Raw genomic sequence first — 125649 nt, 5'->3', positions numbered from 1 at the left:
ACACAGCTGTCTGCCTCTGAGTCATCTATGTTACTGTAGCAATCCATCACTTGTGTGAAGTGGAAACGTAAGGGTTCTTTGGAAAATCAGTTGTGTCAGATGGTGTTTTGCTGGTGCAAACATGTGAAGGGGTGCTTTCCTGAGGCAGATACAAGTGAAATGACATTTTGCTAAAGCAGACACGTGAAGGAATGTTTAGCTGAAGCAGACACAGGTGAAAGGATGTTCTGCTAAAGCAAGCACGTGAAAGGACACGTGACAAAGGATTCTTTGCTAATGGACATACGTGTGTTGGTCTGCCTTACATTATGTAATTGACCTCCATTTGTCGGGACTCCACAGAGGGAAACCTCCAAACCAAACAAGTTCTGGTGGTGATGTGGCTTCTTGCAGCCCAGACTTGGGCTGATTGATTAGAGTGCTGACAGCTGAGGCAAGCCCCGTGGTGTGACAAGACCCGTGAAGGACCCGTGATGTTTGGAGGGAGTATAAATAGAACTCAACAGACAGCGACAGAAGCTGAGCTTGGCTTGTTTATAGAGCTAGCTGTGCAGCACTTGGGGGTCTTGAATCTTCTCTGATCTTTGCTTTGCTGAGAGAGGCACACTTTTCCTGGCTTCCCTCCTGGTCCCTCCTGCCAACTCATGCCAATCTGGCCGAGGCCTGGCTGTCTCTGCTAGGTCGTGCCATCGTTGCTGCTTCGTGCTTGCTATCCTGAATCTACAGAACTAGACTACTGGTGTATCCGTGAAGTGTTTGCAAGTAGATTGAGCTGCTGCTGTGAAACTGTGAACTGAACTGCTGATTTCTAGACAATAGAGACGTGAGCTGCTCCAAAGAACCATTTCTAAATAGGTCCACTTCCTCTGTATTCTTTCTTTCTTTCTTTCCTTCTTTCCTTCTTTCTTTCTTTCTTCCTTCCTTCCTTCCTTCCTTCCTTCCTTCCTTCCTTCCATTCATTCTTCCTTCCTTCCTTTCTTTCATTCATTCATTCTTTTTTTCTTTCTTTCATTCATTCTTTCATTCTTTTTTTTTTTTTGTTGTTGTTGTTGTTTTTTGAGATAGGGTTTCTCTGTGTAGCCCTGGCTGTCCTGGAACTCACTCTGTAGACCAGGCTGGCCTCGAACTCAGAAATCTGCCTGCCTCTGCCTCCCAAGTGCTGGGATTAAAGGCGTGTGCCATCACCGCCTGGCCCCGTATCCTTTCTTTTATACTAGTTCTGGTGGGTGGTGGGCTAGAAGGGAGGTTAAAATGTTTAAGAACCATCATTAAAAATAGGCTTTGAAAAAAAATTAAAGTTATACCCGTGCACCTGAAAGTAATTCCAAGAATTCATTGCCTCACCAAGATCAACTTGGATGAGGTGCTTTATTATTATTATTATTAATTATTACTATTTTATTTTTATTATCAGTGCACTATATGGTAGAAATGGATGTTTTTTATATATCTCCGCAGGAGTCACACTGCCCTAGGATAGTTTATAAGCATACTCACTGAGCTGATCTATTTCAGTGAATGTATGTTGTAGCTGGCCTTTGATACTTTGTGCGTTCTTCTTTTTCCCACCCTATATCCCCCTAGTTTCACCTCCTATCACTAGATAGGAGAGAAAAAAGGAGGGAGGGAGGGAGGGAAAGACAGAGACAGAGAGAGAGAGAGAGAGAGAGAAAGAGAGAGAGAGAGAGAAAGACAGAGAGAGAGATTTGTGAATCTAATTTCTTTCCTCTTGTTTCTTCTTTGCTTGTAGCCAGTCTTTGCTACTTTGTGGGTTCTTCCTCTCTCCCCCCTTCCCCCTCACCCCCCACACCCCCATCCCCCACCCCCATCCCTGAATCTAACTTGTTTCTTCTTTGAGCATGAATACTAGCAAACCACAACCTTCCCCTGAATGACCAACAATCACCAAACTTGCCTCTTGGGCCCTAGCACTTACATACCCTCTGAAAAATTTTGCAGTTGGGAAAACCATGCCTCCACTAGAGCCTGAGGCAAATCATAGTCAGATGCTACAAAGCAGCCCCACATGCCCACACTTGGGATTAAAATGAAGACATATTATAATATTTCTGTGTTTTTTAAACAGAAATCAAAATTCCAGAACTGTTACTACAGTATGTAGAGCAAAATCAGCCAAGGCAAATAGATACAGGAGCTATGTAATGTGTTGACAAGGGCTCAGCAGGGAAAGGCATTTGCTGTCAGCCTGAGGACTTAAGTTTGATCCCACTATATCAGCACTATAAATCTGCCCTCAGCTTAGCTGCATTTCTCATCTCCAGCCTGTTACCCCAAGGCCTAGTCGCGGAAGCAGCCAAAGGCCAGCCACTCCACCCTCCACTCTCACAGGACTGGTGGCTCTCTCTCCTTCCAAAGCAAGGTGAATCTTTCCGAGCAAGAGGGTGGAAACCTGGAAGTCCTGCCTCTTCTGCCCAGCCATTGGCTGCTAACATCTTTATTGATCGATCTAGAACTAATTAGGGAACAGGACCTTCAGAGTTCACGCGCAGATTCCCAATCAAAGCATCAGAACCAACTCCTACAAATATGCATTATAAAACAGTGTCTGTTATGTTACTTGATAAAGTGAACTCTGTAGCCCAATGTCTTAAGTACTTACAAAGTAAAATCTAGAGATAAAGAAATTTACAATAAATTGTAAAATAAAAGATGACACGAGAGAAGACAAGACAGTGTGTTACTAATTTTGGCAATCCTTAAGCATAATCTTCTTGTTCACAACGAACTAATCTCACGAAAATCACTTTGAGGATTTAATATTCATTAAACCTGGAGAATTGAAAAATTGGGTAAGATAGGTTCCTGACCATAAGCAATTCACTCACTAGTCAGAGAAACTATTGAGAAAATATAATTGCTGTATCATCACCACAGGATGTGGTGATTGTTGCCACGATGCACTTAGATGTGAAATGCTCTACAAGTGAAAATACAGTGATATATATTAGCTTTGGTTGGAGAATTTTCAAGAGATAACAAAGATACTTAGTCTAACTCTTAAGACAGACATGATATGGGCAAAAGTGTGTGTGTGTGTGTGTGTGTGTGTGTGTGTGTGTGTGTTGTGTACAAGTGTGGGCACACATTGCAGGGAGGTATGGAAAAGATCTGGCAGTTCATGGATCCATGATAATTTTATGTGACTGGAACCAGGCAGCAGTAGGACTCTACTCTTTTGGGGAGAAAATTCCAGAAAGGAAATAGGAAATTAAGTTATAGCTTTTAATGTGTGACAGTTCAGGTATCACATGAAAGAGGCATGCAGTGGAACAATACTTGAGAATTAGGTAGATTGAGGGGGTGTGATAGAGAGGAGTCACATGGAGGAGTTGGGATTGACAAAATCCAGTAACTGATTAGACATGAAGGGGGAACTGCGGTGGCAGGAAGAAGGAAGGGTGGAGATGTTGCCTATTCTGTTAAGTGGGCGTTTAGAAAGGGACTCTCAGCCTCTTAATTCACAACACGAGATGATCTGTCTCCTTCAGAAAGAAGATGAGTGTTGCTTCTCTAGAATTTTAAGTGGGTTATGTGCAAAAAAAGCACAGGGAGTAGCACATGACCTGCACTGAATCAACGTTAGATTTTATGCTTAATGCACCGTTACCTAGCATGGGGGAAGCAGCAGAGAAAGGTGGGGTGGCTGTGAAGGACTCAGTTCAATTTGGGGCATGGTGAGTTAGAGGTGACTTAACATCTACAATAAGAACACACTTGGAGATAAACAAGAATGGAAGGGTAGAGACTGGTGCATGCTTAAGAAACAGCCCTGATCAGGGGCTGGAGAGATGGCTCAGTGGTTAAGCTTACTGACTGTTCTTCTAAAGGTCCTGAGCTCAATTCCCAGCAATCACATGGTGGCTCATAACAATCAGTAATGGAATCAGATGTCCTCTTCTGGTGTGTCAGAAGAGAGCAGGCAACTGTGTACTTACATACATAAAATAAATAAATCTTTAAAAAAGAAAAGAAAAGAAAAGAAAAGAAATAGTCCTGACTTATAAGGAAAAAGTATCTCAATTTCTCATTTTCAAAGATGTGTCCATGTTTAGGTCAGAGAGTTGACCCACCTACACCCAGAGACTCATCTAAGGCTGTTCGAAAGGTCACTGCCCTCATGAATTGCTTCCTGTATTCTTGAAGGAAACCTCTCAAGGTCTGGAGTCTCTAGATAATACTCTGCTCTTTATTTTGTTTTCTTGGGTTAGAGCTCAAGACTTCTACTATTATTTGTCAAAACATCTGAACACTTTACCATACTTTGAAAAATTGCAGAGGCATCTTATACTAGCAAGCATTAAGAACTGCAGTACAAATGGATACAGAAAATGTGGTATATTTACACAATGGAATACTACTCAGCAATTAGAAACAATGAATTCACAAAATTTTTAGGCAAATGGTTTGATCTGGAAAATATCATCCTAAGTGAGGTAACCCAATCACAAAAGAATACACATGGAATTCAATTTCTGATAAGTGGATATAATTAGTCCAGAAGCTCTGAATACCCAAGGCACAAAACGCATAACAAACGACTCCCATGAAGAAGTATAGAGAGGGTCCTGATCCTGGAAAGGATTGATCTAGCATTGGAGGGGAATACAAGGACAGAGAAAAAGGAGGAGAAATTGGAGAATGGATGGAAAGAAGAAGGTTTATGGGGCATATGGGGAGGGGGGATCTGGGAAAGGGGAAGTCATTTGGAATGTAAACAAAGAATATAGAAAATAAAAATATTTTTAAAAAAAGAAAAAATGTAAACTTCTAAAAGTAAAATAAAAAAAAAAAAAGAACTGCAGCACAGTCCTCTAAATTCATACCTCTTCTGTTCCTGTTATTCTTATGATGTTAGTGGTGGGAATACACACTGTTCCCTGCATTTTGTAAAAGCTTACCAGAAACATACACGACAGTGATCCCTCATGTGATCTGAAAGTAACTTTTTCTGGCTGCAACCAGAGCTATCCAGGCTTCTTTGGTCTGATGGGCGTTGCCAACAGAGAAATTGTCCTTTGAAATAATAGTCTATGCAAGCATTCATTTGACAGGTGTTTGGTGATGTATCTGTTACGTAAAATTGTCAGATGTGTGCTGTGTCTGAGGCCAAGTGTCAGGTGTTGGGGATCTGCAGCAGGTAAATGGAGGCTGTGTGTGTCAGGTTGTAACTGCACACAATCTCACATTCAACTCCTGTCTTCCTCCATTCCTGATTTTGTCAACACATTTATCCTCTTAATCTAACAGCTGTTATGTTGATAACAATATACATTCACAAAAAATGAGCCTTCTGTGAATTGTTACAAAATCCTTGCCTTGCAAGAGATCTCTCCATTTTATTTTAATTATTATTTAGATATAGCCCCAGTCCTGTCTCTTTGAGGAGACAGGTATAGTAGCTGATAAGTAGACAGAGTATGCAGATGACAGAAGGAATAGACAGGGACTTTAATAAAATAGCCTTAGTTTCAAGGACCAGGTTAAAAGGACCCAGGACTTTACTGTTCTCTGGCATAGTCTTGTAGTCACACCTCACTTAATGGTCACAACAACCCTGTGAGGTACGTAGTATTAATTATTTCTGCTTTACACATGAGCAACCCAGGGCACAGGAGGAATATCTTTCTTAAAGTCACTAGAAATTAGGTTTTAGGAGTAGGTACTCCAGTGTCAGAGCCACATTTCTAATCACTCATAGTTTCTTCTGTTCGTTTTGTTTTCAAAGCTTCATTGAGACCCAGTAGAGACTATCTCCATTCTTGAGAAAATTATACAAGTCAAGGGGAATTCAGGAGACAGTCAAACAGAGGAATAGGTATACAATTGGAAGGGCTCTATCTCAATCCTTTCTCCTCACTGCTTTGTAGATAAGACTGCTTTCTGTTGGCTTAGCCCAGACCACACAGGCAGAATCTTTACGTCGGAAGCCATTTTCAAAGGAGGCCCAGACAAGCTCTTTTCCTGTGGACTATTTAGTTTATGGAATTTCTTTTAGGTTAAAAATATATTACATAAGTTCAATTTCCCCATTCTTTGGGGGAGCATAAGTTGAAACTTTTCATTTACTTAGTTGAGTCTGTGATGAAGCCTTGTGTTTGTAGAGGGGTCATCCTGTCTCACCAGCACCTTCCACTAGAGGGCACTGTGTTGGACATCTTTGTAGGCTAGTAAGAGGTACTATTCTATTAAAAGTATGCTTTGATTTTTGTGGACCTCTTGGGCATAATTTAGTTAATTTAGAAAGACTTAAATGGAAAAAATGTTGGGTTTCAGACTCAGGACAAATGGCTGAGGTGCATATTTTATATACTACAGAGGATCTGGCCTTCAATTATTTTCCTTTATAGGGTACGGCTAACATAACACTCTGCCCGGAACTTTTCAGCCCAGGGCCTCAAGAAGCTCTTTCCTTTATAATCCAGACATTTTGGTCATTCTCTCTCTTGCTCTCTCCTCTTCTGCATCCCCCTCCTCCCCAGTGTGTGCATACTTTCTCTCATTCTCTTCCCTCTCCCCATGGCAATTTTCCTGGCCTCTTTCCCTGGGATCAGTGAACCTGCTTGAGAGGAGCTTCCCAACAAACCTGTCTTTATATACTTTAATTTGGCTTGAATTGGATCATTTTACCAGTGAATAACCTATCCAAAATAGTATAACTCTAATTTTTTTTTCAGAAGAATCTGAAAACTGAGTCCTAAGAAGGGAGTGAATAGCCTATCTCTTTATAAATCATAAGGTTCCTAGAAAAGAATGTGGGCTGGTCCTGAGCCTAAAGACCAACTTAAGAATTCCCAAGCTTTAAAAGAACCAAAGCAAGCAAGCAAGCAAACAAACAAACAAACAAAAAACCCTAAGAGATTGGTTTTGTAAAATGCCTAAAGAACTCTTTCCTCTGGCCTTTTGTACTTGACATTGTATACTAGAGCTTTAAGATGCTGGGAATTGGCCCAGAGAGATGGCTCAGCGGTTGAGAATCTGACTGCTCTTCCAGAGTTCCTGAGTTCAAATCCCAGTAACCACATGGTAGCTCACAACCATCTTCTTTATGACCAAGTCTCTCTTCTCTACATAGACCTCGCCAGGGCACTACCTCTTCGTGCTTAGCCTCCCACTTCACATACAGGTCATGTTCCAAGGAGAAGAAAAGCGTCTTTTTGTTTGCTTGTTTTAAAGACAGGTGTCTCATATAGCTGAGGCTGGCTTTGAACTGCTTGTGTAGCTGAAGCTTGCCTTGAACCCACTTGAATGGACATGGCGCTAACAGTGTGGTGTATCTAGGACCCTCCCCAGATACAAGTGTAGCCCTTTGGCTAGGTTTTCTGCTTCCCTTACTTGGAGGTCCTCTGTCTCCTGTCTTTTCTCTCAGATTCCCTTCTATGCACTGAAGTCCAGCTTTAGCTTTGTATACCGTGTCCCCTCCTGTTAGGTCTTTTCTATCCTAGCTCATGTTCCGGTTTAGGATTTAGATGTAGTTGTTGTCTGTTATGAGATATAATAGGGCACAGGGGCAGGGGGTACCTTGTGGGCCCATGCCAAGGTGTTCCCCCCTGAGAAATTGTACCACATAACACATCTGGTATGAGAAAGGTGTATTTGAGGGGAAGGGAGTGAGTGAGGGCCTGCAGATGGGGTAGAGACAGACAGATGGGAGCAGGAGGGCAGAGAAGGACAGGAATAAGGATAAAAAGGGAGAGGGGAAAGAGAGAGAGAGAGGGAGAACTGGGGTGACAAGCAGTCTTTTATACACCAGGTCACCTGTACCTGGAGGTGGCAAATAATGGTATGAGATGATGACATAAGCCGTTGCTAGGTCCCTGGGAGAAGTCTAGTGGAATCACCTATAAACTAACTACAATCAGTGCTGTAATTTCCCCTTCATTTAGACAAGGCATGCTGCAGGAAATATTAAAAGTGAACCAGGCATGTACCCGTGCTTGTGCCCTGCTACCCTCAGCTCCAGGGACCTGGCCAGCCTATTATCTCGTGGAGACTCTGGCCTGGAGCTCCTGAAAGGTCTCCACCCAGCTTGTTAGGTTCCCACTGGCGGGTAGCTACATGCCAAACCCTATGCTTCAAATCCCCCACAGCCTTTATGGTACACCTCAGGCAAACCCATGTTTAGCTGCTGTAACTTTTTCTTTTGAGCCCAGATGTGTGAAGAAAAATGCAACACAAACTTAATTCAGAAATGACGGTAACTCAATAGCTGGGCACAACAAGTAAAATCCTAATCTCTAAACCTTATTAAATCTAAATCCTCTGGTGGTGAATCCTGACAGATCTGCCATTGAAATGGGGAGACTCTCATAGCTACATCTGTCTTCACACTATCCCCATCCAAAAGGGCCTAACTCCCTCCTGTTTCATCTTTTCCTCAACTCGGAAGTCCTATCTGCCTTCCCAGTGATTGGCTCCTTTATCCATTAGGGGATTGGTTCACAAGAAGATAGATGAGTATGACTCATGCCTTGTTTGCAGGCCTGTCCAGAAGAATGGAATTAGCATCAAAATACAAGCAACCGCAGGACTATGCACAATAAAGGCAAGATATAATATTCATCTTATATTTTTGGGGCTACACAGCCTTAGTAACAGTAATTTGTGCTAGAATGTTCTATGGATTCATTCACACAATTTCTTCTTCTTCTTCTTCTTCTTCTTCTTCTTCTTCTTCTTCTTCTTCTTCTTCTTCTTCTTCTTCTTCTTCTTCTTCTTCTTCTTCTTCTTCTTCTTCTCCTTCTCCTTCTCCTTCTCCTTCTCCTTCTCCTTCTCCTTCTCCTTCTCCTTCTCCTTCTCCTTCTCCTTCTCCTTCTCCTTCTCCTTCTCCTTCTTCTTCTCTTCCTCCTCCTCTTCCTCCTCCTCCTCCTCTTCCCTCTTCCTTTTTTTTTTGTGTTTTTGTTTTCTTTTCAAGACAGGGTTTCTCTGTATAGCCCTGGCTGTCCTGGAATTAAAGGAATATACCACCATTGCCCGGCTTCTTCTTCCCTTTTAAAACTTTTATTAAACTTGTTTTTTGAAAATTTCAAACACTCTGAATGTTGTCTCTGCCATACACTGAAAACTCTTACAAGGAAAGTCTTGTAAACAAACCAATAGGAAAAGGAGCATAAGGTATTGAATGAAAATGAGAACATGGCTGCTCCTAGGCCTGGTTGAGGAGAAGGTATTTATTATTGACAAGATGGAAAGACTATCCAGAGGCATCTGGAAGAGTCCAGAGCAGAGAGAGAGAGTAGCAGGTTGAACATGGTCAGCATAATAGACCAGGCTGTGAGAGGATAGGATGGTTGAGCAAGAGAGGAAGAGAAGAGAGAGCTAAGAGGACCAAGAGAGTGGGAGGAACCAAGACAGGGCATGGACAAAATGTCTGGGTTATATAGGAATCAGAAGCCGAGAGAAGGGAACTTCTTGGTCTGGAGCTGGTTACAAAAGGTGCTCTTTGCTGTGCTAATAGGCACCCAAGTTAGTCCTTTGTCCAGGGTTTCTTTGGGACCTGACAGGTATCAATAGATTTTGAAAACAGAATGAATACGGTAGTCATGGGCATGAGCAGTATTTCTCTTAGAGATGGTTAAAAATAGGAGAAGAATGGCTTCTGTGAGAAAGTTAGAGCAAGGATATATAGACAACTAGCACACTTACTGAAAATAAAAGTCAGTTTAACCTCTTCCGAGGACAGGTACCTTCTTGGGACACACAATTCCATTATACCCAAGTATGGCTCATTCCTGCTGTACAGCCTGGTTCATGGATGTACAGTTCACGAGCATTTAGGATTTCATTGGTAAGGACTATTATTAACACAGAAGACAAACTCCTCGAATGATCACATGCTGTCCTGTCCAGCTAGAGGATTCTTTTTCTTTTTTCTTTTTTTCTTTTTTTTTTTTAGCTCAAAGATGCATTTTTAAAATTGAATATATTCTTCATTTACATTGCCAATGGTAAAACCTTTCCCAATTTCCCCCTCCCAAAAGCCTCCCTCCCCAACAATTCCCTACCCCTCCTCCCTACCCCCACCTCCATGTATATGCCCCTCTATCCAACACAGTCCCACCCCCCCCAATTTACCCCCCATCTGTTTTCCTTTGTTGTGGCCTCTATTGAGCCTTTACCTGACCAAAGACCACTCCTCCCACTGATGCCCAAAAAGGCATTCTAGAGGATTCTTTTTCATGGCTAGCTGGCTGATATTCACTTTGTGGGGATGCTGGGGTGAAGGAACTCAACCTTAGCTTGAACTCTATGCCTCTGTGAGCAGAAACACAGGAACTTGAAAGATTCTGGTTTCACCATCTGCATTGTCAGCTCTCAAGTTCCCTCTTAGGAACACGAATGACTCTGCATTCTTCATGATCTCGTTTTGAAGGCTCGGTTCCACCCACTTCCCTTGAAGTGTCAGAAATGGAGTTGGCCAATTCTTTTTGGAAAGTGAGGCTCTTGGACATGGTGTGTCTTCCAGACAAGACTGACTGAAGTAAAACACAGGGAAGGAAAGCTTGGCCAGAAAAGGAAATCCTGTGAGGCTTCTCAAGATCTCTAGCACTCTAGTCTGTACAGAAAGAACATATTTTAGTGGAACACTAAGAGAATGTGTCTATCTGGCTTATGGCCACAACCCACAGCTTTCCAAGTAGCATGGCCGTCTGTATTTGGGCTAAGAGTGGCAGTTATGTCCTGATTGGTGGTTCTTGAGCTGAGGAATCATTAGGGGTTGCCATGTAGCCTACACTTGGCTGGCCATGCCATGCACTAAAGTCAGGGGTAACATATACCCTAAAGATGCCATTCCTAAGTTACTTGAGGTACTGTAGCGACTAGTAGAGGCCTTGCATCAGGGTTCCTTACACAAGCTGAATCTAGACAGAACATCTAGTGGGTATGTTATGGTGTGTTACAGGCATTCACAATATTGATTGATTTCTTCCCACAGCTGTTGGACAGTGATGTTACACATTGACATGAGAATCTTCCATCCATCTTCTGTCTTCTATAGACATGAGCAACCTTCATGATTTCATCCTTTGTATCAGAAATCAATTACTGGTATGCCCCGTGAAGTGCAAAAGTTTTCAAAAGGATTTGATGAGTTAGGAAAAGTGTTCATAAGCCCACATGGGTAAAAGGAATGTCCAACAACAGAAGGTTTCCTGCTTTGCTTGTATATTGGAATGCGGTGATTTGCAATGTTCCAGTAAGGGGGTGGCCAGAGAAGGCCTACATCTTCAGCCCTTACAGTAACTCAGTTTCCAGCGGAAGAACACTACCTGCTCACCTAGACAACAATTTCATTACCCAAAGTTTTGGGTGGTGTTTCATCATCATTCTTGTTGGTTTTCCCCATCTGTGTAAGAGAAGGAAATATGAAGACATGTTAGCTGAAAGGTGCCGCTGGGGAATTCCTGTCCAAGGAGAGTCAGGAAAATGGCACAGGGTAATGTCTCAGATTTCTCCTGTGCTTGGGGACATGTGAGGTAGAAAGGCCATTTCTTTGGATGAGTCTTTTAACTCTGCTCAGCAACCTCATTTGGGAGCCTCTGGATACTTCTTAGCCAGAAAGAAATAGATAGCAAGGAATAAGGGTGTCCGAAATTGGGTTTGATTGTTAGATTTCAAGCATCACCCAGGATGCAGTATTTGTTTCTACTTTAGCCTGAGCTGTTTCTGTTTCCCAACAATTCCATTCCCATCTCCTCAAAGAGTCAAATGACTGCTGGGGATTAGTCAGTACTAGTGTCTCACATAATCTAGTGCTTAGGATGCTGTGAGCAACGTTCCCATTGGCTGGAGGAGACTTGGGCTTTCAATTAAATACTGATGGATGGGACACAGTGGGTGGGTAGAACACATGAGAAAGGAGAGATTAAAAGGCCACACAGGATTTACCTTCTCAGACACCTGCACTGAGGAATAAATGGTAGTCACGGGCTCTTTCTTACAGGACAGCATCTGGAAAAGAGATTCTTTCTCCTCAGCGAGAATGCAGAAGGCAAACCCTAAGGGACACCGTTCCTGATTCCATTCTCTCCCTTACCCATTCCTGTACAACTTTACTGTGTAGCCTGCTTTTCAGGTATCAGCTCTTGTTCCATCCGTCTCTGGATTAAGTTAAGGTAACGATAAAAACAAATGGGTGACAGTTGGACATAGCTTTGTAGCACAAGGCCTCTAGGATTAAGAGGAAGGTTCTATGTAGTTTAGACAGCGTCTTGCTCAGTCGGGGGTTTTCTGTGGGTTATGTGAATCTCTGGCAGCATTCCCACTAGTTCTAGTGCAGTGTCAGATTTCGGTCCTTGCAGACTCCAAGGAAGCAGGCTTGTATAGACACAGAAGATGATTTCTGATGGATGGGAGCCAGAGGAAAGCTGATGAAAGGCAGACTGTGTGGGACAGAGTGGTTAAGAGTCTGAGAAAACAAGCTGCTAGACCAGCTAGTGTAGTTCAGGGCTGTCCATCTTTTGTCTGTGTCCTTGGAACAACCTTCACAATGAGTTTGCCCTGTTGGTGACCCTATATCATTTCTCATTTCCCAGTAAGGACTCTTTCATTGTTCTTTTTAGACACAAACCATTTCTAACCCACAGCTAGGCCTTCATGTGAAGCTCAGGTCCTTATACCATGGACACTGTCATAAGGAGACAGTATACTGTGTTTTGTTTTCACGGGGATCAATTCCTTAGCATGGTATTTCTTTGTTGGCTTATCCAAATTCTTGGCTATAGCTTCTTTCTACAAAATAGCCAATAGAGGGCAATTGTGGCCCAAGGTTTGTATTCTAGTTGTCTGAGTGGTAGGATGTATTTATGAATAGCATCAGCTTACCTTGGACTGAGGGATTTCATCATAGATTCTGGGTTCTGTGGGATGAGCATTTCTTGAAACTATAGCATATACTGTTTTCTTTGAGACATCATCTGCTACAAATAAACATAGAACCATAGTCTGTGAAAGGTAGATGGGTTTTTGGAGACTGCCTAGTCATATTTTATCTTTCTGTGATAAAGAAATAAAATCTACAGGTTAAATGGCCCCTACCCTATGGAAAAGGATGTTTGGATCCTCAGATGCTCTTTCCATCCCAAGGATTACACATGTGATAGGGCATACATTATTCAAATCTCACCTGAAGCACATTGGGAATTCTTTTGTATTCCTGAGGATCTGTTTAGCCTAAAGAGAATCTTCCTAGGCCCTGTATGAAACTCAAAGATAGCTCTAGTATTAATGACCTTGCATGCATGGTTCATAGACTTTCCATGTCAGGGTCTTGGTTGTTTAATTTGAATGATTCTAATTATACTTGGTGCTTTTTAAATTTTTTTAAAATTTTATTTATTTATTTATTTATTTATTTATTTATTTATTTATTTATTTATTTTTGGTTTTCTCGAGACAGGGTTTCTCTGTATAGCTCTAGCTGTCCTGGAGCTCACTCTGTAGACCAGGCTGGCCTTGAACTTAGAAATCCTCCTGCCTCTGCCTCCCAGAGTGCTGGGATTACAGGTGTGCGCCACCACTGCCCGGCTTACTTGGTGCTTTATTATTCTGGTGCAAACCTTACTATAACCATAAACAGTCAATGAGGCAGTTAAGTATTTATTAAGCTCCTACTATGTGCCAGGTTCCATAAGAGGTCCCAGAAAAATAAAGAAAGGATATATGGATCTTTGCTTTAAATTTTTTTTTTTTTGAGCTAGATGAGGTAGTAACCTTAACCCATTCTTTTTCTTTAGTATTAGCACAATGTTTTAGGATCAAGGTGAAAAGTCATAGCCAGAATGTTGTGCCTTCTTATTACAGGACACAAAAACATCTACAAATAATGGATCTAATAAGATTGTCATAGATTTTGGCATTTCAGAGCTAGTCTTGTTTAAGTCTCTGCCCCAGACTTGGTGAGAGACCCAACGTGCTCTCAATTTTATTTGTGGTTGCAAAGACTAGTATCTCTCCATCTCTGAGTCTCTGTCTCTCTCTCTAGCTCATTCTGTCTCTGTTTCTCCATCTTACTCATTTGCTCATGAGAGGAAGACAGATGTTTCCTTGAGTGAACTTGGGAGATCACACCCGATGGACTATGATATTTTCTGTTTGCGAGTCCACTTGAGTTATGATGCACGTCACAAATCCTTTCCCATAGAATGTCACCCTCAATACCATACTCAGGCCTGCCATTCACACACAGGAGCTAACATTTACCTAGTACTGTGTACCAGGAAGGCTACTACTGCATGTGTGTAATCTACTTAATCTTACTTAATATTCAATAAGCCTTAGTATTATGGATATCTTATTGCTGAGAAAAATGGAATCTTACAGTACTAAAATAACTGGCCAAAGAACAGTCAAGATGGAACTTCATCTCTACATGTATTGTGTCACAACAATGAGAAAAGTTATGAAAACACCATGGGTATAGTTTTGTAGGATATAAGGAGAGTGGAAAGAGAACAGGCCCCCTATAGTTTGTAAGAATGAAGGGCTGTCTCAATCTCAAAGTGTAGTGCAGTTGACAGCAGCAGCTTGTCTAGGGTGAATCTGCAAATATAGTGAGGTCATCCTTTTTCCTCTCTTCTGTCATTCCTATTCCTCAGCCATCCAATCCTTGCTGCTGCTCTCCAGAGCAGCTGAGAGCAGAGTGAGCGGCCAATGGTGGCTTTGCCTATGATTTCCTGGCTCCTGGCAATACTTTTTGATTCAAGAGAACCACAGGTTACCTAGTTTTATCTTGGATGGTTACTCTCTTCCTTTCCCTTATGACCAATCCACAGTAAGTTTGAGATTGTAAAATTTACTTTCAACGTTGGTTTGGCTACACCACCTGGATAGGTTTGACTCTTGAGCGAAACTGGGTTTAACCTCCAAGTATCTGGAGAGGCTTTGCTCTTATACTTTTGGTTGTAAGCCTAGCCATTGTAAGGCTGAGCCACCATCTCTCCAGCCTGAGAGTCTCTATTCTCAGTAACACTTTTCTTACAACCATATCGCCACTGAGACAGTGCAGTGTGATCAGGTCCTGCCTTTGACACAAGAGTTCTGTTGCTTCCCCAAGTGGTGCATTGTAGGTAAAAACTTCACCTCTCATAAGACCTACATGATGAGTCTCATGTCCATTATTCCCTTTGACTTAGTCGTGGGATGTATTCTGAAGAGGTGGTAGAAATTTGAACCCCAAATTATCAAAAGAAAAATGCCTCCTAGTTTTACTTTGTGGTAAAACTTGACCCCTATATCTATTCCCAGATCAAGAGCATTAATTACCTCATGGCATATTGAGATATAAAACTGGGTCTTAAAACTCGGTCTCTTTTGTCATCATTTAGGTAGGGATATCTGCCTTTATGGTCTTATCACAGTACCTCAAGCAATAGGGATGTTGTATGTGCCTTACTAGTTTATCTCAAACTAGCCCATCTCCTCTAAACTCAACCATTTACTACTCTAGAGGTGGTGGGACCTGGGAATGGAGCCTAAAAATGAGGCAGACCGAAGTCTTATGCAATAGCCAACTTCATTCAGAGCATCAGACAATTTATACTCTGACGATTAAGTAGAGTCTCTTGAGTAAAGTGTACAGTGACAAGGACAAGTCACATGTGACAAAACATGATTTTTTTCCCCATAGAAACATATATACAAGTAACAATATCCAGTTGTAAGGAATAAGCGACATAAACTCAGTCCCATTTGATACACCTTGGAAGAACACCAAAGCACATTCCAAGGATAATTCCATGTTTTGAAGAAACTGAGGTCACAAGACAATTGTCTTCTTTTCTTGGAATTTTCTCACATCTCCTCACACAACTCCATTCTCAGACCGTGTTACAGCACTCAACCTTAGATGACATCTTTAATCACCCTTCCTTTGCTGCACTGAAGTCCTGGCTCCCTAGCCAGCCCATCTAGCAACTCTGCTCCTTCCTCAGCTTTAAATATTCTTTTAAGTATTTATTTATTCATTATATGTAAGTACACTGTAGCTGTCTTTAGACACACCAGAAGAGGGCATCAGATCTCATTATGGATGGTTGTGAGTCACCATGTAGTTGCTGGGATTTGAACTCTTAGCCACTGAGCCATCTTTCCAGCCCTCAGCTTTACATTTTAATGCACCAGCTTCTTCCTCCCTACATGTAGAGCTCTGCCCAACCACAGCCTTTCCTTACCCAGGTCTGCTTTCTTACTCACACAGTCTTAAGAACTTCATATGGGAAACTCAGAGATCAGCAAAAAGCCATCCGTTCCTCCTTTAGAGAACATACTTCTTCTTCACAGAGTGGCTAGGAGGGAGACCTTTATACCATTTGGATACATGTGTACATTGAGCTTCTCTAGATATTATTCAAAATTATTAAAAACTAGAGCAGAGATTCTAGACTTTATGAGATTCCTCACTTTATGAGACACAGTTCTCCAGGTTCTTAATAACCAGTATTGATAGATAGACAGACAGAAAGATAATAGATAGACAGATACATAGATAGATAGGTAGATAGATAGATAGATAGATAGATAGATACATACATACATACATACATACATACATACATATGTAAGTACATACTTAGATTAGATAAACAGAGTGAGCTAGCCTGTGAAGGATGATTCCTTTGGTAGAGCACATGGGGCTGAATTTTCCAGCTAATACCTCTCCTGGTATTAGCTCACCAACATAATTTCCATTCATTCTGGCCCTTGTTTATTTAGTCTCCTGGTATAATTGATATTCTTCAGATTCAAAGCTATTAAACTCCATAAGGTATTTTCTCAGGAGTATCAAACATTATGGACCAAAGACAAATGTCATGGAAGATAAGACCAAATAATTTCCCTTAATTGTTAGAAAAATACTCTTATTTTTCATGGGATATTCTCTGTATGAGACTGCCTGCTGCATCTCTTTATCTTGTAGCATTTTTTTATTAATTATTTTTGTATGTATTCTAGACTGGTAAATACTTTTACCCTGGCCCCTTTGGCTTGCCACCATAGTTCCCAAAATGATACTCTCCACTCTACCCAAGATAAATAAATAACCTCACTTCTTAGAAGAAATCAGTTACATTTTCACATTTTACCTTCAAAGGCAATCCTATCTCGCCTTCTCTTGTACAAATGGAACAGAAGCGCCAACACCGGAATGAGAATAAGCAGAGAGAGCAAGGCCAGTCCCCCTTGCAGCACAGCATGGCGAGGATGGAAGCTTGGAGTGTCTGGAAATAGAAACTGTAGTGAGTATTGGCTATCAGGAGACAGGCCCACGATTCTGTGCGGGTTTGTCCACACTCAGGGCCACTGTCAAAATGGGACGCCCTTCAGAGATTGCTAAAGCTCTTCAATTTTCTATCTGAATCAAAGAGTCAAACAGGGGCTCCTCAAAAATACCTGGGAATGCTTAACTCTTCATAGCTGAAGGCTTTGGTCTTTCCCCCAGGAGGCTGCCTTGGTGAAGATACACCCAGGGCTAGTTTCCCCACAAAGGAGGCGTGCACATGTGAAGATTAGCCAGAGATTAAGCCTTGGAGCTTCTCAGAGTAATTTCTGTGGCTTTCCAGAAGGGAGGGAAGGAGCTGGTTACCTGTACACGGTTGCTGGACAGTGACAGAGTCAGAATTGTTGCTGACAGGGTTCTGGGCTGTGCATGTGTAAGTCAGTTCTTGGTCCATGGGGGAGTAGAAGATTTGAAGGACATTGCTTTTCTCTCCAGAGGGACTCCAACTGTATGTCACATTCTTTTCTTCTTTCCCCACAGTGCATGTCAGTGTGACATTACAGGTATTGTTCAAAGATGGTATCAAACTCTGTCTAATTTTTGGTTTTTCAAGCCGACCTATGAGGGGAAAAAACATGAGCCTACAGTGAGCTGAAAGCAGCATAAAGATCTTGTGAGAATCAGTTGTTAGCTTTTCAGAAATTTGTATAATAGCTGTTAAGCACAACATTAAATAAGTCATGAAAACAAATAACTTGTATTAAAATTATTTTTGATATTTTATTATGGTCCATGTGCTGGTAGTGAGTTATATATATTACATCTGTGCTTTGTATTGGTGTGTGAGTGTATACTTTCAACCCTACGGATCTTAAAATTAGCCATAGCACAAGGTTTTTGTTAAAAGTGGTTTTCCTATATTTATTTATTCTTCCATCACTCACATTAAGTAATCAAGGGCTTTTTTCTTTCCTGAGATTATAATATAATTACATCATTTCTCCCTTTCCTCCCTCCAAATTCTTCCACACATGCTTCCTTTTTCAAACTTAGGGCCTTTTTTTTTAAATATCAATTGTTGTTACACACACACACACATATATATATATATATATATATATATATATATATATATATATATATATATATATATACACATATTTATACACATATCAATTTTTCCCTTTTCCCTTTTATTGAAAATAGATTCTTTTCTCATAAAATATATCCTGAGACAAAAAGGGAGCGGACCTGGAGGGGAGGGGAGAGGAGGGGCTGAAAGGAGAGAGGGAAACCTCATCATGGCGGAAGTTCTTACATTGCATACATTCAAAATGTTGTAAGTTTGGGTTTGCTTTATTCTTTTGGTCATTGATGTTCTACACTTGCGAAAGCAACGAAGGGAAGGTTTCTAAAACAGATGAAACTGAAAAGTGTATCATGTTCATAGCCATTGCACTGTGAATATAAAGCAAAATCTTATACTGATCCAGTATCTGTAAAAAATAACTTTTTCTCAGTAAGGAAGTTGTTTCATTTAGGCTTGAAAATGAATGCCAATAATCCATGCATTTGGGAGAGTGATGCAGAAAGATTATGAATCTAAGGCCAGCCTGGGATACCTACTAAAACCATTCAAAAACCAAAAGAGACTTATCTATAAATTATAAGCATTAAAGGTATAGTGATTTGAATTAAAATGGCTCCTACAGGCTCATACATTTGAATATTTAGTCACCAGGAAGTAGAACAGTTGGAAACAATTCGGATTAGGAGGTGTGGCTGTGTCTGAGGAAGTGCATCGCTTGGGGTGGGCTCTGAGGTTTCACAAAGCCCTAACTAGGCCCAGAATCTCTCTCTGCTTCTTGGGCAGCAGAGCAGGATGCAGCTCTCAGCGATTGCTCCAGCCAGACACATGCTGCCATGTTCCCTGCCATGAACGCAATGAACAAGAACTCTGTAAGCAAATCCCAAATCAATGCTTTCTTTTTACAAGAGTTGGCTTGGTAGTGGTGTCTCTTCACAGCCATAGAATACCAACTAAGATAGACAGGATTCCACTCTATAATTACTTGACTACATATGGAATTAATTAAAATCCAAAAATGGAGGGCACACCAGTGAGAGCCTTTGGTTAATTTGGAGTAGGAAGATCTACTTCTAATCCTGATCTTCAGGTAGAAAGACACACCTTTCAGGCCATTTGTTTGGTTGGAGGCCTATATATGGACATGGAAGAAGGAAGCTTTTGCTTTATATCTCCTTTCTCTCTCCTTGCTGGCAAGTCCATTCCTTCACTAGCAGTAGAGCCTACTTCTTTGGGATACCAGTGTCTACTGAAGACCAGCTGGCACAGTCAGTCTTGTGGATTGAGGAACTTTTAGATTCATACCCAGCCATCATTTGTTTAACTGGACAACAATCTGCAAGCCATTCTAATAAATCTTCTTGATACACAGAGAGATTCATTTTATAAACTTTGTTATTCTAGACTCTGGAGTCCTGAGAACCCTGACTAATACAGATTTTGGTACCAGAAGTGGTTTTGAGCAACCAAAGTATAAGAATCAATCTTTTAAGTATCTTGAATTTTCTAATTAGCCAACACCTACAAATACTTAAGCCTCTTCAGTTATTGAAGCCTCTTCTGGGAGCTCAGAGTGTACTAAATGCCCATGGTATTAACTATGAATGTAAGAAGACAAATACATTTGATTACTCTAATTTACCAATTGTGAGTGGCAATGGATTTGTTGACTCTGTATATAAAACTTTTGACAGTTTGTGGAAAAATGAGGAAACTGATGGTACTGGTTGGTTTCTCTTAGCATCTCTGAATAAATTGACAAAGGAAAAGAAATGAGCTCTGTGATAAAATTAACCAATGTCCAGCATCTCAGAATACTGTGAAAGACAACAATGAACTTAGTCATGAAGTTGACCAGTTCTAGATGCATATGAACAGTCTAAAGGTTGGTAATGTGCCCTGCAAGTGAATCTTCTCTCCAGCATCCAAAGAGCTCAAGTTGTGTAAAATCAAACCAAAGGTCTCATAATAAGGTAGGCTGAAGGTCCGCAAAAATTCAGGTTGCAGCCTTGAAGAGTGTACTCCATCTTGTTCATTATTTGTAGACTTAATAGGATCATCTTCACATAGCTTAAGAAGTTTCCACTGCAGTAGGTTTCTATATCACTCCTCAAATGCCCTTCAGTTCTAGCTGATTCTCCCCAAATTCTTTCAGCCACATCTCCTCTCCTCTGCCACATCCCATTCCAGTCTCCTCAACTCCCAGTCCAAGCTGTGGCGCCTTGCTCTCCATCCCACTTTTTACTTTACAAGGATGACTTCTTCACCCCTCACAGGTCTCCCTTCTCTTTTTATTTGAAGGCTAAAGACTTCCAAGAGGAACAACTTGGTGCCCAGCTGTTGAGCCTTGATATTTTGAGGGACAGCGAATGTTCCATTTATTCCTGACACAGACCTGTTACTAAGTGTCTGTTGAAATTCCCCACTAGAGGACATAGAAGCAAAGCATATTGGCCACTGATTGCTCTAATGAGCCTTGGCCCAATTGGAGAAGTCCCTAGTAACTGCCTAAGTCAGTAGTATGAAATCCTCTAGGCATATATTTTCTGTTTGACAAAAGCCCATCATCCCGACAACCAGGTTGAATGACCCATAAAATGGAAGTGCTACAGTAGCATTAATGGGGACTTGATTCTCTCCCATTGCTAGATTGTTACTGTCTATGTTAGGCAACTGGAAATCCCAACTAACAGAAAGAAAATGGATAGATTCCTAAAGGCAGCCCACAAGAGTAGCTGGGCATACACCTCAGAATTAGCTGTTATGATAGCACACATCAGTAGAGAAAGGGTAGATGGTCCTGTATCTGGTCCTTCTGGAGTTTACAAGAGCCTTGTGGCTTGCCCAGGTCACTGAGGTGGTTGACTAGGGGTGGCCTCCCCACCAGTGTTGACATTGTAGGGACTTGCAGTCACTTCTCCTCTTCCTCATCTGATGCATTCAGTGAGAGATTCTCCAAGGCTGTCCTCAGTGGCTCTATCAGCTCCACCTGGACCATTGCTGGTGCAAGGCTTGAAGGATCTATCAGGAACTGAAGTGGGCTTATCTGTTCTTACTTAAAAAACACAAACAAACCCTTGCCCCATGGTTAGCAGAGGGACTAGACTCTTTCAGGTATTATCTATAGTGCCTCTCCAATAGACAAAGGTCAAAGGAATTATTTTTGGCAGCCCCCTCTCTTGGTGTTTATATGCTGGAGAGAGACCTCATTTGTCAAAATTTTAAAAATTTATAGTAAATGATTATCTATTAATTTACCTTGGGATTGAGTACCCCATGACTTCCTCTCTGAATGTTTTTTGAGAGAGGAGTGGACCTGCTCAATGATAGCTTGGCTTTGAGGGTTATGAGGAATTCCAAGATACCTAGGTCCTTACAACTAATATGCTGGCCCACTATTGGTTTTTAGGTTTTAAGGAACACCTATGACCAGCATAGCCTTTCTCATAGTGGCAATCACAATCTTGGGGCTTTCTTTGGGTTGTGCTACAGCAAAACATAAGAAGAGAAGTTATCTATGCAGATATGAACATATTTTAAGCACCCAAAATTGGGGATATGAGTGACATCCATTTGCCATAATGAGTGGTCCCAAAGGAAGAAACAGGCCATACACTAAATGAGCAGGTATACACTAAATGCTTGCACGAGGCTGGGTATGATTGGGGAAAGTCTGTTTAGCAAGTGGGTAGAATCATGGAAGCATGAGTGGAGGAGTCAAGTTTGTTCGACAGGGGATGACAACAAAAGGTAGACTCCAGCTGGTCCACTTCTTGGTCAAAATGGCCAGCAAGTCACCTAACTGAACTGAACTGTTGAAGTACTATTTAAATATTTTTGGAGGAGCGCTATTAGAGCTATATATGATGTAACCACAACCGTTCTTAGAGGAAGCCAGAGACAGCCTGTGGGACAAGCCTCTCAGAAATAAAGCAACTATTGGACACATTTATCATATGCAAGATGGAAAAATTTATTTTAAGGGAAATGATTATCCAACTTCCCATGACAGCTAGGAAGGGATATCTGAGCTATAGGGAGAGAGGTAAATGTCATGACAGCACATCCTGAGTGAAGGGCAGCACAGTTAGGTCACCCGGTAGTGATTCAGAAGTGTTAGGGTCTGGAGGGCTGTAGAAATATGCTATCCACAAAAGGAGTAACAGTGGGGGCTGAAGAGTAAGCCAAGTGAATCCAATATAGTATTTTGTCAGGGAGCTGGAGGAGAACTCTAGTAGGGAGGTTCCTCGTGGAGAAGACAAGGTCTCATACTTCTAAAGATGTGTCAAGTCAGTGAAGGAGAGCATCAGCACAATACAGGATTCCTTGGGACTCTCTGCCAACAGCACTAGCTTTACCTCAGAACAAGTCCAGGGCCTTGCTGCACTGTTCTGCTCCTTGGGGCTGAACCTAGTCTGGCTCAATTAAGACCAATAGTAATGGTCCATTGTTGCGGGAAGTATTAAAAAAGTAGACTCAGCTCATTCCCAGCTTGTACCTCTGTCCTGAAGGCCTAGCTGGCCAATCACTGGCAGGCAATGCTGATCTGTTTTTATCTTGCAGAGATTCTGACTCTGAACTCAACACTCTCTCCAAACAGCTCGCTAGTATTCCACTGGCAATTCGCTACCACACCAACCCCATGCTTCAAATCCCCCATGGCCTTTGTGGAGTACTCCAGGCAAATCCATTCTAGGCCACCGTACCTTTCTTGAACCCAGATGAGCTGCTGCATGAAGAAAACACAACAGAAGCTTAGTTCAGAAGCAATGGTAACTCAATCTCTGGGCATAACAACTAAAACCTAATCTTGTATTCCTTATTAAAATCTTATCCCTTCAGTGGCAGATCTGCAAGGATCCACCATGATACTAGGAAATTCTAGCAGCTACATCTTACCCCTCTGCTGTCTGGGTTCCAAAGAGGACTAACTCCCTCCTGCTTCCTCTCTCCTTCTAACCCAGAAGTCCTGCCTACTCTCCCAATGATTGGCTCCTTATCCATTAGGAAATTTGTTCACAAGAACAGCACCAGACCCATCCACAACAGTCTATAATATTTTAGGAATTTGCTTCCCCTTTACTGGTAGGGCTGGGGTTTGCTCTTCTGGAAGTTTTAAAGGCTGTTATTCCTAGTGGCTTTTGATCTGCAATCCTTGGCCCAATGGAAAACCCTTTTTGCATTTAGTGAAAACTGAAGGGCATCTTTTCTTTCTTTCCCTGTACTTTATTCGAGCATTGCCTGGCAAAATGTCTCTGGCCTCCACAGCTCCAGCAAACAGCTTTCTTCTCTTATCTCCCTCTTTTACTTTTAGGAGCAGATCTAAGGTGGCTACTAGGCTTTCTGAATTTCTATAACTAGTGCCTATGTCTCGGGTCATTTTGATCCAGTCCTCTACTTCTGTACTTCAGACAGGGGGAAGTAGCCGTATGGCCCTTGGCAGTAACCTTCCCAGACAAACTCCTTAGCTAAAGCCTCCATGGACATGATTTATGTGAAGGCCAACAGCCTTGTGGACCCGATATGTAAGATCTGCAAAATGTTCATTGGGCTTTTGCCTCAGGCTGCTGAGTGGTGCTGTAGCACCTTCAGTAACTTTCCTGACTGCAAGAATGGCACATAGGCCAACATGGTCAAAATAGTTTGGTGGTCTCTGCATTTGAGCAGTGGGAAAGCTGTAATTACCCTCTCCCTGCAAAGCTTCAGGTGGGATGGCCAATTGTCTTCCTAAGTTACCCTGAGAATCTCAGCCTCATCATAAAATCCCACCTGTTATAGAAACTGACCCCCCAATAATATAGATCTCATAATAGTCTTCCAGTCCTGTAGGGTATTCAGAGCTGTGGCCATGGATTCAAACATCTGCTCCTCAAAGCAGGAGTGTAGCCCATTTTTAGCGACTGCCTTCCTATATTTTTGCAGCACCTCCATAAAGTAAAGTTTCCAGGTTCTCTGTAGGGGATCATTTCCTACAGAAAGATGGAAGATTACTAGGGACCCTGGTAGAGGTGAAACTGCTGAGGGATTTATCTTAGCTCCGTGAAGAGGAGGCATTGGAGAGGGGTCCTGAATGCTCATTTGCCGTCTTTCTCTCCCCCAGGGATTGGAGGCAGGTGGTGGAACTGGCCAAGCCATTGTTTCATGTGTATTAGTCTTTGATGTATTCCTATTAGTTCATGTGTTCCTATTAGGTGGTGATCTACCCCCCTTCCCCCCTCCCACTTACATTTTCAACATTTATCAGATGAGGGTAAAACAGAGCTGTGCCTTTATCTACAGGGATGACAAGATCTGCTGGCTCAGCAGTCTTCTTGTCTACGGAGGAAGTTGTGTCCTCTGAGCTTTTCTTCAGTGGTGTTGGGAGTCATTCCTGGAGCTTGTCAACAAAGCAGACAGAGGCTGAAGATCTAGCGCAGAGCCATGAAGGCAGCTCAAGATGGAAGCGACTATTGGGAAGAAGTACGGAGGCAGCTCTTCTTTCAACTCCTTCATCCACGCCAGCGTCACTACCTGTTCCCAGGTATGCTCAGCCCAAACATTGCCAGCTACATCAAGGACAGAAATCCAGGATTTTCTCATAAAAAGGTATTGTGTTTCTTTTTAGAACATCTCAGTTGCCTACTCTCCAAGATCCTTTTAAAACCCTTCAATTGACTATGCTTTTTCTGAGAATCAGTATTGCCCATTTTGCTTGGAGAGATGTACTCACCCACTCTTTGTCACACAGGACATTTGGGGGTGGGTCCTTGCTCAGGTACCGGATATAGAAACAGGACCAACGATGGGGGCTGAGAGGCAACAGAGTCACATGATGAATCCCAGGAATCAGACTCCAGAGACCAGAATCAGGATATAGATCTGAGTTTATCGCCCAGTGAATAAGCTTATATACGGTGTTTGAGCCAATCCCAAGCCTTTGCATTCTTGGCCAATAGTATCTTGCCACACTGTCACCATGCCCCAATTAAATCCCTGCCTGATGAGGTAACTCTGAAGAGGTGGTTGGGGAGGGAAGAGCATGGTCACCTGTTAGGGCTTCCATGAAGATGGGGGAGACAGTCACCAGCCTGGCCTCAGTTCCTTTTTGCTGTCTCACTGGTGTTCCGGGTGCCATCTTAGATCTAATGCTGTGTACGGCAGATCAGGACTCTTTGAGGAGCCGCGGGAGCCTATGCCACCTCACTCTCCATCCCAGTTTTTCCTTTCCTTTCCTTGACCTCTACATCCCCCACATTACAGATCCATGAGAATGGGAGATCTCTCATCTTCTGACATCTTCTATTTCTTCAAAGCCTTGAAGTTTTTGTCATACAAGTCCTTCACTTGCTTGGTTAGAGTTCTGCCAAAACATTTTATATAAAATGGAGGTTATTGTGAAAAGTGTCTGGTTTTCTTTTGAGTCCGTTTGTCATTTGTATCTAGGAGGAGTACTACTTTTGGTGAGTTCATTTTGTTTCCAGCTACTTTGCTGAAAGTGTTTATTAGTTGTAGGAGTTTCTTGGTGGAGTTTTTAGGGTAACTTAAGAATACTATCATATCATCTGCAAATAAAGATACTTGACTTCTTCCTTTCCAATTCAGATACTCTCGATCTCCTTCAGTTGTCTTATTGCTTTAGCTAAGACTTCAAACACTATATTGAGTAGGTATGGAGAGAGTGGACAAGCTTGTCTTATTTCTAATTTTAGTTGAAACGCTTTGGGTTTCTCTGCATTCAATTTAATGTTGGCTATAGGTCTGCTGTAAGCTGACTTGATTATGTTTAGGTATGTCCCTTGAATCTCTACCTTATATCTCTAATCTCTCCAAGACTTTTATCATGAAGGGCTGTTAGATTTTGTCAAACCTTTCTAGCATCTAATGAGATGATCATGTGTGAGTTTTTTCTTTCAATTTCTTTATATAGTGAATTTCATTGCCTGATTTTTGTATGTTGAACCATCCTTGCACCTCTGGAATGAAGCCTACTTGATCATTCCAGAGGTATGGGGGTTTCAAACTCCAGAGACAAGGTCAAAGAAGGAGAAGCCCTGCTGGTAAAGGGAGTCTGCCTCTTTGCACTGAGCTCAGGGTTTTCTAGTAATGTCAGATTTCAACCTTAGCAGAGCAACAAGAGTATACATTCTTCTCTGCATCTCATGGAAACTTTCTGTAAACTGTCCACATACTAAGACACAAATCAAGTCTCAGTAGATAAAGAACATTAAAATAACTCCCTGCATCCTATCAATACACCATGGATAAACTCATGAAAACTGAAGAACTCTCAAATGAATGGAAAATATGTAGATGCAGAAATTTAAAAATAAATTAAAGAATTCCTAAAATTCAATGAATATGAATATATACCCAAATATATATGGGACACAATGAAAATTACTCTAAGAGGCAAGTTAATAGTACTAAGTCCTAGACTAAAAAAAAAGTGTTGAGAGATTCCCATACTAGCAACTTAACAGTACACCTGAAAGCACTAGAACATAAAGAATTAATCACACACAAAAGGAGTAGATGCCAATAGATGATCAAACTCAGGAAGAAATCAATAAAATAGAAACAAAAAGAATAATACAAAAAATCAATGAAACAAAGAGTTGGTTCTTTGAAAAAAATCAACAAGATAGACAAGCACTTGCCCAAACTAACTAAAAGACAACGAAAGAATATCCGAAGTAACAAAATCAGAAAGTAAATGGGGAACATAAGGACTTATACCAAGTAAATCCAGAGAATCAAAAGAACATACTTTAAAAACCTATACTTCACTAAACTGGAAAATTTAAGGGTAATTTTCTTGATGGATACTAATTACCAAAGTTAAATCAAGATCAGATATGAAATTTAAACAGATTTATAACTTGGCAATGAAATAGAAGCAGTCATTAAAAGTCTCCCAACCAAAAACCCCAGTTCTAGAAATCTACCAGATTTTCAAAGAGTTAAGATCAATAATCCTCAAATTATCCTACAAAATAGAAACAGAAGAATCATTGCCAAATTTATTTTATGAGACCACAGTCACACTGATATCAAATCATGCAAAGGTTTATCAAGGAAAGAGAATTACAAACCAATTTTCCTCATGAACATAGACACAAAAATACTCAATAAAAATACTCACAAACTGAATCCAAGAACACATCAAAAAATCATCCATCATTCATGCTAATGAGGCATCTCAGTACCACAACCTTCAGCCAATGATTTTTGCCCACCTGGATAACCCTACCCCCATCCCCCAAACTATATAACCCTTTATTCACCCCAATAAAGTTGATCTCCCCAAAGCTGATACTGGAATGATATCATTTCCATTTGTATTCATGGAGACATCTGAAATCCTGATCTTTGACTCTGCTTCCTTTGTCCTTATGGGCCAGTGGCCAATGGCCCTAGGTATAAGGGAGATCCGTATATTCTTTTGTGTTTGGGTAAAATGCTCTATTAATATCTATCAGGTCCATTTGGTTTATAATTTCTGTTAATGCTAGCAGTTTTCCATTGGTTTTTGTCTGGATGACAGTGGGGATTGGAAATCTCCCAGTATCAATATTTGAGGGTCAGTATGTGATTTAAGCTGTAGTAGTGTTTCTTTTACAAACCTGGATGCTCTTGTGTCTCAGGCATAGATATTAACAATTGCAATATCCTCTTGGTAGATTTTTCCTTTGATGAATATATAATGTCCTTCCCTATCTTTTTTTGATTAGTTTTGGTTTGAAGTCTGTTTTGTTAGATATTAAAATGGTTACACCAGTTTGTTTCTTAGGTCCATTTTCTTGGAATACCTTTGTTGAACTCTTTACTCTGTGGTAATGACTATCTTTGATGTTGAGGTGTGTTTCTTAAATGCCACAGAAGAATGGACCCTATTTTCACATCCATTCTGTTAGTCTGTATCTTTTTATTGGGGGACTGACACCATTGATATTGAGATAGGACAATGACCAATGATTGTTGATTCCTGTTATTTTGTTGTTGTTGTTGTTGTTGTTATTGTTGTTGTTGTTGGTGGTGGTGGTGGTTGTGTGTGTGTGTGTGTTTCTTTTGATTTTGCTGCTCTGAGATTGTTTATTCCTTGTGTTTTTACTGGTGTATTTAACCTCTTTTGTGTTGGAATTTTTTCCCCTATCGTCTTCTATAGGGCTGAATTTTTAGACAGATATGTTTAAATTTGGCTTTATTATATTTGGAATATCTTATTTTCTCCATTTATTATGTTGGATATTTTGGTGGGTATAGTAATCAGGGATAACCTCTGTGGTCTCTTAGAGCCTATAGCACATCTGTCCATGCTCTTTTTGCTTTTAGAGTCTCCACTGAGAAGTCAGGTATCATTCTATTAGACCTACATTTATATGTTACTTCATCTTGCAGTTTTTAACATTTTCTTTGCTTTGTGTGTTTTTGATTTGGTTATTATGTGCCAAGGGGAGTTGATTTTCTTGTCCAATTTATTTGTTATTATATATGCTTCTTATACCTTATAGGTATCTTCTTCTTTAGGTGAAAAAAATCTTTCTTCTATGATTTTGTTGGAAACATTTCCTGGGCCTTTTCTTTTCTTTCCTGTATTCCTATTGTTCTTAGGCTTTGCTTTGTCTTAGTATCCCAAATTTTCTGTATTTTTTTGGGACCTCTTTTTGGTTTAACATTTTCTTTGACTGATATATTCATTTTCTCTATTGTATCTTCAATGCCTAATGTTATCTCTTCCATCTCTCATATTTTGTTGGTGAAGTTTGCCTCTGTAGTTTCTATTCAAATTCTTAAAATTTTCATTTCCAGAATTCCCTCAGTTTTAGTTTTCTTTATTGATTCTATTTCCATTTTCAAGTCTTATACAGTTTTATTCATTTCTTTCCATTATTTGGATTTCATGGATTTATTAATCTTCTCTTTGAGGACCTCTGTCTTCTCCTCCAACCTTCCTTCCCTCAATTTATTCCAGTAAACTAGCTTCCAATACGAGTGTTCCCTGTACACACCACCTGAGCAGGCCAGGGAAACATGTAAGCTAATGCAAGACTTCCTCTCCTCCAAATTTAAAGTTCCAGTTTCATCCCTAGCTCTGCAACAGAACACCTTCTGCAGCCTTCCTTGTAATGTCTCCACTTCTTCCCACATTGTGGATCCATGGATCTTCCCTTCCTACCTACCTTCTCCCTACTTGTTGGTTTATTCCAGCCCTCAACTTCAGCAGGAACTCCCTGCTAACCCAGACCATTCCTGACAGAAAGGCAGATAGGAGTCTGTATATCTTCCTGTTTCCTTCTGTTCCTCTAGATCCAACTCCCCAGTCTTACTCCCAGTATCTAGAGCAGACCCTCTGGGGTTACCTCTCTTAACTGTCTCCCTGATTCCAAGGGGATGAAATAAACTGACCTTGGTTAAACATTCTTCTTTTCAGCCGGGTGGTGGTGGTGCACACCTATAAACCCAGCACTCTGGGAGGCAGAGGCAGGCAGATTTCTGAGCTTGAGACTAGCCTGGTCTACAGAGTGAGTTCCAGGACAGCCAGGGCTATACAGAGAAACCCTGTCTAGAAAAAAACAAATCCAAAACACCAAACAAAACAAAACAAACAAACCCCCCAAAACCCACCACCACCACTACCAACAACAAAAAAACATTCTTCTTCTCTCCCCTGTGAACACCTTCATACACCTAGCCTTTCTCAGGTGCTAAATGTTAGCTCCCAATACCCAGAAACATCTTTTATCTGGAACCTCCAGTACCTATAACTATCAGATCCAAAGAAAATGTCCTACTAGACAACATAGAGCCACCATACTCTCTAAAAATCCAGAGAGGAAACAGAAACCAAGAAACAAACCACCCACCCAACAAAGACAAATCCAAACATCAACTAAATTTATAATCATCCCAGTCCCAGATGCCTAGATGCCAGCATAAAAATACAGTGAACAACAGCATCGGCAGTATGTCTCCACCGTAGCCCAGCTATCCTACCACAGTGGATGTTCCAATGTAGCTGAAACAGAAGAAAAAGATCATTATTTACCTATTGTGTGTGTGAGAGAGAGAGAGAGAGAGAGAGAGAGAGAGAGAGAGAGAGAGAGAGAGAGAGTATGTGTGTGTGTGTGTGTTGGGGTGGGTATTAGTACAGCCATAGTGGTGAAAACTACAATATCATTTCATTTTCTCAGTAGGGACAGGGATGTCATCAGCACACAACTGTTAGGTAGAAAAAGCTAGAGTTAGGGCTAACAGATCTCCACCCTCCCAAACTGAGACAAGAAAATTTTGGGATGGTGCCTTACTTAACTACCTTGCGTGCAGTATCCAGTGCTACATATGTGAATAGGAATATAAGTGATTCCATTCATGAATAAGTGCTAGCGCATTCTGAGAAAGATCTATAGATTGCACTAACATCAATTTTCTGTGTTTGACCTTGAACACTGAGCTGCATTTCTGAAAGTTATTAACACAAGAATGGAAGTTCCTCAGATACTTCATCCTGTGTCTTGGGAATTTTTTCTTCTAGTCTAGGTATTTTTTTTTATTTTATTTATTTTATTTTTTGGTGGTGGGGAGGAGGTTGGTTTGAGAGAGGGTTTCTTTCTTTATTTTTCTTTTCTTTTTTATTTTAGTTTTTCGAGACAGGGTTTCTTTGTCTAGCCCTGGCTGTCCTGGAACTCACTCTGTAGACCAGGCTGGCCTCAAACTCAGAAATCCACCTGCCTCTGCCTCCCAAGTGCTGGGCTTAAAGGCATACACCACCACTGCCCAGTTAGACTGGGTTTCTTTGTGTAGTCTTGGTTGTCCTGGAACTTGCGCTGAAGACCAGGCTAGCCTTGAACTCACATAGATCCTTCTGCTTTTGTCTCCCAAAGATGTGTGTCAGGATCTGCTTATTTTATCTCTTTGGAATCAGGAGAGAGAATGGAGAAAGGTCACCCCAGAAGGTCTGTATGGCACTGGGATGAGACTTAGATTTTGGATCTAGTGTAACAGAGAAGTGAAGGGCACAAAACATATCCTTTCATACTTCTTTGCATTTTCCTATGCATTCTGTAATTGTTTTTAAAACCAGAAGCTTTTTAAAGGGCTCTTTGCATATGGTATATTACTAGATTGTCATGATAATGTTTGCAAATTGATTAGTATGATTGTTGACACTTTATAGGAAAAGAAAACAAAGATCAAAGAACAAATTCTGCTGCAAAACAGAATACATCTAAAGTCTATCAAGGCCAGAACTAAAGTTAGATGTTTATAAGAATTGATGTGCCTATGTAATTATAAGGACAAAAAGACTTAGGAAATTCTGTTTTCAGAAATATGGGTGTGGGTTAGATCACAAATATTCAAAGCAAAAGAAAATCCAAGCCCTCTGCCATAACTTACGGTAGATATGAAGGTGGTAGATTTTAGTGATGGTTTCCTCAGGGTTCTTTACATTGATGTCTGCTTTGTAAGTTCCTGCATCTTCCATCCTCAGGTCTTTAATGACCAGGTCATAGTTCTTACCTATGACTTCTATTCGTCCTTTATAACTGACCTGGGTTACAGTAACTTCAGTTCTATTGACTCCCAGTTTTATAAAAGCCACAGATGACTGAGCAGTCCAGGCAATGTTATCAATTTTCTGTGATTCTTGAATATTTACGGGGAAAGTAACTGACTCCCCAAGAATCCCGGTCACCACCATCGAGTCTGCATCTCTTCCTGCTGCTTCAGACCCTGAGGATATAAATAGAAAACAGTAACCATTACACTGTTGAACTGTTTTGTGTTCCTTCTCCTTTTGATTATCACTGAGGAACTTCCTCAGACACTGCTCATCCTCTATCTTGGGATTTTTCCCCCATCATTCTAAGTATTTGGGGGGGGAGGGGAGGTGGGGGGTTGGTTTCAAACAGGGTTTCTTTGTGTAGTCCTGTCTGCCCTGGAACTTGCTCTGAAGACCAGGCTAGCCTTGAACTCACAGTTATCCTTCTGCCTTGGCCTCCCAAATACTGAGATCAAAGGTGTGTGCCACCACCACCTGTCTTACCCTAGATATGTTTAATGTGCTATGACAACCAAAATTTAGTTGAAAACCTGTTATGTTCTCTGAAACAAAATTGTTCCTGAATAAATACATGCATTTGTTCATAAATTAGTGAGATTAGCCTATTTTTGTAAGTTGTTTCAAGAAAGTCTATATAACATAGAGTGAATTCCAGTACTTAACTCACAAAATAAATGGTTAAACACCCATTGTATTCTAAATATTTTATGTAGGATGTAAAGATAAAAGTGATCATGAAATATCCCCAAACTCATCAATTTAGAGGATAATTTCACCAGGGCCTGGAAGAATTTTTGACTTTATCTTCTAAGGATAAAAGCAAAAATGTAACATATTTCTTTGAAAACCACAGGAAAACCAAAACCAAAACCAAACAAAGTAGTATCCCAATACTCCATCAGCCCACATATCCAAAAACTTATTCCAAGCTCTTCCACTCCTGGCCAGGACAGGAAAAGGGACACAGTTGATATCTTGGACATAATGAAGGTTAATGGTCTTTAATTTCTTGAATACCTTCTAGCCTCCGAAGTTTAGGCATATAATAAACATGTTTTAATATAGCAAATCCCTCACTGAGATTCTTTAATGACCAATAGTGTTTGAGTTTGTCATGATTGATATATGAAATATTCAGTAATGGATGTGACTTGAAAATTGACCAGTCAGAAACCAGCTGGGCTATTTTGAGGTGAACTAGCTATGTGTAAGCCCCAAAGGCCAAGCCCTGTGTACTACATAAATGGGTTCAGGTTAACCCTAAAGTTTGTACAGAGGGTCCATTGAGAATTCAAGTCCCTAAAATGAAAGTATTTATTAACCCAATGTTGCTGGGTCTGCCTTTGTCCTTCAGCTCAGTAACTGCTGCAGTTCTGAGCCCCCAAATGTGGAGGCCACTTGCTAAGGCCGAGAGCTTCTTGGTGTAGGAGCAGTTGTGCAATCACAAGTGGTTGAATATAGTATCAGTGTCACAGCTATGTTCCACACCCCACAGCAAAGTCATTCAGGAAATGCTGGACTATCAAAAAGCAATCAAGCTGGGTGGGTATGAGTGGGCGTGCAACACTGCATGCAGGGGAAGTGTTGCACGCAGCTCTTCACACTGCTGATATCTTTGCAAGAACCCTGACTGGCTCTTTTTCTCTCTGCTCTCCCACATTCTCTCACCTCTCTGCCCCTTGGGCTCTTCCCCCTCCACATGGTCATGGCCGGCCTCCACTCCCCCCCCCTCTCTCTCTGCCTCTCTCTACCACTAACTCCTGTCTCCTACTCTGAATAAACTCTATTCTATACTTAAAAAAAAAAAAGAACCCTGACTGCTCTGAGAAAAGGCAGAGCCTGATCTAGGTGTGAACTGGATTTCTGTGCTGCATTTAAAGGCATGAAAGTGCTCCTAGAGAGATAGCTGTGAGACTACAACATGTAGCTGAAAAACACACAAGACAGGCTCCAGACTGGGCATCTGCTTACACACCGCACAAACTCAATAAACTTACAAAACCTTTCTCGGTCTATGCTAGCTGTAACATTGGCCCCATCGGCTCCTCGAACTGTGAATGATGGAACACAACATGAGCAGAGGTGCTTTGTTAACTGGTAAAGTGAAATTAATGTGAATTATTCCTGGTGTTGGTCATGACCAGTTGGTATGTGTATTTTAAATATTACATAGCTCTTCCTTATGACCAATCAGTGATGCTGAGGCCATGTTGGACCCTACTTAGAGCCTTCTATGGGATAATTCAAATAAAGCTCAGCTAGATGCTTGTAAGTCCCCCACTTAGTGGTTCTCAATCTGCTTTTTAAAGCACTCTGGTTTTGAAAGAAAGAATCTCTCTGTCAATCAACTCCAATATTTTTTCTTTTACATGCTACAGAGACCCAAATGTCATATTATCACTGGAGGGAACTTCAGCAAAATCCAGTTTTGGAGAGAGCTTGTGGCACAAATATATCTTGAAAGGGAGTAAGACTTGCATGTTGTGCATGAGGCCCCAAGGTTTGAGCCTCAGAGGAATTAGTACCAAGTTGGAGAAGTAAGACACGTGTAAAACTTTCCTTTGCATATGAAATGAGAAATGAGAAATCAGGTCCTTGGGTTCTGAATTCAAATTTTACAAGCTTTGATGTCAATTGAGTCTAGATTTTCATTATGAGGGAGGAGTGTGTGTGTGTGTGTGTGTGTGTGTGTGTGAGAGAGAGAGAGAGAGAGAGAGAGAGAGAGAGAGAGAGAGAGAGAAGAGAGAGAACTAGAAATATAATTTAGGCTAGGATTTGGGGCAGTCTTAAATTTGAGTTTATCTTTATCTTATATGTGGAGGGATCTACTAAGTTTTACGGATTAAGGTTAAATAATGTGTTGGGGTAATTCTAATATAGCAATGCTGTATAGAAAGAAAAAAGAAGCTTTAGTAATAGAGAACACAAATATGCTGTGAAGAAACAAGAGAGAGCTTAAGGAGGCTAATGTAGTCATCAGGGTATGAACCAAGCAGGACATGACAGGAGTGAAAGGAAGGACTGAATTTACCAGATAGTGTAAGGAGGGGCAATGAGGAAATAGGCTCCTCATATCCTTCACTTGTGTTGCTATTTGATTTTAGCTTCTGCTCTGTATCAGTGGAAAATTAATCGTACAAAGCAGATATGCAATAAAAATGTCAAAGAGAAAAGACAAGGTTAGTGTTAGAACTGTTGAATCTGAGATGACATTGGTCCACCTAAGTAAGCAGTTGGAAGGAAGCATCCTTCCTTCCAAGGAGAAAGTATGGTCTAGGGGTATTGTCGGGTGGAAGAAAGTGGTGATAGAACCTGCTGGCTATTTTCCAATATTTGTTCTTGTCTTCATCACAGTGGCAGAACTCTTGATGGTTAAATGGACAGATGACCATCAGGATAGACTACACAGTCCTTCTGTCTGCTAGTAAAGTGTGATCATGCCATGAAGTTCAGGCCACTAGAATATAAGTAAAGGTAACATATATGCCTCTGATATCTTTTAGAAGAGGAAAAGTTGCTGTCTCCATCTTTTTTCTTTACCTTTTATTTTACCGTGGTAGCTGGACATCTGAGAAATGTTAGAAATTGTAATGAGAAAGCCAAATATTGAGGTTGGTGATGCAGAACGATTCAAGATTCAAGTCAGGAACTGTAAAGCATAGGTCCAGAGCTGAGCCTGTGTGCAGGTTCCACGGTAATACCAAAATAACATATAAAGCAAATATGTATACATATGTATAAGTATCAAAAGCATTATCAACAGGGAACCTACTATGCTTTCAAGAAGGGATTGTCTGTGATATAATTATTCAGAGTGTTCAAGTGAGACAAAGACGGAAAATAGCTCTTAAGTTTATGTGTTTGGGGATAGTATTGATGATCTTTGAGACTCGAAAGCATGTGAGACAATCCAATCAGAAGCCAGATTAACCTGCCTGGGGAGGTGGAAGGGATGTGGATTTGAGCCAGGAGCATCTGTGTTCATTTAATGAGCCTTTAAATTAAATTTGCTACAGTATGGACTGTGAAAGCATCTGTTCAATAGGACTGATATCAGGGCACACAGAAGGTGCTTAAAACATAGTAAACACATAGTGTAGAAAAACAAAGTGAACAATAATCATTCTTGATGGCCTTCACACCTTCAGTCATGTAGAAGGTGAGGCCAGCCTCTAAGAAGAAGCCCAGGATCAAACTTGATAGAATGAATGCCAAGGATGTGTATACATGTTAGATTCAGGTGTATTGGAACCTACCAGCATAGTCTTGAAAAAAATGATTGAAATCCAATGATCCTTAATTCCTCATTTCTAAACGTGGATAAGTAATGTGCAATGAATTAGCACTTATCAGTATCTGTATGGTACATATAAATGGTGCTTTCAATTATTTTGATGCAAAATAAAAATTGAGACACGGTCTTATTGGCTAACAAGAAATTGATGATGCAGACCAAATAGTTGCCGAAAACTTAGAATCCAAGTAAAGAAGAAGTGTCTCACAGTTACAACACCAACTGACTAGCCTTATTTCCCAACTTCCATATAGCAGACCACAAAAGAGAAGAGCAAGACCAGGCTGTGCTTGTAAAGGACAAACAAAGACTTCTAAGGCTACCACCGATGCAGGCTTGAATGATGTGTGTTCAGATTCTGTGGCAGAAACTGTAGCACAAATCAAAGGAGAACCGATTTAGCTCAGAGTCACTTGGCTCCACAGCTGTAAGCCTGGGGCAAGGTGGAACACCATGGCAAGGAGCATGTGACAGAGGCTAGCTTTTCTCCTCAAGGTACCCAGAAACCAGAGAAAGAACAGAAAAGTCTACAAACAAGGTCTGCCTTTCTTTGGCATACCTTCCAGTAATCCTCTCCTGATTAGACCCCCATCTGCTAGTTCCCATCACTTCTATCACTTCCATCACTTCCTAATATGGTCATCTGATTTTGTATGTATCAAAGGATTAACTCTTGTAATGGCTCACTTCCCAAAGCCCATTAAATCCAAAGTAAACCTTTATCAGTTGAAATTCATGGGTTGGGACAGATATGCCATATTCAAACTACAACAGGTGGTAAAGGTCTGTTTGCAGTGATCTTTTGGTAGTTGAGGAAGAGGGAATCTGGAATAGAGATCACAGGATGACATCAGTATGGATGGACCACAGAGAACAGACTCTCTGTAAGAGGCAGCCTTCCTTGTTTTTTTCATTAGGCTGGAGTACTCGAGGAGAAACAAGTCATCCCATGTATCAGATGGTGACCTGTGTTCCATTGACGATATGTTCCATGTCTATAGGTGTATTTTACAAACACACATTCCATGAATAAGTAGTTGTCAAAAGCTCCAATTGGCAACGGGCAATAGAAATCGTTAGAAAAGAGAATTTAAAAGGTTAAACAAATAGAAAAGTGTCAGGAAATCACCTGCATTTGAGAACTTGATGGGCAAGAGGTCTCTAACTGGATAGAGGAAAATTTCTTGTGGCTCTTTTTAGAGTCTATGAAGAGCATATACCGTCTACTTGGGGCTTGTGAAGCTACATGGTCTCCTGTCACAAGGGTCACCATCATCCATGCCCTGCCAGCTTATACCTCAGTCATTTCCTGTTCTTTCTCTTCCCCTGATGGTCATATAGGCCATGGGCACGCCACCTCAGAGCATCTGTGTGCTCTCTTCTCTTTTCTCACCAGATTCTCCACACTTCTTTACCTTATATAGGTCTAGTCACCAACATTGTCCCACCAAAAAGAGTATCCTGACTGTCACTGCTCTAGAGGCAGTGGGGCCTGGGAGAACATCGCCTAAAAATGAGATGGACTAAAGTCTCTCACAATCGCTAACTTCATAGCTGTGCATGGCTGAATGGTTGCAGTCAAGGCAGTGGGTTATCTGAAGCAGACCTACTGTGAGTACAAACACCTGTGAGGGGCCTGGAAGCACAGCCCAAGAACAATCCCGTGCTTTGGAGGCCTGAGGTCAAAAGACTCTTGCCTTGTTTTCTTGGAGTTTTCTCACAAATTGTAAGAACTCTCCTCACATAGCTTCATCCATGGACAGTGTTCTGAAGACTGACTACCAGTGCTAAGAAGCTCACTCATTATTTGTTCTTTTCTGTGCCAGACACAACTACTAAAGTCTCAAGTATGTGTATCAATTTATCATCACAGCTCCTCCCATGAACACACCCCACTTAATGCAGTCTTTGTTTCTATCATTGATGTTTATCTTGTAACCAACCAGCGGATGGTTTTAAAGTATTTCTTAGGGCTGGGAGATAGAATAAACACAAATACTTTCTCTTGATATAGGTAGAATAACTCTATTTATAAATAGGAAAACGAAACAGAACAAACAAGGTGGAAAATCCAACTGCAAAATGAAGAACGAGGGGCAGGAGAGAACTTTTCATTGGTCTCTGAGTCTTGCTCAGAGTTTAAACTGATTAATAAGAAGGAGTGGTCAGCAAATTGTAGCTTCATTGTATCAGAATATCTGCTCTGTTTGAAAAGAAAATCCATATAGGACCCACACATAGCAACAGTGCCCCAAACTGCAGATGAAGAAACATATTCCATGCAAGTCTCTCTTGCTCTCTTGCTAAGTTTCTAAGAGTGTCCTGAACTAGCTAAGACCCACAGTCCCAGCTAACAAATGAAACTAAGCAGAGCTGTCATTTTGAGGGACCGTGAGGACTAGATGAGGTGACAGATGTCCACAGTATGTTTACTAAATGGAAAGAAATTTGAGATCCTCAAGACGTCTTGCATTGAGGAGCAGCATTGGCCTGCTTCTTTGTAAGTCACCATGACCTGCTACTGATTAAGAACATGACTTCCTGCCTGTGACTCCTGGTTTTATGAGATATTAGCTGTCAGTGCTAGGAGAAGTTAGCAACACCTTCATGCCTCAGGTTCCTCAGCTTTACAATAACTCTGGTGATAGCACTGACCTCAAAACTAAGTAAGCCAATATCTGTGGGCTGGCACATCCTGACCACTATATTGTTTCTTCAATACAAAACGAGTAAGAGTCTGGAGGATGACTCATCTGTCAAGCAATTACTCCGTAAGCCTGATGACCTGAATTCAGATCCCTCGCACACATCTGAATCCCAGCATCGTGGGAGGCTTGGGGTTGGGGAGACACAGGCAGATTCCTGAGAGCTCATTGGCCGGCCGACCTAGCAGAATCAGTGAAGTCCAGGTTCAATTAGAGAACCTGTCTTGAGAAAATAAGATGGAGAGCAATTAGGACTCTTGTTTTGTGTATTGTCCTCTGACCTCATAATGCATACATATGCACACATATGCACCTATATGCATATAGGCATATGCCCCTCCCCCCATGCATATTCACACACATATGAATGGTACACACTTACTCATAAATACCCCCAAATAAACATTGTTGAACTAAATATAATACAATAGACTACACTGAAGGAAAAAACGAAGGGGTGGGACATTGGAATGAGGTGGAGTGGGGCAGAGGTGGGGGTGGAGGTGGGAGTGGGGGATGGGGGGAATGTTGTAACAGAGAGGGGAAGCAGTGAGGGTTGAACTGTTGCTTTGCTACCCTTTGTTTCTTTATGAGTTTTAAAATAAGTATTTATTGTTTTTGTTCTTTTTTGGGGGGTGGGGAACGTAGCCAAATCACCTTTTTCCTTTCTTTTTTGCTTCTCCATCCCATAGTCAACAGTGTGGCTAGAAGCTCCCTCCATATTTGAGATCTGGGAGGATGAACAGAGATAGCTTGAGTATGCAACAATGAAAGAAGAGTTATAATTAGTTAAAATATGGTAAGAGAGTTTTAAGAGCAAGGAGGAAGGAAGGGGCTGGACAGCAGAAACCCTATGTCATTCTCCATCATCATAGAAACTCCTGGGTTACAGTTTTGTTATGTTTTTAGAAACCTACAACACTCTACAACAAGAGATGTGGTCTTGCTTTATAAGCGGTTTTTTTTTAATATTAGCATATACTTAAACTATGAATAAAACAAAACTTCTCACTTGACCTCTGAGTGTCTATCAATGTTTTCATCTGAAAAAATGTGTATTTTAATTCTATCCATTTTATAGAGCATCACGGGATTGAAAAAAGTAATAATTGTGGTGGAGGACTTAGAATTATGTCAGACAAATAGTGATTGCTTCAAATATGGTTAATTTTTGCTATTATTGGTGGGAGATAGGAGAAAACATCAAAGGGCAAGGGTTGAATAGATGCAAGAATGGGAGGATAAAAGAAAATAATCAGAAGAATACTGGAAAGACTTGTAGAGAGAACAAGTAAGAAGCAAGATGGTAGACTCATCTGTCTTGTGCTCCTGGAAACTAACTGGCCCTAGGACACATGGAAGACAATCAGTCAGGGTTCACAAAACCACGAGATAGTTGAATCAGAGCATAAGACTGTAAGTCTCAGTTTTGAAAAAGCTTTTCCAGCACAAAGAAGTCATGAGTTCATTGTCTTCAACTTCCTGGTATCAGTCATTTCAGGGAAATAGAGAGAGTTCGATGTACAGTTCTTCTCAGCCCACTGCTCCACTGCTCTGATGCTGGGGAGGGGTAGAAAAGCAGTATGGGACTCCATGGTCAGCACTGAATAGAAGGGACCACTCCACCAGAAAGGACAGCAGGAGAATTATTGTACTCTTAGGAATTATCTGCAACAATCTTTAAGAGGGGAAACACGGTACACAGTATACACTTAGGGTGATGGGTACTTCTGACTTCTTTGAAAAAAGGCTACATTTCTCATCAAGAGGATCCCTGACAAAAATGAGTATCTCATCCTCTGTTTCCTTTTAAAACTCAAATACCCTATATTCAAGCTCAAATTGCTACCCATTTTCTGCCTGTTTAGCTTTCTTGGACCATTACACAAATAACAAAGTCCTGCCTAGGATCTCTGTACAACAGAGCCAGAACCCTTCCTAATAAAGTGTGAAACAAAAGTGTGAAACACACAGCAATAGAATTACCTAACATATACATGTTTTTGGACAGGCTCTCACTATGTATGGAGGACCGGCCTGGAACTGCCTATGCAGGCTAGAATGGTTTAGAGTTCCTTTGCCTCTGTCTTCTAAGTAATAGGATTAAAGGTGTATGCCACTACACTAGGCTAATATTTTTCTAAGACTTATTATATTCAGACATACACACATAGATACATGCCCACCCACCCAGCTGTCACCACCACCATCACCACCACCACCACCACCACCAAAAATAATAGCAGGAATTAAAAATCATTGGTCCTTAACATATCTCAATATCACTGGTCTCAATTCTTCCCATAAAAACACATGGGATAACAGAATGAATGTGAAAATAGGATCCATCCTTCTACTATATCCAGGAAATGAAGAGATGGTTCAATATGTAATATACTATATAAAGAAGTAAATGAAAAAAACCACATGATCATCTCATTTGATGCAGAAAAAGCCTTTGGCAAAAGGTTTCATGATGAAAGTCCTGAAGAGATGAAAGGTACATGAGACATATATCCACATAATAAAGGCAGTTTTCCATCAAGCCCATAGCCAACATCAAATTAAGTGGAGTGAAACTCAAACCAATTCTGTTAAAACCAGGAACTAGGCAAGCTTGTCCACTCTCTTCATACCTATGCAACAAGTAATTGAAGGAGATCAAGGGGATAAAAATTGATAAGGAGGAAGTCAAAGTATCTTTATTTGCAGTTGATATGATAGAATTCATAAGTGACCCTAAAAATTCCACCTGAAAAATTCAACAACTGATAAACACTTTCATTGAAGTAGCCAGATACAGAATTAATTCATAAAAATCATAGCCATCCTATATACAAACTACAAATGGACTAAGGGAAAAATCCAGGAAAACACACCTTTCTCAATAGGCCCAAATTATATAAAATATCTTGTGGTAACTGTAACTAAGCAAGTGAAAGACTTGTTAACATCTTTCAAGAAAGAAATAGAAGATGGAAAGATCTCCCATACTCATAGATTGGTAGGATTAACATGGTTAAAAAAAAAGAACTCCATCCTACCAAAAACATTCTACAAGGCCAATTCAATCCTCATTAAAACCCAACACAATTCTTCAAAGACCTTGAAAGACAATTCTCAATTTCATATAGAAAAAGAAAAAACCCAGAATAGCTAATATAATTCTGAACAATAAAAAAATTACTGGAGGTCTTGCCATTGCTGATATCAAGTAATATTACAAAGTTATAGTAATAAAAATAGCCTGGTATTGACATAAAAACAGACAAGTTGATTAATGAAATTGAATTGAAAACCCAGACAAAAATCCATAGGTCTATGGATACTTTTTGTTGTTGTTGTTGTTGTTTTTGTTTTTTAAATAAAGCCAGAAACACATATTGGAAAACAGCATCTTCAATAAACAGTGCTGGTAAAGCTGTATGTCTGTGTGTAAAAGAATGCTAAGAGATCCCTTTTTATCATCCTGAACAATACTCAAATGCAAGTTGATCAAAGACCTCAACATAAAATCTGATAGAAAATTGGGGCACACCCTTGTGCTCATTGTCACAGTAGAAGACTTCTTGAACAGAATACTGAGAGTGCAGGTAGTAAGATCAACAATTAATAAACAGGTATTCTTGAAACTGAAAAGCTTCTGTAAGACAGACTACACTGTCATTTGGACAAAATGGCAGCCTACAGAATGGGAAAAGATTTTATCAACTCTACATCTGATAGAGAACTAATATCTAAAATACATAAAGAACTCAAGAAACTAAATATCAAGAACCAAAATAACCCAATTTAAACATGGTAGTCTAGATTTAAACAGAGAATTCTCAATAGAGGAAATTCAAGTGGCTAAGAAACACTTGAAGAAATGTTCAGCATCCTTAGGGAAATGCAAATCAAAATTATTTTGAGACTTCATTTTACACATGTCAGAATGGCTAAGATCAATAACACAAGTGACAATTCATTTTGGCAAAGATATGGACTAAGGGATACACTCATCCATTGCTTGCACAAGTACAAATTTGGACAGCCATGATGGAAATTGATATGGCTATTCCTCAGAAAGTTGAGAATCAATCTACCCCAAGTCCCATCTACACCACTCTTAGGCATATACCCAAAAGATGCTTCATACTACTACAAGCACACTTGCTTAAACATGCTCATTGCTGCTCTATTCATAATAGCCCCAAACTAGAAACAATCTAGATGTCTCTTCACAGAAGAATGAGTAAAGACACTGTGGAACATTTACACAATGGAGTATTACTCAGCTCTTTACAAAATTGGCATAATGAAATTTGCAGGCAAATGGATGGAACTAGAAAAAAAATCATCCTAAGTGAGGTAACCTGAACCTAGAAAGGTAAATATGATGTGTATTCACTTATGTGTGGATATTAGCCATTAAATAAAGGTTTACCAACCTACATTTCCATAGACCCAGAGAGGTTGGGTATAGAGGAAGGGGAAAGGGAGACATGTGCATCCCCCTGGAAGGGGTAATAGAATAAATTTTATGGATGGACTGAGGACAGGAGGGAACAGGCCTATGAGGGAGGAATAGGGGGAGAGATAGGGTTGAAGGAGAGAATTTAGGGAAAGACACCTGGGATTGAGGGGCATTTGTGGGTGACATGGAAATCCAGTGCAGTGGAATTTTTTCTCAAATATATGAAGACAATTCTAATGAACTCCCTTAATAACTGGGGAGATAGAGCCCCAACTGTCCATCTCTTGTCACCAAAGAAACCTTCCAGTAGCAAGGTTGGGTTGCACTTCATTGAGTTACTGGCCAAGAGAGTGTCATGGAAATCTCCAAATGACACAGGCGGCTGCTAAGACAATGGGTTGCTCTCAACAATGGGGACCCCACTGCAGAAGACAACACCCACACAACTCATTAATCAAGGTGATGTTGACCTAGTGCCTACATGGAGCCTTTACCCCTATGTTCTACTGTCTCTGGTGTGTGAAGCTTACTCTGTAAGCTACCAAAAGAGAAAGTAAGTACTAACCCAACCACAAAACCTTTGATCTATGATCTTTCCTGCATGCAAGATATGCGAGGGCAACAGTGGCACAGAACTTGTGGCCATAACCAACTAATGCCTCATTTGACTTAAGGCCTGCTTTATGAGATGGAACCCATACCTGACATTGCTTGGGTGACCCAGAGACTAGATAGCCCAGAAACCCTGAATAACACCAAACACTACTGGTCTTAAAAAAATGTATCAACAAAATGACTCCTAATGATATTCTGCTATACTCATAGATCAGTGTCTTTTTCACCCATCATCAGAGAGGCTGTCTTCTGCAGCAGGCAGGAACAGATATAGAGACCCACAGGCAGACATTGTGTGGAGAGAGAGTCCTTGGAACACACAGTTCTAAATAGGATATCTCTACCAAATCTCTCCTATCAGAGCTCAGGGAACCCCACAGAATATGAGTCAGAAAGAGTCTAAGAGTCAGAAGTGGGGGAGGGAACCAGTGTAACAAGGCCCTCTGAGTCGAATAATCAGGACTTATATAAACTCAGGCTAAAACAGCAAGCACAGGACCCACATGGCTCTGCACCCGGTTTTAGCGTAGTATTTTTATAGGACTCCTGAGGGTGTGAATGAGTGGGTCTTGTGTCTGTCCTTGGGCTCTTCTTCTATTGGACTGTATAGTTCAGCCTCAGTGTGATGGTTTTTGCTTCATCATATTATATTTTTACATGTTTGTTCGTTATTTAGATGCTGGTTCTTTTCTAATGAGGGACAGAAAGGGAGTGGATATGGAGAGGAACTGGGAGGAGTTTAGGGAGGAGAAACTGTAACCAGGACGTATGGCATGAAAAAGCTTCTATTTTCAACAAATGGGGAAAAAAAGAAACGAAAATGCAACATTGGTCCTTAGTCTACTTGCTAGTATTTTACATTATGTGACTCCAGTGACCAGCATTAATTAAGTAATTAACTACCCAATAAGTATCTATTAAGTGCCTACTATGTCCCAGACATATGCAGATAGCACCAGTTGAGAGGAGAGAATTAAATAAACAGACAGAAATGCAAAAGGTAAATCAAGCTGAAATGATGCTGAAAATGAAAAAACTTAAACCCAAATAAACAGTGCAGCAACCAAAGGACAATAGGAATAGCAGAGAGCAGGAGTTGAAGACATCGTTAGGAACTACAGCAGCAAGTGAAAGAAGTCTGCTTTAATGCAATGAAGCACATTGCTTGGGTCTTAAGTTCTTCCTCTGGTTCAACGGTTTGAGTATCATAGGAACAGAAGCTCAGGAAGTTCTAAACTAGATCAAAGGGACATGCCCCTGCCCTCCCAAGCTTAATTTCTAAAAAGTTATGAACTAGCAGGAGTTGAATCCTACCAAGGTTCAGAACTCACAGGTTTGCAGGCAAAGGAACCAGATCCACAGATGGTACTGGGCCATCTCCAGTCAGACTCCAGTCTTCTGGGGAAAAACAACTGCTCTAGAAGCTGCTTTCAGTTCACTTTGGTGTTTCCGGAGGCTAGAGAGAGGAAGTGTGAGCTGGTAAGACGCTTCTTAGTCTACTTACTAGTGTTTTCCATTATTCAACTATACTGCTTGTGACATGAAGATATCCATTTCTTTCTTCTCTATTTGCTCTAGGTTAGCACTTCATAAACTAACTTACACAGCAATCTAAGTCCTTTAGATTCACCAAACCCTCTCCTAGCTCATAAAATCCATATTCCCAGTGAGTGTCATCAAGGCTACCGAAGTGCCATGGTAGTCCCACAGTCTCTGGGAACCACTGTTCTCAGTATCTGGTGGACAGTCATATACTGGGCATCATGAACCACCTCTACCATGGTTAACTTCCTTGTTATCACTTACCCCTGTGCACCCTCTCCACTGTCTCACTCAGCCCAAAGGTTGCAAGGATCCCAGAATGACCCCTTTGGGAATCAAACCCAGGTCCTCATGTTTGCAAGGCATATGTCTTACTGATCTCTCTCCCAAGCACAGTATCTGCTTTTACTGAGGTACAACAAGACAAAACTTATATTTATTACTCTTCATATATTATGCAATATGTAGACAGCTGTCTAGACCAAAAATAATCATTCCTGGTCCATGGTCACAGAGTTTCAGTAGTGTTTTACTTCTATCATCCTCATACTCAGTCATTGCAAATTAGTCTAAATAATATATTATTTTATCTTATTTTAGTTTGTTCTTTTATAAACTAATTGCCTACAAACTTTCAAGTTCACAGTTTATGGTATTTAAAAATCACTAGAATAATAAATGACTCCTCTTGGTACTTTTCTCTGAGATAGTAATCTCTCTGTAAGTACTAAGGTGCTAAAGAACCAAAAGTCTACAAAATGGGAGATGTTTGTGTCTTATTCTGGTTTCTTCTAATGTGTTTTGTTATAATGAATTATCATAAACGGAGTGACTTCTAAATAGTAAATATATAAATATATCCATCACAGTTTTCGAGGCCTAAGAAAAATTGAAGTACAAAGTTCTGGATTATTCAGGGTCTAGTGAGAGCTTTCTTCCTCGAAAAAGTTCCTTTCACTGTGGAAGAATCATGTCAGAAGAAAAAGGCAGCTCTCTTGGACACACACACACACTCGCGCACACACACACACACACACACACACACATACACACACACTTTATTTTATTTTTTGTATATGGGTGTTGTGTCTGAATGTATGTCAATGCTCCTCGTTTTTGTCTGGTGTCAGTGGAGATTAAAAAATGGTGTCAGATTCAATGAAAGTAGAGATACAGATGGTTGGAAATGGAACCTGAGTCCTCTGAAAAAGTACCAGCCAGTTAATCGCTTAACCATCTCTCCAACCCCTCCAGGGGCACAAGGCTCAATGAAGAGTGGTAATTTGCTTCCCTCTAGTGACTTAACTGCCCTCAAAGGCCTTACATAATACTTGGAGGCCAAGAGTTCAACATCAATTTTAAGGAAGCAAAAGTTTTCAGATCATAACTTTCTGAACTTTATATATCTATATAAAACGTATAAACCATACTTTCTGATTCTATGTTGATACTTCCACTCAAAATAAGTTTCTTATAAAAGTATTGTTATGATAAAAATTGATCAAATAAATTGTGCTTAAATTTCAGTTTTGGGTAACCTTGGCAAACTTCTATGTTACAAAATTGCAAGCTTTATTAATTTAGTTTTTATTGAATAAAAGATTTTGACTTGTAAATTCTTCACAGATAACAAAAGATACAGAATACTTTAAGTCTTAAGTTGTCATCTGAGAGAGATGACAACACTTGATAGGACAACAGTGTTTCACTTTCTTCACATGAATGAAAACGAGAGATAATTTGAAGTTGTGTTTTTAAAGCCACCAGAGAGCTATGGAAACAACAGTCCACCACGACGTATAATTCCATGAGCCACCAGCCACCAGCCATTTCCCCACTGTATAGGGCAGAGAGAAGAGACTGAGTCTATGCATGGGCTGAACACTGAGCTGGGAGCAGGCGGCAGGGAAGGGGACTAAAAGAATAACTGAAGCTGTAGAGTGCAGAGTGAAAGTTGGACACACGAAATGGTCTTTAACACAACACGGATTTTTTGTCCATAGGACAGGAATAGGTGGGAGGTGAGGGAGCCAGAGTGATAGGTAGGAAGAGGAAAGTCACACATTCGGGTTTAAAGGCTTTAATTGGCTTTATCTGTGGTTCTGGATCCAGGAAACCTTTTATTTCAGAAAACAGAGTAAGTGTTCCAAGGAGCTGAGCAGAAGCAGCTGGTTTTGTGGACAGAGCATCCCTGAGGGAGGCAGAGTCACTGAACAAGGAGTAGATTGGGGCCTCAGCTTTGCTTCTAAAGCTGTTTTCCCTAAAAGCTAGGGCAGGAGGCAAAGCAACAGCAAGGTAACTGGTGAGTACTGGATCACTTTATATTATTATTATTGTATTTTATTATCATTTATTTCTTTTTGTTACATATTAAGGAAAACATAACCTTATTAATATGCCAACTGATTCTATCTTGTCAGGGTTGGGGTCATAACTCAGTGGTGGAGATGGCCTAGCACGTGCAAGTTTGATCTCCAGCATCACCAAAGCAAACAGTCCAGAACAAGAATTGCCACAGGAAACAACTCGAACTGACCCGTTGTTGTTCCTTCTTTCTCTCCTGATCTTTGAAACAAGGTAATAAGATAGTTAGGAGCTTGGCACAAATGACTTCATTTGTAAGTCCAGGTTTGGGAACTTAATTCCTAGCAACAGTGCTGTATTGTGAAATCATTGATCATTCCTGCTTCTGCAAGAGTCTTCCATGGTTATCTCTCTGTTAAGTAATTTGCCAGAGTGTGTGAAATACCACAGGGAACTGGCAAGATTAGGATTTGAAAAGGAAGAGCTATCTCTGCCATTTCTCAGATCTGAGAAAACAGATATTTGCCAATAGATTGATTCAAGGCCCAGGAGGGTCACACCCAAGGAACTGGGCTAAAGCAAAAAAGGTTTATTAGGTCTTAGTTATATTGAAACTCTGCCTGACTAAGCTCCATCCCTAACTACACTGAAGAGATCACGGTCTTACCACATCTGCCTGATAGAAAAAGGAAGCAGGTTGTCTGATAGAACATACACAACTGGAAGCCTTGGCTTCCTCTATATACAGTACCTTCAATTAAAAAATTATACACACACACACACACACACACACACACACACACACACACACTATGATCAGACTGACTGCTGACTGTCTAGTCTGGTCATAAATGAAGGGTCTGTATCCCTCCAAGGCTCAAGAAAGGTCACAGAAGAAGGAGTGGGAAGACCCTAAGAGCGGGAAGGAGCAAGGGGAACAGAACAGCAGGGCTGCTGCATATTTGAACTCCCGGCATCCTTGATTCCCTGCCTGAGTTTGGTTTTCTTTTTAGCTGACCAAGTCTGTGATACAGAACACTTGTTTTCATTTTCCGCACCTCTGATCCCTGGGGACGGGGAAGGAGATGGTGATGCTCTCCGTGCTCACTTGCCTCCCATTTTCCACTCCAGTACCTGTCAATATGCTGTCACAGAAGCAGGGAGGGTTGCAAGGCTCCAACCCTCCCTGAAGCCTTACGTGCAGGTCATGGCCGAGGTAGAGGGAGAGAGCTTTCGTTAGTGGTGTAACCATGGGTATGGCGCACATACTACTAGAAACAGATTCCCATCCGTGCTCCTGCACATCTTAATTAAACTCTTAGGGATACACACACAAAAATGTTGGAAAGTAGAAGTGGGGTTCAGTCAGGAAGAGAAAGTGAGACATGAAAGAGTTACTAGGAGTAGACATGGTCAAAATATGTCATTATGAAACCCATTAGTATGTACAATTAAGATATGCCAATAAAATATATAAATATGTAAAATGCTATTGATAAGCAAGAGGAGAAAGAGATAAAGCAAGGGTTTGCAGAGTACCTGTGTGATTCCCAGCATGTATGAGACCCGGCACTCAACTCACAGCACTCTTCCTCAGTGAGAAAGAGAAGACTCAGATGATGATGTAAAAGAACACTTTAACCATCTTGGTAATGAAAAAAAATTAAAAAAAAAGCATAAATAATAATGTGAACATTATTGTCTACATCAAATTTGGCTTATACTTAATGAAAGAGAAGATATTAAAAGGGGTATTGCCCTGACTAAGATTATCAGAAAAGAGTAAAAGCCTGTGTCTGCTCAAGAACAGAAAGGCCTGTCTGATAGGAGAATCAGTCAACAGTATGTGTAAGTAACTCACAGAAGTGTAAGCCAGAATGCAAATAAGTATTGAGAGTGTCACTGTCTCCCTCCACACCACCAGGGATCAGAGACACAACAATGAAAACAAATGTTCTTTATCATGTACTTGACCAGCTAAAAATAAAACAACCCCCCATCCCCAATCCCAGATACTGTAGTGCAAAGTGCTACAAGAGGCAGGAAAAGAGAAATTTTAATGCACTGACAGTGGGAATATACATTTTGCAAAAGAAGTACACACACTCAGGAACTGAATAGTTCCATAATTTTCCATACAATAATTCCTCGTTAGTGGCCTCTTGGAACACATCTATAGATACAAAGATATGAAAAGGTGAGTGTGGAATTGTTCACAATAGGTTTTCACAACAACCAGGACTTAGAGAAACCTAAATATCCACAAGGAAATTGGGCCAAGCACATACAAACCACAGAACTATACCATACAACATGACATATCCATAGACTATAATACTCGATTTAAATGATGCTACTAAAGCCACATATACAACTTGAAAATGTCTTAGGAGTACCATATTGAATAACAGGCAAAAGACCTGAATGGCAGAATAACATATCTATTTATGTAACTTTAAAATAATTTTGGATATGCACATGTACTTGCAAACAAAAGCAAATAAATAAATGTATACACAATGAACCGAACGGCACAAATTATGAGACAGAGACTGTAATGGTTTGCATCTGATCATCCCATACAGGTTCATTCTAACGTGTGTTTCTCAGAGGGTAATGGTATTTAGAGGCTTCTGAACTTTAGGCAGTGAGGCCAGCCTGCCGGAAATGGTCACTAGGAAGGAGCCTTTGAAGACTATACCCTGCCCACAGCTCCTGCCTTGCTCTTGGCTTCCGGGTTCAATGTTAAGTGACCAGTCCACACAACATACTCCTGCTACCATGGTCTGAGTTCTTTTACCCTTCTTTCCTGCCATGATGGATTGAAATCCTCTGAAACCGCACCAAAATAAAAATTTCTCTCCTTATAATGCTTTTGCCACATAGCACGGTCACAGGACATAAAAGTAATGAATACCAAGATGGCCATAGAAAGAAAGAGTAGGAGTGCTCTCTGGCCTTAACTCATAACCTGTTACCCATTGAAAGCATGGTCTGACTTCCCCAGTCACTGTGGGAGCAAAAGACAAACACACCACAGCAACTCCCTTCACGGTTTGTAATCCGCTGAAAGAATGATGAGTGTCTTTCAGTAATTTTAATTAAACACAAGAATAAATTTTTGCCATGATAGTGCCCAAGAACAAATTGGATGGTTTGGGAACAGCACTAAAAGACAAAAAATAAAGCAAATAACTAGGCCCTTAACCTTAAAAGCATGGTCTGTATTTTCCTAGACCTTCCACATGTGTTCTCTCTCTCTCTCCTCTCTCTCTCTCTCTCTCTCTCTCTCTCTCTCTCTCTCTCTCTCTCTCTCTCTCTCTCTCTCTCTCTCTCTCTCTCTCTTTCTCTCTCTCTTTCCAGCTAAACTTTATCACATGGCTGAGATGCTTCTGCAAGGAGAAAATATCAAGAGAAGAAATGGAGCAGTTCTTGTGATAATCTGACTGCCCATTTTTTGAAGTTGTCAGTGCAGAGAAGAGGATGCTGTCTGACCAGTTCCCAGATTCAGTGGAAAACCGCTTAAAGTCTACTCTAACCTGTGACCTTCCTTCTGCTTTTCCGAGGGAAGTACGGCCTGATCTCTCTCGGTTTGCCTTCCTTCTCTTGGAAATAAGTCCTAATTTGCCAGTTAAAGCCTCGTTTCAAATTCATGGCCTTGGTTTTATTTCCATTATCTCTGGGCCGGAAGTGCTCATAATGGAATGGGATAGATGTCTGTTAAGTGAATGGACATCTGTGAGGGGATAGGGAGATACACAGCAGAAAGACGTTGTGACAGGAACAGTTGAAAAGAGAACAGAGTCAATTTTGCCTCACAGTTTGAAAGAGTACAGTTTGTCATGGTAGGGAAATCACAGCAGAATTTGTGCCAGAAAAAAAGAAAAAAAGTAGAATTAATTGCTGCTTTTACAGGGCTGTATTGACAACAATATACATTTATACAAAATAAGCCCTTTGTGAATTGTTACAAAATTCTTACCTTGCAAGATCTCTCCATTTTATTTTAATTATTATTTAGATATAGCCCCAGTCCTGTCTCTTTGAAGAGACAGGTTTAGTAGCTGGTAAGTAGACCACATGTGCAGTTGACAGAAGGAATACATGGGACCTTTAATAAAATAGCCTCAGTTTCAAGGACTAGGTTAAAAGGACCCAGGACTTTACTGTTTTCTGGTATATTCTTATGTTCACACCTAACTTAATGGTCACAACAACCCTATGAAGTAGGTACTATTAGCTATTTTCACTTTATAGGTGATCTACCCAAGGCACAGCAGGTTCAAGTTACTCTCTAAGGCACTTGAAACTAGGTTTTAGTTGTAGGTACTCCAGTGTCAGAGCCACATTTCTAGTCATGCAGAGTTTCTTCTGTTCGTTTTGTTTTCAAAGCTTCATTTATACCCAGTAGAGACAATCACCATTCTTGAGAAAATTATACAAATCAAGGGGCATTCAGGAGACAGTCAAACAGAGGAATAGGTATACAATTGGAAGGGACTCTAGCTTAATCCTTTCTCCTCACTGAAAGGGCTTAAGCAAAATCCACGGTGCTTCTCATCCGAAGTCACGGCACTAAATGAAGGGGCATAAAAAGAGAGGATTGTCCCGAAGTGTCATGCCCAGTTTTCTGAGGAACCGCCAGACTAATTTCCAAAGTGGTTGCACCATCTTACCATCCCACTAGCAGTGGAGAAGTGTTCCTCTTTCTCCACATCCTCGACAGCACCTGCTGTCTCCTGAGTTTTCGACCTTAGCCATTCTGACTGGTGTGAAGTAAAATCTCAGGGTTGTTTTGATTTGCATTTCTCTAATGATTAATGATGTTGAACATTTCTTAAGGTGTTTCTCAGCCCTCTGAAGTTCTTCATGTGAAAATTCTTTGTTTATCTCCATATCCCACTTTTTAATGGGGTTATTTGGTTCTCTGGGTTCTACCTTCTTGAGTTCTTTGTATATATTAGATATTAGCCCTCTGTCAGATTTAGGGTTGGTGAAAATCCTTTCCCAATCTTTTGGTTGATGTTTTGTCCTTTTGACAGTGTCCTTTGCCTTACAGAAACTTTGTAGTTTTATGAGGTCCCATTTGTCAATTCTTGATCTTAGAGCATAAGCTATTGGTGTTCTTTCAGGAACTTTTCCCCTGTGCCCATGTCCTCAAGGGTCTTCCCCAGTTTCTTTTCTATTAGTTTCAGTGTGTCAGGTTTTATGTGGAGGTCCTTGATCCATTTGGAGTTTAGCTTAGTATAAGGAGATAAGAATGGATTGATTCGCATTCTTCTGCACGCTGACCTCCAATTGAACCAGCACCATTGTTGAAAAGACTATCTTTTTTCCACTGGATGCTTTCAGCTCCTATGTCGAAGATCAAGTGACCATAGGTGTGTGGGTTCATCCATAGGTGTGCATATACCCAGAGGATTCCCCGGCATGCAATAAGGACACATGCTCCACTATGTTCATAGTAGCCCTATTTGTAGTAGCCAGAAGCTGGAAAGAACCCAGGTGTCCCTCAACGGAGGAATGGATACAAATAAATGTGGTATATTTGCACAATTCAGCCATTAGAAACAATGAATTCATGAAATTCTTAGACAAATGGATGGAGCTGGAGAACATCATACTAAGTGAGGTAACCCAGTTTCAAAAATCAATCATGGTATGCACTCACTGATAAGTAGATACTAGCCTAGAAACTTGGAATACCCAAGACATAATCCACATATTAAATGATGTCCAAAAAGAACGGAGGAGCGGCCCCTGGTTCTGGAAAGACTCAGTGCAACAGTATAGGGGAATACCAGAACAGGGAAGTGGGAAGGAGTAGATGGAGGAACAGGGGGAGGGAAGAGGGCTTATGGGACTTGCGGGGAGTGGGGACCCAGAAAAGGGGAAATCATTTGAAATTTAAATAAAGAATACATCGAATAAAAAAAAAGAGAGGATTGGGGGTTAAGGGAGTGTGGCATGGCGGTGGTGTGGGGGAAGGGGGTGCCCAGGCACCTCTTCTCCCTGAGGGACCACACACACATAGGCATGGTATAGAATAGAGTTTATTCAGGGTAGGGGATGGGAGTTAGTGGTAGAGAAAGGCAGAGAGAGAGAGAGAGAGAGAGAGAGAGAGAGAGAGAGAGAGAGAGAGAGAAGAGAAGAGAAGAGAAGAGAAGAGAAGAGAAGAGAAGAGAAGAGAAGAGAAGAAGAGAAGAGAAGAGAAGTGAAGTGGAGGCTGGCCATGACCACATGGAAGAGAGGGGGGGGAGGAGAGCCCAAGGGGCAGAGAGGTGAGAGTATGGGAGAGCGGAGAGAGAGCAAAGCAGGAGAGGAGTGGCAGGTAGCCCCTCTTATAGTGGGCCAGATCTATGGGGCGGGGCATACCTGGCTATTGCTAGGTAGATGTGGGGTGGAGCTTAGACAGAATACCAACACTCACTGCATCGTAGATAAGATTGCTTTCTGTTGATCTGTCCTAGACCACAAAGGCAGAATCTTCACATCGGAAGCTAGTTTCCATGAGGCTTAGCCAAGCTCTTCTCTTGTAGCCTGTTTCATTTATAGAATTTCTTTTAGGTTAAAAATGTCTTAAATAAGTTCAATTTCCCCATTCTTTGGGGGTAACATAAAATGGAACTTTTCATTCACTTAGTTGAGTCTGTGATAAAGCCTTGTGTTTGTAGAGGGGGTCATTCTGCCTCACCAGCACAATCCACTAGAGGGCACTGTGTTGGACATCTTTGTAGGCTATTAAGAGGTACTATTCTATTGAAAGTATACTTTGATTTTTGTGGACCTCTTGAGCACAATTTAGTTAATTTAGAAAGCTTTTTTTTTTTGGATTTGGTTTTTTTAGGGACAGGATTTCTCTGTGTAGCCCTGGCTGTCCTGGAACTCGCTCTGTAGACCAGGCTGGCCTCAAACTCAGAAATTTGCCTGCCTCTGCCTCCCAGAGTGCTAGGATTACAGGCATGTGCCACCACCGCCCTGCAGTTTAGAAAGACTTAAATGGGATAATTGCTGGGATTTAGACCCAGGACAAATTGCTGAAATGCATATTTTACATACCACAGATGACCTGGCCTCTAAGCTCTCCCAGCGTCTTCCTTTATAGAGTGTGGCTAACATAACACTCTGCCCGGAACTTTTCAGCTCAGGGCCTGGGCTTCTCCACTCAAGAAGCTCTTTCCTTTATAATCCAGACATTTTGGTCGTTCTCTCTCTTGCTCTTTCCTCTTCTGCATCCCCGTCCTCCCCAGTGTGTGCACACTTTCTCTCATTCTCTTCCCTCTCCCCATGGCAATTTTCCTGGCCTCTTTCCCTGGGATCAGTGAACCTGCTTGAGAGGAGCTTCCCAATAAACCTGTCTTTATATACTTTAATTTGGCTTGCATTGAATCATTTTGCCAGTCTCGTAATTTGTCTTAATTTGGCTCCCCAAAGCACCAATTGCAGATGCTGAGGGTCCTTGTCTGCAGCTCTCTTCAATTGGCAATAAAAAATTGCCATTCAGCCAATGGCTGGGCAGGGAGATAGAGGTGGGACTTTTAGATTGCACAGGCAAGAGGGGTAGTTGGGGGGGGGGGGAGATAAACACCAAAACTCAGAGGCAAAGGGATCAGATTTAAGAGCTCTAGGAGAAAAATCATCCAGCAATGTAGTTGGAAAGGTAAAGTGACCCTATTTGGGGAGGGGGCAGTGTCCAGAAGGTAACAGGACAGCTAATATAAAATACAGATTCAGAAGGCATTAAGCCAGGAAATCTGGACAGGAATGTGTGCTAGCCAAGTGGAGGTTTAGAAGTCCCCATCCATTGAGCTGGTTAAGGAATATCAAAATTAGCTGATGTGTGTGTGTGTGTGTGTGTGTGTGTGTTTGTTTGTTTCAATTGTGAATCCAGAGATCCGGAGCTCTTGGGTGGGTGCAGCACCTGTGCAACCTGCCAGGAGCCAAAGCAGTTTAACAACTCACCTCTACAAACATGGGGAGAAAAAGCGTGCAAAATATGTACCATTTGAGGGAATAAGACACATGAATGGACAGGGGTGGGGCAAACATCCTGGTTGAGGCACTGTGCTATGAACGGACAAAGTGCTAACCGTGTGATGTATCTGGGACCCTCCCCTGGGCCCAGATACAAGTGTAGACCTTTGGCTAGTTTTTATGCTTCCCTTACATGGAGGTCTTCTGTCTCCTGCCTTTTCTCTCAGATTCCCTTCTATGCACTGAGGTCCAGCTTTAGCCTTATATACTATCTCCCATCCTGTGAGGTCTTTTCTATCCTAGCTCATATTACAGTTTAGAACTTAGATGTAGTTAGTGTGTGTTATGAAACATAATAGGGTGGGGGGCAAAGGGTACATTGAAGGACCATGCCAAGGGTGCCCTGAGAAATCACACCATGTAACAAATCTGGTATGAGGGAGGCATATTTGAGAAGGGAGGGGGTGAGGGCCTGTAAATGGGGTAGAGATAGACAGACAGGAGCAGAGTCAGGAGAGAGAGAGAAAGAGAGAGAGAGAGAGAGAGAGAGAGAGAGAGAGAGAGAGAGAGAACAACTGGGAACTTGAAACCAGAGAGAGAACTGGTGTGGCAAGCAGTCTTTTACACACCAGGCCACCTGTACCTGGAGGTAGTAGGTTATTGTGTCATGTGATGCCATTGCTAAGTCCCTGGTGTTGGGGTTCTGTCTAAGCTCCACCCCATGCCTACCTGGCAATAGCCAGGTATGCCCTGCCCCAGAGATCTGGCCCACTATAAGAGGGGCTACTTGCTCCTCCTCTTTCTCTTTGCTCTCCGCTCTCCCACATTCTCACCTCTCTGCCCCTGCGACTCTTCCCCCTCCACGTGGTCATGGCCGGCCTCCACTCCACTCTCTCTCTCTCTCTCTCTCTCTCTCTCTCTCTCTCTTTCTCTTCCCCCCCCCCCTCTCTCTCTACCTCTCTCTACCACTAACTCCCATCCCCTACTCTGAATAAACTCTATTCTATACTATGTCTATGTGTGTGTGTGTGGTCCCTCAGGGGCAGAGGTGCCCAGGCAAGGGCCCGCCTGGACACCTTCCCCCATGCCGCCTAGCCACACTCACCTAACCCCTTATACTCCCCCCTTTTTAAGCCCTTTCATCTTGGTGCTGAAAGCCCTTTCATCTTGGTGCCGAAACCCGGGATGAGAAACACCATGGTATATTAAGCCTCTTTCACCAGGAAAAGATTGGGTAAGTCTTACACCCCCACTGGTCAGAGCAATAGTCTGGTGCTGCACTTCCCGCGTTTCCCACAGGGCCGTTGCTGTTCTGTCCCTCCTTCCCGGTGGAACTCGGAGGCGGCGGCAATGCCCTGCGCTGTGAGTGCCACCAGGCATGGCTATCTAATTCACCCCTGCGTCTTATTGCTAGGATACAAAACAAGCTAAACCACAGCCTCACAGAGGTCATGTGCATGCCTGCGTCCCTGCTGGACAACAGCGTTTATTCTACTAGTTCCCCTTGTTTTCCATGCCGGCCTGCGGGGCTCATGGCGCGCTGGCCATGGTTGCAGTCGCTCCCTGGTGCCTCACTCGAATGATACCTTCCTGTTCCCTGCCGCCAACTCGTAGCCCACGCCAGACCCCCTCCTGCACCAGAACTGTTGCCGAAGCTGCAGCTGCCACCACCGCCAGCTGCCATGGCAGCTCTCCCACCTCCCGCACCGTTGCTAAGATACGAAACAAGCTACTTCCCAGCCACAGCCACTTCAGGCTACCTAACTTCTGATTTCTGCTGCTGACAGGAAGTCCCACCTTGTGCCTGCACAATCTCTAACCTTCCCTGCTACAGCTGACCGTCTGTACCATCAGAACCGTTGCAGGTTCTGGTAGTGCAACTGTTACCCATGGTGTGGTCTCTCCAGGCTCTCAGAATCAGCTACGCTTCATCCCCACTGAGTGATGCCTCCACTCTCAGAGCCCACTGCAGCAGGGCTGCACTCCTTTCCTGTTGCTGCGCCCCACCCCCACCACCATAACGTCCTGCTCCGCTAGCTACAGCACAGATTTCTAGGACCATTACCTGCAGAAGCCTAGCCACAGCCCACGCCCAGCTCCACACTGGCTGCTGGGATGCTCCACCAATTCTAGTACCCGATTCTCTCACAGCTCTACCGCTTCTCCCTGCCACCCTGTCTTCCCTCTTCTTCACTGCACGGTCTCCCTCCCACCGCTCTCAATGTCCTCTACTGTTAATACAGCAAGCCATGACTGGTCTTGCAGCCACACACAGGCAGAAGAAGCAAGATTGGGGGACCGGGTCCCACATCCAAGCGGCCAAAATGTTCAACATGATAGCCAATTACACTGGCTTCCACAAGTATGTGTGCTACCTGTCAGGTTCTTCCCTCTACCAGATTAGAAATTTAAATAAACATTAACTATAATAGTAAATAACCCCTAGCTTTCAAATGAAGTCTGGCCAACCTCTTTTGGAACGAAGGGTTTCCTCTCATGCCAAGCCCACACTACTGCTTAGGACTTCTAGGCCCTCCTTTGGGTGGCCCTACCCCAGACACTCAGAAGGAACCCATTTTTCCTCTCCCTCTCGCTGCCGGAAATCCTGGAACCAGGTTGGGTCCTTCCTCAGCCGTTTGCCACCTAGATTTTCTGAATTTTGTCAAAAGCCTTTTCAGCATCTAATGAAATGACCATGTGTTTTTTTTTTCTTTGAGTTTGTTTATGTAGTGGATTACATTGATGGATTTCCGTATATTGACCCATCCCTACATCCCTGGGATGAAGCTTACTTCATGATAAAAGCATCCCTTCATGATAAAAGTCTTGGAGAGATCAGGAATCCAAGACGCATACCTAAACAGTAAAAGCAATATACTGCAAACAGGTAGCCAATATCAAATTAAATAGAGAGATACTTGAATAATCCCATTAAAATCAGGGACCAGACAAGGCTACCCATTCTCTCACTATCTATTCAATATAGTACTTGAAGTCCTAGCCAGAGCAGTCAGAATTATTGTTTTGATGCATTCTTGGATTCAGTTGGCCAGAATTTTGTTGAGTATTTTTGCATCAAAGTTCATAAGGGAGATTGGTCTAAAGTTAACTTTCCTTGTTTGGTCTATGCTTGGTTTAGGTATAAGCATTATTGTGGCTTCATAGAATTAGTTGGGTAGTGTTCCTTGAGTTTCTATTTCGTGGAATAGTTTGAATAGTATTAGTATTAACTCTTCTTTGAAGATCTGATAGAATTTCCCACTAAACCTATCTGGTCCTTTTTTTTTTTTTGATGCGAGACTATTAACAACTGCTTCTATTTTCTCAGGACTTTTGGGACTATTTAGATGGTTTATCTGATCTTGTTTTAATGTTGGCACCTGGTATGTATCTAGAAAATTGTCCATTTCATCCAGATTTTCAAATTTTCTTGATTATAAGCTCTTGTTGTAGGATCTGATGATTTTTTGAATTTCTACCATTTTTGTTGTTATAGCTCCCTTTTCATTTCTGATTTTATTAATTTGGGTAGTGCCACTGTGCCCTGTGGTTAGTCTGTCTAAGGGTTTATCTACCTTGTTGATTTTCTCAGAGAACCAGCTCCTGGTTTTGTTGATTCTTTGTATAGTTTTTGTTTGTTTGTTTGTTTCTATTTGTTTGATTTTGGCCCTGAGTTTGATTATTTCCTGCCATCTATTCCTCTTGGGTGTATTTGCTTCTTTTTGTTCTAGAGCTTTCAGGTGCACTGTCAAGCTGCTAGTGTAAGCTCTCTCCATTTTCTTTTGGAGGTACTTAGAGCTATCAGTTTTCCTCTTAGCACTGCTTTCATTGTGTCACATAAGTTTTGGTATGATGTGCCTTCATTTTCATTAAATTCTAAAATGTCTTTAATTTCTTTATTTCTTCCTTGATTAAGCTATCATTGAGAAGAGCATTGTTCAACGTCCATGTGTATGTGTGTTTTCCGTTGTTTTTGTTTGAACTTTTGTTTTGTTTGAACTTAAGACCAGCCTTAGGCGGTGGTATTCTGATAAGGTACATGGAATTATTTCAATATTTCTGTATCTGTTGAGGCCTGTTTTGTAACCAATTATATGGTCAGTTTTGGAGAAGGTACCATGAGGTGTTGAGAAGAAGGTATATTTTTGCTTTAGGATGGAATGTTTTATAACTATCTGTTAGATCCATTTGGTCCATAACTTCAGTTAGTTTCACTGTGTTTCTGTTTAGTTTTAATTTCCATGATTTGTCCAATGTTGAGAGTGGAGTGTTGAAATCTCCCACTATTATTGTGTGGGGTGCAATGTGTGCTTTGAGCTTTAGTAAAGTTTTTTTTATGAATGGGGGTTCCCTTGCATTTGGAGCATAGATGTTCAGAATGGAGAGTTCATCTTGTTAGACTTTTCTTTTGAGCAGTATGAAATGTCCCTTCTTATCTTTTTTGACAACTTTTGGTTGAAAGTCAATTTTATCCAATATAAGGATGGCTTCTCCAGCTTGTTGCTTGGGACCATTTGCTTGGAAAATTGTTTTCCAACCTTTGACTCTGAAGTAGTGACAGTCTTTGTCATTGAGGTGGGTTTCTTGTATGCAACAAAATGTTGGTATCCAGTCTATTAGTCTATGTCTTTTTATTGGAGAATTGAGACTGTTGATGTTAAGAGATATTAAGGAAACTATCATAGATGCCAGAAGAACAGAGCAAAAGGAGCCTGTTACAGATGTCTCCGGAGGGGCCCTGCCAGAGCCTTACAGATACAGAGGCAGATGCTAGCTCCCAACCATTGAGCTAAGCATGGGGTCCCCAATGGAGAAGTTGGAGTGCAGACTGGAGGAGCTGAAGGAGTTTGCAACCCCATGAGAAGTACAACAATATCAGCCACCCAGATGCCCCAGGACTCGCAGGGACTAAACCATCAACCAAGGGGTACACTTGTTTCAAGCCAAAAGGTGTGGCAGATGAATGCCTTGTCAGACATTAGCAGGAGGAGAGGTCCTTGGTCCCGTGAAGTCTCAATAGATGCTCCAGCATAGGGAAATCCAGAGAGGGTAGGTGGTAGTGGGTTGAATGGAGGGGCATACTTGGAAGCCAGGGGTGGGAGGAGGTGTTGGGGGTTTTGGGGGAGGGGAGAAACCGGGAAAGGTTTTCGCATTTGAAATATAAATGAAGAATATGTTCAATAAAAATTTTTATTTAAAAAATCAATTTTTATATGACTAGTGAAGTGAAAATGTTTTCAAAAGGATTAGGTGAGTTAGAGAAAGTGTTCATAATCCCACATGGGTACAAGGAATGCCCAACAGCAGAAGGTTTCCTGCTTTGCTTATATGTTGGAGTGTGGTGATTTGCAGTGTTCTGCTTAGGTCTTCAGGACACCTGCTCTCACAGTGGTTTTAACTCAGTTTCTGAGGGAGAATATGGCCTGCTCACCTAGACAACATTTTCATTACCCAAAGTCTTGGGTGGTCTTTTGTTCTTCATGTTGGTTTTCATCATCTGTGTAAGAGAAGGAAATATGAAGACATGTTAGCTGAAAGGTGTGCCCGGGAAATGCCAGTACAAGGAGAGTCAGGAAAATGCCAGAGGTTGCTGTCTTAGATTTCTCCTGTGCTTGGGGACCTGTGAGGTAGAAAGGCCATTTCTTTTGATGAGTCCTTTACCTCTGTTCAGTAACCTCATTTGGGAGCCCCAAGGTACTTCTTAGCCCGGAAGAGATAAGTAAAAGGATTAAGGGTGTTTGAAATTGGTTTTGATTGTTAGACTTCAAGCAACATCCAGGATGCAGTATTTGTTTCTAGTTCAACCTGAGCTCTTTCTGTTTCTCAACAATTCCATTCTCATCTCCTCAAAGAGTCAAATGATTGCTGGGGACTAGTCAGTACTAGTGTCTCACATAATCTAGTGCTTAGGATGCTGTGAACAACTTTCCCATTGGTCGAGGAGACTTGGGCTTTCAATTAAATACTGATGGATGGAACACAGGAGGTAGGTAGAACACATGGGAAAGGAGAGATTAAAAGGCCACACAGGATTTACTTTCTCAGAAAGCTGCACTGAGGAATAGTAGTCACAGGCTCTTCCTTACAGGATAGTATCTGGAAAAGAGATTCTTTCTCTTCAGAAAGAGTGCAGAAGACAAACCCTGAAAATATTTCTTCCTAATTCCATTCTCTCCATAACCCATTCCTGACACAACTTTACTGTGTAGCCTTATTTTCAGGCATCAGGAATTGTTCCATCCATCTCTGGATTAGGTTAAGGTAACAGTAAGGACAAATTAGTAGAAGTTAGACACAGCCTTGTATCACAAATTCTCTAGGATCTAAGAGGAGGGGGTCTATGTAGTTTAGACAGAGTCTTGCTCAGGTGGGAGTTTCAATTTTTGTGAGTTATGTAAATCTCAAACAACATCCCCATCAGTTCCAGTAGAGTGTCAGAGTAACTGGAAAAACCCATAAGTCTCCCTTCCTTCCTTGCAGACTCCAAGGACGCAGGCTTGTGTAGACACAGAAGATGATCTTTGGTGGATGTGAACCAGAGGAAAGCAGATGAAAGGCAGAAGGTGTGGGACAGAGTGGTTAAGAGTCTGACAAAACAAGGGCTGTCCATCTTTCATTCTGTGTCCTTGGAACAAGCAGTGATTTTGCCCTGTTGGTGAACCCATGGCATCCCTCATCTCTCAATAAGGACTCTTTCATTGTTTGATCCCTGTAGGGAGTTCTTCTTAGACACAAACCATTTCTAATGCACAGCTAGGCCTTCATGTGAAGCTCAGGTCCTTATACCATGGACACTGTCATAAGGAGACAGTATATTGTGTTTTGTTATCATGGGGATCATTTCCTTAGCATGGTGTTTCTTTGTTGGTCTATTCAAATTCTTGGTTGTAACTCCTTTCTACACAATGGCAAGCAGAGGGTAATTGTTGCGCAAGACTTCTATTCTAGTGGTCTTAGTGCATCAGCTTACCTTGGACTGATCAAGTTCATCATAGATTCTGGACTCTGTGAGACGAGTATCTCTTAAAAGTTCAGAGTATACTGTTTTCTTTGAGACACCATCTGCTACAAATAAACATAGAACCAAAGTCTGTGAACAGTAGATGGGTTTTTAGAGACTGCCTAGTCATATTTTATCTTTCTGTGATAAAGAAATAAAATCTACAGGTTAAATAGCCCCTACCCTATGGAAAAGGATGTTTGGATCCTCAGATGCTCTTTCCATCCCAAGGATTACACAAGTGATAGAGCATACATTATTCACATTTCACCTGAAGCACATTGGGAATTATTTTTTATTCCTGAGGCCCAGTTTAGCCTAGAGAGAATCTCCATAGGCCCTGTATGAAAGTCAAAGATAGCTCTGGCATTGATTACCTTGCATGGTTAGTAGACATGCTATGTTGGTCTTAGTTGTTTAATTTAATTGATTCTAATTAGACTTGGTGCTTTCTTATCCTGGTGCATATCTGATTATAACCATGTATAACCACAAACATTCATGAAATAGTTAAGTATTTATTAAGCTCCTACTTTGTTCCAGGTTCCATAGGAGATCCCAGAAAAACAAAGAAAGGCTATATAGATTTTTGCTTTAATTTTTTTTTTTTTGAGCTAGAAGAGGTATTAATCTTAACACATTTTTTCCTTAGTATTAACACAATGTTTTAGGGGCAAGTTGAGAAGTGACAGCCAGAATCTTGTGCCTTCTTATTACAGGACACAAAAACATCAACAAATAATGTATTTAATAAGATTATCATAGATGTCAGCATTTCAGAACTGGTCTTGTCTAAATCTCTTCCCTAGACTTGGTAAGGGACTCAAAGTGTTCTTAATTTTATTTGTGGATGCAAAGACGCTTCCATCTCTCAGTCTCTGTCTCTGTCTCTCTGTCTCTTTCTCTGTCTCTCTGTCTCTGTCTGTCTGTCTGTCTGTCTGTCTGTCTCTCTCTCTCTCTCTCTCTCTCTCTCACTTTGCCTCTATTTCTCCATCTTATTCATGAGAGGAAGACAGATGTTTCCTTGAATGAACTTGGAGATCACACCCGATGGACTATGATATTTTCTGTTTGTAAGTCCACTTGAGTTATGATGCATACTACAAACCCTTTCCCATAGAATGTCACCCTCAATACCATACTCAGGCCTGCCAATCACACACAGGAGTTAAACGTAACAGACTGGTTACTGCATGTGTGTAATCTATTTAGTAACTATATACATTAAGCCTTGGTATCATGAATATCTTATAGCTGAGAAAAATGAAATCTTACAGTGCTAAAATAACTGGCCAAATAACAGTCGAGATGGAATTTCATCTCTACATCTATTGTGCCACAGCAATGAGAAAAGTGGCAAATACACCAAGGGTATAATTTTGTAGGATGTGGGGAGAGTGGAAAGAGAACAGGCCCCCTTACAGTTTGTAAAAATGAAAGGCTGCACCCAGATGCCCCAGGACTCCCAGGGAAAAAAAACATCAACAAAGGGGTGTACATGGTTCCAGCCAAAAGTGTGGCAGAATAATGCCTTGGCAGGCATCAGTGGGAGGAGAAGTCCTTGGTAAGGCTCAATAGATACCCCAACAAAGGGAAATAGAGAGGGGGGAAGGTGGGAGTGAGTTGGGTGGAGGAGCATATACTTGGAGGCAGGGGTAGGAGGAGGGGTTAGGGGTTTTGGAAGAGGGGGAACTGGGAAGGGTTTTGAAATGTAAATGAAGATTATATTCAATAAAAAAAATAAAGTCTGCCTCAATCTCCAAGTGTGGTGCACTTGGTAGCAGCAGCTTGTCCAGGGTAAATCTGCAAAAGTTGTGTGGTCAGCCTCTTTCATTCCTATTCCTCATCCAATCCTTGCTGCTGCTCTCCAGAGCAGCTGAGAGCAGAGTGAGTGGTCAATGGTGGCTTTGCCTATAATTTTCTGGCTCTTGGCAATACATTCTGATCCAAGAGAATCATGGATTAGCTAGTTTTATCCTAGATGGTGAATTCCTTCTTTTCCCTTATATAAGACCAACCCACAGTAGGTTTGAGAATGTAAAATTTACTTTCAATGTCGTTTTGGCTTAACCAGCTGGATAGTTTTGACTCTTGAGTGAAACTGGATTTAACCTCCATGTATCTGTAGATTCTCTGCTCTTATACTTTTGGTTGTAAGCCTAGCCATTGTAAGGCTGAGCTACCATCTCTCCAGCCTGAGAGTCTCTATTCACAAGCGATACCTGTTCTTACAAACATATCTTCATTGAGCCAGCACAGTGTAATCAAGTCTTGCCTTTGACACAAGAGTTCTGATGCTTCCCCAAGTGGTGCATTCTAAGTCAAAACTTCATCCCTTGTAGGACTTACATGAGGAGTCTCATGTTCGTTATTTCTTCTAACCTAGACCTGGCATGTATTCTGAAGGGAAGTTGTACAAATTTGAACCCCAAATTATCAAAAGGAATATACCCCTATACTTTTACTTTGTGGTAAAACTTGATCCCTATATTTATTCTCACATCAAGAACATTAATCACCTCATGGCATATTGAGCTATAAAACTGTGTCTTAAAACTAGGTCTCTTTTCTGCCCTATCTGGGGATTCATCCTATAAACAGTCAACAAATCCTGACACTACTATGAACGACAAGAAGTGTATACCAAAAGCATGGTTGTCCCCAGAGGGGCCCTGCCAGAGCCTTACAAATACAGAGGCAGATGCTAGCAACCAAATATTGGACTGGGCAGGGGGTCCCCAATGGAGGAGCTGGAGGGTGGTCTGGAGGAGCTGAAGGGATTTGCAGCCTCATGGGAAAAACAATGATTTCGGCCACCCAGAAGTCCTAAGACTCCCAGGGTCTGAACCATCAACCAAGGGGCACACATGGTTGCAGCCAAAAATGTGGCAGAGGAAGGCCTTGTTGGGCATCAGTGGGAAGAATTGTCCTTGGTCAGGTAAAGGCTCAACAGAGGCCTCAACAAAGAGAAACTGGGGGGGGGGGGCGGGAGAGTGGGAGGGGTGGAGGGGCATATATGTGGGGGCTGGGGGAGGTAGGAGGGGTTGGGGGTCTTAGGGGAGTGGGGAAATCAGGAAAGGTTTTACCATTGGCAATGTAAATAAAGACGATATTCAATTATAAAGAAAAGAAAAAAACTAGGACTCTTTTGTCATAATTTAGGTAAGGACATTGATCTTTTATATTTAAGCCTTTATGGCCTCATCACAGTGCCTGAAAGTATAACAGGGATGTTGCTAGTTTATCTCATACTAACCCATCTCCTCTAAACTCAACCATTTACCACTCTAGAGTTGGAGGGACCTGGGAGAATGGAACCTTAGAATGAGGCAGACCAAAGTCTCATGCAATTGCCAACTTTATTTAGAGCATCAGACAATTTATACTCTGAGGATTAAGTCTCTTGGGTAAAGTATACAGTGACAAACCACATGTGGCAAAACATATATTTTTGCCATATGTGGCAAAACATATATGGAGACATATAAACAAGTAATAATATCCAGTTGTAAGGAATAAGCTGAAGTAAACTCCGTCCCATCTGATACACCTGGGAGTAGCACAAAAGCACATTCCAAGGACAATTCTATGTTTTGAAGAAACTGAGGTCACAAGAGAATTGTCTTGTTTTTTTTGAATTTTCTCACAAGCACTGAGAATGCTCCCATTGCAGCTCTATTCTCGGACTGTGTTCCTACACTCAGTCTTAGACAACATCTTTGATCACCCTTCCTTTGCTGCACTTAACCCCTTGCTCCCCAGCCAGCTCATTTAGTAACTCTGCTCCTTCCTCAGCTTTAAATTTTAATCCCCCTCTTCTTCCTCCCTCCATATGGAGCTCTCTCCCTTCACAGTCTTTCTTCACCCAGGTCTGCTTTCTCACTCACACAGTCTTGAGAACTCCATGTAGGAAACTCAGCGATTAATGAAAATCCATATTCTTTCCTTTAGAGAATATCCTTCCCCTTCAGAAAGTGGCTAGGAGGGAGACATTTGCACCATTTGGATATACATGTACATCAAGCCTCTCTAGATATTATTCAAAATTATTAAAAATTAGAGCATAGATCCTAGACTTTATGAGCTTCCTCACTTCATGAGACACAGTTTCCCAGGTTCTTAATAACCAGGATTGATAGATAGACAGACAGACAGATAGATAATAGATAGATAGAAAGATACATAGAAAAGTAGATAGATAGTAGATAGGTTCATGCATACACATACATACATACATACATATATACATACATACATACATGCATACATACGTACATACTTAGATTAGATAAACAGAGTGAGCCAGCCTCTGAGGGACGATTCCTTTGCAAGAGCCCATATGGCTGAATTTCCCAGCTAATACCTCGCCTAGAAGAGAACACCAATATAACTCCCATTCTTTCTGGCCCTTGTTTATTTAGTCTCCTGGTATAATTGATATCCTTCAGATGAGAAGCCATTGAACTCCATAAGGTATTATCTCAGAAGTATCAAACATTACCATTAGGGTTGGCACCTGACTCCACCATGAGAACTTCTTAGCCAATGAGGGATGAGTTTGTCCTTTAACTTTTTGTCATTTCCTTCTCTAAAATACTACATTTGTCCCCCTTTTTGCCTTATGACGTATGGTTCTATGACTATATGACCAATCAGAAATTTAAACCACTGTCCATTATCCACATCATCTCTAAAGAAGCTCTAGGAGAGAAAGGGGGATGAGGGGGAGAGAGGGCGGGGAAGAGAGAGGGAGAGGAGAGAGAGAGGGAGAAAGAGGGAGAGAGAATTTCTTCCTTTGTCAGTGATTTGAACTTGTTGATTTATACAGTAAGGGTTAAACACAGAGCTAGAGAGACAGCTCAGCTGTTTAAAACCCTCCTGATTTCCCAGAGGACATGAGTTTGGTCCTCAATAACCAACTTGTGTGATTCACAACTGCCTGAAACACTAGCTTAGGGGATCGGATGCCTTTTTCTGGTCATTTCAGGCATGAGGGGTGCATATGTGTATATTTTTTTTATTAAAAATAAAAATCAATATGTAAAACTGTAGAGAGAAAAAAGTCCCCTCCCTCAAATACAGAAAGTCTTACCCTTAAGTAATTATATCCTGACCATTTGGGACTTGACCCCAGTGGCTTATGACATATTATTAGTTCAAATGTCTAGTACCAAGAAAGATGGCTTACACTGTTGAATTTACTACTTAACAAGATAGTAAAATACCTAGCTATGGACCAAAGACAAATGTCATGGAAGATAAGACCAAATAATTTCCCTTAATTGTTAGAAAAATACTCTTATTTTTCATGGGATATTCTCTGTATGAGACTGCCTGCTGCATCTCTTTATCTTGTAGCATTTTTTTATTAATTATTTTTATATGTATTCTAGACTGGTAAATATTTTTACCCTGGCCCCTTTGGCTTGCCACCATAGTTCCCAAAATGATACTCTCCACTCTACCCTGGATAAATAAATAACCTCACTTCTTAGAAGAAATCAGATACATTTTCACATTTTACCTTCCAAGGCAATCCTATCTCGCCTTCTCTTGTACAAATGGAACAGAAGCGCCAACACCGGAATGAGAATAAGCAGAGAGAGCAAGGCCAGTCCCCCTTGCAGCACAGCATGGCGAGGATGGAAGCTTGGAGTGTCTGGAAATAGAAACTGTAGTGAGTATTGGCTATCAGGAGACAGGCCCACGATTCTGTGCGGGTTTGTCCACACTCAGGGCCACTGTCAAAATGGGATGCCCTTCAGAGATTGCTAAAGCTCTTCAATTTACTATCTGAATCAAAGAGTCAAACAGGGGCTCCTCAAAAATACCTGGGAATGCTTAACCCTTCATAGCTGAAGGCTTTGGTCTTTCCCCCAGGAGGCTGTCTTGGTGAAGATACACCCAGGGCTGGTCTCACCACAAAGGAGGCGTGCACATGTGAAGTTTAGCCAGAGGTTAAGCCTTGGAGCTTCTCAGAGTGATTTCTGAGGCTTTCCAGAAGGGAGGGAAGGAGCTGGTTACCTGTACACGGTTGCTGGACAGTGACAGAGTCAGAATTGTTGCTGACAGGGTTCTGGGCTGTGCACGTGTAAGTCAATTTTTGGTCCATGGGGGAGTAGAAGATTTGAAGGACATTGCTTTTCTCTCCAGAGGGACTCCAACTGTATTTCACATTCTTTTCTTCTTTCTCCACAGAGCATGTCAGTGTGACATTACAGGTATTGTTCAAAGATGGTATCCAACTCTGTCTAATTTTTGGTTTTTCAAGCCGACCTATAAGGGGAAAGCATATGAGCCTACAGTTAGCTAAAATCAACATATAATAACTTGTGAGAATCTGTTGTTAGTTCATCATCAATATGTATAATAGATGTTAAACAGAACATTAAATAAGTCGTGAAAACAAATTATATTGAAATTATTTTTGATATTTTATTATGGTCCATGGTGTTGGTAGTGAGTTATATATATGTAACATATATATAAATATGTGTGTTCTACGCATGCGCGCGCGCGTGTGTGTGTGTGTGTGTGTGTGTGTGTGTGTGTGTGTGTGTGTGTGTGTATCCATGCTTTGTAATAATGTATGAGTACATACTTTCAACTCTATAGATCTTAAAATTAGCCATAATATAATTATATCATTTCTCCCTCCAAACCCTTCCACAATGCTTTCTTTTTTAAACTAATAGCCTTTTTTCATTAATTGTTGTCACACACATACACACACACACACACACACACACTTATGCACATATCTATTTTTCCATTTTTCCTTTTATTGAAAATAGATTATTTTCTCATACAATATATCTTGAGACAAAGAAAGAGTAGATCTGGAGGGGAGGAGAGGGGAGTAGTTGAAAGGAGTATAGAGGGGAACTGCATCATGGCATAGGGTCTTACATTGTATACATTTGGAGATGTAAGTTTGGGCTTGATTTATTCTTTGGTCATTGCTGCTCTACACTTCTGAAAGCAATGGAGAGAAGGTTTCTAAAACAGATGAAACTGAAAAGTGTATCATGTATCATAGCTGTCCTCAGACTGTCATAATCTTCCCCTTGTAAGACCAGAGTGGAAGTCCTGGTGGCTGCCCTGGCCATCCCCAACCCCAAGAGAAGGGAGACACAGTGAGTGTTGTAACAGGTTTGGCAGACAGGCACATAGGATGGGGGAAGGAACCAGAATCCAAGGGTACCACAGGCAGTCGTGATCAAGGTTGAGTGATCTTGAGCTTGAGCAGAGTGTCTCTCTTCTGTACCATCCAGCAGGGGTTTCTATAGAGCAGGGCGTCTGCAGGTTTCACATGGGAAGCACACACCTGGCCGCAATACCATCCACCTTGAGGCCTGTGGGAGTAGCTAGCAGTGCCAGGAAGGGTCCTTCCATCAGGGTTCCAGCGACTGTTTCCTGAAGCCTCCTTACATAGATCCAGTCACTAGTTTGGAAGCAGTGAGGAGTCTCTGGCATCCCTTGAGCATTTAAGGCAGATAGTTTGGGCCAAATCTCATGTTGTTGGATACCTCCTAGGAGGGCCCAGTGGACACCAAAGGAGTTGGGGTACCAAAGAAGATCTCCAAAGGGTTCAGGTTAAAATGGCAGGGGCTGTTCTGGAATCAGAACAGGGCCAAGGGGAGGGGCACCACCCAGCCTGAGCCAGTCTCCAAGGTCAATTTAGTTAATGTCTCTCATAGGGTTCTGTTTATTTTCTCTGCCTGTCCTGAGCTCTGGGGACAGTAAGCACAATGGAGCTTCCAATTAGTCCCCAATATCTCTGTCAATCACTGATTTACCTTAGAGAAAAAAAAGACCCTTGTCCGATCCAATTATCTTGGGCACTCCCGAACCTTGGGAAATTTTCCTCTGATATCTTCTTTAGCTATCATGGCAGCTGTTTCTTGCTTAGTAGGGAAGTTTCAACCCATCTAGAGAAAACATGTACAAACACTAGAAGGTATTTATAACCATATTTTCCTGCCTTAACTTCTGTAAAATCTCTCAATATATTTCAGGCTGTTCTCCTCTAGGTCTTTTGCCCTGTTTAGATATAGAGGGAATAGAAACTTTCAAGAATCACTAAGTTCATTATCAAAAGTAGTACTGCAGAATAGGAGGGCTATGTGCTGCCTTAGCTGAGTGGTGTTGCTTTTATATAGACCATTCTAGGGTTTTTAAAGAGCCAATGGCCAAGTTGAGGAAAGGGCTAGCCAAGCAGAAAAGAGAGAGAACAAAGTCCGGGCTGGTTCAGACTTTGGGTCTGGATTGGTTTAACTCCTCCCCTTCTTTAACCACCTTCATATCCACCCTGTTAGGACCCTTAATTGTTCTGCTATTGTTGTCCTTACATTTTGAACTGCTTAGTCGCTATTGTTAAGAAACACATAGGTACGGTACAGCTAATGATCTTAAAGCAGAGATACAAAGAACTAGATACAGAAGACCAGGAGTATGAGCTATCAGAATACCAGCACAGGTTGAAGCATGCACAAAGAAAAGGGGGAAATGAAAGGGTTAGCTTGGGAACTTTGGAAAGGTCATGGAACACTTGCCCCTCCCAGAAGGTAGAGGCTAAATTACATTCTTCAGACCACAAGGAAGTCCCTGTGGCTAGGGAAGGCCCAGAGCTATTCCGAGACCATTGGCCACATGCCTTGTTCTCTAACAGCCAGTTAGTTTAAAGGTAACACTGTTCTGCCAATCACATTGTGCCTAATGATGGCTGCCCTCAGGACTGTATAAAGGGCCATTGTGCAGGCTGCAGTGGTGGTTCTCTCCTCATGTGCAGGGCAACCCCAGCATGCTGGATTAAATAAAAATTCCTCTTGCTTTTTGCATTGAAAAAAAAAAGTGTATCATGTTTGTAGCCATTATACTGTGAATATAAATCAAAATCTTATACTGATCCAGTATCTGTAAAAAAATAACTTTGCCTCAGTACGGAAGTTGTTTCATTTAGGCTTGAGAATGAATGCCAATAATCCATACATTTAGGAGAGTGATGCAGAAAGATTATGAATTTAAGGTCAGCCTGGGATACCTACTAAAACCATTCAAAAACCAAAAGAGACTTAATCTATAAATTATAAGCATCAAAAAGTGGGGTGGTTTTAACTAAAATGGCTCCTACAGGCTCATACATTTGAATATTTAGTCACCAGGAAGTAGAACAGTTGGAAACAATTCGGATTAGGTGGTGTGACTGTGTCTGAGGAAGTGCATCGCTTGGGGTGGGCTCTGAGGTTTCACAAAGCCCTAACTAAGCCCAGAATCTCTCTCTGCTTCTTGGGCAGCAGAGCAGGATGCAGCTCTCAGCGATTGCTCCAGCCAGACACATGCTGCCATGTTCCCTGCCATGAACGCAATGAACAAGAACTCTGAAACTGTAAGCAAACCCCAAATCAATGCTTTCTTTTAACAAGAGTTGGCCTGGTAGTGGTGTGTCTCTTCACAGCCATAGAATACCAACTAAGAGAGAATTCCACTTTGTAATTGTTGTTCTTGCTTGTCAACTTGACTATGTATGGAACTATCTAGAATCCAAGAATGGAGGGCACACCAGTGAGGAATTTTTTTTTTTTTTTTTTTTTTTTTTTTTTTGCTTAATTTGAAGGAGGAAGATCCACTTCTAATCCTGATCTTCAGGTGGAAAGGCATACCTTTCATCTGGGCCTTTCGTTCTCCTATATGAATGAAGACATGGAAGAAGAAAGTTTTTCATTCCCTCACTGGCATTTGGGATCCTCGTGTCTACTGAGGACCAGCTGGCACAGTCAGCCTTGTGGATTGAGGAACTTTTAGATTCAGAGCCAGCCACTGTTAGTTTAACTGGGCAACAGTCTGTGAATCATTCTAATAAATTCTCTGGCTACACAGAGAGAATCGGTCTATAAGCTTTGCTATTCTAGACTCTAGAATCTAGAGCATGACAGCATGTGTCTGGCTCCAGCAACTCCAGAACCCTGACTAATACAGATTTTGGTACTGGAAGTGGTTCTTGAGCAACCAAAATATAAGAATCAATCTTTTAAGTGTCTGGAATTTTCTAATTAGCCAACACCTACAAGTACTTAAGCCTCTCCAGTTATTGAAGCTTCTTCTGGGAGCTAGTTCAGAGTGTACTAAACACCCACGGTGTTAACTATGAATGTAAGAAGACAAATACACTCTTACATTAGAGTGTAATTCTAATTCACCCATTGTGAGTGGCAATGGATTTAGTGACTCCGTATATAAAACTTTTGACAGTTTGTGGAAAAATGAGGAAACTGATGGTACTGGTTGGTTTCTCTTAGCATCTCTGTACAAATTGACAAAGAATAGGAATGAGCTCTGTGATAAAAAATAACCAACTTCTGGTTCAGAATGTAGTGAAGGAGAACAATGTACTAAGTCATAAAGTTCACCAGCTCCGGATGCACATGAGCAGTCTAAAGGTTGGTATTGTGCCCTGCAAGTAAATCTTCTCTCCAGCAGCCAAAGAGCTCAAGTTGTGGAAAATCAAACCAAAGGTCTCATTATAAGGTACGCTGAAGTTCCGCAAAAACTCAGGTTGCAGCCTTGAAGAGTGTACTCCATCTTATTTGTTATTTGGAGATTTAATAGGATCATCTTCACATAGCTTAAGAAGTTTCCACTGCAGTAGGTTTCTATATCACTCCTCAAATGCCCTTCAGTTCTAGCTGATTCTCCCCAAATTCTTTCAACCACCTCTCCCCTCCTCCACCACATCCTATTCCAGTCTCCTCAACTCCCAGTCCACCCACAAAATTTATACTATTTCCTCCTCCTTGGGAGATCTATGTGTCCTCTCTAGTTCTTTTCTCCATACCTAACTTCTCCAGCTCTTCTGATTGTAGCTTGGTTATCATTTTTTAATGACTAATATCTACATATAAGCAAATACATACCATATTTATCTTTTTGGATAAATCTCACTCAGGTTGATTTGTTCTAGTTTCATCCATTTATTTGAAAATGTCATGATATAATATTTTAAACAGGTGAGTAATACTTCATTGTGTAAATGCACCACAGTTTCTTTATCCATTCTACTATTTGGGGACTCTAAGTTGTATCCAGTTTCTGGCTATTATAATAGAGTAGCAATGAACATGGTTGTGCATGTGTCTTTGTGGTATATGAAGCATCCTTTGGGTATATGCCCAAGAGTGGTATAGGTGGATCTTCAGGTAGATAGAGTCCCAAGTTTCTGAGGAACTACCATATTGATTATTCTAGTGGCTGTACAAGTTTGTACCCCCATCAACAGTAGAGTAGTGCTCCCCTTATTCCACATCCTTACCAACATGAGCTGTCACTTGTGTTAATTGATTTTAGCCATTCTGACAAGAGTAGGCATTCCAACAAGAGTAAGGTGGATTTTCAAAATAATTTGGTTTGACTTTTCCTGACGGATAAGGATGGCAAATATTTCTTTAAGTGTTTTTCAGCCATTTGGGTTTCTTCTATTGAAAATTCTGTTTAGATTTGTGCTCCAGTTATTAATTGGATTATTTAGGTTTTTGATATCTAATTTTTATGAGTTCTTTACATACTTTGATATTAGCTTTCTATGTGATGTAGAGTTGGTTAAAAAAAAAAAAAACTTTTCCTATTCTGTAGACTGCCACTTTGAATAATAGTGTCCTTTGCCTTACAGAAACTTTTCAGTTTCATGAAGTCCCATTTATTAACTGTTGATCTTAGTGCCTATACTTTTGGTGTTATGTTCAAGAAGTTTTCTCCTGGGCCAACGAATGCAAGGCTATCCTCCCCTTTCTTTTCTATCACTTCTGTGTATCTGATTTTATGATAAGGTCTTTGATGTACTTGGACTTGAGTTTTGTGCAGGGTGATAAGTATGGGCCTTTCTGTATGCTTCTACATGCAGAATCAGTTTGAACAATACTTTTCTTGAAGATGCTGATGTCTTTTTTTCCAGTGTGTATTTCTAGCTTCTTTATCCATAGCTCTGTGCATTTATGCCAACACCACGCTGTTTTACTCTTAAGTACAATGTGATATCAGAAATGGTCAGACCTCCAGCAAGTTTTTTTTATTGTCCAGGATTGTTTTAGTTATCCTGGGGTTTTTGTTTTTTCACATGAAGTTGAGATCTTTTCAAGATCTATGAAGAATTGTGTTGGGTTTTGGTAAAGATTGCATTGATTTTGTAGAATGCTTTTGGTAGGATGATCAATTTTTACTAAGTTAATTCTAGAGTGTTTGAACAGGACTGAGGATGAGGATGAGAGTTGATGGAGTCATGTGACAAATCCCAGGAATCAGACTCCAGAGATCTGCTTCAGAGTACAGGTCTGAATTTACTGCCCAGTACATAAGCTCATAAACAGTGTTTGAATCGATCCCAAGGCCCTAAATCTTTAGTGAATCATATCTTGCCACACCATCACCGTGCCCCAAAGAAAACCCTGCTTGATAAGGTCAATGAGTATCATCACCTATTAAAACTTCCATGATGATTGCAGGTGGAGACAGCCACTGCCCTGACCTCTTCTTTTTTGCTGTCTCACTGGTGTTCCAGGAGCCATCTTAGATCTAATGTTGAGTACAGCAGATTAGACTCTGAGGAATCTCAGGAACCTATGGTACCTCAATCTCCATTCCATTATTTCCTTCACAAGGTTGACTTCCACATCCCACACAGGTCTTATTTCTCTTTTTATTTCAAGGCTAAGGACTTCTAAGAGAAGTGACTTGGTATGCAGTTGTTGAGTCATGATATCTCAAGGGACAATTAATGTTCCATTTATCTCTGACACAGACCCATTGATAAGTGTCTGTTGAATTTCCTCACTGGAGGACAGTGGAGGTAAAGCATATTGGCTACCCCCTGCCTGATGAGCCTTGACCCAGTTGGAGAAGCCCTTGATAACTACCTGAGCCAGTAGTATGAAATCTCTAGACATATATTTTCTGTTAGACAAACCCCACCTTCCCTGGGGCCAGATTGAATGACCCATTAAATAGAAGTACTAAGGTAGAGTTGATGGGGAATTGATTCTCTCCCATTGCTGGATTGTCACTGTCCATGGTATGCAACTGAGAATACCAACTAACAGGGATTAAACAAGTGTGCCAAAAGAGTGGCTGGGCATGTGCCTCAGAATTAGCTGTTATGATAGCATGCACCAGCAGAAAAAGGGTAGATGATCCTGTCTCTGGTCCCTCTGGAGACATTCTCTGCACCTAGTCTATAAGAGCCTTGAAGCTCCCTGAGGTCATCTGCAGGGGTGTCGACACTGTAGAGATTGACAGTCATTTCACCTCTTTTTCGCCTGACTTAGTCAGTGAGAGGTTTTCCAAGGCTGTCTTCAGTGGCTCCATCAATTCCATCTGAACCATCACTGGTGCAGGGCTTGATAGATCTGCCTGGAACCCAAATGTTTATCTTTTCTTTCTTGAAACACACAAACAAACCCACTTCCAATGGTTAGCAGAGGGCTGGACCCTTTCAGTTGTTATCTTCAGGGTTTCTCCAATAGACCAAGGGCAAAGGAGTTATTCTTGGCAGCATAGCCCCACAGTGTTTATATGCTGTGTTTATAGACCCTGTTTCTCAAAAAATTAAAAAAAAATATAGTAAATAATTCTTCTATTAATTTATCCTGGGGTCAAGTCCCTCATATTCCTCTCTCTAATTGTTTCTTGAGAGAAGAATGCTCAATGATAGCATTGAGAGTTATGGGGAATTCCAGTCCATTGAGAGATACCTCAGTCCTTGCAACTAACATGTGCTGGCCCATTATCAGTTTTTAGGAACACCCATCACCAGCATAGCCATTCTCAAAGTGGCAATTGCCATCTTGGGGTTTTCTTTGAGTTGTGCTACAGCAAAAACATAAGAAGAGAAGGTATCTATGCATAGATGAACATATTTAATCACCCAAACTTAGGGATGTTGGTGACATCCATTTATCATGATGAATGGTCCCAAAGAAAGAAGCAGGCCACAGACTGAGCAGGTATACACTAAATGCTTGCATAAGGCTGGGTATGATTACAGGGAAGTCTATGTAACAAGTGGGCAGAATCATGGAAGCATGAGTAGAGGAGTTAAGTTTGTTTGACAGGGGATGACAACAAAAGGTAGAATCCAGCTGATCCACTTCTTGTTCAAAATGTCCAGCAAGTCATCTAACCGGACTGAACTGTTGAAGTACTATTTAAATATTTTTGGAGGAGCATTATTAGAGCTATAGATGACATAACCACAACTGTTCTTAGAGGCATCTGTGAAGCCAGAGTTAGCCTGTGGGATAGGTCTCTCAGAAATAAAGCCACTATTAGACACATTCATCATAGGTAAGATGGGAAATTTTATTTTTAGGGAAATGATTATCTAATTTCCCATGATAGCTAACAAGGAATATCTGAGCTATAGGGAAAGAGGTGACATGAACGTAGACCCTGAGTGAAGGTCACCCCAGAAGGTCTGAATAGCACTGGGGATGAGACTCAGAGTTTGGATAGAGCATAACAAAGAAGAGGAGAAATGAAGGGCACACAACACATCCTCTCAAAGTTCTTTGCATATTTCCTATGAATTCTGTAATTGTTTTAAAACCTGAAGCTTTTTGAAGACCACTTTACATATAGTATCTTACTAGATTGTCATGATAATGCTTACAAATTGATTAGTATGATTGTTGACATGTTATAGGAGAAGAAAAAAGGTCATTGGACAAATTCTGCTTTAAAACAGAATACAGCTAAAGTCTGTCAAGGCCAGAACTAAAGTAAGACCTTTATAAGAACTTACTTTATAAGAATGTGCTTATGTAAGTATAAGGATAAAAAGAGTTAGGAAACTCTGTTTTCATTAATATGGGTATGGTTAAGATCACGAATCTTCAAAGCAAAAGGAAATCTAAGCTCTCAGTCCTGCCATAACTTACTGTAGACATGAAGGTGGTAGATCTTAGTGATGATATTCTCACGGTTCTCTTCAATGATGTATGCTTTGTAAGTTCCTGCATCTTCCATCCTCAGGTCTTTAATGACCAGGTCATACTTCTTACCTATGACTTCTATTCGTCCTTTATAACTGACCTGGGTTACAGTAACTTCAGTTCTATTGACTCCTGGTTTTATAGAAGCAACAGATGACTGAGCAATCCAGGCAATGTAATCAATTTTCTGTGATTCTTGAATATTTACGGGGAAAGTAACTGACTCCCCAAGAATCCCGGTCACCACCATCGAGTCTGCATCTCTTCCTGCTGCTTCAGACCCTGAGGATATAAATAGAAAACAGTAACCATCACACTGTTGAAGTGTTTTGTGTTCCTTCTCCTTTTGAGTATCACTGAGGAACTTCCTTAGACAATGCTCATCCTCTGTCTTGGGATTTTTTTCTTTCATTCTAGGTATTTTTTGGAAGGAGGGGGGTTGGTTTGAGACCTGGTTTCTTTATCTTACTCTAGGTATATTTAATGTGCTATGACCATCAAAATTTAGTTGACAACCTGCCATGTTCTCAGAAACAAAACTGTTCCTGAAAAAAGATATATGTTCATTCATAACTTAGTGAACTTAGCCTATTTTGTAAGTTGTTTCAAGAGAATCTATGTAACACAGAGTGAATTTCAGGACTTAACTCACTCAATAAATGGTTAAACACCCATTGCTTACCAAATACTCTGTGTAGGATGTAAAGATAGAAGTGATCAGAAACGATCCCCAATTTAGGGAATAATTCACCAGGGCCTGGAAAAAATTTTTGACTTTATATTCCAAGGATAAAAGCAAAAATATAACATATTTCTTTGAAGATCAAGCCATGTTTTCCACATAAATGGGTTCAAGTTAACCCTAAAGTTTGTACAGAGGGTCCATTGAGAATGCAAGTCCCTAAAATGGAAGGATTTATTAACCCAGTGTTGCTGGGCTCACCTTTGCCCTTCAGCTCAGTAGCTGCTGTAGGATCTCAGGATTGCTAAGATGAACCTCTCTCCTTTCAGTCTAGCGGAAGCTTTGCCCTTAGAAGAAACATATTGGTGATTTCGTTGGAATGGGCAAGCCAAGTCAACATGGTTTATGGCACTACAGGTGGGATGGGGGAAGTTAGGGACTACCAATAGTTAGCAGTTATTAAGTTCTAACTTAATACTATGTTAGCAATGTCAGGACTACACATCAGATGCTATGCTAGGACCATAAAGATAATAGGATACCACCACCCTGAGGAGCCCATGGAATGCAAAAGCTGGCAGAATGAGTGGCAAGTGAAAGGGAACAAAAAGAAAACACAGACAACATAAGGCTGTGTTAATGCTGCTGCAGCCACAAGTTGCAGAAATCCCCAGCACCAATTGTCACCCTATAAATTATCCTACCGGGCTGATAGAGTTCACAAAGGGCACTGGCAATATCTTAGCTTGTGTCTCAGGTATAGCATGCACAAAGGCTAAGCTGAAAGTTTCCTCAACTTGGTTTTCTGGTGCTGTGTGCCTTCCAGATACTTAACGGATTTTGAAATGTGGGCCTCACATTTCTGTTTTGCACTGGGTCCTTCAAATTTCATAGCCAGCCCCTATCTCAGATCTCCTTTATGTCTTAATGCTTTTTTGAATTCAGGTCCTATGGCTTAATGTCATTCTCCTCTTTGGGTTTAACTTAGGTAGGAGATGCATCAGATACATGACATGCAACTCTGCCTATGTTGTGTCACTAACTTCCCAAATGTGGAGGCCATTTGCTAAGGTTGAGAACATCTAGGTATGGGAGCAGTTGTGCAACCACAAGTGGTTGAATGTGGTATCAGTGTCACAGCTCTGTGCCACTCCCCACAGCAAAGTCATTCAGGAAATGCTGGACTATCAAAAAGCAATGAGCAGGGTGGGTAAGAGTGGGCATGCAACACTGCATGTAGGGGAACTGTTGTCATATTATAACCAGCTCTTCACACAGCTGATATCATTGCAAGAACATTGACCACTCCGAGAAAAGGCAGAACCTGATTTAGGTGAGAATTGGATTTCTGTGCTGTGTTTAAAGGCATGAAAGTGCTCCTAGAGAGATAGCTGTGAGACTACAACATGTACCTGAAAAACACACAAGACAGGCTCCAGACTGGGCATCTGCTTACACACCGCACAAACTCAATAAAACCTTTCTCAGTCTATGCCAGCTGTAACATTGGCCCCATTGGCTCCTCGAACTGTGAATGATGGAACACAACATGAGCAGAGGTGCTTTGTTAACTGGTAAAGTGAAATTAATGTGAATTATTCCTGGTTTTGGTCATGACCAATTGGTATGTGTATTTTAAATATTGAATGGCCCTTCCCTAAGACCAATCAGTGATACTGAGGCCATGTTGGACTCCACTTACAGCCTTCTATGGGATAATTCAAATAAAGCTTAACTAGATGTTTTTAAGTCCCCCACTTAGTGGATCTCAATCTGTTTTTAAAAGCACTTTGGTTTGGAAAGAAAGAATCTATCTGTCAATCATCTACAAAATTTATATTTTTTTACATGCTACAGAGACCCAAATGTCATATTATAACTAGAGGGAACTTCAGCAAAATCCAATTTTGGTGAAAGCTTGTGGCACAAAGATATCTTGAAATGGGGTAAGATTTGCATGTCATACATGAGGCCCCAAGTTTGAGACTCAGGAGAATTAGTATCAAGTTGGGGAAGTAAGACACATGTGTAAATCTTTCCTTTGCAATATCAAATGAGAAATGAGAAATCAGGTCCTTGGATTCTGAATTCAAATTTCACAAGCTTTGATGTCAATTGAGTCTAGATTTTCATTACAAGAGAGGAGTGTGTGTGTGTGTGTGTGTATGTGTGTGTGTGTATGTGTGTGTGTGTGAGAGAGAGAGAGAGAGACAGAGAGAGAGACAGAGAGACAGATAGAGACAGAGAGAGAGAACTAGAAATATAATTTAGGCTAGAATTTGGGGCAGTCTTAAATTTGAGTTTATCTTATATGTGGAGGAATCTACTAAGTTTTAATGACTGAGATTGAAATAATGTGTTGGGGTAATTCTAATATAGCAATGCTGTACAGAAAGAAAAAGAAGCTCTGGTGTTAGAGAACACAAATATGCTGTAAAGAAACAAGAGAGCTTTACACGGCTAATATAGTCATCAGGTGTCCCTTTCCCCCACAGCATTTAGCTGTGACCCTCCTGGCTGGCAACCCCCACCCTTCCCCAGGAGTTATTTCCGGCCTATTCAAGCTGCGGCATTCCTGGCCTAAAGCCTCCACCCTTCCCCTGGCGTTATCTCCGGCCTATTCTAGATAACAATACTGCCCGATTTCACCTTAACTACCAAGGCCTCAGCGCAGCTCCACCCGGAGACCAGCAGAAAACTGCGTGACTGAAAGCAGACAACCCGCCAAGAAGAAGATCCTACAAACTCTCAGCAATTTGGGGGGCAGGGTGGTTTTTCCAAAGATTATAAATATTGGCTAATTGATAGTAAAGTCAGTCTCTATGGGCAACTGTCCTCTTGACTCATTTCTCTTTTACCCCCTTCCTGTTAACCTCAGAATTCTCTTCCAGGTATTCCGGTTCGTTTGTGGCCGCTGGCGGCAACAATCAGGGTATAAACCAAGCAGGACGTGGCAGGAGTGAAGAGGAAGGGCTGAGTTTAAAAGATAGTGCAAGGAGGGGCAATGAGGAAATAGGCACCTAATAACCTTCACTTGTGCTGCTATTTGATTTTAGCTTCTGCTCTGTATCAGTGAAAAAATTAATAGTACAAAACAGATATGCAAGAATGGTGTCAAAGGAAAAGACAAGATTAGTGTTAGAACTGTTGAATCTGAGATGACATTGGTCCACTTAAGTAAGCAGTTGGAAGCAAGCATCCTTCCTTCCAAGGAGAAAGTATGGTCTAGGGGTATTTTCCAATATTTGTTTTTGCCTTCATCACAGTGACAGAATCCTTGATGATTAAAAGGGCAGATGACCATCAGGATAGACTACACAGTCCTTCTGTCTGCTAGTAAAGTGTGATCATGTCATGAAGTTCAGGCCACAAGAATATAAGTAAATGTAACATATATGCCTCTGATATCTTTTAGAAGAGGAAAAGTTGCTGTCTCCATCCTTTTTCTTTACATTTTATTTTGCCATGGTAGCTGGACATCTGAGAAATGTTAGGAATCATAAGGAGAAAGCCAACTACTGAGGTTGGTGATGTAGAAAGATTCAAGCCAGGAACTGTAAGGCATAGGTCTGGAGCTGAGCCCGTGCACAGTATTCATGGTAATAGGAGAATTATCAAACCAACATACAAAACAAATAAGTATACCAAGTATCAAAAGCATTATCAACAGGGAACCTACTATGGTCTCAAGAAGGGATTGTCTGTGATATAATTATTCAGAGTGTTCAAGTAAGATGAAGGCTGAAAACAGCTTTTAATATATTTGGGGATATATTGATTTTTGAGATTGGGGAGCATGTGAGACAATCCAATCAGAAGCCAGATTATCCTGCTAGGGGAGGTGGAAGGGAAGGAACTTGAGGCAGGTGGGTCTATGTACATTTGATGAGCCTTTAATTTAAGTTTCTTACAATATGGATGGTGAAAAGATCTTTTCCATAGGACTGTTAGCTGAGCACACAGAAACATGTGGTATGGAAAAGCATAAGTGAACAATAATCATTCTTGATGGCCTTCACACCTTCAGTCATGTAGAAGGTGAGGTCAGCCTCTAAGAAGAAGAAGCCTAGGATCAAACTTGAGAGAATGAATGCCAAGGATGTGTATACATGTTAGATTCAGGTATATTTGAGCCTACCAGCATAGTCTTGAAAAAAAATATTGAAATCCAATGATCCTTAATTCCTCATTTCTAAATGTGGACGACAAATAATGTGCAATGAAATAGCACGTATCAGTGTCTGGATGGTACATATAAATGACCGTTTCAATTACTTTGATTCCAAAAATTTGAGACATGGTCTTATAAGCTAACAAGAAATTGATGAAGCAGAACAAATAATTATAGAAAACTTAGGTTTCAAATAAAGGGAAGTGTCTCACAGTTACAACATCAACTGACTAGCCTTATTTCCCAACTTCCATATAGCAGACCACAAAAGCGAAGAGCAAGACCAGGCTGTGCTTGTAAAGGACAAACAAAGACTTCTAAGGCCACCACCGATGCAGGCTTGAATGATGTGTGTTCAGATTCCATTGCTGTGGCAGAAACTGTAGCACAAATCAAAGGAGAACCGATTTAGCTCAGAGTCACTTGGCTCCACAGCTGTAAGCCTGGGGCAAGGTGGAACACCATGGCAAGGAGCATGTGACAGAGGCTAGCTTTTCTCCTCAAGGTACCCAGAAACCAGAGAAAGAACAGAAAAGTCTACAAACAAGGTCTGACTTTCTATGGTAGACCTTCCAGTAATCGTTGTCTCCTGACTAAGGCCCCATCTCCTAGTTTTCATCACTTCCTAATACAATCACTTGATTTTATATATATCAAAGGATTAACCCTTGTAATGGATCACTTCCCAAAGCCCATTAAATCCAAAGTAAACCTTTATCATATGAAATTCATGGGTTGGGGCAGAAATGCCATATTCAAACTACATGTGTTAAAAGTCTGTTTGCAGTGATCTTTTGGTAGCTGAGGAAGAGGGAATCTGGAATAGAGATCACAGGATGACATCAGTATGGATGGAGCACAGTGGACAGACTCTTTGTAAGAGGCAGCCTTCCTCTTTTTTTTTTGTTAGGCTGGAGTACTTGTGGAGCAACAGATCAGTCCATGTATCAGATGGTGAACTGTGTTTCATTGGATGATATATTCCATGTCTATAGGTGGACTTTACAAACACACATTCCATGAATAAGTAATTGTCAAAAGCTCCTATTGGAAATGGACAACAGAAATGGTTAGAAAAGAGAATTTAAAAGGTTAAACAAATAGAAAAGTGTCAGGAAATCACCTGCATTTGAGAACTTGATGGGCAAGAGGTCTCTACCTGGATTGAGGAAAATTTCTTGTGGCTCTTTTTAGAGTCTATGAAGAGCATATACCACCTCTCTGGGGCTTGTGAAGCTACATGGTCTCCTGTCATGAAGGTCACCATCATCCATGCCCTGCTATCTTATACCTCAGTCATTGTCTTCCTGTTCTTTCTCTTCCCCTGATGGTCATATAGGCCATGGGCACGTCACCTCAGAGCATCTGTGCGCTCTCTTCTCTTTTCTCACCAGATTCTCCACACTCCCTTACCTTATATAGATCAAGTTGCCAACATTACCCCATCAAAAAGAGTTATCCTGACTGTCACTGCTCTATACACAGCAGAATCTGGAAGAACAGAACCTAAAAACAAGGTAGACTGAAGTCTCACACAATAGCTAACTTCATTTAGGGCCTCCAATAATTTATATTTTGAGGTCCTTATATAAGCAACGTTCATATGAGTTCAAACTATATACAATCACCAGGACAACTGTGCATGGCTGAATGGCTACAGCAAAGGCAATGGGTTGTCTGAAGCAGACCTACTGTGAGTACAAACACCTGTGAGGAGCACGGAAGCACATCTCAATAACAATCCTATTCCTTCAGAGGGCTGAGGTCACCAGACTCTTGCCTTGTTTTTTTGGAGTTTTCTCACACAACTTCATCCACGGAACCTGACCTCCAGTACTAAGAAGCCCACTAATTATTTCTAATTTTTTTGTGTCAGGCACAACTGCTAAAGTCTCAAATCTGGGTATTAATTTATCATCATGGCTCCTTCCCTGAGCACACTTCACTTAATGCTGGAAATGAAAAACCAACCCAAATAAACAGTGCAGCAACCCAAGGACAATAGGAAGAGCAGAGAACAGGAGTTGAAGGCATCGCTAGGAACTACAACAGCAAGTGAAAGAAATCTGCTTTAATGCAATGAAGCACATTGCTTGGGTCTTAAGTTCTTCCTCTGGTTCAATGGTTTGAGTATCACAGGAACAGAAGCTCAGGAAGTTCTAAACTAGATCAAAGGGACACGCCCCTGCCCTCCCAAGCTTAATTTCTAAAATGTTATGAACTAGTAGGAGTTGAATCCTACCAAGGTTCAGAACTCACAGGTTTGCAGGCAAAGGAACCAGATCCACAGATGGTGCTGGGCCATCTCCAGTCAGACTCCAGTCTTCTGGGGAAAAACAACTGCTCTAGAAGCTGCTTTCAGTTCACTTTGATTTTTCTGGAGGCTGAAGAAAGGAAGTGTGAGCTGATTAAGAAATGTTACTTCTGCCTGGTAGTGGTGATGCATGCACTTGGGAGGCAGAGACAGGTGGATTTCTCAGTTCGAGGCCAGCCTGGTCTGCAGAGTGAATCCCAGGACAGCCAGGGCTACACAGAGATACCCTGTCTCGAAAAATAAAAAAAACAAAACAAACAAACAAACAAACAAAAAGAAGTGTTACTTCTTAGCCTGCTTACTAGTGTTTTCCATTATACAACTATAGTGTCTGTTGATTATTAATTAATTATCCAACAAGCATTTATTAAGTGCCTACTATGTGTCAGACATATCATGGATGTTGATAATATCCAGGGCTACAAAGTAACTGGTTGACTTCTGTTTGTAGAGTTTATATCCTCTATAGAGACTGATAATTTCAATAAATGATGATATGTATTGCAGCAGGAAGAAATGCAGGGACCTTTGAGGGTAGAGGCATCTACATGAGGCTAGGGTGAGTTGGGGAAGATTTCTGAAAGGAACTGACAGTTTAGCTGAGACAAATATGAAGAATAAATTAGTACTTTTAGGCAGAGAGTTAATTGTATTTGATTCACAAGAATAAGCCATATTCTTTATGTTCAGTGTCTCCATGCCTGCCTTCACTGCCTCCTGCCCACTGGCCCTATAAAATCAGCACCTGTGATGCTGGAGATTGCTGTATCCCTCCTATAGACCCACCATCACCTAGTTAAGTTAACTGCCCTACTCATGAATCAGGATCAATTGTCTCAACAACTGAACTGCATGGAGCCCTTAGTGAGACAAGACCAGCTAAGCTGAGAGGACACCCACTCTCAACTCTCAGTGCAGGTGTATCAAATTCCAAAAGGCTGACACACATTTACAGAGAGCCAGCCAAAGATAGAACCAAAGATGGTTCTGAAGTCATAGCCAGAGCCAAACTTGATCCAGAGTAGAAAACCTTTCCAGAACATAAATCAAATTCAGACCCAGACCTGGTTTGCTCTGTAGCTGCCAGCAACTACAGGTGAACTGAAGACCTGGAAGAGAATTCTGGGAATAAACGGGGAGGCAACGAAAGAGAAATGAGTCAGGATGACATTAGCTGATCGAGACTAAAGCTTTACTAATATTTAGTCAATATATAGCCTTTAAAATAAAACCCTGTCCCCAGACTTCAAGGAGAGATCCAAGAACTCCTTGGCCTCTCTTCTCAGCGGGTCGCCTGCTGGGATTAAAGAACTTCAAGTCTTATGGGTACAGGGTTGTTTCCAGGTGAGACTGCCCTGAGGCTGCCTTGATTTCTAGGTGAAAGCAGCTGAATTGTTCTCAGAAGAACAAAGGCCAGGGATAATGCAAGTGGAAGGGTGGGGTGAGGGAGGTAGGGGGAGGGGGGGTGGGGAGGGGGGGCTGGAGGCCAGGAAAGTCGAGGGCTAACAGAATGGGTTGAAAAGCCTAGCTCCATGCTGTAGGGGGAAGGGACATTGCTCACCATCAGGGAAAACAGGAAGAATGGTCAGTCATAGAGGAACTCCAAGCATCGAGACATGTTTGTAGAAACCAGAAAAGGAACATGAGAGATGCCACATAACATCTAGCAATTCCCATTCCTGGTAGTGACTGTTGTTGAAGAAGTTACCCTACTCTCAGAGGATGGTTAGAGAGACAGAGCTTAGTACACTAAACACAGAGGGAAATGACACCTCAACTGTACTCTAACCTAGTCCCTCTGGAATGTTGCAAATACTCAATGAAACAAGAAAATTGACTCAAAAGAAATTAACCTTGACACCTGAGCTGAGAGCTCCACTGTAAAATCACAACACACTCTCTCTCTCTCTCTCTCTCTCACACACACACACACACACACACACAACACACACACACACACACACATACACACACACACACACACTAAAATAGCTTGTCTTGTGTTGGAGAAATGTCTCAGTGGCTAGCACTCTCCGTACTTCCAGAGGACCTGGTTTTGATTCCCAGCACCTACAACTTTCTCTAACTCCCATTTCAGGGGATCAAACACTGTCTTCTGACCTTAGAAGTCACTGCACACATGTGGTGCACAGACATACATCCAAACAATCATACCTATAAAATAAAAATAAACAAAACCTGTCTTTTCCTTAACCTACACTCCCCAGAGTAGTGACTCTTAATCGAAGTGACTTAGAAATAAGTTTCAAAAGAGTGATTATGAAGTCCTGCTCAAGGAAATGAAAGTAGACATGTATAAATGGCTTAATGAAATAGGAAGCTAATTGTTAGATATGAAAGTGGGATTAAATAAAGAAATGGAAATACAAAAGAAAAATCAAATTGAATTGATGCCTAAAATGAAAAGCTTAAAAAAATATGCAGTGTAAAGGCTCTGCAACTAAATGTGTCATGGGGAGGAGAAAGAAGCAGGAATTGAAGACATAATAAAGAACTGAGATATTAGGTCAAAGCTAATGACTGCTTTAATAAATAAGTGTGTAAAATGTGTGATAAACTTAGGACACCACAGAGGACCAATTTTATGAATTATGGCATAGAAGGAGTTGAATTGCATGCCAAAGGTGTAGTAAATATTTTCCACATAATCATAATAAAAGTATTTCCCTATTCAGTGAAATAGTTCAAAAGGTACACAGAACAACAAATAGGCATGACTAGAGAAAAATGTCTCCTCTGTGTCATATCACAGTTAAAACACTCAATACATACCAAAGAAGGTGTATTGAAGTCTGCAGTACACTGAAGAAATCGAGGAAGAAGATGGTAAAAACTCTCATATTCACAAATTGGAAGAGATAATCTAGTGAAAATGACCATGAGCCTTAAACCAATCATCAGAGTTTCAGTGCAATCCCCATCACAGTTTCAATACCATTTTTCACAGAAACAGAAAAAGCAATCATAAAATTCACATGGAAGCACAAAAGACTCTAGACAGGCAAAGCAAACAAACTCAAAGAAAAAAAACCACACGATCATTTTATTACATGCTGAAAAATCATTTGACAAAATTCAGCATCCTTTCATGCTAAAAGTTTTGGAAAGAACAAGAATTCAGGCCCATACCTAAACATAGTAAAAGCAATATACAGCAAACTGGTAGCCAACATCAAACTAAATGGAGAGAAACTTGAAGCAACGCCACTAAAATCAGGGACTAGACAAGGCTACCCCCTCTCTCCTTATCTTTTCAATATCATACTTGAAGGTCTAGCTACAGCAATTAGACAACATAAGGAGGTCAAAGGGATACAAATTGGAAAGGAAGAAGTCAAGCTATCACTATTTGCAGATGGTATGATAGCATACTTAAGTGACCCAAAAAAACTCCACCAGAGAACTCCTACAGCTGATAAACAACTTCAGCAAAGTGACTGGTTATAAAATAAACTCAAGCAAATCAGTAGCCTTTCTATACTCAAAGGATAAGCCAGCTGAGAAAGAAATTAGGGAAATGATACCCTTCACAATAGCCACAAACAATATAAAGTATCTGGGTGTGACTCTAACCAAACATGTGAAAGATCTGTATGTCAAGAACTTTAGGTCTCTGAAGAAGGAAATAAAAGAAGACCTCAGAAAATGGAAAAATCTTCCATGCTCTTGGATTGGCAGGATTAATATAGTAAAAATGGCCATCTTGCCAAAAGCAATCTACAGATTCAATGCAATTCCCATCAAAATCCCAACTCAGTTCTTCATAGAGTTAGAAAGAGCAATTCTCAAATTCATCTGGAATAACAAAAAACCCAGGATAGCTAAAACTATTCTCAACAGTAAAACAACTTCAGGGGGAATCAGTATCCCGGACCTCAAGCAGTACTACAGAGCAATAGTGTTAAAAACTGCATGGTATTGGTACAATGCCAGACAAGTGGATCAATGGAATAGGATTGAAGACCCAGAAATGGACCCACAGGCCTATGGTCACTTGATCTTCGACAAAGGAGCTGAAACTGTCCAGTGGAAAAAAGATAGCCTTTTCAACAAATGGTGCTGGTTCAATTGGAGGTCAGCATGCAGAAGAATGCAAATCAATCCATTCTTATCTCCTTTGTACCAAGCTCAACTCCAAGTGGATCAAGGACCTTCACATAAAACCAGACATAGTGAAACCAATAGAAAAGAAACTGGGGAAGACCCTTGAGGACGTGGGTACAGAGGAAAAGTTCCTGAACAGAATACCAATAGCTTATGCTCTAAGACCAAGAATTGACAAATATTGGATGTTTTCAGCCCCTTTGTCCAGGATCAAGTGGCCATAGGTGTGTGGGTTCATTTCTGGATCTTCAATCCTGTTCCATTGATCCGCCTGCCTGTCACTGTACCAATACCATGCAGTTTTTAACACCATTGCTTGGTAATATTGCTTGAGGTCAGGGATACTGATTCCCCCAGAATTTCTTTTGTTGTTGAGAATAGTTTTAGCTATCCTGGTTTTTTTGTTATTCCAGATGAATTTGAGAATTGCTCTTTAGCCTTTTCAACAAATGGTGCTGGTTCAACTGGAGGTCAGCATGCAGAAGAATGCGAATTGATCTATCCTGGTCTCCTCTTACTAAGCTCAACTCCAAATGGATCAAGGACCTCCATATAAAGCCAGACACTCTGAAGCTAATAGAAAAGAAACTGGGGAAGACCCTTGAGGACATCGGTACAGGGGGAAAGTTCCTGAACAGAACACCAATAGCTTATGCTCTAAGATCAAGAATTGACAAATGGGACCTCATAAAATTACAAAGTTTCTGTAAAGCAAAGGACATCATCAAAAGGACAAATCGGCAACCAACAAATTGGGAAAAGATCTTCACCAACCCTACATCAGATAGAGGGCTAATATCCAATATATACAAAGAACTCAAGAAGTTAGACCCCAGAAAACCAGATAACCCTATTAAAAAATGGGGTACAGAGTTAAACAAAGAATTCTCACCTGAAGAACTTTGGATGGCAGAGAAACATCTTAAAAAATGCTCAACTTAACTAGTCATCAGGGAAATGCAAATCAAAACAACCCTGAGATTTCACCTTACACCAGTCAGAATTGCTAAGATTAAAAATTCAGGAGACAGTGGATGTTGGCGAGGATGTGGAGAAAGAGGAACACTCCTCCACTGCTGGTGGGGTTACAAATTTGTACAACCACTCTGGAAATCAGTCTGGCGGTTCCTCTGAAAACTGGGCACCTCACTTCCAGAAGATCCTGCTATACCACTCCTGGGCATATACCCAGAAGATTCCCCAGCATGTAATAAGGATACATGTTCCAATATGTTCATAGCAGCCCTATTTATAATAGCCAGAAGCTGGAAAGAACACAGGTATCCCTCAACAGAAGAATGGATGCAAAAAATGTGGTTTATCTACACAATGGAGTAGTACTATTCAGCCATTAGAAACAATGAATTCATGAAATTCTTAGGCAAATGGATGGAGCTGGAGAACATCATACTAAGTGAGGTAACCCAGGCTCAAAAGATCAATCATGGTATGCACTCACTATTAAGTGGATATTAGCTTGGAATACTGGAATATGCAAAATATAATCCACACTTCAAATGAGGTACAAGAAGAACGGAGGAGTGGCCCCTAGTTCTGGAAAGACCCAGTGTAGCAGTATAAGACCAAACCAGAACAGGGAAGTGGGAAGGGATGGGTGGGAGAACAGAGGGAGGGAAGGGGGCTTATGTGACTTTTGGGGAGTGGGGAACCAGAAAAGGGGAAATCATTTGAAATGTAAATAAAAAATATATCGAGTAAAATTAAAAAAAAAAAAGAATTGACAAATAGGACCTCATAAAATAACAAAGTTTCTATAAGGCAAAGGACACTATCAAGAGGACAAAATGGCAACCAACAAATTGAGAAAAGATCTTCACCAACCCTACATCTGACAGAGGGCTAATATCCAATATATACAAAGAACTCAAGGCGATAGACTCCAGAGAGCCAAATAACCCTATTAAAAAATGGGGTACAGAGTAAACAAAGAATTTTCACCTGAAGAACTTCGAATGGCTGAGAAGCACCTTAAAAAATGTTCAACATCATTAGTCTTTAGGGAAATCCAAATCAAAACAACCCTGAGATTTCACCTCACACCAATCAGAGAATGGCTAAGATTAAAAAGTCAGGAGACAGCAGGTGTTGGCAAGGATGTGGATAAAGAGGAAGACTCCTCCACTGCTGGTGGGATTGCAAGCTGGTACAACCACTCTGGAAATCAGTCTGGCGGTTCCTCAGAAAACTGGGCATGACACTTCCGGAGGACCCTGCTATACCACTCCTGGGCATATACCCAGAGGATTCCCCAGCATGCAATAAGGACACATGCTCCACTATGTTCATAGAGGCCTTGTTTATAATAGCCAGAAGCTGGAAAGAACCCAGATATCCCTCAATGGAGGAATGGATAGAGAAAATGTGGTATATTTACACAATGGAATACTACTCAGCAATTAAAAACAATGAATTCATGAAATTCTTAGGCAAATGGTTGGAACTGGAAAATATCATCCCAAGTGAGGTAACCCATTCACAAAAGAACACACACCGAATGCAGTCACTGATAAGTGGCCATTAGCCCAGAAGCTCTGAATACCCAAGACACAACTCACATATCAAATGATTCCCATGAAGAAGGGAGGAGAGGGCCCTAGTCCTGGAAAGGCTTGGTGCAGCATTGTAGGGGATTACCAGGACAGGGAAGTGGAAGGGGGATGATTGGGGAATGGGCAGAGGGAAGAGGGTTTATGGGACTTATGGGGAGGGGGTAACCAGGAAAGGGGAAATCATTTGGAATGTAAACAAAGAATATAGAAAATTTTAAAAAAGGAAAAAATAGTGTAGCTTAGTGAAACTGAAATAAATTTAAGACTTTGGTAAATAAGTATTATAAAATATATTGATAACAATTCAAAAAGTCTTAAATTTCTTGTCAATTTTGATAAGAAACCCTATAGAAATACTTGTATAGTAGCATAAATAAGTGTGCATACAAACAACTATCTTATTTTATTCTATTTTAGAATAATTTATTCTATTTATTTATTCTATTTTAGACTCCAATACATGCCCATACTTTAAATTAAAAAAAAAAAATTAAACCACCTAAAAGAAAGAAAGAAAATCTAACAGGAGGTTAATATTTGTAATATATAAATAGTGCAAAAAGCAAAATAATTTGAAAACAATCCAACCCACAAACAAACAAGCAAAAAACAAAAACCGAAAAACTGGCTTAAGTCCTAAACTTGAAAACAAAAAAACAAGACAAGTAGTCAATAAATGTTTTTAAAATGTGATCACCATCCTTTACCACCAGGAATTGCAAATCAAAATGGCTGCTGTTACATAAGAATGGCTTTTATTATAAATACAAATGACAGCCAATGCTGGCTTGGATGTAGAGAAATGAAAGTCATCATTGGTAGGAGTATAAACTGGTGCGGCCACTGTGAAAATCAGTATGGAGATTCCTCAAATAGTTAGAGATAGATCTACCACATGGCCTAGCTATACTGCACTTAGGCACCCACCCAAAGGACAAAGGATTCTATACTTTAAAGTTCCCACACACAAACCACCAGAAAATGTTTGGATCTTAAAAACTTTTAGTAAAGTAGCAGGATACAAAATCAATATATAAAAAAATCAGTAGCTTTTATATATGCCAATAACAAACTTTCTGAGAAAACAGAGGAATAGTATGCCATTGATGATACCTTAAAAATATATATGTAGGAATAAACTTCACCACAGGAAAACCTCTACTAGGAAAACTTGAAGACATTGGGAAAAGAAATTGGAGAAGGCACTGGAGTATAGAAAGACCTGCTATGCTCCTGGGTTAGCAAATTAATACTGTGCTGATAGTCATACTGCCAAAAGCAATCTACAAATTTCCACAATTTCCATAAATTTCAACAATATTTTTTCACATAACTTGATAAAAATTTGGATGAAACTTGGAAACATTAAAGAGCAATGTAATTCCAAACAGAAAGAAGACAGCCTGAATTATCACATTACCTGACCCCAAACTATTACATTGTCATGGTGACAAAGACAGTATGGCCCTGAGGAAAGACAGACACAAAGACTGGTGGAATGTGGAAAAGGACCCAGAGCTGAATCCACACAGCTGTGATCACGTGACCTTTGGTGAAGGATTAAAAAACATCCAAGACTTTTTGTTCTGAAAAGTTTTTATTTACACAACCAATAAATAGTGTGTGCTAACTAGTTTTTATCTTAATTTGACACAAGCTACAGTTATCTGAAAGGAGGGTACCTCAATTGAGGAATTACCTATATAAGACACAGCTGTAAGGCATTTTCTTAGTTAGTGATTATTGGGGGAAGGCCCAGCCCATTGTGGGTGTGGCTACCTCTTGGGTGGTGGTTCTCAGTTCTATAAGGAGGAAGGCTGAGCAAGCCATGATGAGCAAGCTAGTAAGCAGCACCTTTCATGGCCTCTGGGTTAGCTCCTGCCCTCCAGCTTCCTGCCCTGTTTGAGACACTGCCTTGATTTACTTCAGTGATGGACTACAGCCAAATAAACTCTTTCCTCTCCAACTTGCTTTTGGTCTTGGTATTTGATCACAGCCATAGAAATCCTAATGAGGACCTAAATTCGTACCAAGATAGTGGGATATTACTGTGATGGACCTGACCGTGTTGTTTTGGGGAGGATTATGGAAGGACTTTGGAACTTTGGGCTTGAAACACCATTAAGTGATGAAAACTCGCTGGGCTGTTCTGTAAGATGGTGGAGATAAGAATCTTGAGAGCTGTGTAGATGATGGAGGCCTGGTTTGTGAAGATTTAGAGGGAAGCAAAGTTTATAGGACCATTTGTGTGAAGAATCTGTGGTGACTGCTCACCTGGAGCTGAAGAACTGGGTGTGATTAACAAGAGACCAGCACCATTATTATAAAAATCTTTGCTTTGCTGGGACAATGAATGCTGGTCAACTGAGGATGAAGAATCAGCTGTGAATAAGAAGAGACTAGCAGGGATAGAGAGATGGTTCAAGTGGTTAAGAGCACTGACTTTCTTCCAGAAGTCCTGAGTTCAATTCCCAGCAACTATATGGTGGCTCACATGGTTTGGATTCCCTCTTTCAGTGTGTCTGAAGACAGCTATATCATACTCATATTAAATAAATAAATAGATAGATAGATAGATAGATAGATAGATAGATAGATAAATAAATAAATAAATAAGACTAGCATTGCTGACATGAAGTCTTCTGGGGAATGCTTCCTCAGGGTCAGCACACAGAAGTTGTGTTCCAGAAGTGGCCAAGGTTGTACCTTTTCCTGTCAGCTGAACTTAGTTGTTTAAGAGTCACCCAGTTGGTACTGGTTTTGAAGGCATGAAAGAGTCACGGAAAACAGCTGAGGCCTGGCACTGTGTGGTAGGGCTGGATTACCCCCAAAAGACAAGGTGAAGCTATAGGTGAAAGTGTAGTCCAGTTTCAGAAAGGGACCCCAGGATTTTGGAGATACCATGACCATGATAAGAATAGCAGTAGCAGTGGAGTGGAGTCAGCTAGAGCCTAGGGGACAAGCTGTGTGCTGCAGAGGGCAGAGCTGGAGAAGTGAACTAAGTCCTGAGGAAGAGCCCAGAAGATCATGGATGAATCCCTCATAATTGGACATTGAATAATTTAAACCTTTGGAGTTTGGTTTTGCTTATTCAGATTGTGACTGTGAGTTGGTTCTTCTTTCTTGACATAAGAAAGTAATTTATTTTGGATTTGATGGGAGCCCTCAGTAGAAAAACTTTGAAACTTTTGATTTTAAAAGGACTAAATTTTAAAAAATACTTAAATGTTTTTAAGTGTTTGAATTTTTAAAGCCTTGGTACTTTTAAAATTTGGAGTGTTTATATTATAACATTGATATTAATGTATGATCTTGGAAAGAACAAGGAAAGAAAGGTTGTTGGATTCCATAGCTGCCTGCAGCTACTACGAACTGGGTTGCTGGAACAGAAGCTGAGGGATAGATGAGGAAGGGGCTAAAAGAAAAAAGGCCAGGACAATATTTCACTGATCAAGGCCCAGAACTTTAATGTTGGTCCGACCTTTTAACAGTTTGGGCAAAACCTTCCCCCGAGATTCAAGGAGATATCTGAGAAATTGTTGGCTCCTCTTCTCAGCGGGTCGCCTGCTGGGTTTAAAGGACTTCATGTCTTACAGGTCCCAGGATGTTTCCAGGTGAGACTGCCCTGATCACACATGATATGGTATAGAATAGAGAGTTTATTTAGGGTATGGGGAGGGAAGTTAAGAGGGTAGTAGAGGCAGAGAGAGGCAGAGAGAGTAGAGAAGTAGAGGCTGGCCATGACCACGTGGAGAGAGGGGGAAAGGAGGAAGGGAGGGAGGGATGGATGGAGGGAGGGAAAAGCCCAAGAGGGCAAGAGGATAAGAGAGAGAGGAGGGGAAATCAGCCCCTTTTAGAGTGGACCAGACCTACCTGGCTGTTGCCAGGTAATTGTGGGGAGGAGCTTAGACAGAATCTTAACATGTTGTCCCTGAATGTATGTCTATGCACCACATTTTTGTTTGGTGTCAGTGGAGATCAAAAAAAGTGTTGTCAGATTCAATGAAAGTAGAGATACAGATGGTTGTTTGCTGCGAATGGAACCTAAATCCTCTGAAAAAGTACCAGCCAGTTAATCACTTAATCATCTCTTCAGCCCCTCCAGGGGCACAAGGTTCAATGAAGAGTGGTAATTTGCTTCCCTCTAGTGACTTAACTGCCTTCAAAGGCCTTACACAATACTTGGAGGTCAAGAGTTCAACATCAGAATCACATTAACTGGGACACTCAGACCTTAAGAAATCCATGGTGGATCTGAAGGGCCATCAGTGGTGGAACCAAGGCGACACAGGGTCCAGTTAGGCCCTGCGCCCACGACCACTGACCTTCGCTGACCAGCTGGGCGGCAAGCAGCTGCGGTTCTGCGGAGCCTTTCGCTGCACGGAAGCCACTTCAGAACTCGGCTTCCCGCCAGTCAGGAGAGACTCACCTCCATCTTGATTCCGGGCTCCAGAGATCGGTCAGACTGAGGTACACAAACATAATCCTAGGCCCAACACCGCAGGGGTCTGAGCCTGACGGGCGTTGGCCTGCACCCAGGCCCTGGGCTGTTCGAGTGGCCATCGGGGCGCCAACCCAGCCAGGAGTTTTTTTTTTGCCCTGGCCGGCGCACGCGCCGCCATTTTGCCTACAGGACCCAGAGTGCTTGGGAGGGCAGAGACTGCTAACAAGCGTAGCCTGAGGCTAACAAAACGGGGGTCTAGGCCCCAAAAGGCACAGGACTGACCCCAAGAACTGGGCGGCTTTGGTGGGCCATCTGTGTGTCAACCCGCCCAGGAGGTTATTAGCACAACAGACTCTCCCGGTGCTTTCGGGGAGCGCGGACGCGCACGCCCGCCATCCGGGTCACCTGGCGGACCCAAATAACAGTCATAGCCCTAGGGGAACTTTGCTCGGACCTTGGCCTCCCAGGCTTTTGCCTGGACTCAGGGCCCGGGCGACAAGGCTAACCTAGTGTGCGCCAGCCCGGTTGGGGAAATCGGCTGCCCAGCGGAGTGAGTGGAACACAGAGGAGGTCACAGCAGCATACACCTTCGGAACTCCCTGGGGGTGCACACGGGTTCCATCTGGCCCACAGACACAATCTGGGGCAAGGCCTCAGGCAGAAGCCCTCAGGTCAACTCTCTCCGCTTCAGATCAGCCTGGGTGGCCGCCACATCTCCAGGTCCCTCAAGAGGCTAGTGGGGGCTTCCGGGCGGCCAGCTGGGAGAAGTCGGTGTGCTCCAATAAATCCTGCGGGCCCCAGCGGGAGCCTTCAGGTGCCTGCTTCGGGATCTGAACAGCCTGGACAACAGCACCCTGTCTACAGGCAGTGCAGAGTGTAAGCTGTGCACCAGAGGCCAACGGGGAAGGGGCAGCTTGCACTGGTGAGTCCAGCACTGACAAGACCAAGTAACACCAGTGAGAGCTAGATGGCAAAAGGCAAACGCAGGAACGTCACTAACAGAAATCAAGGCAATATGGCAACATCTGAACCCAATTCTCCTCTACCAGCAAGTCCTGGATACCCCATCACACCAGTAAAACAAGATTTGGATTTAAAATCACTGGTCATGATGCTGGTACAGGAACACATGAAGGACATTCAGGAGAAAATGGATCAAAAGTTAGAAGCCCTTGCAAGGGAAACACAAAAATCATTGAAAGAAATCCAGGAGAATACAAAAGCCAACAAGGAGGAAATGCAAAAAACACTTAAAGAAATACAGGAGAACTTTGGTCAACAGGCTGAGGTCATGAAAGACGAAACACAAAAATCTCTTAAAGAAATACAGGAGAACTTTGGTCAACAGGCTGAGGTCATGAAAGAAAAAACACAAAAATCTCTTAAAGAATTACAGGAAAGCACAAACAAGCAAGTGAAGGAGCTAAGCAAAACCATCCAGGATCTAAAATCAGAAGTAGAAACAACTAAGAAAACTCAAAAGGAGACAACTTTGGAGATAGAAAGCCTTGGGAAGAAATCAGGGGACAGAGATGCAAATATCAACAACAGAATACAAGAAATAGAAGAAAGAATCTCAGATGCTGAAGATTCCATAGAAACCATGGACTCAACAGTTAAAGAAAATGCAAAATGCAAAAAGCTTGTAACCCAAAATATCCAGGAAATCCACGACACAATGAGAAGACCAAACCTAAGGATTATAGGCATAGATGAGAGTGAAGATTTACAACTTAAAGGGCCAGCAAATATCTTCAATAAAATTATGGAAGAAAACTTCCCTAACCTAAAGAGAGAGATGCCCATGAATATACAAGAAGCCTACAGAACTCCAAACAGACTGGACCAGAACAGAAATACTTCCCGTCACATAATAATCAAAACACCAAATGTTCTAAACAAAGAAAGAATATTAAAGGCAGTAAGAGAAAAAGGCCAAGTAACATATAAAGGAAGACCTATCAGAATCACAGCAGACTTTTCACCTGAGACTATGAAGGCTAGAAGGTCCTGGGCAGATCTCATGCAGACTCTAAGAGAACACAAATGCCAACCAAAACTACTATATCCAGCAAAACTCTCAATCACCATAGATGGAGAAACTAAGATATTTCACGACAAAACCAAGTTCACCCAATATCTATCCACAAACCCAGCCCTAAAAAGGATAATAGGAGGACAACACCAATACAAGGAGGGAAACTTCACCCTGAAAAAAGCAAGATAGTAACCTTTCATCAAACCCAAAAGAAGTTAAGCAATCAAATTTAAAAAATAACGTCAAAAATGATAGGAAGTAACAATCACTATTCCTTAATATCTCTTAACATCAATGGACTCAATGCCCCAATAAAAAGACACAGACTAACTGACTGGATACGTAAACAGGACCCTTCATTTTGCTGCTTACAGGAAACAAACCTCAGGGTCAAAGACAAACACTACCTTAGAGTAAAAGGCTGGAAGACAATTTTACAAGCAAATGGTCTCAGGAAACAAGCTGGAGTAGCCATTTTAATATCAGATAAAATTGACTTTCAACCCAAAGTCATCAAAAGAGACTCTGAGGGACACTTCTTGCTGGTCAAAGGAAAAATACAACAAGAAGAACTCTCAATCCTGAACATCTATGCTCCAAATGCAAGGGCACCCTCTTTCATAAAAGAAACTTTGTTAAAACTCAAAGCACACATTGCACCTAACACAATAATTGTGGGTGACTTCAACACTGCACTTTCCTCAATGGACCGATCAGGAAAACAGAAACTAAACAAGGACACAATGAAACTAATTGAAGCTTTGGACCAATTAGATTTAACCGATATATATAGAACATTCTATCCTAAAACAAAAGAATATACCTTTTTTTCAGCACCTCATGGTACCCTCTCCAAAATCGACCATATAATTGGTCACAAGACAGACCTCAACAAATATAAGAAGATAGAACTAATCCCATGCCTCCTATCTGATCACTATGGAATAAAAGTGGTCTTCAATAGCAACAGAAACAACAGAAAACCCACATACACGTAGAAATTGAACAATACTCTACTCAATGATACCTTGGTCAAGGAAGAAATAAAGAAAGAAATTAAAGACTTTTTAGAACACAATGAAAATGAAAACACAACATACCCAAATCTATGGGACACAATGAAAGCAGTGCTAAGAGGAAAACTCATAGCCCTGAGTGCCTCCAAAAAGAAAATGGAGAGAGCATACGTTACCAACTTAATGACACACCTGAAAGCCCTAGAACAAAAAGAAGCTATTTCACCCAGGAGGAGTAGAAGGCAGGAAATCATCAAACTCAGGGCTGAAATCAATCAAGTAGAAACAAAGAGAACCATACAAAAAATCAACAAAACCAGGAGCTGGTTCTTTGAGAAAATCAACAAGATAGATAAACCCTTAGCCAGACTGACCAAAGGGCACAGAGAAAGTATCCAAATTAACAAACTTAGAAGTGAAAAGGGAGACATAACAACGGAAACTGAGGAAATCCAAAAAATCATCAGATCCTACTACAAGAGCCTGTACTCAACACAACTGGAGAATCTGGAGGAAATGGACAATTTCCTTGACAGATACCAAATACCAAAATTAAATCAGGACCAACTAGATCATCTGAACAGTCCCATAAAGCCTAAAGAAATAGAAGGAGTCATAGAAAGTCTTCCAACCAAAAAAAGCACAGGACCAGATGGTTTCAGTGCAGAATTCTACCAGACCTTCAAAGAAGAGTTAACACCAATACTCTTCAAACTATTCCACAAAATAGAAACAGAAGGAACACTACCCAATTCCTTCTACGAAGCCACAATTACGCTGATACCAAAGCCACACAAAGATCCAACAAAGAAAGAGAACTTCAGACCAATTTCCCTTATGAACATCGATGCAAAAATACTCAATAAAATTCTTGCCAACCGAATCCAAGAAAACATCAAAACGATCATCCACCATGATCAAGTAGGCTTTATCCCGGGAATGCAGGGTTGGTTCAATATACGGAAATCCATCAATACAAACCACTACATAAACAAACTCAAAGAATAAAACCACATGGTCATTTCATTGGATGCTGAAAAAGCATTTGACAAAATTCAGCATCCTTTCATGCTTAAAGTCTTGGAGAGAACAGGAATTCAAGGCCCATACCTAAACATAGTAAAAGCAATATACAGCAAACCGGTAGCCAGCATCAAACTAAATGGAGAGAAACTTGAAGCAATCCCACTGAAATCAGGGACCAGACAAGGCTGCCCCCTTTCTCCTTATCTTTTCAATATTGTACTTGAGGTACTAGCTCGGGCAATTCGACAACATAAGGAGGTCAAAGGGATACAAATTGAAAAGGAGGAAGTCAAACTATCATTATTTGCAGACGACATGATAGTCTACCTAAGTGACCCAAAAAACTCCACTAGAGAGCTCCTACAGCTGATAAACAACTTCAGCAAAGTGGCAGGTTATAAAATCAACTCAAGCAAATCAGTGGCCTTCCTATACTCAAAGGATAAGCAGGCTGAGAAAGAAATTAGGGAAATGACCCCCTTCACAATAGCCACAAACAGTATAAAGTATCTTGGGGTGACTCTTACCAAACATGCGAAAGATCTGTATGACAAGAACTTCAAGACTCTGAAGAAGGAAATGGAAGAAGACCTCAAAAAATGGGAAAACCTCCCATGCTCATGGATCGGTAGAATCAATATAGTTAAAATGGCCATTTTGCCTAAAGCACTATACAGATTCAATGCAATACCCATCAAAATCCCAACTCAATTCTTCACAGAGTTAGAAAGAGCAATTATCAAATTCATCTGGAACAACAAAAAACCCAGGATAGCTAAAACTATTCTCAGCAACAAAAGAAAATCTGGGGGAATCAGTATCCCTGACCTCAAGCAATACTACAGAGCAATAGTGTTAAAAACTGCATGGTATTGGTACAGTGACAGGCAGGAGGATCAATGGAACAGGATTGAAGATCCAGAAATGAACCCACACACCTATGGCCACTTGATCCTCGACAAAGAGGCTGAAAACATCCAATGGAAAAAAGATAGCCTTTTCAACAAATGGTGCTGGTTCAACTGGAGGTCAGCATGCAGAAGAATGCGAATTGATCCATCCTTGTCTCCTTGTACTAAGCTCAAATCCAAATGGATCAAGGACCTCCACATAAAGCCAGACACTCTGAAGCTAATAGAAAAGAAACTGGGGAAGACCCTTGAGGACATCGGTACAGGGAGAAAGTTTCTGAACAGAACACCAATAGCGTATGCTCTAAGAGCAAGAATTGACAAATGGGACCTCATAAGGTTACAGAGTTTCTGTAAGGCAAAGGACACCATCAAGAGGACAGATCGGCAACCAACAAATTGGGAAAAGGTCTTCACCAATCCTACATCAGATAGAGGGCTAATATCCAATATATATAAAGAACTCAAGAAGTTAGACTCCAGAAAACCGAACAACCCTATTAAAAAATGGGGTACAGAGTTAAACAAAGAATTCTCACCTGAAGAACTTCGGATGGCGGAGAAGCATCTTAAAAAATGCTCAACTTCATTAGTCATTAGGGAAATGCAAATCAAAACAACCCTAAGATTTCATCTTACACCAGTCAGAATGGCTAAGATTAAAAATTCAGGAGACAGCAGGTGTTGGAGAGGGTGCGGAGAAAGAGGAACACTCCTCCACTGCTGGTGGGGTTGCAAATTGGTACAACCACTCTGGAAAGCAGTCTGGCGGTTCCTCCGAAAACTGGGCACCTCACTTCCAGAAGATCCTGCTATACCACTCCTGGGCATATACCCAGAGGATTCCCCACCATGTAATAAGGATACATGCTCTACTATGTTCATAGCAGCCCTATTTATAATTGCCAGATGCTGGAAAGAACCCAGGTATCCCTCAACAGAAGAGTGGATGCAAAAAATGTGGTATATCTACACAATGGAGTACTATTCAGCCATTAGAAACAATGAATTCATGAAATTCTTAGGTAAATGGATGGAGCTAGAGAACATCATACTCAGTGAGGTAACCCAGACTCAAAAGGTGAATCATGGTATGCACTCACTAATAAGTGGTTATTAACCTAGAAAACTGGAATACCCAAAACATAATCCACACATCAAATGAGATACAAGAAGAAAGCAGGAGTGGTCCCTGGTTCTGGAAAGACTCAGTGAAACAGTATTTGGCAAAACCAGAACGGGGAACTGGGAAGGGGTGGGAGGGAGGACAGGGGAAGAGAAGGGGGCTTACGGGACTTTCAGGGAGTGGGGGGGGCTAGAAAAGGGGAAATCATTTGAAATGTAAATAAATTATATCGAATAAAAAAAAAAGAAAAAAAAAGAGTTCAACATCAATTTTAAGGAAGCATAAGTATTCAGATCATAACTTTCTGAACTTTATACATCTATATAAAACATGTAAAACATACTTTTTGATTCTATATTAATACTCCCACTCAAAATACATTTCTTATAAAGGTATTTTTATGATAAAATTAATCAAATAAATTTGTACTTAAATTTCAGTTTTGGGTAACCCTGACAAACTTATATGTCACAAAATTGCATGCTTTATTGGTTTAATTCTTATGGAATACAAAATTTTGACTTCTAAATTCTTCACAGATATCAAAAGATACAAAATATCTTAAGTCTTAAATTCTGAGAGAGATGACAACACTTGATAGGACAACAGTGTTTCACTTTCTTCACATGAATGAAAACGAGAGATAATTTGAAGTTGTGTTTTTAAAGCCACCAGAGAGCTATGGAAACAACAGTCCACCACGACGTATAATTCCATGAGCCAACAGCCACCAGCCATTTCCCCACTGTATAGGGCAGAGAGAGAAGAGACTGAGTCTATGCATGGGCTGAACACTGAGCTGGGAGCAGGCACGGCAGGGAAGGGGACTAAAAGAATAACTGAAGTTGTAGAGTGCAGAGTGAAAGTTGGACACACGAAATGGTCTTTAACACAACACGGATTTTTTGTCCATAGGACAGGAATGGGTGGGAGGTGAGGGAATCAGAGTGAGAAGTAGGAAGAGGAAAGTCACACATTCGGGTTTAAAGGCTTTAATTGGCTTTATCTGTGGTTCTGGTTCCAGGAAACCTTTTATTTCAGAAAACAGAGTAAGTGTTCCAAGGAGCTGAGCAGAAGCAGCTGGTTTTGTGGACAGAGAATCTGAGGGAGGCAGAGTCACTGAACAAGGAGTAGACTGGGGCCTCAGCTTTGCTTCTAAAGCTGTTTTCCCTAAAAGCGAGGGCAGGAGGCAAAGCAACAGCAAGGTAACTGGTGAGTACTGGATCACTTTACATTATTATTATTATTGTATTTTATTATCATTTATTTCTTTTTGTTACATATTAAGGAAAACATAACCTTATTACCATGCCAGCTGATCCTATCTTGTCAGAGTTGAGGGCCATAGCTCGGTGGTGGAGATGGGCTACCACGAGCGAATTTGATCTCCAGCATCACTAAAGCAAACAGCCCAGAACAAGAATTACCACACGAAACAACCCAAACTGGCCCGTTTGGAAAATGTTGCTGTTACTTCTTTCTCTTTTGATTTTTGAAACCAGGTAATAAGATAGTCAGTTAGGGAGCTTGGTACAAATGACTCCATTTCTAAGTCCAGGTTTGGGAACTTAATTCCAAACAACAGTGCCATATTGTAAAAATCATTGCTCATTCCTGCTTCTGGGAGAGCCTTCCATGGCTCTCTCTCTCTCTCCCTTAACTAATTTGCCAGAGTGTGTAAAATACCACACTGAAGTGGCAAGATTGGGAACTGAAAAGCTCTGCCACTATCTCTCAGATCTGAAAAAACAAATATTTGCCACTGAGTTGATCAATGGTCCAGAAGGGCCACACCCAAGGAACTGGGCTAAAGCAAAAAAGGTTTATTAGGTCTTACTTATATTGAAACTCCGCCTGACTAAGCTCCATCCCTAACTACACTGAAGAGATCACGGTCTTACCACATCTGCCTGATAGAAAAAGGAAGCAGGTTGACTGACAGAATATACACAACTGGAAGCCTTGGCTTCCTCTATATACAGTGCCTTCAATTAAAAAATTACACACACACACACACACACACACACACACACACACTATGACTGATCAGAGTGACTGCTGACTGCCTGGTCTGGTCATAAATGAAGCGTCTGTATCCCTCCAAGGCTCAAGAAACATCACAGAAGAAGGAGTGGGAAGACCCTAAGAGCGGGAAGGAGCAAGGGGAGCAGAACAGCAGGGCTGCTGCATATTTGAACTCCCGGCATCCTTGATTCCCTGCCTGAGTTTGGTTTTCTTTTTAGCTGACCAAGTCTGTGATACAGAACACTTGTTTTCATTTTCCGCACCTCTGATCCCTGGGGACGGGGAAGGAGATGGTGATGCTCTCCGTGCTCACTTGCCTCCCATTTTCCACTCCAGTACCTGTCAATATGCTGTCACAGAAGCAGGGAGGGTTCCAAGGCTCCAACCCTCCCTGAAGCCTTACGTGCAGGTCATGGCCGAGGTAGAGGGAGAGAGCTTTCGTTAGTGGTGTAACCATGGGTATGGCGCACATACTACTAGAAACAGATTCCCATCCGTGCTCCTGCACATCTTAATTAAACTCTTAGGGACACACACACACACACACACACACACACACACACACACACAAAGTTTGCAAAATAGAAATGGGGTTCAGTCAGAAAGAGAAAGTGAGAAATGAAAGAGTCACTAGGAGAAGACATGATTGAAGTACATCATTTTGAAACCCATTAGTATGTACAGTTAAGATATGCCAATAAAACATTTAGAATGCCATTGACAAGCAAGAGGAGAAAGAGATAAAGCAAGGGTTTGCAGAGTACCTGTGTGATTCCCAGCATGTATGAGATCCTGGACTCAACTCACAGCATTCTTCCTCAGTGAGAAAGAGAAGACTCAGATGATGACGTAAAAGAACACTTTAACCATCTCAGTAATGAAAATATTTTTTTAAATTAAGCATAAATAATAATGTGAAAATTATTGTCTACATCAAATTTGGCTTATACTTAATGAAAGAAAGGATATTAAAAGGGGTATTGCCCTAACTAAGATTATCAGAAAAGAGTAAAAGCCTGTGTCTGCTCAAGAACAGAAAGGCCTGTCTGATAGGAGAATCAGTCAACAGTATGTGTAAGTAACTCACAGAAGTGTAAGCCAGAATGCAAATAAGTATTGAAACTTGCAAACACAAGCAAATATTTAAATGTATACCACCAGGGATCAGAGACACAAAAAAGAAAACAAATGTTCTTTATCATGTACTTGACCAGCTAAAAATAAAACAACCTCCTATCCCCAATCCCAGATACTGTAGTGCCAAGTGCTGGTGAAGAAGTGGGAAAAGAGGAATTTTAATGCACTGACAGTGGGAATATACATTTTGCAAAAGAACTACATACACTCAGGAATTGAATATTCCATAATTTTCCATACAGTAATTCCACCTTGGTAGCCACTCAGAGCACATCTATGGATACAAAGACATGAAAAGCTGAGAGTGGAATTGTTCACAATAGATTTTCACAACAACCAGGACTTAAAAAAAAACCTCAATATCCACAAGGAAATTGGGCCAAGAAATCTCCTACAAACCATCACAGAAATATACCAAAAACATGACATATCCATAGAATATAACACTCAATTTAAATGATGCAACTAAAGCCACATATACAACTTGAAAAGGTCTAAGGAGTACCATGTTGAATAACAGGCAAAACACCTGAATGGCAGAATAATATATCTATTTATGTAGCTTTAAAGTAATTTTGGATATGCACATATACTTGCAAACACAAGCAAATATTTAAATGTATACACAGTGAACCAAAGGGCACAAATTATGAGACAGTCAGAGACTGTAATGGTTTGCATCTGATCATCCCATACAGGTTCATTCTAACGTTTGTTTCTCAGAGGGTAATGGTATTTAGAGGCTTCTGAACTTTAGGCAGTGAGGCCAGCCTGCCTGAAATGGTCACAAGGAGGGAGCCTTTGAAGACTATACCCTGCCCACAGCTCCTGCCTCGCTCTTGGCTTCCTGGTTCAATGTTAAGTGACCAGTCCACACAACATGCTCCTGCTACCATGGTCTGAGTTCTTTTACCCTTCTTTCTTGACATAATGGATTGAAACACTCTGAAACTGTACCAAAATAAATATTTCTCTCCTTATAATGCTTTTGCCACATAGCATGATCACAGGACACAAAAGTAATGAATACCAAGATGGCCGTAGAAAGAAATAGTAGGTGTGCTCTCTGGCCTTAACTCATAACCTGTTACCCATTGAAAGCATGGTCTGACTTTCCCAGTCACTGTGGGAGCAAAAAACAAACACACCGCAGCAACTCCCTTCACGGTTTGTAATCCGCTGAAAGTATGATGAGTGTCTTTCAGTAATTTTAATTAAACACAAGAATAAATTTTTGCCATGATAGTGCCCAAGAACAAATTGGATGGTTTTGGAACAGCACTAAAAGACAAAAATAAAGCAAATAACCAGGCCCTTAACCTTAAAAGCATGGTCTGTATTTCTTCCACCTCCCACATGTGTTCGTTCTCTCTCTCTCTCTCTCTCTCTCTCTCTCTCTCTCTCTCTCTCTCTCTTTCTTTCTCTCTCTCTGTCTCTGTTTCTCTGTCTGTCTCTGTCTCTGTCTGTGTCTCTGTCTGTCTCTGTCTGTCTGTCTCTGTCTGTCTCTGTCTCTCTGTCTCTCTCTCTGTCTCTCTCTCTCTCTTCAGCTAAACTTTATCACAAGGCTGAGATGCTTCTGCAAGGAGAAAGTATCAAGAGAAGAAATGGAGCAGTTCTTGCGATAATCTGACTGCCCATTTTTTGACGTTATCAATGCAGAGAAGAGGATGCTGTCTGACCAGTTCCCAGATTCAGTGGAAAACCGCTTAAACTCTACTCTAACCCTGCGACCCATGCACATGAACAACAGGCTTGCTTCTGCTTTTCTGAGGGAAGTACGGCCTGATCTCTCTCGGTTTGCCTTCCTTCTCTTGGAAATAAGTCCTAACCTGCCGGTTAAAGCCTTGTTTCATATTCGTGGGCTTGGTATTATTTGCATTATCTCTGGGCAGGAAGTGCTCATAATGGGATGGGATAGATGTCTGTTAAGTGAATGGATGTCTGTGAAGGGATAGGGAGATACACAGCAAAAAGATGTTGTGACAGGAACAGTTTAAGGGAGAAGAACGTCAATTTTGGCTCACAGTTTGAAAGGGTACAGTTTAGTCATGGTCGGGAAATCACAGCAGAGTTTGTGCAAAAGAGCACGCAGCTGGGCTCGACTTGTCTTGAAGGTCAGGGAAGCAGAGTGCTTGCACCAGAAGCAGCTCGGCTCTGCCCGGACTCCCTGCAGTCAGGCTCTCACTCTAGTTAGGCCCCATCTTCACATTCTTCAATCTTCTCAAATATTCCAGCACCTGGGGAGTACATTTTCAAACATGTGTCCCCTCTAGGGGACACTTTAAACTTGAATTATGACAATATGTTACACATTCACCCCCCCCCCCCCAACTCATGGTCCTCTCATTATTCAAAATGTATTCAGAACAATATCAAAAGGTCAGTTCCAACAGCTTCCAAGGTCTGAAATCTCTTCTGAAACTCAAGGCAGTCTTTTAACTGTGAACCCTTGTAAAATATTTTTTTTTAAATCACCTTACATGATTCCACTTTGTAATGTCACAGTAATCTTTTCCATCCCCTAAAGAATGATAATACCAGACCAAATCTTAACGGAAACCCCACAGCATAAATACTAAACCCTGAAACTTTATGCCCAATATTTTGGGTTCCTTGAGGCAATATCTGGGCTCCAGTGAGCTTGGATAGCCCCATCTTTATAGATCTACTGTCTGCAGTACATGTCGCCCTCTCTCTTGAGCTAGCTCTACTAGATGTCTACATTCTTCCTCAAGTGGGTGTGTCATCTTCCTGACATCCATCTACAACAGTGGAGATCTATTGGAACTCACGCATGATTTCCCTTCACAGCCCCATGCACAGCCCACTCATGAGCTCCACATAGGAAACCAAACCCTGATACACTGGTCTCATCAATTTTCTTTCCCATTTAAAAAATATTTATTTATTTATTTTATATATGAGTACATTGTAGCTGTCTTCAGACATACCAGAAGAGGGCATTGGATCCCATTACAGATGGTGAGCCACCATGTGGTTTCTGGGAATTGAACTCAGAACTTCTAGAAAAGCAGTCTGTGCTCTTAACCACTGAGCCATCTTCCCAGTAGCAATCTCTTTTTGTTTGTTTGTTTGTTTGTATTCCTTTTTGTTTTTTGTTTTTGTTTTTTCACCCCAAGACAGGGTTCCTCTGTATAGCCCTGGCTGTCCTGGAACTCACTCTGTAGACCAGGCTGGCCTTGAACTCAGAAATTCGCCTGCCTCTGCTTCCCAAGTGCTGGTATTAAAGGTGTGCGCCACCACCGCCTGGCCAGTAGCAATTTTCTTAAATCTTGTTGCAAATCTCAAGGATCCAACAACTCTTTCCACCTTCATGTTAGCCAGACTATCACTATGTGGTGGTCACTGTCAAGTTCTCAGTGTGGTCCAATTCCCTCACCCCCTTTATTTATCACAGCTGTAGTGACCTCTGAATCCTGTAAGTCCAAACGTGGGTAAACATTTCCTTAGGATGACATTGTTGGGTGTGTGACCTTACTACTGTGGCACTCTCTGGCCACTTTCCTTTTAAATGAAAGTTTCTCAAGTGAGCTTTCACTGCTACATTACAGGACCTTCAATGGGTGGGATCCAGTCTGGTATAGAGATCAAGGCTTCTGTATTTGTGTTCATCCGTTTAACCATTACTGCTGCTTTGTCGGTAACTTTAAATTTGCTTACGCTTCTTTCCTCACCAAACTGCCATTTTTCACATCTTTTCTGCTATATTTACCCCCACCCCCACCCCCACTCACACTATAAACAGCAACAATGCCACAATTCAGATGCTGTGCTGTTTTGAAACTCCCTCTACCAAACCAACTAGGTCAACTTTTTTACTTTAGCCTCACTCAGATTTTTCAGGGCACTGGAAGAATGCAGTCAGTCATGTTCTTTGACAGAATATAACATTAATGGCCCCGGTTGACATTTCATGAGTTAGACTTTACTATCTTTATTTCTACTAGCATTCTAGCCTTTTGATATTCTACCAGTTTTATTCATTAAGCTTATCACACCAACAACCCCACTTTTGGTACCGTTTTCCCCTATTATTTTCCTTTCCCATTTCAGTCATAAAATATTGCAGAAACAATTTAAGAGAAAGCATAGTCCATCATGGTAGGGAAATCATGGGAGGGATTATTAAGGCAGAACACATGACCTCATTTTTCTTCTGGTAGTCTGGGAAGTAGAGGTCTCGGGCTAGAAGCAAGGATGGGCTATATTTCATAATGCCTGCCTCCAATGACCTACTTTAGATAGTCTCAACTTCCTCAAGATTCCACAACCTCCTAAAATTGGACATATTTTACATTTGAAATACTGTCAGTTTTGAACAGTAAATTTTGAGACACATTGGCAAGCAGAATGTGTTTACAAAATATGATCTTTAGAAAAAAGAAATGATGAAGAGACATCTGTACATGTATTGGGTAGTTAAACAAACAACAGATTTTAAGATAGAATTTTAAGGGAGAAGAAAGCCACAGGAATTATATGCTTAGCTCTCACACATGCATTTTAAGAATGGAAGACATGAAATTTGAAAAACTCATAATTATTCATGATCACTAGTCACATAGCAATGACAATTGTCAAATATTTGAAAACTTGTCATGTGAAAGAGAAAGTAGGTTATTATCAAAAAATAGCTAGGACTAGAACTTTAGGAAGCATTATTATATTATATGCATGTAATATTTGTATATAATATGCATAATAATTATTATGTATTATTATAACATATAGAACAGGGGAAACTATTGTTGAAAGGAAGTCTAAGGAAGAGTGGATGATGTGTGGACAGAGAACTTGAGAGCATGGGACAGTTTTCTTATTGCTCTAAGCTCAGTCCTAAGAACCACTTTAGCTAAAAACCTCAAGTGATGCTTACATAGAAATTTAAACAATGTATCTTCAGCACCTGATGAGTGGCCATCAGAATAATCACAAAGCCTACATACAGTGTCTATATCTTCAGTATACATGCTAATGTTATCTGAAGATTACCAGATGTTTTCAGTTCCATACATTTAAAGAAATATTACTGGTTAAGAATCCTTAAGGGCAATGTTCTTATTTCATTGTTTTGGAACAACAGTGATTATCTTAATAATTTACATGACTTTTCTTACAGGTTTTTTTTATTGATATTTTTTATTTACATTTCAAATGATTTCCCCTTTTCTGGGTCCCCACTCCCCGTAAGTCCCATAAGCCCTCTTCCCCTCCGCCTGTTCCTCCATCTACCCCTTCCTATTTCCCTGTTCTGGAATTCCCCTAAACTCTTGCACTGAGTCTTTCCAGAACCAGGGGCAACAACTCCATTCTTTTTGGACATCATTTAATTTGTGGATTATGTCTTAGGTATTCAAAGTTTTTAGGCTAATATCCACTTATCAGTGAGTGCATACCATGATTGATCTTTTGAGACTGGGTTACCTCACTTAGTATGATGTTCTCCAGCTCCATCCATTTGTCTAAGAATTTCATGAATTCATTGTTTCTAATGGCTGAATAGTACTCCATTGTGTAAATATACCACATTTTTTGTATCCATTCCTCCATTGAAGGACACTTAGGTTCTTTCCAGCTTCTGGCTACTACAAATAGGGCTACTATGAACATAGTGGAACATGTGTCCTTATTGCATGCCGGGGAATCCTCTGGATATATGCCCAGGAGTGGTATAACAGGGTCCTCAGGAAGTGTCATGCCCAGTTTTCTGAGGAACCGCCAGACTGATTTCCAAAGTGGTTGCACCATCTTGCAATCCCACCAGCAGTGGAGGAGTGTTCCTTTCTCCACATCCTTGCCAACACCTGCTGTCTCCTGAGTTTTTGACCTTAGCCATTCTGACTGGTGTGAGGTGAAATCTCAGGGTTGTTTTGATTTACATTTCCCTAATGATTAATGATGTTGAACATTTCTTAAGGTGTTTCTCAGCTCTCCGAAGTTCTTCATGTGAAAATTCTTTGTTTAGCTCCGTACCCCACTTTTTAATGGGGTTATTTGGTTCTCTGGGTTCTACTTTCTTGAGTTCTTTGTATATATTAGATATTAGCCCTCTGTCGGATTTAGGGTTGGTGAAGATCCTTTCCCAATCTGTTGGTTGATGTTTTATTCTTTTGACAGTGTCCTTTGCCTTACAGAAACTTTGTAGTTTTATGAGGTCCCATTTGTCAATTCTTGATCTTAGAGCATAAGCTATTGGTGTTCTATTCAGGAACTTTTCCCCTGTGCCCATGTCCTCCAGGGTCTTTCCCAGTTTCTTTTCGATTAGTTTCAGTGTGTCAGGTTTTATGTGGAGGTCCTTGATCCATTTGGAGTTGAGCTTAGTACAAGGAGATAAGAATGGATTGATTCACATTCTTCTGCATGCTGACCTCCAATTGAACCAGCACCATTTGTTGAAAAGACTATCTTTTTTCCACTGGATGCTTTCAGCTCCTTTGTCGAAGATCAAGTGACCATACGTGGGCTGGTTCATTTCTGGGTCTTCAGTCCTATTCCATTGATCCGCTTGCCTGATATTGTACCAATACCACGCAGTTTTTATTACTATTGCTCTGTAGTAAAGTTTAAAGTCTGGGATACTGAATCCCCCTGAAGTTCTTTTACTGTTGAGAATAGTTTTAGCTATCCTGGGTTTTTTGTTATTCCAGATGAATTTGAGAATTGCTCTTTCTAGCTCTATGAAGAACTGGGTTGGGATTTGTATGGGGATAGCACTGAATCTGTAGATTGCCTTTGGCAAGATGGCCATTTTAACTATATTAATCCTGCCAATCCACGAGCATGGAAGATTTTTCCATTTTCTGAGATCTTTTTCGATTTCCTTCTTCAGAGATCTGAAGTTCTTGTCATATAGGTCTTTCACTTGTTTGGTTAGAGTCACCCCAAGATACTTTATGCTGTTTGTAGCTATTGTGAAGGGAGTCATTTCCCTAATTTCTTTCTCAGTCTGCTTATCTTTTGAATATATAAAGGCTACTGATTTGCTTGCATTGATTTTGTAGCCAGACACTTTGCTGAAGTTGTTTATTAGCTGTAGGAGTTCTCTAGTAGAGTTTTTAGGGTCACTTAAGTATATGATCATATCATCTGCAAATAGTGATAGTTTGACTTCTTCCTTTCCAATTTGTATTCCTTTGACTTCCTTATGTTGTCTAATTGCTCTAGCTAGGACTTCAAGAACTATATTGAAAAGATATGAAGAGAGGGGGCAGCCTTGTCTAGTCCCTGATTTTAGTGGGATTGCTTCAAGTTTCTCTCCATTTAGTTTGATGTTGGCTACCGGTTTGCTGTATATTGCTTTTACTATGTTTAGATATGGGCCTTGCATTCCTGTCCTTTCCAAGACTTTTAGCATGAAAGGATGCTGAATTTTGTCAAATGCTTTTTCAGCATCTAATGAAATGATCATGTGGTTTTTTTCTTTGAGTTTGTTTATGTAGTGGATAGCATTTATGGATTTCCTTACATTGAACCATCCCTGCATCCCTGGGATGAAGCCTACTTGATCATGGTGGATGATCGTTTTTATGTGTTCTTGGATTCAGTGGGAAAGAATTTTATTTAGTATTTTTGCATTGATATTCATAAGGGAAATTGGCCTGAAATTCTCTTTCTTAGTTGGATCTTTGTGTGGTTTTGGTATCAGCGTAATAGTGGCTTCGAAGAAGGAGTTGGGTAGTGTTCCTTCTGTTTCTATTTGGTGGAAAAGTTTGAAGAGTATTGGTGTTAAGTCTTCTTTAAAGGTCTGATAGAATTCTGCACTGAAACCATCTGGTCCTGTGCTTTTTTTGGCTGGAAGCCTATCTATGACCCCTTCCATTTCTTTAGGGGTTATGGGTCTGTTTAGATGGTCTATTTGATCCTGGTTTAATTTTGGTAATTGGTATCTTGTCTAAGAAAATGTCCATTTCCTCCAGATTCTCCAGTTGTGTTGAGTACAGGTTTTTGTAGTCGGATCTGATGATTTTTTGAATTTCCTCGGTTTCTGTTGTAATATCTCTGTTTTCATTTCTAATTCTGTTAATTTGGATACTTTCTCTGTGCCCTTTGGTTAGTCTGGCTAAGGGTTTATCTATCTTGTTGATTTTTTCAAAGAACCAGCTTTTGGTTTTGTTGATTCTTTGTATGGTTCTCTTGGTTTCTACTTGATTGATTTCAGCCCTGAGTTTGATGATTTCCTGTCTTCTTCTCCTCCTGGGTGAATTAGCTTCTTCTTGTTCCAGGGCTTTCAGTTGTTCAGTTAATCTTCTAGTGTATGCTCTCTCGAATTTCTTTTTGGAGGCACTCAAAGCTATGAGTTTTCCTCTTAGCACTGCTTTCTTTGTGTCCCATAGATTTATGTATGTTGTGCCTTCATTTTCATTAAATTCTAAGAAATCTTTGATTTCTTTCTTTATTTCTTCCTTGACCAAGGTATCATTGAGTATTGTTCAGTTTCCATGTGTATGTGGGCTTTCTGTTGTTTTTACTGTTATTAAAGACCACTTTTACTCCATAGTGATCTGATAGGAGGCATGGGATTATTTCAATCTTCTTATATTTGTTGAGGTCTGTCTTGTGACCAACTATGTGATCTGTTTTGGAGAAGGTACCATGAGGTGCTGAGAAAAAGGTATATTCTTTTGCTTTGGGATGAAAAGTTCTATATATATCTGTTAACTCCAATTGGTTCAAAGCATCAATTAGTTTCACTGTCTCCCTGTTTAGTTTCTGTTTTCCTGATCGGTCCATTGGTGAGAGTGGAGTGTTGAAGTCACCCACAATTATTGTGTTAGGTGCAATGTGTACTTTGAGCTTTAGTAAAGTTTCTTTTATGAATGAGGGCGCCCTTGTATTTGGGGCATAGATGTTCAGGATTGAGAGTTCTTCTTGTTGGATTTTTCCTTTGACCAGCAAGTAGTGACCTTCCATGTCTCTTTTGATGACATTAGGTTGAAAGTCAATTTTATCTGAAATTAGAATGGCAACTCCAGCTTGTTTCCTGGGACCATTTGCTTGTAGAATTGTCTTCCAGCCTTTTACTCTAAGGTAGTTTTTGTCTTTGACACTGAGGTGTGTTTCCTGTATGCAGCAAAATGTAGGGTCCTGTTTACATAACCAGTCTGTTAGTCTATGTCTTTTTATTGGGGAATTAAGTCCATTGATGTTAAGAGATATTAAGGAGTAGTGGTTATTGCTTCCTATCATTTTTTATTTTAATTTTATACTTGTGTGGTTATCTTCTTTGGGTTTGATGAAAGAAGCTTAATATCCTGCTTTTTCCAGGGTATAGTTTCCCTCGTTGTAATGGTGTTTTCCCCCTATTATCCTTTGTAGGGCTGGGTTTGTAGAAAGATATTGTGTAAATTTGGTTTTGTCATGGAATATCTTGGTTTCTCCATCTATAGTAATTGAGAGTTTCGCTGGGTATAGTAGTCTCGGCTGGCATTTGTGTTCTCTTAGAGTCTGCATGAGCTCTGCCCAGGATCTTCTAGCTTTCATGGTCTCTGATGAGAAATCTGGTGTAATTCTGATAGGTCTTCCTTTATATGTTACTTGCCCCTTTTCTCTTACTGCCCTAAGTATTCTTTTTTTTGTTTAGTACATTTGGGGTTTTGATTATTATGTGACAGGAGGTATTTCTGTTCTGGTCCAGTCTGTTTGGAGTTCTGTAGGCTTCTTGTATATTCATTGGCATCTCTCTCTTTAGGTTAGGGAAGTTCTCTTCCATAATTTTGTTGAAGATATTTGCTGACCCTTTAAGTTGTAAATCTTCACTCTCATCAATGCCTATAATTCTTAGATTTGGCTTTCTCATTGTGTCCTGGATTTCCTGGATGTTTTGGGTTACAAGCTTTTTGCATTTTGCATTTTCTTTAACTGTTGAGTCCATGGTTTCTATGGTATCTTCAGCATCTGAGATTCTTTCTTCTATCTCTTGTATTCTGTTGTTGATATTTGCGTCTATGGTCCCTGATTTCTTCCCAAGGTTTTCTATCTCCAAAGTTGTCTCCCTTTGTGCTTTCTTAGTTGTTCTACTTCTGTTTTTAGATCCTGGAAGTTTTTGCTCAGTTCCGTCATTTGCTTGTTTGTGTTTTCCTTTAATTCTTTAAGAGATTTTTGTGTTTCCTCTTTCATGACTTCTGCCTGTTGATCAAAGTTCTCCTGTATTTCTTTAAGTGATTTTTTCCTCCTTATTGGCTTTTGTATTCTCCTGAATTTCTTTCAATGATTTTTGTGTTTCCCTTGTAAGGGCTACTAATTTTTGATCCATTTTCTCCTGAATTTCTTTAAGTATGTCCTTCATGTGTTCCTGTACCAGCATCATGACCAGTGATTTTAAATCCAAATCTTGTTTTTCTGGTGTGTTGGGGTATCCAGGACTTGCTATTGTTGGAGAATTGGGTTCAGATGCTGCCACAATGCCTTGGTTTCTGTTAGTAACATTATTACGATTGCCTTTAGCCATCTAGTTCTCCCAGGTGTTAGATGGTCTTATTGTTACTGGCTGGTGCTTCAACCTACTGTGGATCTTTAAGGTTATTTCTGCAACACTGGATGACTGGGTTTCCTCTGGCACAGATTACTGATATGCTGCCTTCCTCTTTTGTGCCTTTGGAGCCCTTCTCAGTCTTGCCTCAAGTAATGCTATACTTAGGTTGTCAAGGTCAACCAGGTGTTCTCTGTCTGCTCTATTATGGAGCGAAGATGTTGTGGTGGGGGTCACTCCCTCTGTTGATTCTCACATAGGACACAGGTCCTGCGATTGACTGGCTTGCAGATGAACCGCCTATGTGCTCAGTTCCTGAGTGCAGGCAGACCCCTGGCGGTTTGCACCACCAGAGATCTAAAGCTCAGGGTGATACAGTACCTAGTGACCCTTTTCTGCCCTGGCAGGCAGCAAATATGGCCGCGGGGCTTCTCTTCTTCCACAGCTCCCTGGGCAGGAAATGGGCCCGAGCCCGGCGGGCTGGCAGACAAACCCGCCTATGTGCTCAGTTCCTGAGTGCAGGCAGAACCCTGGCAGTTTGCACCACCAGAGATCTAAAGCTCAGGGTGATACAGTACCTAGTGATCCTTTTCTGTCCCGGCAGGCAGTGAGTATGGCCGTGGGGCTTCTCTCCTTCCACAGCTCCCTGGGCAGGACACGGCCCCCGAGCCCTGTGGGCTGGCAGACAAACCGCCTATGTGCCTCTTACAGATTTAGAATACCTAGGAAAGAGAAGGAAAATAAATACTAAATTTGTAAAAGACAAGTTAACCTGTTAGGCAGAGCCAGTTCCAGGGGAAAGGGCATTGAATGATGATCTGGAATTGAATTTTGAAATAGAAGAATCACATAGGTAGAGAAAAAGTTTCAACTCCATTATTAATAATATGTTTGTCAAACAAGACTTGGTGAGGGGGATAGGTAATTGGCACTCAGTACCATGCCTGGTATTTAAAAACAAAACCAAATAAAGAACCCCTCTAGGCCAGTGGTTTTCAACCTGTATGTGTAACCCCTTTGCGGGTAGAATGGCCCTTTCATGAGGGTAGCTTATCAGAAATCCTGTATATCAAATATTTACATTAGGATTCTTACCAGTAGCAAAATTACAGTTGTGAAGTAACAACAAAAATAATTTTATGATTGGGGTCAACACAACATGAGAAACTGTATTAAAGGGTCGTAGCATTAGGATTGTGAGAACCACTGACCTAGGTAAATATAGACCATCCTCATTCTAATGAAGATGATGAGGTGGGGAAAGGAGACTCGGGAGAATAGTTCATAAGGGCACAACCTCAAGATGAACAACATGAGCATAATCTGTCTTTGTAAGCAGTAGTAAGTAGACGAGAGTCTATGCACGTGGCTCTGAGACAGACAGCACAGAAGGACTGAGTGGAGCTGACTCAGTTGTCTTTCCCAGCATGCACTGTGTTGTTCTCACTCTGAGTTGGAGTGAGGGGTGGATTGGAGAGCAGTCAGTGAAGTCTCTACTGATAGAATGACTCTACATTGAAAAAGATGACTATATAGAGTGAGGGTTAGACTGTAAAGAATGCTAAGATTTTCACTGCTTATTTAAGGGATTGATGCTATCAATGTCCGTGTGTGTGTGTGTGTGTGTGTGTGTGTGTGTGTGTGCACATGCATGTGCATGCACGTGTGCATGTGTGATGTGAGGTATGCATGAATTCACAGGTGTCTGTATATATGGGAGTACACGTGTGTGTAAAAGCATGTACTCTGAGTGTGTGGAGGCCAGAGTCTTCCTTGATAGCTGACTGCTTTACTTACTGAGGCCAGGTCTCTCACTAAACCCAGATTTGAGCTTGTATAACTAGCTGGCTTGTCCTGGGGATCCTGGACCCTGTCTGTCTCCCCAGTGTTGGGGTTACAGGGAAGTCAGCATGCCCGCCCACCTTTATCATCCGAGTGCTAGGGGTCAGACCTCTGATCCTCATGCTGCTGCAGCAAGCATGTCTTATCCACTGAGCCAACTCTCCACTACCTATATTTCTTAAGATATCTTCAAGACAGATATAGTGGTACATGTCTATAATCTCATACTCAGGAGCCCGAGACAGGAAGACCAAGTTCAAGGTTAGCTGGGACTATAATCTTTCTCTCTCTTCTCTCTCTCTCTCTCTCTCTCTCTCTCTCTCTCTCTCTCTCTCTCTCTCTCTCTCTCTCTCCCTTCCCTCCATCTCCCCCATCTCTGTTTTAGTTTATCGTTCTCTATCTGCTTTGATACTTTGTTAATACCTTTTCTTTTTGTTTTCTGAGACAGAGTCTCACTGTTTAACCCTATCTCTCTTGGAACTCCCCAAATAGAGTAGGCTGGCCTCAAATGCTAGGAATAAAGATATGTGCCATTATACCCAACTATTAAGACCTTCTTAATACCTGCCCCAACTAATATAAACTTCATCTAGGATAAAAGTATTTCATTCCAAGGCCAGCTTATTCATGAGTTTTCTCTCCCATGGTTGGCAGCAAAGAATTGTTCTGCTATTGTACCAACCATCACAGTGCACCCAGACAACCACAAGAAGTGAAATTCTCAAGCAGTCTATCATTAGGTTATAGGCAGAGATGAAAGAACATGCCAACTCCAAACTAAAAATTTAAAATCACATTGCCTCTCTCTAGACCGTTCTGTGAGGCAGTTGCAGGAGCCTCTTACCCCAAATTACCCACACATTGGCAAAACTTCTAAGAAGAAAATTTTGTTAATTACAAACAAAAATGGGATAATAAAATGCTGAGGATAGGAATAACGAAACCATGATTTTAAAGGTTCAAAGAATTTAATGATGGAAGAAAAAATGGTTTTTATTGTACTCCACTCTACAGAAAAACGGTGTGGATTCAGATTAGGAGACCGCAGTGTGATTATACACACGGAGAAGCCATTTTCCACCCATGCTTCCTGTCTCATTTCTCCCACTACACTCAGCATTTCCAGAGTGACTAGGTTACTGTGGGGTGTTGTAGTCTCGCTCTGTGACCTCCTGCCCTAATTACCAGTTCCCTGTTCTCTGGGGAGAGCAGCCTGAATGCTCTCCCCTGACAGCAGTTTTCCCTGAGCTAAGGCAGAATGACTAGGGAGCAGCTGACCACCATCCTGAGACACAGAACTGACCAAAAACAACAATTTCCACCGCCACTTACTATTACTTATTAGTGCACAGACTTACCCATGCTGGTAAAAAAAAATCACTCCCATAAGCTTTACATGGTGTTATATAACACTGAATTCTCTGCCCAGACATAAATAATAACCTTTTGATCTCTGACCTCATACTGAGTATGCCCAGAGGGTACCCACCTCTCCATGTGACAGCAAGTCTTTCCTATATGAACGCATGTAAGTCTCCCCCATGCTTTTTTTTGTTCCAGAAGAACATTGATTTTGAGAACATCTCCACTGCGCTCTCTCTCTCTCTCTCTCTCTCTCTCCTCTTTTATCTTTTACTCTTGCTTACTTGCTTTGCAGTCAGTCTCAGCTCAGCCCCTTGAATTTGATGCACGTCAGCAATGGAGTCAGAGCGACTGGAGAGTGAAGGTCTCCTCACTGCCAGAGGCAGTGATGTCAGCGATGTTGTGGACAAGGCTGAGGCATTTGGCCAGGCCCTGGCTGCCTCTATGATCCCTTCCAACCCCGACTGTCTATACCTGTGTAAAACAAAAATGCTTGATATATGAGCCCTGAGGATCTTGGAGGCAAAGTAAGTAAATAAATAAAGGCAAGAACTTTGAAAGTGTGCCACTACCCATTTAACCCAACACTCTTTATTGACTTTTAAGTTTCCCATTTCATTTACGTGTCTTACACATCATATCATACAATTATAGTCTCTTTATGATCTGATCATATCAGTGTCCTTGGGCAGTTTCTTGTACAGATCACTTTTTAAAAATACTTTTTATTGATTTTTTTGTGAATTTTACATCACGCACCCCAATCCCACTAAGCTTCTATTCCTTCTTACCCACCCTCTCTCTGCCTTTGCAACCTCTCCCCAAAAGAAAAAAGAAAATTAAAATAAATAAACAAAATCTTCCTTGGAAGCTGTGGTGTGTCACACAGCACACACTTTTACTCAAACAGCTTAACTTGCAAATGTTCATTGCAGTGAGTCTTTGGTCTGGTTCGACTACACTACCAATACTGAATCCTCATCGGGCTTCTTTGGATATTCTGTTGTTATTCTGTATAGTAGAGATCTTGTAGCTTTGGTTCTGCAGGACCAGCCCCTTCACAGGTTCCACCAATTCATGGATGGGATGGTTGTTGGAGTGGACCAACTCAGAGTTCTGAATCTGGACCTGGGTGGAAATATGTTGGTTGGCCTGCCAGCTCACCTGTGCTGGGGCCAGCAGGGCCAGCTCTCTGGCTTTTGCACCCTTGGGACCAGCTCACCCATGTCCCCACTACCAGGGCATCTCTACTTCGGAGGTGAGGTGCAGGCTGCTGTCCAGAGTGCTGCAATCAGTGAGGGCAGGTAACTATTTTGTTTTCTTTGGATCTTTCCTTATTTTCTGTGATTTCAAGTGATCTTATAATGAAGGGAATGCCATAGAGTGGTTCTATTTATGATCTTTTAGTCATTTCATTAAATTTCTCTGCATTTCCATAGCCAGACCAAACCACACATAAAATAATCCTACCTTCTTGACTTCTAAAGTCTAAGTTGGATTCACCTCCTATCTGTTCACCTAGGACCCCATACTTCCTAGCATTGAAGTGACTGTACATTATAGCTATGGTGTTTGTGCAAACATTATCCACTTCCGCTTTTATTTTCCAGTGAGTTGCAGAAAACAATGTAGTAACCTTCTTGTAATAACTCATTTGCATATTTCATAACAAGGTTTTGGTCAAGCTACTGCAAGTACAACAGTGGCCCCATAAGATGACAGTAGGACTGAAAAGTTCCCATCACTCCTATAAATAGTAGCACAATACATTATTCACACATTTCTAGTAATCTTGGTGCACTTAAACCTACCACACTGTAAGTCCTATAGAATTTGCATGCTGGGGTAATCTTTTTTTGCACTGCATAAAGGTTGCCTTTATATTATTCAAATATTGATTTCTGTACCAGCATGATTACAGGGCAGAGTTCGGTACTGTTTTTCTTTTGGTTTCAAAATACTTTGTAAACATTCCCTTCAATACCTTCTGATTGGTTCAATAAGGAGCTGTGGCCTATATCGAGGCAGGAAAGGATAGGTGAGGCTTCCGGGCAGAGAGATAGGAATTCTGGGAGTCAGATGTGGTATATTCTCCAGCCAGATGTAGAGAAAGAACCAAGTGCTCAGGAGATAACAAGCCTCAAGGCAGAATATATAGGATAAATATATAGTATACACATTTAAGTGTAAGAGCTACTTCAGAAAAAGCCTAAACTAAGGCCAAGCTTTCAGAATTAATAAAAGGTCTCTGTGTCGTTACTTAGGTGGCTGGCAGGTCTGAGACAATCCAGTCATGCATGTATATACAGCACATGATAGTTGATAACAAGTGTGATGCTAGGTAATGTGCTTACTAGACTATAATTCTTGGTTGTTGATTTAGCGTTTCTGCCTTTCCCTTGTTATGCAGTTTTGCTCTCAACAGTCAAGCAGTGCGCAGGGCACAGCAACAGCCACTCATCTACCTAGGTCATGTTTCTTGAGTGTATTGATTTTCTCCTATCTTTGATCTAATCGATTTTGTTCAGTGTGGACTGAGGAGCAATAAGCTACACACACACACACACACACATACACACACAGAGAGACACACATGCACACACAGAGACACACATGCACTACACACACACACTCACACACACAGACACACATGCATTACACACAGACACACACACACACTCGCACACACAGACACACACACATGCATTACACACACACATAAACATACCATAGACATGTAGTCAACTATACCATTTAGGCTTGTGATGAGCAACGGTGAAATCGCCTAATTATACATTTCTAAGAAATTATCCTCATTGTTAAGAGCCTTATGACTAGCTTACTTTCTGTGCTCAATGTAGCTCCATTGCTGGGGTTCAGAGTCTGGGCCTCACACCATAGGCAGTGTACTGCCTTTGAATGGTTTTTTCACTCATACAGAGGGAGAATAGAGGATGTGATACTGACACCTAGTGGGTAGCTCACAGGGAAGCTGTTAAGTGAGCAGACAACTCATCATGACAAGCTCTAACCACAGCAGGAACTTAGAAACTATATGCCAAGTGAGTGAGTCAGTACATACAACTAGGATCCTTCAGTGAATTGACTTACCTCAGTTAACTATGCTCAGACCCTGTCAACCCATATTAGGCCTTCTTCTCTGCAGAGGGGAGTGGGGCAGCTCCCTCTCCTCTGCCTGTAAGCATCTTGAGCTACAATGAACCTAGTTGCAGTTTCAGCAAGGACATGACTAAGTCCACATCCTTCAGATGTAGGAGAGACAATGGTGGAGCTATGGGGTCTTTTAGATGATGTCACACTACTCTCGTAGTGTGGGCAATGTGTAGAACTTGTTTTTATTTTGAACATTGATCTTTCTTTTTCTTCCTTCCTTTCCGTTTTTTCTTTCTTTCCTTTTCTTCTTCCTCCCTTCCTTCATTCTCTTCTACCTTCTTCCTGTTTTTCCTTCTTCCTTCCTTCTTTCCTTCCTTCCTTCCTTCTTTCTTTCTCTTCCCCCTTCTTCCTTCCTTTCTGCCTTTCTTTCTTTTTCTTCTTTCTTCTTTTCTTTCCTTCCTTCCTTCTTTCTCTTCTTCCTTCCTTTCTGTCTTTCTTCTTTTTCTTCTTTCTTTGTTTCTTCCTTCCTTCTTTCCCTCCCTTCCTCCTGCCTTTCCTCTCTCCCTCCCTCCCTCTCTTCCTTACTTCTTTCTTTTTAGTACTTTGAGAACCTTGGTAATACTGAAGGTGTGTGATGGTTATTCTTCACATGAACTTGACCACATCTGGAACTAAAACCCCCAGACAGAGAGTACACCTGTGAAGGAATTGTTTGCTTAATTTGAAGCAGGAAAATTCACTTCTAATTTGGATCTTTGAGTTAGGAAGACCCCCCCCCCCCCCACACACACACCTCTAATCCAGATGTTTCAAGCAGGGAAAAACACATGCCTTTAATCCAGATCTTGAAGAGGGAGCCTTTAGTAGGGCCCACACCTTCTGCTGCTAGAAACCTATAAAGGACGTGGCAGAAAGAAGCTTTTGCTCTTTGCCTGGTTGCTCACACCTTGCTAGGATATCCATTCTTCTTTCCAACAGTCACAAAGCTCAAATTGCATAGCCCTCATTGTACGTTTGGCTGAATTACTGTAAATATTCAAAGTCCCAGCTTTGGGTGTGTCAGGGATTAAAGTAAGGGCACTAATTGGTACATAACTGGGCACTACCTGGTAAAGAATGAGAACCTGGAACTTGGGATGGGGTATGTGTGCAAGGACCCTACTGAAGCTGAGAGCTTTGAACATTCAGATTCTCAAGGGTTCATCTCACCTGAGGACTTAGTACCCTGTGTACCACACCTTGAAATATTGCCATTTTCACCTTTAATTAAGGATATTATTCATTGTCTGCTAGCCAGTGGTGGTGACTTTCTCTGAAGGAAATGTCAGGCTAGACAATACTGAGGTCCTTCATGGCCCACCAATCAGTCTTTAGACCTATAGCCAGATTTAAGGCAAAGCATGCTCCTAGAGGGGAGGAGAAAGGGTAGTTCATGAGAAGGTTCACTATACTACGAAAGAGTTTAATGAGTTTGCAATTCATTCAAGCAGAAGTCTGGGGACTATGTGTGGGAACAGATTTTAAGAGTGTGGGATAGTGGTGGGAAGGAACATAACACTAGATCAGGCTGAGTTTATTCATATGGGTTCTCAGAGTAGAGATTCTAGGTTTAATATGGAAGCTTGCAATGTTAAAAAGAAAAAGTGCCAAAATGGGTTTGAATGGTTGGTTGAAGCATTTGTCAAAAGACGGCCTACTGAAAAGGAGTTGGAGATGTGTGATATCCCTTGGTTTAGTATTGATGGAAGGATTTTAAGGGTCAAGAAAATTTTAATGCTATAGTGAACATGCAGTGTAAAACCTATTATACTTCATAGTGGGAAGGACTAGAAGACATGCCCTTCACTAATCCTGTAAGATGCAAAAATGGTGAGAGGGGCACCAGCACAGTTGAAGAATTTTGTTGTATCCCTTTTTGTTGGATCAGACCTTAGGGTTAGAGATGCTGCTGCTCAGTTGGACAAGTTAAATGTAATAGGTTTAATTGGGCCCATGAGCTGTAGCCATAGGGTGTTCCCCATGATCAGCAGACTGAGGGAGAGAAGACTAGGTCAAGTTTACTAATGGTTCTACATGTTATGCTGGCACCACCCAAAAGTTGACAGCTACAGCATTAAAACCCCCTTTCTGGGATAGCTCTGAGAGACACTGGTGAAGAGAAATCTTCACAGTAGGCAGAATATTTGGCAGTACACATGATCCTACATTTTGTTTGGAAGGAGAAATGGCCAGTTGTTCACTGACTCCTGGGCTGCAGCCAATGGATTGGCTAGATGGTTGGGAACTTGGAAATAGCATGATTGGAAAATTGGTGAGAAAGACATCTGGGGAAGAATGACGTTTAAGAATGTAAAGATACTTGTGTTACATGTAAATGCTCATTAAAGGATGATTTAAGCTTAGGAGGAGTTCAGAAATCAAGTAGATAGGATGACCCTTTCTGTGGACAATCGACCTCTTTTCCCAGCCATTCTTGTCATTGAAGAGTGGGCCCATGGACAAGGGACCACATGGCAGAGATGGGGTTATGCATGGGCTCAACAACAATGATTTCTGTTCACCAAGAGCGACCTGGATACAGCTGCTGCTGAGTGTCAGATTTGCCAACAGCAGAGACTAACACCATTCCCCAGGGTGACCAGCCAGTGACCTGGTGGCAGGTTGACTACATTGAGCCATTTCCTCCATGGAAAGGACAATACTTTGTCCTTACTGGAATAGATACTTATTCTGGTTATGGATTTGACTTTACTGAATATAATGGTTTTGACAAAACCACCATCCACACACTTACAGAATGCCCTATCCACTGTCATGGTATTCCACACACTATTGCTTTTGCCCAAGGAACTCACTTCATAGACAGAGAAGTGCAACAATGGGTCTAAGGTAGTGGTACAGACCAATCTTCTGGTCTTACCATGTTCCCTACTTCCCTGAAGCAGAAGTCCTGATAGAAAGATGGAATGAACTTTTGAAAACACAGTTACAGCACCAATTAGGTGGCATCAGCCTAGAGGGCTGGATGGAGCAGGGTTCTGCAGAAGGTAGTATATGTTTTGAAATAGCATCCAATATATTGGGTCCAGGAATCACAGGGTAGAAAAAAAGAATAGTTTCACTCACTATCCTCCCTGGTGACCCACTAAGAAAATTTTTGCTTTCTGTTCCTGTGACTTTGACCTTAAGTTCTACTGGCCTAGAAGTTTTGGTTCCAGAGGGAGAAACGCTTCTACCAGGAGGCACAACAAATATTCCATTGAACTGGAAGCTCAAACTTCCCCCTGGCGACTTTGGGCTTCTAATGATCTTAAACCAATAGGCTAAGAAAGGAATAACAGTGTTATGAGGGGTGATTGATACAGATTACCATGGAAAATCTGGATTGCTTTTCTACAATGGAGGTAAGAAAAATTTTATCTGGAGTACAGGAAATTTCTAGGTGCTATTGTGTGTTGTGATTAACGTCAATGGGAAACTACAAGAGCCTAAGTAGGCAGGATGACAAAGGGCACAGACCTATCAG

The 125649-nt window shown here is 41.1% G+C and overlaps 1 protein-coding gene across 5 annotated transcripts; it reads right to left on the bottom strand.

Moving 5' to 3' along the window:
* Window positions 1-11162: 11162 nt before the first annotated feature.
* On the bottom strand, window positions 11163-105235 carry Cd84 (CD84 molecule). Of its 5 annotated transcripts, XM_052200092.1 has the most exons (8): window positions 104944-105222; window positions 84844-84968; window positions 31698-32033; window positions 17603-17854; window positions 17103-17237; window positions 12844-12938; window positions 11908-11970; window positions 11163-11365 (listed from the first exon to the last, which is right to left on the bottom strand). In XM_052200092.1, exons 2-8 carry the CDS (start codon window positions 84887-84889, stop codon window positions 11297-11299), a joined length of 996 nt encoding a protein of 331 aa, XP_052056052.1. In that variant the 5' UTR covers window positions 84890-84968; window positions 104944-105222; the 3' UTR covers window positions 11163-11296. The 5 variants fall into 5 exon arrangements, with proteins under 5 accessions (XP_052056052.1, XP_052056053.1, XP_052056051.1 ...); XM_052200093.1 differs by lacking the exons at window positions 84844-84968; window positions 104944-105222 and adding an exon at window positions 45265-45389 and having other exon boundaries at window positions 12844-12935; XM_052200091.1 differs by lacking the exons at window positions 84844-84968; window positions 104944-105222 and adding an exon at window positions 45265-45387.
* Window positions 105236-125649: the final 20414 nt, after the last annotated feature.

This window comes from Apodemus sylvaticus, chromosome 12 (genome assembly GCF_947179515.1).
Source record: "Apodemus sylvaticus chromosome 12, mApoSyl1.1, whole genome shotgun sequence".
Classification (NCBI taxonomy): Eukaryota; Metazoa; Chordata; class Mammalia; order Rodentia; family Muridae; genus Apodemus; species Apodemus sylvaticus.
The sequence above is the reverse complement of the archived record's forward strand: the minus strand, read 5'-3'. Positions and strand labels throughout refer to the sequence as shown.

Excerpts from the sequence above, each read along its gene's own strand:
- Cd84 (XM_052200092.1), bottom strand. The coding sequence starts at position 84,889 with ATGGCCCAGCACCATCTGTGGATCTGGTTCCTTTGCCTGCAAACCT. Across the intron at positions 17,855-31,697 it reads CTACCACCTTCATATCTACC|GTCGGCTTGAAAAACCAAAA; the intron begins GTAAGTTATGGC and ends TTCCCCTCATAG. Across the intron at positions 11,971-12,843 it reads ATGAAATCCCTCAGTCCAAG|ATGCTGTCCTGTAAGAAAGA; the intron begins GTAAGCTGATGC and ends TCTCTTTTCCAG.